The sequence below is a fragment of the Mirounga leonina genome, unplaced genomic scaffold (assembly GCF_011800145.1).
Source record: "Mirounga leonina isolate KUSES-001 unplaced genomic scaffold, KU_Mleo_1.0 Mir_94, whole genome shotgun sequence".
In the NCBI taxonomy this organism is placed as follows: Eukaryota; Metazoa; Chordata; class Mammalia; order Carnivora; family Phocidae; genus Mirounga; species Mirounga leonina.
The window spans coordinates 25,638,785-25,756,553 of record NW_023270855.1 but is presented as its reverse complement, the minus strand read 5'-3'; the positions used below and the strand labels follow the sequence as shown (position 1 = coordinate 25,756,553).

General features: G+C 49.0%; 1 protein-coding gene across 7 annotated transcripts; it reads right to left on the bottom strand.

Moving 5' to 3' along the window:
* Positions 1-485: 485 nt before the first annotated feature.
* LRIG1 (leucine rich repeats and immunoglobulin like domains 1) lies at positions 486-111,221 on the bottom strand. Of its 7 annotated transcripts, none has more exons than XM_034997954.1 (19): positions 110,825-111,221; positions 74,564-74,635; positions 66,543-66,617; positions 37,138-37,275; positions 34,692-34,835; positions 32,816-32,959; positions 30,283-30,426; positions 27,608-27,751; positions 25,502-25,582; positions 19,702-19,773; positions 18,795-18,866; positions 14,608-14,771; positions 6,762-7,082; positions 5,332-5,634; positions 4,461-4,880; positions 3,961-4,086; positions 3,204-3,350; positions 2,306-2,590; positions 486-2,202 (listed from the first exon to the last, which is right to left on the bottom strand). In XM_034997954.1, exons 1-19 carry the CDS (start codon positions 111,040-111,042, stop codon positions 1,943-1,945), a joined length of 3,330 nt encoding a protein of 1,109 aa, XP_034853845.1. In that variant the 5' UTR covers positions 111,043-111,221; the 3' UTR covers positions 486-1,942. The 7 variants fall into 7 exon arrangements, with proteins under 7 accessions (XP_034853845.1, XP_034853846.1, XP_034853851.1 ...); XM_034997955.1 differs by having other exon boundaries at positions 5,353-5,634; XM_034997960.1 differs by lacking the exon at positions 110,825-111,221 and adding an exon at positions 84,454-85,966.
* Positions 111,222-117,769: the final 6,548 nt, after the last annotated feature.

The following is a 117,769-nucleotide window of genomic DNA, read 5'->3' as shown; positions in this document are numbered from 1 at the left end:
TGGTGTGTGCGAGAAAGCAAGCAGCTGCAGCCCAGGGCCTAGGTGGGCCTGGCTGGCTCCGGGGCAGGAGGGCATGGCGGGCCCACTGGGGGCCTGAGCCCCACTCCACGCTTCTCCACGTGGGACCCAAAGGAGGGGCCTGGGCCAGCCGGAGACCAAGCACGGTGTCTTCGTGCCTAGTCGGGAAGGTATGCTGCGCAGTCCTGGAAATGAGCCGGGATGAAATGGGGAGGTCACCATTTCAGAGCTTGACTAATAAGCTCCAGGTGTTTGTTAGAAGAATTCAGAGAGAAATCTTAGGAATCTAGGGGTGGTGTATCTTCCCCGGAGCAAAGAAGTGTATGATTCTGCTTTGCCGAGAAGAAATTTTCCTCTTTTTGGGAAAACATAGATCATTAAAGGCAGAATAACTGCATTTGTAAGGGAGTTTCTAGAAGGGAAGGGGGTGAAACGGTGGGTAGAAGAATGCCCCCAGGCACACCATCAACATTTATAAATGAACCTTTATTAAAGACACTTCAACGCTGTTAGACACTTCAATATTTTACATGTTTTTCAATGTACATTGTACCAAAATTTCTATAAATAAATAACTTTGTACATAAAAGTAATACTTCCTCTTTCACATTGCCTCTCAGAAGCAGCAAATTCACATATTTTGTGGAAGTAACATTAATCAGTTGACTGTTGAGAACACAATTCTAAATGTGCTTACCTTTTAGAACAGTGATGACCCCGGACAGTAAAATTATCTTAACTACTATTTTGTCAGTCTCTACCTTCAGCTTTTTGGCTAAAGGAACTTACTTACTTACTTGCTTTCTGAGATTTTTTAAAGGACCTTGTTTCAATGTAATTTTTCCTGAAATACACATTGGCACTCACAAGATGGTTAGCTACAGGTCTCGAAAGTGCAAATATACCCAGGTCGGGGGCTTCGACTCGTTACGGTCCCAGCCCGGGTCTGTCTGTGTGAGGGAAGGACGTGGACAGACGTGCTCCGGATCCTCAGTAGAGAGAAGCTAGCCCTGAAAAGTAAGGACTCGACCCTTTCTCTCCCCCCTGATCAATGTCACGTGAATTATATTGGCAGAACTAAAACATCACTATTGAAAAATCCACAGGTACCAACACCAGCAGCCTCTACCTTAGTAAAATAAGCCTCAAAGGACAATCGAGTGATACTGATGACCACCACGTTTGCTTTTCTCAGAGAAGGAAGGAAGGCAGTGCTTCACTGTTTGGAACAAAGGCTTGCAGTGGATCAACAAGCCCCCTTCTGCTCGGCAAGGAACTTAAACTTAAAAGAGCAAGTCCTGTAGGGCAGAGGTACGGGGCGACTCGGGCATCTCGGGACGCTGTGGGGAGGCGAGCTGCTGGAGCGTTACTGACGGGAAGTGGATTCCAATGCGGATTCCAATGCACATGAAGGCCCGGAGTGGCCCGCATCCCAGGGTGTTGTCCTGGGAAGTGCAAGGCAAACCCCAGGCCTGCCCCCCCTCCCTGCCCTCCAGAAACTCTTGGGAGCAAATGTGGTTTTTAGCCTCTACAAATTCCATCCATGCATTAAGGCACCAGAACTCTTCCCCACCCCGCTTCCAAAATTAAACAGCAACCTGATATGAAAAATAATATTGTCAAAACTGTACTTTTTTTCTGTTAACCATGCACTACAGATTAAAATAGCCTCTGCAAAAGATATATAATATATAGGAAATCTCTGAAAACTCTTATGTACAAGGGTATCAAATACTTTTCTGCTTTTGTACACAATAGCCTCTTGCAGTTCTGCGCTTCAGCTGCAAGTCTTTAAACCACGGACACTCCACATGGGAGTTTAAAAACTCTGTACACGTCAGTGACGCTTGAACTCAAGCTTCTTACAGCCTCTCCTACCTCTCTTTCCTGTAGAGACGGGCACAAGAGCTGAGGTAGACGAAGCCTAGATTTTCGGTGCGAAGAGCAGGGGCACGCCCCGCTTCCCGGGGGCCTGTCCTGTCAGCGCTGGGGACTCGGGGCTGGAGTCACACGCCTGGGGGAGGTGTCCGTTGGAAAGAAGCAAGTGCTGGCCTTCACTGGGGCCCTCGGGAAAGCCCGTGGCGGCTTCGGTGAGCTCAGGACTGCTTGGAGTTAATGTCGAGGGAGGCTGGAGGTCTCTGGAGTCTGGCTCACACAGCCTTGCTAAAGTCCACGAAGAGGCCCCTGTGCGAAGGGAGAGGGTGCGTCAGAGCCCGCAGGCTGGCTGCTTACCTGGCCCCCCTCCCCCTGCCGGTGCCGCCCTGGGAGACCGTGAACGTCTGCCTACCTGTCCCATCTGCAGGTGCCAGTGGCTTTTTCTTCAAGGATGTCCGCATTCTGTCGTGGTTACTGGGGTAGAGGGACCCCCTGCAGTCGGTGCGGGACCCGTCAGCAATCCCAGGGGTCAGATGAGGCAGAGAGTGTTCTCGGGCTGTCTGACTGGGCTCCTGGCTGCTTAGTGTCCCTGGCTGTGTACTGTCTCTGGGCACAGGCGGAGGATAGACAGCTTGTTCCTTGCAGTAACCGTCCGTGTCCGTGTTGCAGTCCCCACACGCCCCCGGGCCACCATGCTCTGCGAGAGCGAGCCGAGACGGATTAGAGCCACGGCCACCGAGGTCTGCTTCCCTGCCCAGAACAGGGAGCTGCAGTCCCCGGCTAAGAGGCCTGAGCCCTGCTTAGACCAACTCTTTCAAACTTCCCCTCTCCCCAGGTGTGGTCCCAGAAGGAGGACTGGGCAGATACCAAGCCATTAAGGAAGAATGGGCACTCCATGTTTCAATGGTTCAGATGAACTGCTTCATGAGAGAAGGTGATCCTACTGTTTTGATCACAGAAAAAGAAAATCCCACTGCATGACATACCATGTTGTCAGGAATCTTCCGAATAATTAGAAATATAGCCTCAAAAATAGGCCTGGTGAAAAGGTACTTTAAGTAAAGCGCAAGGCCCAACCTGAAGTGCTTATAAATCTGGAAAGTTCAAGCCCAGGCTCACCACACCACAGATTTATGTGAGACTTGCTACTTCAGAATTACGAGAGCCAGGCCACAGTGTCCTGTTTCTACACCGAATCCAAATTCTGAGATCCTCATAGACCCATAATGCATCTCTCACTTTTATTTAATGAACAGGTCTGTTTGAATTTTGATTTCAAGAATGGAAGACTTTGGAAGAGCATCTCTTACCCATCTTCTGCGGCCCAGACCTCCGCCGGGCTTTCTCCATCACGTTCCAGGGCTCCCTGTTACAGCCGACGCAGAGCTTGGGCTGCCTGCACGTAGAGCCATGAGCGTCCACTTCTGAGAAGAGGCTGGTGTCCGGTGGACAAACACCTGCAGTAAAATGATGGGCTTAGCTTGTTAGGGTGAGCTTGATGAGAACAAGTGGCGCTTACTAGAACAGTCCCTTTTACACTGTTCTTTACAGCAGTAGGTGCCTGCTGACCAGCAAGAAGCATTTGTAACAAGCTGCCCCACAGGCAGGCCTTTCCGTGTCCGGGGCCAAGCCAGTGAGCGGTCCGTGTGAGGACGGACTTGCCCCCTGTAAGCACTCGGTCTCCCCTAGAGGTAGCTCACCCTGGGAGAGCTTTCTAGTAGCAGAAATTGGACCACAGAGCAGACCTGGGCCCATACCCTACTCAACAAATGGATTGGTTTCAGGGTCTGTAATGGCCTCTGCCGCTTCTTCAATCCTACCTTATCCTGACCAGGAGATGCTGAGCCCAATATAGCAACTTCCTGGGGGTTGGATTTTTAAAACCTTGCAGAACATGCATAGGATAGGGCCCCTCCCCAAAAAAACAAAAAAACAAAAAACCCCAACAGAAGGCTTGAGTCCGCCAGCCTTCAAGGTCAGATGCGCTCAGCATTAAGGCCGTGCACCTGCCCTGGGGAGGGGCAGAGGCTCGTGAGGACAGGGTCACAGCAGGCTTTGAGGCCTTACCGTTGATCTCGATGTGTCCATTGGCCTGAGGGCCACCCTCTGTCCTGATCACAGTTTCCTGCCGGTCAGAAAGAGTCCCCTGAGATGAGAGGTAGCTTGGAACATCCGGTGGCACAATGGTTTCATCTGCAAGGAGACAGGACAGTCAGATACCAGGTGTCCCCCATTCTTCGTGGGGATTAGCCGTGAAAACACGGGCTCCCTATCCGGCCCGGACATGAGGCTTTGGCGACAGCAGCCGCCCAGGCTGTGCAGAGATGGTCTGGAGGGCCCGGCTTAGCCGCACTTTCCACTTGGGTATAAAAAATACAGCAGCTGGAGCTCTGAGCCCATGAGAGAGCGAGTGGGGATGGCGAGGGAGCCAGAACCAGCAGAAGCACAATACAGGCGGTCACTGCAGCAATGAGCGGCCGGCGCAGCCCCGCGCCCTGCCTCCTCCCCACACAGCACCGTGCTTCCCTCCTGCCCTGGGGGCCTGAGCTCAGCCAGCAGAGGCTGACCTGTGTTGGTGACACTGTACTCCTCGCTCTTCTTCCGGGTCTGGTAGATGATGCACACCCAGACCAGGGACGTCAGGACAATGCTGCACACCACGGCGATGGTGAAGATGCCCACGGTGCTGCCGTCCTTCCTGCAGCCGGGGGCAGGCCGGATGCTCAACTGGCTGTGCGCGCGCTCCGTGCCCAGGGTGTTGGAGATCTCGCACGTGTACTGGCCCGCGTCCTCCACCACCACGTTCTGGACGATGAGCAACTGGTTGCCAGGCGTGAAGTGGTGCCGCTCGGTGAGGCTCAGAGGGCGGCCCCCCTTTAACCAGGTGATGCGGGGCGTTGGGTTCCCGGTCGCTTTGCACTGGAGTGCCACCGTTTCTCCCATGGACACCACACGGTCTTCTAGGGGCACCACCAAGGATGGGGTTTCTGCAAGAAGCCAGAGGAGACCGGACGGTTATTCTGGGGGCCTGCCCTGCCTTCCGGACAGATCCTGTAGCAGAGTGGCGAGCTTTCCAGAAGACCTCACACGATGACTAAATCACGACCCTTCTGGGGGGTGGCTGCGACCGGAAGGAAGAACTACTGAGCCAAAGAGAAGCCCCCTCTCTCCCCCACCTGTCCTGTGCCGGGCTTGTGTGTCTCTTCTTCAGCAGAACACAGCCCTCCAGCCCGAGGGCAGTCTGAGAATGTTCCATAGCAAAGCCCTATGAAAACCACTCCCTTAATTAACTTCAAAACAAAACAAAACCACTTGTCGAGCTGCTTTCTAACATTTTCTGGAAAGTTTTAAACAGAGAAGCAGCCTGGCACGCTCAGTCACAGCCCGCCGCCCGGAGGGGTGGCGCCCCTGCCCCCTCGGCACACGCGCGGACTATACTCAGTGTGCGAGCGCTCGGACCAAAGACCGTCAGGGTGGCGTTCGCGGAAACGGTGCCGGCCGAGTTCTGGGCAGTGCAGCTGTACACCCCCATGTCCTCGATCTTGACGTTCGTGATGAAAAACACGTCGTCGTCGGGCATGACGTGCATGCGTCGCTCACGAGCGGCGGGGAAGTCCGTGCCTCCGTCCTTCTGCCAAGCGATCTGGGGGTTAGGATGGCCACTGGCAGCACACTCGAGGCGGGCCGTGGTGCCGGTCCGGATGGCAATGTCATGGGGGATTTTGGTGAAGGACGGCAACACTGCAAATACAAACAGTGTCAGGCTCACAGGAAGGAAGAGCTGGATGTAAAGGCCGGGACAGTCCTCTGGTGAAGAGCCCCCCGCTTGGCGGGTGGCTGTCCCCTCCCCACCCTCTTTGCCAGCATCTGAGAGAGCGGTCGGCTCCCCCAAACTGCCAGCCTCCCACTCCCGTGGCTCGCTCTCCTCACCCCGAGGCTGGCTAGCGCCCCCTCACGTGCAAACCGTTTATGAGGCAGTTCCCCTAAGGGCACAGCCCATAAATACTGGGGTCTGACACTTGCCTGCCTCCATTAACCACTAGAACAGCCCGGAGACAAAGGGATCTGCTCGGACAGGACGTAATGATGGGAAAGGAGGACATGCCCTCGCCCTGGGCAGAGTTCCCTGTTGCGGAACCCCGTGGTGGAGAGGCGGTTCGGGGCCCCCTCACTGGGCACTGGCCAGCTGTAGGCAGCCAGCTAGCTTTTTTCTGCCCCTACTCCCTGGCCCAGCGGCAAGCACACGCCAAGGCACCACTGCAATTCCCGTCGGGGTTACTTCAGTGGCAAGTCTAACAGATCACGGAGCTTTTAATACAAAGGCCTCCTTCAGAATGAGCCAACAGGCAAAGTGGGGTAAAAGAATGTGTTTTCCTGTGGTTTTTCAGGGCTCTGAGACAAGGTGGTTCCAGCACTTATTACCTGGAGGCTTAATAACCAGGTTAGGGTGCTGGGGTGCTTAACTCCTCTGGCTGTTGGCTTCCCTTATTCTGCCCTAAATTCACTGTGACAACTAGCAGCCCTGAGAATAGCCACCTTGAGAGGCTCTAAAGCTCGGAGGGCAGGAGCTTCCCCACAATCAGGGTATGCTCGGAATCTGGACACCGGACAGCGTGGATAAAAAGCACAAGGCTTGGGCCCATCATTTCATTTAACATTTAAAAAAAAAAAAAAGTCACCAGAAACAGGAAAATCACCGAGAATAACCCTTCAATCTACAGAACTTGCTCTGGGGCCCCCGGGCAACTGGGGACACAGTAACGTCCCAAAGAGGCTTGGTGTCTCTGGTCTGCAGCCTTCCTGCACGGGCACAGAGAACCACGTGTGGCTTTGGGGATCGCACACCAGAGTAAACCGCACTGCCTCACCGTTCACAACGAGCCTGGCCTTGTGCGAGTAGGTGGAGCCGAAGTGGTTGGTGATGACGCACTGATAGCGGCCCTCGTGTCCGAACGTGACGTGGCGCAGGTGCAGGATGGTGGTGTACTCCATCACCTTCCCGTCCTGGGCGCAGACGTGGGCAAAGTTCTCCATGTCGGCGTTGGCCAGGGCCTCGCTGTCCTTCTTCCAGGCAAACGTCATGGGGGAGCTGCTGCTGCTGGCAGCGGAGCACGTGAACCGGATGTCCTTGCCCACGATGGCCACGGTGGGCTCTGGCTGGGTGATAATCTGTGGCTTTGGTAGGTCATCTGTGGAGAGGGGAGCCAAGCTGAAGAGTCTTCCACCCGCGCTCTCCGGCCACACGGGGGCTGCACCTTTCAGGGCCTCTGCTCGCCCTCAGCCCCACCAGACCCTATAAGCACCTCCCACCGTGGATATCTGGCCTTACCCGACTGGAGACCCCGGAGCGGTGATCACCTCCGGGACCACACTCCTTGACGACAAGCCCATCCACCAGTACTCGTGTGTCAAGGCATACATCTCAGGAGTCTCCACGAGACCACCACGGTGCACTTCACTTGCTCACCTCAACACAAAGCGCACTAACACAGAGTCCGGAACCGTCCGTCGTGACTGCACAGACCTTACCCACCAACTTCACTCCAAGAGGAGGGGAGTGAGGAGCACTTCCAGAATGCGAGACAGATGCCTCCAAAAATCTGCACCTCCGTTAAAGCCACAGTAACACTAGCGAAAATGGCTCTCATCAACCTTTTCAGAATTCTGGAAAGCTGTACCAAGCAAAGGCTGTAACAATGCATGGAGGGTTGACTCAAGAAAACACCTGAATCTCAGGAAGGAAAATGAGCTTTGTGGCATTTAACTTGGCTTAAGTCCCATCCCTCTCTGCCTCACTTTGCGGTAGCCTGAAAACCCAGCAGCCGAGTGACCACTGGCGGGGGGGGGGGGGGGGGGCGGAATGGCTATGGGGCCCCCACAAAAGTCCCATCCTCTGGCATTATTTGAGCTGATGCAGTTGGCTCGGCCAGGGAGCCCTGGCCCTAGGACATGGGACAAAAACAAGCGGCAGCCAGTGGTGAGGCAGTATCCGCTGGAGCCAACAGGAGGCTGGCCCAGAAACCAGAAAGGAAGAGAAAGCGGTGAATGAAAAGGTCCAACATGTTCCTGAGGATCTAGAAGGCCACGTGCACGTGCAGGGCTCTATGCATGCCCGAGAAAGCCCTGAGAGGAACCTCATTTCTCACCTGTGATTACGGATCGGTGCCAACAGGAAGTGGCCGCATACCCTCAGACAACAGAGATGCTGGGCAGAGGATGGGAGACGTTCTGAGGTGACTGAAGGGTTCTCTGTCCAGTCATTAGCTAACCAGGGAGGCACTTCAACCACTGCGTAGAACAGACTACAGTATTTGTCCAGGAAAGTCACTCAACAAATTGTAATAATACATAGAACAACAACAAACCAGGAACAAGACGGAGGGAGAATCTGATCTCTGGACTTGCCACATTATTGTAAAGGCTCAGTTTCCAATAAAAAACCACAAAACATGCAAATAAACAGGAAAAAAAATCAGTCAATGGAAACTGTTTTTGAGGAAGCCCAGCTTTTGACTTAAAACTTTAAATTGGCTTTATAAAATATATTCAAAGAACTAAAGAAAATCATGTCAAAGAAAATTAAAAGAAAAGTATCTGAATACTTTCCACCAAACAAAGAATGCCAATAAAGAACTAGTAATTGTAGAAGTAAACCAAACGTAAATGTGGGAGTTTAAAAGTATAATAACGGAAATAAAGAATTCACTAGAGGGGCTCAAGAGCCCCACTGAGCAGACAGAAGAGCTGGTGAAATTGAGACTATCCAATTCAAGACACAAAAAGCCAGGAAGGCTAAGGAACAGTCCCAGAGACCTGTGGGACAGCCTCAAGCGTAACAACATACAAATAATGGGAGTCCAAGAAGGAGAAGAAAGAAAAAGAAACAGTATTTGTAGAAATAATAGCCCCAAAGCTCCCAAATTTGATGAAAAATAGGCACCTACCCATCCATGAAGTTCAACAAATCCAAAAAGGATAAACTCAAAAATCCCCACCCAGAAACTTAATAGTCAAACTGTCAGAAGCCAAAGACAAAGAATCTTGAAAGGAACAGGAGAGCTGCAACCCATCACATAGAAGGGATCCTCAGTGGCATGAACAGCTGATTTCTCATCGGAAACCATGGAGGTGAATAGGCAGACACATTCAAAGCACTGAAAGAGTGTCAGCTATGAATTCTGTATCCAGCAAAACCGTCCTTCAAAGGTGAAGGAGAAATTAAATCACTCTCAGATATAAAAACAGAAAACCTGACAGAATTCACTGCTACCAGACCCGCCCTACAAGAAATACTAAAGGGAATCCTTCAGGCTGAAATGAAAGGACACAATAGTAACTCAAATCCACACAAAGAAATAAAAAACACCGTTAAAATAACTACATATGTAAGTATGCAAGTACATATTTTTGTTTATAACACTCTTCTGTCTGATTTAAAAGGCAACTACATAGAGCAGTAATCACAAAACTGTTGATAAGCTTATGATAAATAAAAATGTAATTTATTGGACAACAGTACCATAAAGGAGGAGCTCCACAAATGGAGCTTAGTAGGAGCAAAATTTTGCATACTACTGAAGTTAATTCCATTATTAATCTGAACTAGATTGTTTTAAGATGTTAATTATAATCCCCACATCAATCATTAAGAAAATAACAAAAATAGTAAAATAAATAAGGGAATTAAAGTGGTATATTAGAAGACATATAATACAAAACCAGTCAGTAATGAAGAAACACAGGAACAAATAACATAAAACACATAGGAAACAAATGGCAAGCAGCAAATTCTATCTTACCAGTAATTACATTAAACAAATTAATTAAACCCTCTAGTCAAAATGCAAGATTACCAAAATGGATAAAAATGGATAAAAACCTATGCTTTCTTGTTGTAAGAGATACATTTTGGATTCAAAGTCACAAATAGGAAAACAGTTGCCAAAAGAGAGTTACCGTGTCTATACTAATACCAGATAAAATAAACTTTAGGACAGAAATGGTTACTAGGGAGAAAGAGTAACTTTTTATAAATGTAAAACAATCCATCCCCAAGACCTAAACATCAAACATATATGCACCTAACAGAGCTCCACAAAACAAGCAGAAACTGACAAAACTGAAGAAAGAAATGGACAGTGCAACAATAGTTTGTAGAACTCAATACTTCACGTTCAATGATCAGATAAAACCATTAGAAGATCAATAAGGCAACAGGAAACTTGAATGACACTATAAACCAAACAGACCTATTAGATATCTACAGAACATTCCACCCTACAACAGCAGAATAAACATTTTTCAAGCACATGTGGAATATTCTCCAACAGAGACTGTATGTTAGATTAAAAAACAAATCTCAATAAATTAAAAAAAAGACAGAAATCATACAGAGTGTCTTTTTTTTTTTTTTAAAGATTTTATTTATTTATTTGACAGAGAGAGACACAGCGAGAGAGGGAACACAAGCAGGGGGAGTGGGAGAGGGAGAAGCAGGCTCCCCGCAGAGCAGGGAGCCCGATGCGGGACTCGATCCCAGGACCCTGGGATCATGAGCTGAAGGCAGTCGCTTAACCAACTGAGCCACCCAGGCGCCCTCATACAGAGTGTCTTTACTGACAGTGGAATGAAGCCAGAAATCAGTATCAGAAGGAATACTGGGAATCTAATTTGCAGAAACTACACTGCTCTTCTGTAAGTCAAAGAAGAAATCGAAGTCAAAGAAGAAATCGTAAGAAAAATTAGAAAATACTTTGGATGAATGAAAATGAAAACACAGATACCAAAACTTAAGTGCAGCCTAAAACGGTGCTTCTAAGAGATTCAGAGCTGTAAATGCCTACATTAAGGAAGATCTCAAATTAATAACCTCATCTTATTCTTTAAGAAATCAGAAAAACAAGCTATACCCAAACCAAGAAGAAGGGAATAATGACTAGAGCAGAAATAAAAGAGAAAAATAGAGGGGGGAGAAAAAAAAAAATCAATGAAAACAAATGTTACTTTTTTGAAAATACTAACAAAATTGAAGAATCTGTAGACTCGTAGAGTGGGGAGGTGGGGAGAAGATTTCAAACACTAAAATTAGGGAAAAAAGAGGGTACATTACTACTATAACCTTACAACAATGAACGGGAATACTATGAATCATTTGTATGCCAACAAATGAGATAACCTCATATATGCACAGATTCTGAAAAAGACAAATTACCAACACTGACTCAAGAAGAAATAAAATTTGAAAAGATGGTAACACATAGAGAAACAGAATAAATAATTTTAAAACGTCCCACAAAGAAAAGGCCAGACCCAAAGGACTACTCTGGTAAATTTTACTCAAAATTAAAGAATAATTACCACTAATCCTTCACATATTCTTCCAAAAAGATAGGTGAGGAGTAAACATTTCCTACCTCCACTGTATGAGTCAAGTATTCCCAGATAACAAAATTAGACAAAAACTAAACTACAGACCTTTATGAGTACAGATGCAAAAATCTTCAACAAATACACTGGTAAACCAAATCCCACAAAAAGGATTATACACCATGATCAAGTTAGATTTATCCCAGGAATGCAAGGTTGGTTTAATATCCAAAAATCAATGTAATACACCGTATCAGTAAAGGGGGAAAAAATCCCATGTGATCACCTCAACAGATGTGGCAAAAAACATTTGACAAAATCCAACACCCTTTCATGATAAAAATACTCAAAAAATTAGAAATAGAAGGGCATTCCTCAACCAGATAAAGGTCATCTATGAAAAACCCACAACATCGTATCTAATGGTGAAAGACTGAATGCTTTCCCCCGAGCCAGGAAAGACAAGGACGTCTGCCTTCACCACTTCTACTCAACACTGCACTGGAGGCTCTACCCAGGGCAATCAGGCAAGAAAAAAATAAAAGCTATCAAGATTGGAAAGGAAGTAAAACTCCTGATTTCGGCTCAGGTCATGGTCTCAGGGTCATGAGATTGAGCCCTGCGTAGGGCTCCATGCTGGGTGTGGAGCCTGCTTAAGATTCTCTCTCTCCCTCTGCCTCTGCCCCTCCCCACCCAGGACTCTGGGCTTGCTCTCTCTCTCTCTCTCAAAAAAAGTACTGATACATACTAAACAATTATGCTGTTAAAAAAGCTAGTCACAAAAGACCATATATTGTAGGATTCCATTTATACGAAAGATCCAGAACAGATAAATCAGAGAGATACAATGTAGAGTCGTGGCTGTCAGGGCCTGGGGACAGGGGAGGATAGGGTGTGACTGCTGTGAACACAGAGTTTCTTTTACGGGTGATGAAAATGTTCTACAAGTAGATGGTAGTGAGGGTTATACAACTTTTCCTTATGATTGTTACAGTATCATGATACAACCATCTTCACAGTAAATATAAAAACATTCTCTCATGCCCTCAAAAAGAAACTCCCTACCTTTTAACTATCATCCCTTCTCCCTCCACCCTAAGCCACCAGTAATCACCAACCTCTCTACCACCCCGGGAGCAGTCCCTAAATGGGGACCTATTCTGGACATGACATTCACTCCTTCTGGACTTGTCATGCGGATGGAATCATAGAGGGTACAGTCTTTTGTGACCAGCTTCCTTCACTTCAAATATTTCAAGGTTCATCTATTGTATGAAGGATTCCTTTTTATGGCCTAATAATACTCCAGTGCATAGCTGTACCGTATTTTATCCATTCATCCAGTGATGAGCATTTGGATTATTTCTACTCTTAGGCTATTATGAACAATGCTGCCACGAGCATTTGTGTCCAGGTTTTATGTAGATATATTTTTGTTTCTCCTGGATACACAGCTAGAAGCGGGTTATCCTAGGTTTAATTGTCAGACACTTCCAAACTGTTCCAAAGGGGCTGCGCCGTTTTACATTCCCACCTGCAGCGAAGAGGGTTCAGACTGCCCCCCCAACCCCCATCCTCACCAGCACTTGCTATCTGACTTTTTGATGCTGGCAATGCTCATGGGTGTGAAGTGGTTATTTTTCCATTTTATAAAAAAGGAGGGGGAAGATTCCCACACAGCTTAAAACTCTGATCTCCGGCCAGTTGTTTTCCATGATTCCCATTCATAGCTGGTGACTGTTTCGGGGGCGAGCCTGAGCTACAGTGTGGAGTGGACGGCTGCTGCAGCCCAGAACACACCAAGGCCACAGGCCGGAGGCTGGGCACAGCCAGGCCCACATCCCACCCTGGCTTATCCAGAGGGGAAGACGATGCCCTGGGACAGGAAAAGGGAGGAAGGTGCAGAAAGCTCCATTTCAGGAAGGCTGATTAACAGTTGAATATTCATGGCCCAGCTCCCTGGTGAACGGTGGATCACACAATCAACTTTGTCCTAGGGAATGGGAGCTAGGTGCAGTTTCATGTTCTGCACAAAGGTGCCCATAAACTGATCAGTAAGGAAAGCCCAGGGGCGACTGGGTGGCTCAGTGAGTTAAGCATCTGCCTTTGGCTTGGGTCATGATCCCGGGGTCCTGGGATCGAGCCCCACGTCAGGCTTCCTGCTCAGGGGGAAGTCTGCTTCTCCTTCTCCCTCTGCCCCTCCCCCCCCCATCTCGTGCTTGCTCTCTCTCGCTCTCAAAATTAAAAAAAATAATAATAAAGTAACTTTAAAAAAAGTAAGGAACGCTCATTCTGGAGGGCTGTACCACATTGGGTGTTCTTAGGGCTGCTTGCTGGACTGGATCAGCACGAAGGAGGGCAAGCCTACTTTCGGAAGCGGTGGTGGGCGAGGGCCTGGAATATAGGGGGCACCTGTATTTGGACTTCAGCAGGCACACTGGCTACTGCTCTGTCCAAGAAGTAGGGGGGAGAAGTGGACCGCGGGGGTCCCCACACTCCTGGGGCAGCTCCTGGTTAGGACCATCACACCCAAGGCATGGGGCAGACTGGGGAGGACAAAAGGCAGGAGGGACTCACACCTGCTCCGGAGCTCCCGTCATGCCTGGGAATCCCACCCTCACTCCTGCTTAGAGACCAGGAGCCACTCAGAAGTCCTCTCATTCTCTGACCACATCTTACTGAGCACGAGGCAGCGCATTTCTGCTTGAGCGTGGTGCAGAGTCTCCAGCTGGTCAGCATCACTATGCTCTGCACAACCAAACGTGGGCTTCCGACCACTCAGTCAAAAAGATGGCGAGACCCGTGCTCCAACAATCAGAAGGAAGAAAGAGTGTAAAGCTACAAGTGCAGATTTCAGTGGTTTGGAGAAACAGCCAGAGTGCAAGTCAACAACAAGGAAGTATTTTTACTACAGTAACTGTTCTCCTGAGACTTGTTCTTCCTGTGTTTAACCTTTCATTCTTGGGGCTGGAGAGAAACACACATTAAAACCCCAGCCTCCTACACTGAGTAAATTCACAGCTAAACCTGGGCACTGGAGCCGTCTTGAGACAACACAACTTTCTTCCGGTAACTGATTATTCTGATTTGTAACTAAACCAACGTGGGGGGCTCCCTTCTGATTAAATGCACGTCCTCCAAGAACCACAGAATGAGGTGTCTCTGCAGTAAATACTATGTGTGGTTTCAGTGGGAAATCAACTGCATCCAGCGGCTGGTAAGCAGGAATTGGGGTTTACTCTGATCACGGGAGTCACTCCCATCAGGAGGGGTTCCTCCTGGCCTCCTGGCCCTTCGTGAAAAAACAAACAAACAAAAAAAACCAAACAATCACAAAGACAGTCTTACCGCACACGAAACTCTCGGGTGGCACAGAGAAGATGCTCCGGCCCTTTAGCGCTTCTGGGTGGGCGCAGGTGGCCGTCACCGAGGCCTGCAGCGTCCTGCCCACTAACCACGTGGGCAGCCACTTGAGCTGGCAGTCACACAGGAAGCTATCACTGCTGATGTGGCTGGAAGAGAAACAAAAGGGACGTCAGAGGTGTGCCCTGAAGAAAGGGATATTCCCTGGGTACCCAGATTCCTTCCCTCCGTCACCTCTGGTCAGCTTCTGTTGTTAACAGTCTAGAAAGGGAAAAGATTTTTCTCAGGTGCTCTCCAATAACCTGGAGCAGGACGTATCATCTGTCTGGAGATTTTCATAAAATGCAGCTCTGGCTCAGGATGTTAGGGGTGGAAGCCAGGATGTGGCATTTCTAACAAGCCGCTGGGTGACGCGGACGCCGCGGGCCTTACCGAGCCCACGGCGCACCACAGCCCGGAGTTCACGTGTGCTCAGAGACAGGCCACTGCTCTCCCGTGACCCTGGGGGCGCCATCTGACCTCTTCCAGCCTCTGACCGTCTGACAAGAGACGAGGGGCACTGTCCCCCCTCTGCTCTGCGAAGCTATGGGACTTTCCAAACTCAGTCTGAAACTGAGTCTGGAAAACTGAGTCCAAACTCAGTCTGAAACGTTGATCTAAACTCTGAAACAAGTTCTGAGAAGGGTTCTTTTTCTGTATTGCTGTTGGTTTTCTATTTGGTACAGCTGCCTGTTCTCTTACTTCCAAAACGTGAGCCTCGCCAGCGCAGTTCCCTCTCGTTTGTGTGTTTGTCTCTGCACCAGCACGATTCAGGAGGCCGGCAGGATTCGGCTCCGCTCCCTAAATAGTGCCTGTGAGTTAACTGCCACTGCCCAGGGAGCATGAGAATGCACAACTTTGGTTTTGTGAGGCTCCAACCAAAACAGAGAATATTTTCTTTTTCATTTCTCAGCAACTGAGGATAAGCTTTCTAAACAGAAATCGGAATCACCATCTCAGCGGACATTCCTTCCTGAGGAGTCACTCGAAGATAAGTCAACCGGAGAGTCTAGCTGCCCTGTTCCTGGAAGACCTCAAGGCTGTGAGCTTAGTAACGAAGGCCAGCCCACAGCTAGGGTGAAGGCCGAGAGAGAAAACCCGCGGCCTCCCCGGTCATGAACTGCCTCTGGTACATGGTGACAAGAGGGGGCACAAGTATACTGAGAAAGTGCACAGCATCACATGGGCCAATATTAGAGCAATAACCCACCTCCACCCACCATCTTCCTCCCATGTCAACCAAACCATCAAATGGACCAGCTGTTGGTTTTCCTCTACTTCATGCTGGCTTTCTAAGGAGCAGAGAGAACTGTCAAATTAGTAAACAACAAGGAAGAATGAGATGCAAGCCAGAGAACCCACCGCTAGCTAAATTCAGGACAATCTTCCATCCTGTTCCTTGTGGTTCCCAGATTAGCCATCTAATATTAAAATACTTTTGGAAGGTGCTTTTTCAAAGACTGAAATAATTTATCTCAAAGCCATTCTAACTGGGATGTCTGCCCACGTCGAACCTTCACATCAGCATGGGACTTTCTGGGGGCTTTTTTTGCATTTGTATTTAGTGGGCAGGGAGCTCTGTGCTCGGAGGTATCTCCCTGAGGGCTGTTCTTACTGCGGAGCTAGTCATGTAGCAGGAGGGCTCCCACAGGCAGGCCTGAGGAAGTGGCTGACTCCCGCTCTGGAAACGGGCAGCTGCTGCAGGTGGGCTGTGGGTGGGGGCTGGACGGGCTGTCGCCAGGCACCGGAAACCCCGCGTCCGTGATGGAGGGGAACTCCCCCCCCCCCCGTCAGAAGCGCCATCACAGGCTCCCCAACAAGCAGGCATTTGGCACGGCCGCCCCTCTCTGTGTCATCAGCGGGAGAGCCGGGGTGAAGTCTAGAGGAAGATACTGGGCTGTCACTGTGAGAGTCGAGGCACTTCTCTGGAGGACAGGGACCTCTTTCATTTGAGCCACAGGAACAGTGAGGAAAGCAAATTTGACATTTATCGGTAACTAGAAATGTGTGTGGGAAGAGTTAGGCCTCACACCACACAGTGTTGGCCTAGCTTGCTTCAGGATTTCCTGCCTTCTCCAGTGAAGCCCACCTCACACACAGGAGACGAGACCTCAGCACAGAGGGGGTACTCAGCGTGGAAAGAAGTCTCTCCTGAAGAGTGAGTCAGGACCAGCAAGACCGGGGCACCTGGGTGGCTCAGCTGGTTAATTAATGTGTCTGACTCTTGATCTCAGCTCAGGTTGCGATCTCAGGGTTGTGAGATCGAGCCCAGTGTTGGGCTCTGTGCTGAGCGTGGAACCTACTTGAGACTCTCCTCCTCCCTCTCCCATCCCCCCAGCTCTCGCGTGCATGTGTGCGTGCTCTCTCTCGCTCTCAAAAGAAAAAAGAGGACCAAAAAGACAAATGGAGAGCAAGCCTGGCCAGACAGTAAGGACACTGACCCCGACTCCCCTCCACATACACACATTGCTTTAAAGACAAAGGTGAGGTTGGAAGATGGGACTGGGCCCTGCCAGCAACCCCAAGGCTTTGCAGATCTCCGCTCCTCTTCCTTCCTGTCAGCTCCTAACAGGCACGGCTTTCACAACCCCCGCCTCCAGCCATCCCATCACTCTGCTGGCTCACGGTGCACTTTCATGATTCCAACTCGGACGAAGTGTGTTTCTAATCATCGCTTGTGGAAATTTACCCAGGGCATGACTGAGTGCACAGCACAACCTGCCTTAATCAGATGGGGTAAGAAAATGACCAAGTGGAATTAACTGTCTCTCCCGTCAGAGGGCTGGGCCCAGGGCCAGCCACAGCTGGGTACACGCAGTGAGCGACGGGAAACCCAGGCAGGGGCTGAGGCTGAGCCTCCAGAACCACACTGAAGCATATTCGGGGGAGGGTCCCCAAGCACCTGGAAGGGGCCAGTTCTTCCCAACTAGAAAAGTGTCTCAGGGAACCTCACTTTTTAGGGAGGCCAGAAGGAAAATCTCTCTGTCCTTCCCTCTTTCAGAATACTCTTTCCCATTTAATCAGATTACTCCCAACATCCTATTTGAAAAGTTTCAAAGAAAAGTTGAAAAAAATGCACAGTGAACACTCACCATTTTAAGATCATGACCTTTGTAAGAAAGAACATCTACTCAACAGGCCTGAATCTCACAGCTATAAAAATACCATGAGGCAGGTGCCTAAAAGGCCTCCCCTCCCCTCACTTATCCAGAGGAATGTCACCAGGGGCCTGCTTTCATTTTAAAGTATGGGGACTACACCTTCCTACTTCCCCATTTCTCCCTAGGGCCCACCAGGAGTGGCCTCAGGAATGAGGAAGAGGTCAGGACGCAAAGATGGCCATCCTTTGGCATCCACCCTTCCGTCAGCACTTCTAAGAACCAAAGGCCCAATCTTTCAGAAATTAATATAGCAGCTAGACTTTTCGGCTGCAAACTCAGATTAATGTATAGGAAGAAGACAGGAAACGTGGATGTTGCCACCTAAGTACCCAGATAAGCTCCTCAGCCACAGACTAGGGCACAGGCAGGCTCTTCCAACCCCTGTCACCCAAGGGCCCGTGGTCAACGTCTACAGCACCTCCAGCTATGAAGCGCTGTGGGGGCCCCGGGACGGACGTGGGCTGGCGCCATTTCACTAACCCCACCGGTCCCTGTGGCCATCCCACACGTGATCTCCGTCTCGCTTAGCGGCCAGTGTGCTCTTTCAGGCAGCCCCTGCCAGAGAGCGGCTCCATTTCAAGCAAACCTACATGAGGAAAACTTGCCCAGGAGAATTCATTTCATGTCCTCTAGAGCCGCGGTCAGTAAGCTACAGCCTGCAGGCCTGGTTTTCCGTAAGTAAGAGTTTAGCGGTGCAAGCCACGCCCGTGCACTCGTGTATACTGATGGCTGCGTTCTGTGACGACAGCAGAGCGGCCGTGACCGAGACGCTGTGGCCCAAACGCTGACAATACTGTGTGACCCTTTAAGACAAGGTGTGCTGACCCTCATCCAGAAGCCGCCCCCACGGGCCGACACACAGATATAAACGGCCCCATCTAGTATATAAATCGAGGCATCATGGAATTAAGGCATTTCTCACCCCGAATTCTCTGCCATGTTAACCAGGGCCGTGGAATCCCAGGTACTTACAGCTCTTTGAGATTCTTCATCTTCACAAAAGCATCAGACTGGACAGATCTGACTGCATTCTCTCCAAGGTTCCTGCAAAAGAACACTCTTTACTTACGCGGCAGACGCCGGGCACCCTGAGTCAGCCACGTGTTTGGACCAAGAGGCTCAGCGAGTTTTCAGGAGAGTCCTGCTTTCACCAGTGTGCCCGAGGTACTAGCCAGACCCCGTGTCCCAAGTCTACTCTGCGTGGCTGTCCCCTCCCAGACACTGACACGAGCGCACGGAATGACCTCGGAGCTACCCCAGGCTGCGGGCAGCGTCAAAGCTGCGCTGAGGCCGCTCAGCAAGTCAACGGGCAAAACCCTTCCCAACAGAATTCAGGTCACACTTGAGTCCCAGACAAAACAGACTAAGAGTCAAGTACTAGAGGCCTCTGCTCTAGACGGTGAGAACATCGGCATCCCTGGGCTGACTCCATCCTCATCGTGCCAGCCTCCCAGAGACAACCAGGGCAGGAGAAAACCTCCCGGCTGAGCCCACCGTGCGCTCGGCCCTGTCAGGCTGCTGTCGTGGAGCCGTTGGCCGGGGCGGCACATGGCGCCCGCACCGAGGGGAGGAGGGGCCTGGGGCCCGCGGAGGGGCCCGTGCCGCGGGGAGCAGGGCAGGAGCAAGGGGGAGGTATTTAGCCAAACAGCGGCCACAGTAATTGGGCGCTCACCGACTGGCCATGTGTTCTGTAACTCTTCCTGGCATGGGCAGAATAAAGGCCAAAGTTGAAGCTGACTTATAATGAGAAGGAAGCAGCTGGTGTTTCCAAATAGGCTGTTTCTCAGTTTACGAAGATGTGATTAAATTGCTAGCAGACTTCCCCGGCAGCCGCATTTGGCAGGCCTGTGGGCCAGGGAAGGTCTGGCAAGATACTCACAGGTGCTCCAAGCCTTCCAGCCCCGAGAAGGCTCTCTTAGCCACGGACTTGATCTTGTTTCCAAACAGAGTTCTGCCATTTCCAAACATCCAGACAGAGGGGAAAAAAAAGAACAAAAAAACAAAAAACAAAACCAGAGGGGGGGAGACAAGGGAGGAAGGGGAGAAAGAGAACACACAATTAGGGCAATGCCATCTGAGAAGTCTGTCCTGTGAGGGGCAGGTGGAAATCTGACCTGCACTCAGATTACGGATCCCAAGTATGCAGGCCTTCCCCCTTTCTGAAATGAAATACTTTTATCTTTATGAGAATTTAACAGTGATGACAGGTTGCGATTGCATGCACTGTCTCGCCTGAAAAAGCTCCTTGCGATGTTCAGTGGAAATCCCCTTGTCCAGCCAGGACTGTCTCTGCGGGACCACCCAAGGGCCTCATGGGAAAGAGGGGACTGATGATCACTGTTCTACTGAGAGGAAGCAGAGTCATGGAAGGGAACGCAATCTCTAGAACTAAAATCTCCCACCCACTTCTGGAAACTGGGGATAAAGGTTTCCAAAGGAGGCAAGAAGAGGGCAGGAAAATGGGCATCCATCAAGATGGCTCCCCAGCTCTTTGCACCCAAGACGCACCCCTAGTAGCCAGGAGGTGGCCACTGTGAGCTTGCCCCTGCCTCTGGGAAGGCCCCTCGGTGTGGAAGGGCAGGCTCCTGCGCTTTGGCCTCTTAAGCAAGAGCCCAGATTTGTTGTTGTTGCTGTTGAGCCCAGATTGTGAATGATGCCCGAGGTTCATTAAATCCCAGACAGGTCCTCAAAGGTCAACCTCTAAGGTTATCGAATACCCGTACCCCTGGACTGCCTACCCTTGAGAAGGGGCTCCCACTTCCAAGCAGTTCCAATCACAACCTCCACAGTAACTACCCAGAGTTTTCCCAGAAACCAAAATCTGCGCCCCTGCAGTTCACCCGGAATGAATGAATGCTGCTTCTGCAGGGCTGTGTCATCCAAAGGCAAGTCTGTTGGGGCGGGGGGGGGGGAGCACCAAGAGTGGGCTGGACACTGGGAATGAAAAGAACTAAGGTTCCAGTTTTCTCTCCTCCCTATGCGACACTCTGAGGACAGCCCAGCCGGACTCCCTGCACTCCTGCGGGCACAGGAAACCCCACGGTCACGCAGATACGTGGGCTCTCCCGCCTGACACCCAGCAGCATCATCTAAAGGGCTGGTCGGGAGCGGGGGCTGCTGTGAAGTCTGAGTCCCCAGCCCCGGGAGGGAGGGCTTCCTAAGGTGGGCACGGCAGGCAGCCTTGGAAGAGCACGACTGTTGTCTGGGAGCCCACTGAGAACCAGAGAAAGATCTCTGCTGGGGGCCAGCTCCACCTTCAGACCTGCATGAAGACAGCAAGCTCCAGTCCCGCCCTGAAAGGAGCAAAGAAAGGAAATAGCCTGGAAGGAAACCAGAGATGGCTGGGCAGACGGGTGGGCCCTGCCCCCGGGCCCTGAGCTTCCAGCAACTGTGCAGGGCTCCTGGGGCACCTTCCCGAAGATGAGATCACACGCGGACAGGCCCTGCCAGCGCCACGAGCCACAGAAGGAGGCGCTTCGCCACCCCACCCCCACGCTCGGGCACCGAAACCCGAGGGGACACCTACAGGGCAAGCACGTGAGCTGCCGGGTCCCCCCACTTCATGAGGAACAGACCCCCCCCACCCCCCGGGGCCTCCTCCCCGCCGCCCACCCAGCAGCCGACCAGCGGCTCTGAGTTCAGCTTCAGACCCGGCCAGCTGCTGGGAGGACGGAGGGGCACGAGGGCCAGGGACCTTTTGACTTTTCAATCTTTGTGAATGTGGAAACAGTCTCCTCCTCCGAAAGAGTTTCCACACGCTCTCGCCGTCAGAGGCCTTTATTCTAAAACAACCCAAACACGCGGAAATCCGCCAGCCGCACCGACTCCGCTCCTGAACCACGGAGCCAGCCCCGCAAAGACCGGCCCTCGGGGTGCCGGCCACCTTCTCACTTCCTGCGTCCCCCAGGCCGGTCCACTGTGCTCCAGGTCCTATAACACCTATTAACTGTTTAGTGAACTCTCCCGTCAACTAGATCCAGGAAAAAGCTGGGCTTTGTTTCCTTCGTGACGTCTTAGTCACAATGACCTCTCTTACAGTGCGGGCAGACGGTTATTTCTAACGGTAACAGTAGCAATAAAACAAATTCGCAATTGTGTAGGGGTTAACCATCCTGCTGGTGGACTAAAATAGCCCCTTACATTCTCCAGGCGGACATCTGGGGGTCGGGGCTCAAGCTGTCAGGCTGGGCCGGTTCCAATAAAGGGGGGCTGTGGGGAGAGGGGAAAACCGGGCCCATGGGCCAGGGGGAGGCTCCTTCTGTCCCCAGGGTAGTGAGTGGCTGAGGGTGGGCTGCACCTGATCCGGGGCTCCCAGAGCAGGGACTGCAGACCTGATTGGCCCCATGCCCCCCACCCCCCTCGGAGTAGAGAGTGACCCCAAAAGTCAGCCATCCAACCTCCTATGCATGGCTAAGTGCTCCCAAAGGCCTTCCAGGTCTTGCTAACACAGCCCTGCAGACGCCGGGGGAGTGCTAAGGTGGTCCTTGTACTGACCCAGAGAAACCATGACCTGTTGACCCCCACCCCTTACCCGTGACAACAAATAGCACCCTGTGGGCCCGGCCATCGCTCTGTGAAGACATGCAGGGGCAACGTTCCCCAGGCTGGGGCAGCACCTACCCAGGCCCACCCCATCTCACCGGGGTCAAGAGGCTTGGTGTCATGGTCCAGTTCTTCATGTCTTCCCCAACACTCCCCTTTGCACACACCATGCCCTTACCTGGGGAATGCCACGGAGGGAGCTAGAACCATGGGCAGCCCCTCACCTTACCCCCCATACACAGGTGACTAACTGCCCCCCTCTGCTGCTAGTTTGTGCTCCAGAAAGCCTCCCTGCCTCCGCACATACTAGGACCCTGTGCAGCCCCCCGGGAGGTGTTCCATCAACAGGACGACAGGGGCTGTGGGGGTAAGCAAAATAATCATAGGCAAACGGGAAACTCGCGGAAACTCGCTAGAGCCGGTAACGTTCGGTGGGCCCTGCCAGGAGGCTCCAGACTGAAGAACTATCCCATACGGCCGTGTTCAGCAGGTGGGAAAATCAGGGGCAGGGCAGCACCCACCACCTCCACCCAGAGGGAAGCCCCTTACGGCTCTGCTGCTCCCCTGTTCTTTCTCGGAAAAGGTTTTCATTTAGCTCTGGCCGCCTGCATGGCAGGAAGGACCCCAGGTCCTTGAATAACGGAGCGAAGGCAGGAATTTCTCCCCTCCCATTGTCGGGGAGGTCCCTGAACAGCTTCCCACACGTGCTCCAAAGGCAAGCCGGCACCGGGTCGCAGGGACCCGGTAGGGTCCGCAGCCCCACCGGGTGAAGAAGTCCGGATGACGGGACGGCTCTAGACAGGCGGCCCTTCTCTGTGCGAACACAACCCCGACTGCTGACGGGTCCCAGCGCCTGGCCATCAGCTGTTTGAACGGGGCCGTGCAGGGTCCCAGCCATGGCTCCTAGCCACGGCTCCCTGCCACGGCCACGCAGCAGAGCTTCCAGGCGGTGCTCGGAGGAGGCTGAGCGGGGAGGAGAGCCAGGCAGCGCTGGCCCCTTCCTTCCCCGAATTCACTAAGCGTTTCCTCCACACCCTCCACACACCCTGTGGAGTGGCTTTTAGCCAGAGCAGGGCGCCAGGACCACAGGAAAGTGTAGGCTTTCCTTTTTTCCCCTTTAATGGAGAGGAGTCCACATACCACCACAGGCAGGTGGTGGAGCGTCATGAACCCCACAGGTGCCCCTTACACGGCTGCACCCATCACCCAAAGGCACCAGTCTTACTCCCCCTCCGGTGTGTCCCCTGCCCAGCCCGGCTGGCTGAACGGGGATCCAGGTCACAGGCGCCACGCCATTCCGTTTTTTCATCCCAGAGGAGGATTTTTTTTTTCTTTTGCAACATAACCAGGAGACCATCCCGTCTAAATAAGTGCATAGATTTAATCATATTAAGCAATTCCTGTCTGCATTTCCCCCAGTTGTGTGCTCCCTGCCTTTATTCTGACACACGGACAGAGCCTCCAGCCCCAAGACTCTGATCAGCGGGGGTGGGTGGGAGGAGGCTAGAGATGGCCCTATTCTAATGAGGTCCCCGCAGTCTCGGGACCAGATCAGTGTGGAAGGCACCGCCTCCAGGAAGCCTGTGTCCAACAGCACAGGGCGAGTGAGGTGCATGGACTTAGGACTTCAGGCAGAACTGCTGAACCTAGTCCAGTGGGTCGAAGAAAGAGAAAACACAGGGGAACAGACCACAGTGACCACGAAGGCAGCCCCAGGCACAGGCTGCGTTCTGCAGAACCCTGGGGCCACCTGTACTCACACGCTGGGGCCTCTTGGAAGCCACACTACCCAAGAAGTGGCTTCAGGTTCCACCGGAGGGACCCACCCCCCAGCCCCCAGGCCCTGGTGGCGCCGCCCACTGCAGCCCCCCCCCACGCCCCCTCGCCCCCCATCCATGAGTTAGGGCAGAGGCAGGCGTCGGAGAGTGAGGCTCGTGCCCTGCCCCAGCAGCTCCGCCTCAGTCCTGCCTCTTCCCGGCGGCTCGCTAGGTACAGGGGCCAGGAGCGGGGAGGAGGGAGTGCTTTTTTAGGGAAGGAAAAGGAAGACTGACAGACTTTTTAACATGCTGTCTGAACACACAATGCTCAAGAAGAGAGAACCGTGAGAGAGCCAAGAGAGTGGATTCTTACTCAGAACTCTGAGTCTAAAAGGTGTGTAAAAACCACACTTTCAACGTCAGTGCAAAGCTCTACAGAGAGACTCCCCCTGCCGCAGGCTCTCCCAGAACCTCACACTCCACTGCTGCTTTGGAGCTATTTGCTTGACACTCACACTCTGCTCACCCTGTCACCTGAACAGGCTTGGGGAGATGGAGTGTGACTGCCTTTTCTTGTCCGCCCGAAACCCTCCGAGTCGCTACTCAGTGGTCACGGCCGCTCCTGTCCCCACTCCTGGAGGCTCCCTGGGGGGCACATGCAGGGAGGGCTGGTGACAGGCGGAGGGCAAGCAGGTGGGACGAGGGAGAACAGTGTGAGCTCTGGAGCCAGTCCTGACCCTCCCCGCTGTGCAGTCTGGGGCAAAATCCCTTCATCAGTGTTTCCTCGACCACAGAAAGGTGGCGTAATAGAACGTGCACTCGGAAGGCTGTTAGATATAACACAGATACGTACACGCTCTGCAGAGTAAGTGACAAATTCTAGGAGCTGCAAATAAAAACACCAGAAACCTCGAATAAAAAATAGCTGTTATATTACCTCATGGTAATGATTGTTCCTGTTTAACATTATGACTGACAACAAAAGTACTGACCAGAGACTCCAAACCACGAACAGTACTTGGCTTTAGAATCTCACACAGTTTCTAGGAATTAAGAGGGCAAGACTTCTTTGTGCAAAGCAAGACAAAAAATTCAGCTGTTTTCATGTCAGTCACAAATTCAGCAGGAAAGAAAATCTAACAGGCCTCCGAACACCAGTCTTCAGCCCCAGGGAAACCACCGTCCAGGGCAGTGAGGAGACCACTGGCCAGAAAGAGGCTGGGATGCCTTGGTTCCCTTATTCAAACTTTTCTTCCCAAACAGAAGAAGATAAATGCGAGCCAGCCCTGCTCCAGTTGGGCCCAGAACAGAGGAGGCGTGGCGGAGCCTCAGAACCGTTGTGCGCCAACCCCACAGAAGCTACAGCTCGGAGATACTCACAGCTTGCTGAGACTGTCGAGCCCCGTAAAAGCGCCACTGGTGTCCTCTATCGTGCCCGAAATCTCGTTATGGTCCAGATCCCTGGGGAGGAGACGGAAAGAAGGCTCACCATCCAGCCTGAGTTCTCAACTCTCTTTAACATCAAGAGGGAAAACAGACAGACACCCCCTATGCCACCTGGAAGCTGAAAACATCTGGGTGGATTCTAGATGCCCAGCTGTAATGAACGGTCAACACAAGTGTAAGTGCCGAGCCACGGGAAGCCCATTCTACACACCTCGTGGCACGGCCTGGCGTTCTCAGCCTTCCCACGAAGTGGACACATGCCTCAAACATGGAGCTCCCCCAGCTCCATGGGCTGCTCCCCACGTGGGTAGGGCAAGCCCAGGGGCAGGGAGAAGGTGCAGATAGCACATGGGAACAACCCCCCCCGCACACCCCCCCGGAGCAGGCATCTGACCACTGATACTGAGAATGAGCCTGAAAGGTTAAGGTTCCTGTCTGCTCTCACACCGACCAGAGTCCCCTTCCTGGACTTGACTAAGAAACTGCCCAAGGCACACCGAGGAAGGAGACAATGAAGAAAGGCCCCCCCGCACAAGGTCCTCCCTGGGGCCACTCCATGCTGGCAAGTGGGTTCAGAGGCCGGAGTTGCCCCCCCCGCCCACCCCAGGGCCTGCACAGGCACTGACTCGGAGCCAGGGACGACATCTGGGCGCTGAGTCAGACTTGTGACCCACTTGCCAGGGCTGGCAGATGAGGCCAACTTTTCAGCCCAGTCTCCTCCAACAACGCAGATCACAAGGCGGATGACTCAGCTTCCTCCCCCAGCTTCCAGGGCAGATCCCAGTGCCAGGCGAGGCTCCCACCTGGTGAGCAGGCCCCCACTCTGCCCCACCAGCAGCCCCTCCAGCGTCCCCCACGGTTCTGGGTTCTACACCTTCCTCTCTGATGCAGAAAGGGATGCTGCTCCCAGCCCCCGTGAGAGCCTTCGCCGGGAATGAGCACTGCCAGGAGGGAGGGGAGCTCCGCCTGAGAAGTGCAGTGCTCCTTCTGACCTTTATCTTAGAGCAGAAAGCTCAGAGTGCCGAGATTCTGCTGCTGGAAGGGACCCCTCCTTCCAGCGTGTTTCTCCTTATTATCATCAGACTGAAAGCCGGGGGCCCAGAGCTGCCCTTGTGTGCGCCTGTCTCCCTGCTCCTCGCTCTGGCTGCCAAAGCTGTTCTCTTCTTTCTGGCTCAATCTGAATGTTCCCGGCCTTGTTATTCAGGCCTTGCAAGGGCTCAAAGGCTGGCTGACCTTGGCCTTAATGGCCTGGCATCCGGGCCCTTTCACACGCCCAACAATGGCCCGGCACTGAAGCTGGCTCTGGCCTCTGGGCCAGGTGCAAGTGCACAGTGCTCCCTCCCTGTCACACGGGAGCAGGCCCTCTGTGCAGTGGAGCACGCCGGGAAGGAGGCTTCACATCCCCCCGAGACTGTCCGGTGGAAATCATCCACCCTTCTCTGGGGGCTGAATGCCCGGAGTGGCCTTGGAAGTTGTCTGGAGCCAACAGAAGAAAAACTTTAACTCCCAGGAAAGCATCCTGAAGCCACTTCTGGCAACCCCACCTAAGAAGGAACTTAAAAGAAAATTCTGGACATCATTGCCTCTGTTTTGTTAAATGACCCTACTGAAGCTCAGGGAAAGACACAGGATTTGCTAAATGCCTCTCCTGAAATGGGGCCTCCTGGAGCCAGAGTGTGCTGACGGCGCACGGGGAAGATTCAAGAGAGACAGACGGAGCGCACGGCTGCGGTCCGGGAGGCTGCCCCGGGCGTTGGGACCCTAGCATCCCGCCAGGGTCAGGGTAGGTAATGGCAAGGTTCTGAGCCACTGTCACCCTCTCGGCACCACCCTGGGGTACTGAGAGACAGTTCTCTGCTCAACCAGTTTTTCAGTTGATTCTATGCAAGTGTGACACTCTGCACATAGTGGGTCAGCTTTGGACCCAATTCTGACTTGAGAGCAACAAGAAGGGAATTCAACAAGGCAGCTGGGGGGCTCTGTCCTGCCTTCCCAGTCAGGGACCCCCTTCTTCTGTCAGCCCCACAGCAACTGACGTACAGAACACGCAGGTTTCTGAGTCCCTTGAAGGCGCCTTCCGCGATGTGGCTGATGGAATTGTGGCTGAGGCGCAGGATGCTCAGGCTACTCAGGTCGGCCAGGCTCTCCTCGTCCAGCCGGGTGAGATTATTGAAGGACAAGACCCTGGGGAAGGAAGGCACACGTCACTGCCGTGCAAGATGGGCATGCCCGACCCTCTCCTGAACATCGAGCCACGGTCAGCAGGGTCTCGGTGGGACGACAGGACACTGGCAGGCTCGCCAGAATTCCAAGGGCCACAGGGTTTGTGCAGCTAGAAACCCACCAGGGACCCACACCCGCACAGTTCGGCTCCTGGAATATTTGCGTAGATCACGGCAACCAGAGAGCATGTTAGGCTGTGAGGACGACACCAGGTCATCCAACACGAGAACCCTCAAGGCTCCGATCCCTCATGCCGGGGTCCGTGGGGGGTCCTGACTCAGGCTATCAGAGACCCCTCACGACAGGGGCCTGAGACCCTGGACCGGACCTCAGCGGACACGGACAGTGAGCAAGGGAGCCCCGTCAGACTGCGATGTCGGCCAGCAGAGGGCACCACTAGCCGCCGCGTGGACCAAGCTGGCCTCACAGAACTTCCTGCCTTCCCGGGCGCGACAGTCTCCGGTCTCTGCGCCCCCACCCCAGCCGGCCCGGGCATCCTACTGTGAGCAGGACAGGGAACATGCCCCCAAATTACACATCATCCCGAGCATCGGAATCAAACCTTCCTCCCAGCACGCCCTCCCACACCTCGGACACCACACGGCCCTGGGCTGGCCACTTGGCCTATGAGTCCTCTGTCGTTCAAAAATGGGAAATTTGGGCTGGGGCAGGAAGAAGCAAAATAAATTCTGAGAAGATTAATGAGTTTTTAAAGGCGGCAGGGAGTAACATTCTTTCCCTCCTGGAGAAATAAGTCACGGTGTCTGTCAGTCGGAAAGACCTGGCAAGTGATCAAAAATACACCCTCACCTGCAATTACAGAATTTAGCATAGAGGGGGGGGCCGGAAACGCTGGAAAGCGATCCTAACTTGGCCTCTGAGGTTCCTAGACGTCTGGAAAACTGATAGGCGGTTGAAGCATTTCTGTGACCTCTACCCCTGGTAATGGGGACAGACGACAGCTCACAATGCTCTGCCTGCCGGACAGGGGCACAGGGGACACGACTTGCCCACCGCCTCAAAAACCAGGCTCCTCACCCAGCGACTGGCCTGGCTCGGGCACGGGGGACGGAGGAGGCCTCTCTTGCTTCCTCGTGGTTCCCAGGCCTGGACAGCAACCAACCAGGAGCCCTGGGGGTTCCCTGGGGGCCACGGCCTGAGCCAAGAGCTGTACCACATAAGAATATCAGGCAGCCACACTGCCGTGCAGGGCCACAAACCCAAACCCGCAAGGTTAACACTAACACGCACACACTCACAACACCCAAGGAAGGTATGTAAGAGGAAAGAGGCAGGGCTATGGATTTTTACATGAGATAATCACGGGCTCGCTGAAGTATGAACTCCAGGCCAGTGTGCCCTGGTGTGGGGAGAACATGGAAGAAGAGGTAAAACCACCACCTCAAGACTCAACACTGAGTTTAAACATCGCCTTGCTTGCCTACTGAGGTCACGAGAGAGACAAGACAGAGGCCTGTCACTTTTAAGAGCCATTCATTTCAGGGGTGAATCTTCTACAGTCAAGCCTAGAAAAGAAGAAAACCCACCCAGACCCTCTTACACAAACACACTGGACTAAACTGGAGTGCATTACAAGGAAGGAGCCCACATGGTGAGGGGCTACTTTTTTCCTCCAAAAGCACCCACCTTCTGCTCGGGGGTCAGAAACAGGGGTGCGGGCGTGCCCCCCCGGGGGGCTGGCAGTGCCCTTCTCACGGCCAGTGACGCACCGACGCTGGACCAGGCCCAGGCCCTCCTGCTGCAAGCAGGTAGGTCACTGTCGGTCTTGGGATCCCCAGTCCCGGCCTGGAGCCTGGTCTGGGTTGTCTGGAAGGGAGGAGGGTCCACACATCATTCGGGGAGGAGCACAGGTACCTCGCCCCCCCCCGGCCACAGGGGTGCCGGGCGGGGACAGGGAAGGAGCCGAGGGCCTGGACGACGTGTCTAAGGGAAGGAAGGTGGACGCCCCAAGGACATGCAGTTCTCCCACTGTCAGGGCATCACCATCGCTCAGGGTCACGGTCCTTTCTGCGTGTGAGCCCAAATAAGCCTCGTCACTAAAGACATGCACGTCACCGGGTGTAGCCATCAATGTACAAGAGCTCTCCAAACAGCTGCAAGGAGAACACTTGTGTAGGCTTTCCTTCTGAAACCCTCTCCAAGGCCAAGAAGGCCCTAGGGGTACGGGCTGCCTGCGGGGACCTAGGGCCACCCCTGCAGCCCCCACTCATCTGAAAGCAGGGGTGCAGAGAGCAGATCAGGAGGGCGTCCTGCTGCAAGCCCTGAGTCCCACTCTGGGCCTGGCTGCCTGGGGCCGTCTTCCCCCCAACACAGGCTGCAGGCCTGCCTGCCTCTGAGCGCCCTGCCCCGTCTGAGCTTGCGGAGGCCGCGGTGCCACGGACCCCATCAGGCCTAGAGCTTCCCGCTCCAGGGGGGTCACCCAGGGCAGTGTCTAGGAGTCTGTCTGCCCAGAGTGGTGGCGGGACACTTACAGCTCATGCAGCTTCGGGCAGAAGCTCCAGCCTTCACGGTTAATGCGAGCGATGGAGTTGCTGCTCAGGTGCAGCTGGTGCAGGGCCGAGAGGCCGTAGAGCCAGCCTCTGCTCACCTCCACCAGGCCGTTGTTCTCCAGGTGCCTGCAAAGACAGCGCACAGGCGTGAGAGCGGCCTCTCTTGTTCGCCGACCGCCCTGCACGCAGGCAGCCTCCCTGCGTCCCACACGGGTCGGCACTGAGGAGCAGCCAACGGTGCGGGAGAGGAAGGGGGGTCTCAGAGCTGGGGGGGGGGGCGGCGTGCTCACGTGTGTCAGGGAAGGACACGGGGAGGACCCGTGAACCCAACAGCCGGCCGCGAGTATCCGGCTGACTCAGGAGCTCAGAGGGCAAGGGGAAGCTTCCTTGAAGTGACCTGTTTCGCCAAATACAAGTGAACCAGGCACCCTGGGCAGAGGGCTTCCGAGCACAGAGCACGGCAATGGCTGAGCCCATAAAAGGAAGAGAAAGAAGAGAAAGTGGGGGGTACCTTTTATCCTGCTCTTAGAGATATGGAAGCGGAGGCTGGGAGAAGGTAGATAACTTGTCTAAAATTCATTCCACAGCTCTGCGAGCAGTGAGGAGCCAGAATTCAAACCCAGGTCTGGCTATCCAAGTCAGGGCTCAGGACCATGGTGTCTAGAGACACGCCTTAGCTCTGGGGTCAGACGACCTGGATTTAAATCCCAGTTTTGCCGCTTTACTGGCTGAACGGGGCTGAAACATGGGTAAGATAGACCCAAGGGTAGCAACTTCACAAGGCTGTTAGGAGAAGCAAACAGGAAAATGCCAGAATTTCAGCATGGTGCGGAGGGTTTTGCTCCCACCAAGGTGCTCAAGTGAGGACATTCTTACCCTGCTTCCCGACCCTGCACACCCGAGCCCAGGACGACCCCAGTGGACTGGCCTCTAATTCCAATGTTGCCCCACGTTCATATGCAAGGCCTTTGGGCAACCAGGTTTTGCTTTTCTCTCTCTCACTTTCTGCCACTGCTCAAAAGGTGAGCACATTTATAAATAATCCCTCGGGCAACTCATCACCCTCAGCGTGTACGAATGTGCTCAACATAAAAACCAAAGGGTATGTGCTAACTCCATTTTCTTCTGAGAACTCTCTTTGACTCTCAGCACACCCAGCGCACAACCACCTGGATTTCAAAGTTCAGAACGACAGTTTTAAGGAGGTCAAGTAAAGGTGCTTTTGAATCGATAGAAACAGACGTGCGGCCAATCCCAGGACCAGGAAGAGAGGGAGAAGCAAGACCACAGTGCTAATGTTGATGCCCCCACTTCACAGCGAGTGTGGGTTTCAGGGTGGGTGGGAAGAAGGGGTCATCAGAGACGCTTCTGACACTGAGCACAGCGCAGAGCCGATGAGACAGGATACAGAGTTTCAGTTTTCTGTTTCCATTGCAAAGATAACAAAGGACATGAACACAGTGATATGACTTGTAAAGCCTGGAACGGAGAGGGTGTGCGCGTGTGGGTGTGTGCACACGTGTGGGGTTCCTGAGCAAGTTACATCACTGACCGTGACACGACAAATCTCCAGTTGACCCACCAAGACAGGGGGAAAACCAACAAGGAGGGGAGCCTGGCTGGCTCAGTCGGTGGAGCCTAAGACTCTTGGTCTTGGCTCTGTGAGTTTGAGACCCACGGTGGGTGTTGAGATTACTTAAAATAATGGAAAAGAAAAAGAAAAAGGAAAGACCACCCAAGAAAGGAGGACCAGAGACTGCCCTTTGGGAGCAGAAGGGGGTAAAGAGAGAATGGGGGAAGAGAGGCCAAGGCCACGTTTCTGTACTCTCTGACTGTACTCAGTTATAAGTATACGTTACTGACCATTGAAAACAAGCTCATTTAAATGTTTAAAAACAGAAGATCGGTAACCGCCTTTCCTGCCCTTCTCCACATGCCCTCCTGTCGCCGCTTTACGTGACTCGGCCTATAGGCACGCTCTGTGCCCATGCACATCTGGCGGGAGGGGGTGCTCCCCTGTAAAACTGGGACATCTGCACCGAGGGGCCTGCTTAGCTCATGACACATAAATAAATCTCCCAGGATGAACTCGACACTGGAGCCCCCCTGCACATCCAGACAGATGGTCAAGTCCCAAATAGGGAGCCAGGGAACTTCCTGCGGTCTGTGGGAGGGGGCCCACTCTGCGCCCTGCTACTCACTGAGGACGTGGCAGGGGGAGAGAAGCCTGAGCAGAAGGGCTCCATCTCCCACCTGCACCAGGCTGCCTCCCGGACCAGACCCATGGAAACTGCCCCCAGAGACTTTCCTGACTCCCAAGAAAAAGACCCTTCGATCGGGCCAAGTCACTGAAGCTATTGAGCGGTGCCCAGCCTTCTGAGACCCAAAGGCAGCGGCCAGCTCCGGCAGAAGTCCTCCACGATCCTTCAAGGCAGGGGCGGAAGGAGCACACGCAGGGCCGCCAGGGCGCCTGAGCCAAGCAGGGGTGCCGCTCGGAACCCAGCACTGCACTTACAGCACGTGTATCCTGGACAGCCCCCAGAAGGCCCCGTCCGTGAGCTTGCTGATGTTGTTTCGCTGGAGCTTTAGCACCTCCAAACTGTCAAGCCCCTGGAACGTCAGGCCCTCGATGACGCGAATCCGATTCCTAGTCAGGTCCCTAAAGAGATGAAGACAGTGGGTTCAGAGGCCTCGCTGCACGTTCCCTGCCTACACCTGTTCTCATGCAGGCCCAGCCGGGTTTCTGAGCCAGCAGGGAAGATCGTGCTGAGGACGTCCCAGCGAAGCCCAGATGTACCGCGGGGGCCCACTGTCTTACAGCCACTCCTGCCCGCCACGCAGGCAGGGACACGGACTGAGCCACAGCTTGTGAAGGCAAGAGGGCGCAGGTTCCCCAGAAGCCAGCCCCACCAGGCCTCCCAATGACTGAGTGCTCCATTTCCTCCCCAAACATCCATGACTCTGCAGTGAGGAGGTGGGTGCGACTCAGGATGCGAACGTCTTAGGTGAGGTGTCTCTTAGCTCAGCAACAGAAATGCACACCAGATGCCTCAACCCAGGAAAAACCTGACCACTGGGCAGCAGAAAGCAATGATACTTTTCACTGGAGGCGTTAATGGGGTCTCTACTGATGGAGAGGAGTGAGTGCATACTGGGGAGGCGGGGAGCTGACACACCATGAAGCACACACAGCTGGCTTCCAATCCCAGCATGGTAAAACCTCCGTGCACCAAAAGATTTCAGGAATCTGGGGGGGGCTGGGTCCATTAGTAACACTGGGGCAAGGGGAGGGGAGAACACAGGGCTGACCAGAAAGCCCCTGGTTTTCCCCAAATACTTCTGTAGTGTCTCATGACTGCCCCACACACAACCTCCTGAGCATCAAGAGACCTTCTCCAGAGCTGAAGAGACCAGAGATCTTCTGCATGGGTGTATGTATGTGTGTGTGTATGTGTGAGTATGTAAGAGTGAGTGTAAATGAGTGTATATGTGAGTGTGTATGTGTAAGAGTATGTGAGTGTGATTGTGTGTATATGTGAGAATGAGTGTATGTGTGAGTGTGTGTGTGTGTGTGAGGGACACACAGGCGTGAGGGTGCTGGGGTGTGGGGCGCCCCGTCTTGCTGCCAAACCTGGCCCTGAACAATTATTGTGTTCTGTTTAAACCCAATCTCCCATACTGGCTTATTTTCCTGAGATTCCTCTTCTGAGACAATGAGGACACAGGAAAACAAAAAACCGGGGAGCAAATGATCCACTGGGTTCCAGGAAATAGGTTTTCTTAAATCCAAACTCTGTGCCATCCTAAGAGTGCACTCTGCCTTGGATATCAAAAAACAAAACAAATAAATCCTTTCTTAAAAAACAAAACAAAACAAAACACCAAACCAACTACCTTGTAGTAATTATCAGGAAGATGATGGCCCCCCTCTTCGCTCACTACCTCTACCTCTGGCTACACCAACTTTCTCTCAGATTGCTCAAAAAGTGTTGGACACGATAATGCCCACAGTACAGATTTTATGAGAACTTTAAAACACACACACACGAAACCCCTAAGATAAATACCCCAACCCACACAGCCTAAGCATTAGCCAGGATCAGCTAACCAGCAGGATTCCTCATTTCATTTTGGAAAGTGCCAATGAGGACGAGCGTATAGATCCTCAGTGGATCTTGATTTCTCCACAACCTGAGGCAGCCCACAGGCACCAGACGCAGCTCCTAATTTGCTTTTATTAGGTGTCACCATAGGGCCATTAATGATAGTTTATGCAGAGCCTCACCGAGGGGGGGTGAGGAAGGGGTCGCTCTTGGAACGAGGTCCATGGGGCAATCTGGCCTCCATAAAGTTTGGCTAACCTTAATTAAAGTGCAGGTTTCTATACTTACAGTTGTGTCAGCCTGGGTAACTTGAATGCTTTCATTGGAAGCTGCGTGATCCTGTTTTTGCTCAGGCGAAGCATTACCAGCGACCGTGACAGACCATCAAATGCTCCCGACTCCAGGGTGCCGATCCGGTTGCTTGCCAGGTTGCTGGAATGGTAAGGACAGAGAACGTAGTGGTCAGTAGGGGGCTTTCCTCATTCTGTTACAGACGCTGGCTGAGTTGGGGGAAAAAGCTAAAACACACCCAGAGGGACGGGTTTCCGATGACACATTTATCATCTTTAGTCCTAGATGGGGGAGCCGGGAAACTTGGGTGTCAGGACCATCCCCTCAGGCCTCGATAGAAGGCTCACTGCAGCTCAGAGCACACTGTGGCTGCCTTCCACTGGAGGGTGGGGTCAACGTCACTGACCTCCACCCCAGCACCCTCACAGTCCAGCCAGGCCGTGCAGAGGGGCCATCTCCAGAGCTACCTGCAGGATTCCCTCAACACCCACGAACCAAGAGTGAGCGTTCAGAGTTGGTGAGAAAAGCCCTAGGAATCAGAAGGTCAACCTCCAGGCAAAGTCAGAACGGATTTATTAATTTAGGGAAACAACCCTAAATTTTATTTATTTTTATTTATTCAAAGATTTATTTATTTATTTATTTATTTATTTAATTTTAGATAGAGTGCACAAGGTGGGGGAAGGGCAGAGGGAGAGAATCTCCAGCAGACTCCCTGCTGAGCAGGGAACCCAATTCAGGGCTCGATTCCATGACCCCAAGGTCATGACCTGATCAAGAGTCGGATGCTCAACTGACTGAGCCACCCAGGCGCCCCACCAGCCTTAAATATTAAAGTGGATCTCACTATACAACTTTTTATATATAGATCTATAAATGCACACACACACACACTCCTATAAATGTGTATAAGCCAATTCATTTTAATCATCTGAAGTGTATCAAAGAAACACTAGTTAAGGAGACCTGCACAGGGTCCCTCTGGACAACAAGCAATTCTTTAATGGGATGTCCACTCATAGGATTACGTATGTGAAGAGCACTTCTCCTCAAAACGGACATTCTATCAACTAATAAAAAGAAGAAAAAACAGAGAGAAAAGGGAAGAACAATATGTTATTCCTATCAGAAGTTACCACTACTACCTCTTTTCTTCCGCCTTCCCTGGACCAATGCTGCTTTTTGTGGCTAAAACAAAAAGGGAAAAGACCAGAGAGAGTTTGCTTCCACGGAGACGGGAAGGGGATGAGGCATTTTTCGCCTGTCAGGCAGCGGCCCAGGACAGGGCACATGAGGATTCCATGCCAACGGGCCTGGACTGTTTGTTCTTAACACTCCGCATTAAAGAAGAACAGTCTGTGTGATGGAGATACACGGGCCAGGAGCCGCCAAAATAGAAAGTCCCTCCTGCTTTCATGCAGAGAAGAGGTCACTGCCATTCAGTTCAGTGCTTGCTGGTTTCTTTGTCCCAAGCAAGGGAGTGCCAGGTGGCAAGTGGACACCTCTGGAAAGCCCTGAGTGGGGGCTCAGCACTGTCATCCTGGCATAACAAAAGCCAGGGCCTCCCGTTTCCAATTCTGGTGTCGTGATGCAACCTAAGAAAGAAATCGCTCCCCCTCTTTGGGGTCTTGGAAAATCCACGTGCCAGGCCTTGGCCTCCCTGAACAGAGGGGTCAAAACAACCCCTAAACTAGCCTCATGAACGAGCCCCAAAATGACTCAGGATCAGTAATGACGCAGGGAATGAAAACTCACATGTCATTTGAAGATGTCTCTGGAGCCTGGGTTTTTAGTTTCTTCCCCCAAACAACATTTTTCTACCAACAAGCAGTAAGCTCAACAGGTTTGAATGGTTCTTCCTCTCTGCTCCCACCCATTGGGTGTGAGAAGGGCTGTTAGGATGGGTGAAGGGGACGCAGACCAACAGAGATCTACGAGGTCCTGGGAACCCACATAAGGGCGTCCGTGCCTCCTGAAGAACCCCCATCCCAGGCTTAGAAGGTGGTGCCACAAAGATCCGCACGTACCGGTTAAGCCTCGGCAAGGAGGCCTCCCCACGGGGCCATTTGCTAAGTACCCCTGAACCTTCTCTCCTGGCTTTCCTGCCAGGCAGCCCAGGAAGTGAGGAAGAACCCAGGCCTCGTACTCAAGCTGCATCTGTACTCGAGGGCTAGCTGCCCCTCTCAAGTGGCAGGTCTGGGAGAATCCTTTGCCTCTCCCTGCCTCAGCAGCCACCCCTGCAGTCAGACTAATGCTGCTCGATGAGGAAATGCTCTACAAATGCGCCAACAGAAGACAGTGGACTGGGGCCCCCCGCCCTCTGCCCTGCCGAGGGGAGCCGAAGGCGCATGCCCAACTCCCCCAGACTCAGCCCGGGCACGTGGGGAGGGAAACACGCACTCTGCGTCCACACCGGGGGCCGACGGCAGCGCAGGGCACTTACAGCTCCTTTAGGTGCAGCCCGTGCGGAAAGCAGGTGTTCCGGATCTCCGTGATGTTGTTCGAGCTCAGGTCCAGCACCTCCAAGGAAAGGTAAGTCTGCAGCTGACTTCCCTCCACACTGCGGATCTTATTGTGCTGCCTGAAACACACAAAGGCAGGGCACTCGAACGTGTCTTTTTGCCAAGAAACATTCTCCCCGCCGTTTCTTTTAGACACCTCCTTCCCTAGCTGATGCAGACAATTCTCAAAAGTGGTGGCGCTCTTCACATGAGGCCTCCCGTTCTTCTTTCCGCAGAGTTATCACCTTGCTGGCTGGGTGCTACAGAGAATATTGAATTTTCTGGCAGCCACTAGTTTGTCTGCCCAAGTTCAAAGCCTAGGCTGCTCTCCCCAAGGACAAGAATGCAGGGGTCATGAATGCCATGCTGAGAACACTGAGATCAGAACTCAGAACTCACCAGTGCGTGTTCCCATAAAGAATGTGCCCGGTGAATCTGCCAGTTCCAGCTGCCGTTCTCATCTAGAACCTTCAGAACAGAGCCCAGCCCCATCACGTATGGGACTGCAGGCACCAGAGCCCAGAGTTCAGGTCTAATCCAACTTAATGCATCATGACACACCTCATGGTTTCCCAGGCATGAAGACAGGCACGAGGGATTTTTTTTTTTTTTTTTTAATGACACACTTCTGACAACCTAAGGGGAACAGGAACTTGGTGCTCAGTCTGCCTGGAATTAAATCCTTGGACCCTCCTGACTCTCCCCCACCCACCCATAGCTTTGCTCCTCATTTCCTCGTATGGAAGATGGCCCTTCAGGGACATGGATCACCCAGCCGAAACCACATGAAAGCCGACGTTAACCTAAGCATTCAGAGGGCTTAACACCTGTCTGAGAAAGGCGTTTTACCACCATGCCTTAGTTACACCTGTAGTCATCTTTCTGCAAAGCCCCCAGCCTAACCGACCAACCCGTATTTACTAACCAGGAGAAAGACGACAAATGGTAACCGAAGCTGGGGGGCACCCGCCCCCACGCCCCCCATTGTAGGTTTGGCTCCACCAGGCAGATTCAAACCACAGCAGCCCTAATCCCAATATTCAGATACTTCAGAATCTGTTGGGTGGCAGTGCTGGGCCTCTGGTTCCAGGCGCTCACTTGGGCCAGTTTCTGAGTCAACAGTGGCAGGGTCCCCGGCCAATCAAAGCATTCTTGAACACAACACAAGCCAGGCGTCGCTTACCAAGTGGCATCTCTTTTAAACAAACACTTGACCAAATCGGTTCCAACAGGCATAAACAAGGCTCTCTTTCCCAGAAGCTCTGGGGCTGCCTGTCCATTCCTTTGTTTTCTTCACAACTCTCCCAGGCCCTGAACCCAAAAATCCATTTACAAAGGCACAACTCCACACATGGGGAAGTCTCCCCAGAATGAAAGGCCACTTTTCCCTTCACATCCCCTCCCCACCCCCCCCCAAAGCGATTTCCTTTGAGTTCTTTATTATGTTCTTAATAAAGATGGTCTCTTCAGTTTGGGGACTCCAAAAGAAAAAGGAAAAAAGAAGACCTTTATTATGTTAAGTATGGGAAAAGAAGAACAAGAAATAAAGGCCGCAGTGCTGAGCCTCATCCAGGAACTGTGAATGCACGACCGGGGAGCCAGGAAAAGAGGATCTGAGAAAAGCAGGCAAGCAGCACCGGTGGCCCCAAGTCATGAAAAACGGGACCAGACACAGAGGAAGGGGCCACAGGGCAGCTGCGAGCCGCCCCCCCCCCCCCACCGCTTCTCCCATGGCGCCTCATCTGTCTCCTCTGTCTCTGCCTTTCATCTTCTACCTTTCTTTGTCTTTTGTTTATTCATGGACTCAAACGTGTTCTGGGTCCCTGGGTGTGCCAGGCCCACTCTGGAGGAAGGACGCTGACATGAGCATGGGGCTCTTTCATGTGCTGTAGACTTCCTCAGTTGGTCAAAGAGGCAAGTCCTCCCACAACCGAGCGTGGGAGTGAGGATGACAGAGGCATAAGGGACAAATCGTGCCAGGAACAGTGAATTCTGTGCCCTGAGCAGTTTGTGGGGGCCAGCGCCAGGGGCAGGAAGCCGACACAGAGAAGACATGGGCCGGGAGCTGGGAGGGCAGGCAGAGCACCTCCCCGGTCAACCTGGGGAGTAGGGACTCCATGTCACCACAGTCCAGGAGAGGGAGAGCACCACACAGGGACAGACACAAGAGAAGAGTAAGAGAGGTGCCCATGGGATCTGAAGAGGACAGCTGGGAACTACATCAAACAGTGATGCTGAAGATTCTAGTCTGCAGAGGTAACCCGGTTAGCAGGCTAGTGGCCACGCCTTCCATCCTCGTCGGCTTATGGACTGCTCCCAACTCAGTAACCAGAGAGATCCTGTTAAGGCATCCCAAGGAACAGGGGAAAACATTTGTAAATCACATATCTGATAAGGGACTAATATCTAGAATATACAAAGAACTCCTAAAGCTCAACAACAACAAACCACCCCCCCAAACAACCCGATTAAAAAATGGGCGGGCGCCTGGGTCGCTCAGTTGTTAAGCGTCTGCCTTCAGCTCAGGTCATGATCCCAGGGTCCTGGGATCGAGCCCCCAGTCGGGCTCCCTGCTCAGCAGGAAGCCTGCTTCTCCCTCTCCCACCCCCCCCCACTTGTGTTCCTGCTCTCGCTCTCTGTCAAATAAACAAATAAAATCTTAAAAAAAAAAAAGGGCAAAGAACTTGAACAGATGTTTCTCCAAAGAAGACATACAAATGGCCAGTGAGTACAAGGAAAGATGCTCAACATCACTAACCTCACACTCATACAATGGCTACTGTTAAAAACAAAACAAAACAACGGTGGACAAGAATGTGGAGAAATGGGAACCCCGGCGCCATGCTGAAGAAAATGGTCTGGTGGTTCCTCAAAAAAGTAAATATCACATGATCCAGCTGTACTGCTTCTGGCTGTATATCCCAAAGAACTGAAAGCAGATCTCGAAGAGATATAAGCACACCTGGCCAGCTTCTCTGAACCCACAGGCTCCTCCTCCCCATCTCTCTCTCTTTCTCTCTTTCACACACACACACACACACACACACACACACACTTTCCACTCCTTCACCTGCTTTATTTTTCTCAAAAGCTCTAATTATCACCTGGTATATCCAGTAATAACTTATTTCTAGTCTAACACCTTCTCTCCCACCAGGTTGTGGCTCAAGGAGAGACCAGTCTGTTCTGCCCACTAATGTGTCTCCAAGCACTCGAACAGTGTGAAGCATGTAACGGGTGCTCAATAAATATGTGCTGAATGATTCATAAGAAATGAATACAGGTTAAATTTCTGAATCTCACAGATTTGGGACTCGCCAGCATTTAAGCAGAAGAAAATCATGCAAAGGAGTTCAGTCTGAGAGCGTGAGGGAAAGAAAGAGTGCCCATGGCCCTGAGGCAGGGCTGCCCAGAAAACACAAGAGACGTAGCCTGCAGTGGCTCCCCAGGTCCTCGGGGCTCCAACACTGCTGGTCCCAGCTGCCCAGGGGGGTACAGCCATCTCCCCACTGGACTGGTCTCCCTGCTCTTCACTCTAGCCCAAAGCCCTGATCCAATTCTTCCTGAAGTTCCATACTCTGGAAAACGGACCGCACGCTTCTGTGCGCCCGTGGACTCTACCCACCCCAGCCCCGACACACAGCAAGAGTCACCCCGTGTTAGACAGCCCTGTGGACCGTGGCCACTCCGCCCCAGGGCCAGGGTTCTTCCTGCGCTGACACCGGGCACAGCACGGAAGAGCATGTCGGGAGCACTGCCCTGCCGGCCGGGGTTCAAATCTCAGTGATGCAACTGGCAGGTGTGAACCTCAAGAGGAGCCTCATCTATAAAGCGAGGTCTGAAGTTCCTCTGCCCCATGGGTGATGGGACCCGACACAAAGCGGTTGCTCCATTAAACCAGTTCTTGTTTTTATTAGTCATATTTGTATCCTCAGAGCCAGGCTCAGGATCTGGTTTGTGGGAGGTGCTCTGGCAAAAGAATGAATGAATAAAATTAATGAATGACTGGTTCCTGTCCATCCCTCTGCCACATTTCAGTGCAAGCAGGCAGGCCTGACTCCTCTCTCAGGAAAAAAGCGTTGACTCGGAGCTCTCAGTCTTCTCTTGGTGCAGGAAAAAAGTGTACTCCAACTGGAGAGCATCACAGCCAGCCCCTGGAAGACTGGGCTGAAGTGGGGAGCTGCGCCTCAAAGCAAATTCCAGACGAAAGCGTCTGCGGGACTCCGCAGCTAGAGACCTGCTGGGTCCCCGACCACCCGCAGGACATTCCCCTCCTCACTCCCGCAGCGAGCGTGGCTTACGTGCACTCACCCTGGCCCCAGCCCACCACACTCTGCCCTATCCCATCCGGGGAAGTCGGTCCATCCAAGACACCCCCTCCAGACACCCATCCATAAAGGCCAGAGCCCACAGCCAGCATCCAGGGGAAGCCCTCCTATCCCCTTGACAGTAGACAGCTGTGAACATATGTTTGCTGCTCTGAGTCCATCAGGCGGTCCACTTTCAAGAAACTGTCCATGCTTTTAATGCCGCGTGCAGCGTGGAGGCGGTCATCAGGTCTCTCCCTTAACGTAACTAACTGTCCCGTTCCCAAGAAGGCCCACGCTTATCTTTATAAGTTCTGGATCCTTGTTCAAGTTCTTTTTAGCAACAGCTGACCAATAACACCTTTATGCAGCAGGCCCTGGGCGAAGCCTCAGGGAAACTGTACAGCAATCTAAAGAGGTAGGTACTATTATTCTCTGTACTTGATAGCTGAAGACACTGAGGCTTAGAGATCTGCTGGGATTCTTCTGAGGTCACACAGCTGAGAAGAGGAACCAGAAAGCAAAATCAGGGGAGCAGGACTATCCGACATGCCCTCTGAGAGGCTCTCCCAGCAGAATTTTAAGGACACTGTCCTGGATTCAATCCATAAACCTTCAGCATAGCTTGGCTAGGTCTGAATGCTAGCTGGCTATTTCCTGGTCACCTCAGAGCGGTCTGTGTAATTGGCCTCAGCTAGGCCTCGCTTTTGTACCAGCTTCCCGGAGGCGTGCGTGAGCAGCAAATTTGCAGAGGGCTTTGTGCGGCCCACCTCAGCAACAAGGCAGAGGAAGCTCAAGTTCTTACTCATGGATATTCTGGATGGAAAGAGTAGTTCCTTTGAGATCATGTCTTTAAGGACCTGTATTTGAGGGAGGAACGGCTACCTTTCTTCCTAGGGAATGGAGAGCTGCAGAGGGGTGCCCAGCCTCTCTGCCACTGAACTAAATCAGCATGGTTCTGTGGCTGTGGGGCTGTTGAAGGTGCAGGGTGGATCACGGCTACTCGCCTCCGCCCAGTGTCGGTTTACTCCTCAGGCTGTCCTCTGGGGCGAGGAGAACTTAATACGGCGCAAGTCTATTAAACCAACACCTGTTAAAGGCTTCAAAAATAAAATCAGTCTTCAAAGGCGGAGGGCAGGCAAGATAAGCTCTCTCCACTTGGCTACATTTTCAGAGCCGATGTTAAATTGGACAGTAAAACAGACAGAGGCATTTGAAACCAACATTTAAAACTTTTTATCGTAAGTGATTGTTCCACTATGGGTCTGTGAAAGCCTCATTTACAAGGTACTCCCGTTGGTGGTGGAAAAGATCTCATGTCACTGACAACAGCCAGAAAGAAAGGGAAAGGAGATCAAAGGAAGCAGGGTCAAGGTGGGTCAAATGGATTACAGCTGGTTCCTGAAATTATGCACCTATTGTCTACATAAGGAGTCAACAAACGTCTTCTATAATAGGCCTGATAGTATGTACTTTAGGCTTTGTATGTCACGCATTCTGTCACAAGTACTCAACTCTGATGGAATGTAATATGACAATCCGTAAATGAATGAGTTCCAGTAGACCTTTATTTACAAAAATAAGCTGTGGGCCACATCTGACCCACTGCCTATAGTTTACTGACCCCTGGTCTACACTACAGCAACCAGTTTGGGTTGGTGGGGGGAGTCACCCAGATTCTAATTCTAGCTCTGATGCAGCCTTGGAACTGTTTGTAAGTCACTTTCTGCATCTGGTTTAACTACCTGCAAAACGGCGCCCCGCCTCCTACAGCAGAGACCCCTCCCATTGTCCTTCAGTGCCCAGGTCAGGCATCACTGCTTAGAATCCTTCCCACCGGTGTCTTCTCCACCTCTTCAGGAAGTGGGACCTAAGTCTTCATCATTATTATGGCCCTCAAAGACAACCCAGGATTCTGACCAGAGCCAGTGGAGAAGACAGGCAAACAGGGTGATCTTACAGAGACTCCTCACTATTTATCCTTATTCCTTTGAATTCTTCTAAACACACTGAAGTCGGCCAATGCACAGTCCTCGCATCAAAGCAGGTGCGCCCTGCAGCTCTTCCAGAGAATTATGGTGACTCCCAGAAATCCACACTGTCAACTCCCAGAGTGTTGGTTCTCTCTAGTAACAGCGTGTCTTCCACATTATCTCAATATTAAACTTTCAAAAGGTCTTACTTAACAAAATCAGCAAAATTCAAATTCCCCAGACCTTGCTTTGTTTGAACCTCTGGCTAAGAAACAATCTAGCCCTGAGATGGGGGGGGGGGGGCGGGAGTCATACACCTGCCCACAGCCTCTGCCCTGCACTCACCACGGTGATCCTGCCGAGCATCCTTACACTCCACACCCTGCCGGCTCAGAGCACCAGAAGCACCTCGTACCTGGCCCATCCTGTGCTGCCCCAGAATTTGTTCTATGGCTCTGCTCCCCAGCACCTGCAGCCCCCACAGCAGGCACTCCAAAGTCTAACCAGAATGAAGGAGCGCACACACCCTTCAGGGCTGCCTGGGGCTACAGGGTAATTTTGTAGCCCATACATGGAACCCACAGAAGGCGACCCCGTTATTGTTGATGTAGTGTAAAACTCAGTGCAGGGCAGAGGTCCTGATGCCTACCTGAGGGGGTTCGCTGTATTATGGCAAGCGCCAGAAGATGCTAATCATTTCAAGAACACAGATGAAGAAAATCGTTTCTCCTTTGCTGAATACTACAGCACTACCAAAGGGGCCATATGGCCCCGTGGAGGCGGCTGTTGTATTAGTTTGCAGATGTTTTCATGGCAATATCACAGGCCTACGGAGAAGGGCATTCACTGTAAGTGCAGAGCTCAATGCCTTTGTACCACGTCTGTTCACCCACGTACCCACCGCTCAAATCGCGATTCAGAACGGTGCCGCCTCCTTCCTGTCCCTCTCCCAGCGGTTCTTCTTCCCAAAGGGAACAGCTCCGTTCTACCACCCGTGACTAATCTTGCCTACTTTTGTGCTTTATACACATGTTCTTGCTTCAGACAGGCTCTTCAGTATCCGGCTACTTTCACTCAACATTCTGCTCATGGGATCAACGCGTGCTGTTGCATGAGCTGTCATTAATTCCGCTTCATCGCCGTATGATACTGTATACAGCATACAGCAGCTGACTGTTCATTCTACTGTTGATGGGCACTGAGTCATTTCCAGTTTGGGTTACTGCAACAACCGCAGCTATGAACACATGTTGTGCGTGCATCTTTGGGTGCCTATTTGCATGCACCTGGGGCCAGCATCTACGTCCAGGCGCAGCGCTGATGCGCAATCACGGGACACACATCTGTTCAGCCTCAGACGACACTGCTCGTTTTCTTTTAAACCAAACTCCCCAGAGGTGAAATGTGTCTGAAAAGCCATTTGATCCAAGTGCAATGTTCCCTGCTGCTTCACTCAACCACATTGTCAGAGGCCACCACCCTCCCATGTCCCTCGGCCTGCACCTGTCCCTCCACAAAAAGCATCAGGAATACAGCCTGGGGCCACAGAGCATGGCCAAGCTCAGTCTAATCTTGTTCAGGTGTCCAACAGAGTATTTTAAATGGGGGCCAAATGAGCACCAAAAAAGGAAAGGATAAAAAATAATTCCAAGTCCCAAACTGGCAAGAAATAATGTACCTCATGTACCAGGATCAACACCATGAGCAGCTTGAAATATGAAGATAAGGAGGCTGCAAAAAGAAGGATTGAGCACTCCTAGGCCACTGAGAAGAAACGTTCCGCCTCCCAGAATGACAGTCCGAAACCTCACCCCCTCAAGAGCCCGCTTCACATTCGTTCACCTTAAGAATGAAAACCAAAACCATCTGTTCTACTGCATAAATTGACAATTTGCTCCAAGAAACCAGTGATGCCTCAGAAACGGCCCAGCCTAGGTTGTTTGCTGGACAGGAAATGAGAATCAGAATACGCAGGGTTTCTTTCTCTCTCCTCCTCCTCCTCCTCCTCACTGCCCACCCCTCCCCACTGCTGCTGGTGAATCATCAGTTCCCTGGGGAATTTTGGCAGATTCTCAGCCTGGCTGCAGATGACGTTCTGGATCTGTTTATTCAGGTGGAGATCGGATAAAAAACAAGAGCAGCCCAGTGGCGGGATAAACAGCCTCCAGCAGGCGGGGTCAGCCCCTCCGAAGGCAGGACCGGGCTGTGTCAACCAACCTCATGACCCCTTCACTTCCTTTAGGGTCACTCTCCCCTTGGGGTCTTCAACGAACTGTTTTGATTAACTCCTTGCAAAGGAGACGTGATGTCCCATCCCCTGGGAGTGGGTGGCCCCAGGCAGCTCGATGCAGCAGAGCCCACTGGTTTCCCCCACCCTTACACACAGCAAGCTGGAAGCCTATGATTGGGAACAGGGAAGCTACACATGGTCGCGTCAGCCACCACAGTTCTGTGACGTCTAGAGTGACCCAGGACATGAATGACTGTAAATTGTCAGAATCCCCATCCCAATTACCAGGGTTCTGCATTCCATTCCAAGATGGACAAACAAACAAAAAGAAAACCTCCTAAGGAGGGGTACATGGCTGAGTCAAAGAAGCTAATCAGAAAAGTCCACCTCCTCTATGATTCCAATATAGGATATTCTGGAAAAGGCAAAACAAGGGGGCTGGTAAAAAGATCAGTAGTTGCCAGGGGTTCCGGGGAGAGAGGGATGAACAGGTGGAGCAAAGGTTTTAGGGCAGTGAAACTATTCTGAACGATACTGTAATAGTGAATAAATGTCATTAAACATTTGTGGAAGCCCAAGGAATGCACAACAGTGAACCCTAACATAAACTGTGGGGTTAGTTAATAATATATCAATACTAACCCATCCATTCTAACAAATTTACCACACTAGTGCAAAATGTTAATAGTGGAAACTGGAGGAAGCGGTATACGGGAAGTCTCTGTACTCTCGGCTCAATTTTTCTGTAAACCTAAAAGTGCTCTAATAGTCTATTAATTATAAACAGATCAAAACAAAGCCTCCTAAGGTATTAAGTAGTCCCGAGGTCATTACATCATTAGAATGTAATTAGAATTTTGAGCCAATCTTCTTTACTGCCATATCCTTCGCACCCAGAACCAGGCTTGGAACATAAATGGTGCTCGATAAATATTTGTTGAATAAACACATGAATTACAACTTTAAGTTCAGTCTCCCCCATTCACCACCACAAACCTGAACAAAGGAACGTTATTCAGAAAAAAAAATAGAGGCAAGACCAACCATCCAATTAAAAATTTTTTAAAAAGAAATTAAAGGTTTAGCCTAGAATTTATTAGGTAGAAAAGCAGTCATATTGAAAAGAAAATGCCAAACGAAGTGGATTTTTAGGTTAATCGTGCATTTTCCCCAATTTAACCCCAAACCCCAGACCTTCACTGATTAGCCGGAGTTACCGTGCATCGGCCAACAGTCTGCCCTTCCTGCGCCTGGCAGCAGTGAGGAGCAGTCCTACCCAAGATCCCCGTCATCCCTTGGCCACAGGGGGAAGGGGTGATGAGGAATTCAACTCAGGGAGTGCCTATCGGACATCAGTGACCTCAGGAAGACCTACAAGCTGCACCTGGACTGCGCTCCCCAGGGAGAAAGGCTGTGCCGTTTTAACATGGGCCGGGACTCTAGGGATTGGCCAGCGTGTTGGAGAGTCAGTCCCATTACCCTGCGAGGTGACCTGTTCTGGCATCTGAGCAGGGCAGAGCGGCACCAGGCTGAGCCAAGATTCGGAAAGCCGAGAACAATGAGCCCCTTCCACTCGAAGTTCCCATCTACACAGGGCACCCCCGGGGTCAGGAAAGCCGAAAGTGTTTCTTTACTGGTCCAGGCTACCATGGCCGCTCAATTCTCTCCCTCGGCCTTATCTTCCCCTAAATCCATCAATACATCCTTGTTTTCTTCTCCTTTTCTCCCCTGCCCTGGCAGGCTGCCACCCTGCACACAGCTGGTGTTCTTCTCCGGCACCCTGGAGCCCTCACAAACAAGGGGCCCCGCCGGGAAGTCCGCAGAGCGGCAGGTTGTCAGGCGGCGTCCCATGGCATTGCAGTCCCCGACACTATCGGGGAGCCCGGGGATGCCGCACGAACGCACCGGGCTCGCCTGACTGCTCCTCGCTGCCGTCTGCAAGCTCCACGCGTCTGTGCCCCCTGGGCTCGGTCCCCCGAGGGGAGCAGGGAAGAGAACTCGCGTGCCTAACGATGAGCTAGTAGCACAGATCCTCCCAGACTTGAGGGGCTGGCAGAGCAAGGTAGGCAAGGTGGACAGATGGCAGTGGTGAGGATCAAGGCCAGGCTCCAAGCCCAGAAACCTTCAACAAGGGGTGTCCACTGTGCTCCTCTCAGAAGGGTGTGACGAAGCTGCAATGGGTGGTCCTCAAACTGCCGACTCGACGCCGGGAGGGCAGGGTGCACGCGGCCCCCTCTCCCTGCCACGTGACAGCATACAGCTACTGCACGGCACCCAGCAAGCACCCCCTCTCCACGGTGCGTGCTGGTCGGCAGCGGGGGGAGGTCGCCTGTGAATCTAAGACCCCAGTAGGCTTTGTCACTAGCCACAGTGGTTTGTGCCCCTGGGAGACCTCACCACCCAGGACCTGAACACGGGTTTCCCTCACTGTCCCAAAGTCGGAGTTACACCACTTCGTATTGGGGGAAGACCTACCTACATCAGCACCAGTCGCTGCTGCACTACAGAAACCCGGAGATGATCTTTGCTTCAACAGAATGGTAACTGCGTCTTTGCTGTACACCATTTTGGCTTACAAAAGTTTCCTAGGAACACTCCTCTTTCCGATAGCCGGGGAAACCTGCAAGTGGAACCTTACTCAAAATTTCCGAAGGAGAGCTAACGTTCCGGTGGCTGCCATTTCAGCCTCGGACACTGAGCAGTACTTTGCACTCAGGATCCCGTCCACACCACGATCTAGAGAGAAAGGCAGGGTGCGCTGCTGACCGATTCCCACGACTGCCACTCCCCCAAAGACGCCCGCAGAAAAAAGGTAGGAAATCCTACAACGCGTTTGTCCCGGACCTAGTATGAGGATGACAGAATTTCTCCTCTCCTCTCTTTTGCATATTATTTGCATGTGCTTATTACGTAAATAAATTAAATTGTTATTTTACAAAGCTGTCAGTGCAACCTTAGAGTTGCATTCAGTGTGAACTTTGGGACTTGCTCCTTCAGTACAGAAACGCCTGGCCTGCGTGACAGCCCGGAGGCAGAGGGCCTTCTGGGGTGAACGCTGCCGAGGGGCCGGCCTGAGTGGCGGTGGCCTTTCTTCAAGGGCCACCATCCACAGGGGCTCCACCCACTCAGCAGGCACACATTCATCTCCAGGCAGGGATGCTGCAGGGTCCCAGAGTCTCCTCACGGACCCCTCAAATCCTCGCAGTCTCAGGGCACACAGCCGGCTCCAGGTGGTAAAAACTTCAAAGAGCCTTTGTAGTTGGAGCTGGAATGGTGCCCTTGGGCCTCTGCAGCCTCCCAGAAGTGGTTCCAACACTCCCTGGGCTACACAGGGCAGCAGAACCTCCCCTTGCTGTTCGCCCGTTTACCCACCAAGCAGGCACACCCCACTTCTTTCTCAGTAGACATGGAACCAGAGCAGCAGGGGCCATAGTAGCAGGAAGAGGGGTCTCAAATGGAACATTCGGTGAGTGCCTCCCAGGAGCCCAGCTCTGCCTAGCTCACCGAATCCTCAGGACTACCCAAGAGATGGATGCTGCTACCACCCCTCTTTTACAAACGGGGATGCTGAGGAGTTAGAAGGTTAATGCAGCAAGAAGCAGTACAGCAAGGACCGGAACCCAGACAGCCCACTCTCCTCCTCTGTATGTGGTACCTGCATCATAACGGAAGGAGGCAGAAGGATTCCTGGGCAACAGGACCTCTCTGGACAGTGTCCCGTGCCACCCACCTCCTGTCGGCACACCCCCAGGCCACATCCCCCATCTGTGCTTCCATCAGGGGTGGACCCAACTCTGCACACTCGGGGGGGGGGGGGGAGGCATAAATCCTGCGATGGGCCACTGTGCATGCCCGCGCCCCTCCACAGGCACACACGGGCCTCCCAGACCCTCAGTCCACAGTGTGTCAGCACACAGCTGCTGCAGGGCCCAGCCAGCCCTCCCCTAGTTCTACCGGAGCGGTCCCTGAATGGGTGAGAGTAGCTCTTAGTTCCTCAGGCAGTTCAGGAGGACAAGACAAAACTGGGCATTCTCCAGCGAGCAGGAACCTGTTCACCCGTTGCTCTCTACCACACCAGAGAAGGCCCCTGTTAGGCGAGATTCCGAGAGGTAAGGTCCTGGACTGGGGTCAGCCGCCCAACCAGCAAGTGAGCCCTGCTTTCCTCTGACACCAGGCTGTGCTGTTCTCTGGAGGGAAGAGGCCCCAGAAGCTTTATCAGACAGCCTGTGGTTACGAGGACAGAGACGGGTCTGTGGGTGCCAGGGTGCCCCTGAAATCCCCTCAAGGGCCACAGAAGGAACCTTCCCTCTGCTGGTGGTAGAAACATTCCCGGCGCTTCCCATGCCAGCTTCCGGGCAGCTCTGCGGTCCCAGAAGAGGAGGAGGCTACTTCCGCGCTTGGCTGCAGTTTCCAAGACAAGACCCTCTCCCCTCGGGGAGTGACACCACTGATGTGCCTTTAAAAATAAAGCCAGGCCCGCTTCCTGCCCCATCTAGAAGACTTCTGATCTCCCGGTCATATGATTTAGGATCTCTCTTAGCACACAATTTCCCAAGCCTTCAATGTAGGATCTGACTGTACTTGGGGAGGGTTAAGGATGTGTACGGTAGGATTAAGGAGCTGGCCTTATGATGCAGTCTTTCTTAGCTACCCTGAAAATGATAAGACCTGCTATAACATCAAAGTGGCTCCGCCTGAGTAGCCCTGCTCTGCACCCACAACCACACCATCCCCTTGCCTTGCTCGATGTAGCTTCCTGCAGGAGGCAACACTTGCTCGGTTTCTTTCTTGAAACCAAGGCTTCGATTTTCTTCTTTGCTTCGAGGGAATAAAAAACAAAAACAAAACCAAACCTACCATCATAGATCCAAATATAAGATGTAAACTACAAACTTTTAGAGAAAACACAGCAGAAAATCTTTGGGATCTAAAGTTAGGCAAAGTTCTTCGACTTGACACTAAAAACACAAACCAAAAAAGGAAAAATTAATACACTGGACTTCATCAAAATTAGAAACATTTGCTTTGGGAAACGTCCTGTTGTGATGAAAAGACAAGCTATAGACCAGGAGAAAATACTTTCAAACCACACGTACAAAGAACCAGTATATATATATCCAGTGTGTGTGTGTGTGTGTGTGTGTGTGTGTGTGTGTGTAAAACAAACTCTGAAAACAACAATAAAAAGCAAAGATTCCAATTAGGAAATGGGCAAGAGACACGACACTGCCAAATGCTGGCCGCATGTGGAGAACCCAATCATTCATACACCGCTGGTGCGAATGCAAGATGGTTCAGCCACGCTGGAAAAGTATGGCAGTTTCTTAGAAAACTCAACACACCATATGAGGCAGCAACTCTACAGCATACCTCCTAGAGAAATGAAAATTGACTTTCACTCAAAAACCCGCATGTGAATGCTCATACCATCTTTATTCTTTTTTTTTTAAAGGTTTTATTTATTTATTTGACAGAGAAAGACACAGCGATAGAGGGAACACAAGCAGGGGAAGTGGGAGAGGGAGAAGCAGGCCTCCCGCTGAGCAGGGAGCCCGATGTGGGGCTCGATCCCAGGACCCTGGGACCATGACCTGAGCCGAACGCAGACGCTTAACGACTGAGCCACCCAGGCGTCCCCATACCAGCTTTATTCTTAACAGCCCAATGTGGAAACACCCCAGAGGTCCTTCCACAGGTGAATGGTTCAACAAGGTGTGATACACCCATATCATGGAATACTTTTCTGCAACAGAAGGCAACTATTGATACACCCAACAACCTAGATGACTCTCCAGGGAATTATGCTGCCTAAAAGGAAGCCAGTCCCGAAAGGCTGCATGCTGTGTGAATCCACTCATATCACATTCTTTAAATGGAAGTTATATACATGGAGAGCAAATCAGACATTGCCCAGGGTGTGGGGGCAGAAGGTAAATGCAGAGGCTTCAAAGGGCAAAATGAGGGATCTCTCTGGGGAATGGAGATGTTCTATACCTTGATTGTATCAATGTCAATATCCTAGTTGCAAAAGTTTTATAAAATGTTACTACTGGGGAGAACTGGGTTAAGGATACAGGAGAATCTTCCTACATTATTATTATTATTTTTTTTAAAACTGCATGTGAATCTACAATTATCTCAAAAATACCAAGTTTAACACACCAAAAAACAGCCATGACATTCCTTGTGGAATCAGATACAGGCCCCGGAAGAATTCATGGTGGAATCAGCCAATCTGCTATCTCTTTTGGTCTCCACCTTTTCCTCCAAACCAGCAGAAACGTACCTGGTAGGACTGTATTCTGAAAGCCAAGCACCAAACACTGCTGGGCACTGTCGGATTTCTGAAATCCAGGGATAAGCATGAACTGCTTCATTATTTTCCACTGCTGAGGAAAGGACAAAGGGGTATGGACTCCTAGTGCGAAGGGGGATGTTGATAAAGCCTGTTAGAAGACCAGCGTGGCCCCTGTCTGGAGCTTCAGCAGTGACCACTTAGTCCAGTGCCCCCCACGGCAGCCGAGCCCCAGCGCTGTCTGGCTAAGCAGGAGGGCTCGCAAGGCGTCCACACCTAGACACAGGTCAAACTTGCACTACCACAGAGTAGATTCCCAAAGCACCATCCCTGGAACACTAGCTTTGGAGGACTTCCATGAAACACTTCTGGAATATCTGCACATATCCCCCCTTGTGGGCCCTTGCAGACTCCCAAAGCGGTCCAGCAAAGGAAAGGCATCAACAAGGGCTCCAATAAAGCTACCTTTCATTCTGCTCGATTCTGCATTTGGTAAATTTACATAATGCAACTCACCCCACACAACACATGCTGCAGGGGGGGTTGCACTGTACTGTGCCCCGCCCCCTCATTATTAAAGGCTCTGACATGTCCTGTAGCAAAGAAACCTGCTTATCTCTAACGCTGGGATTTCTGAACTTTCTGACTCAGACAAGTAGTCAGGATGGGCTGGAGGCATGGAGGGACCTGCCATGATTCTCCAGCTTCACTTTGGAGAAAGCCTTTCCCCAAACCACCTGTTGGCCCCTCACAGGTGAGCAGACGCCCACGCACCAGGGTGGAAGCCATTTCATATCTAGAAAGCAGCAAGATAAAGATTCCAACCTAGACAAGCGAATGTCAATATCCTAGTTGCAAAAGTTTTATAAAATGTTACTACTCGGGGGGGGGGAACTGGGTTAAGGGCCAGGGCCCACAGGGCCCGCCCTCGTCCCTCTAAAGCACACTGCCTGCCACGCAGGAGTTTCTGTTCCATCTTCTCTCCTGTCATACTCTGCCCAGTCTGTCAACAAATCAGGAAAACAAAGTCCTACCCCTTGGCCGGAAAGAGCCACACCCCTCAGGAGCCCCCAACAGACCACTTCTTTTATTACTTGTCCCAAGTTGGTCCCTTCATCTTGATGATAAATGTCTAGAACTACCCAGTATCTGCCCCATGCCCCACAATCACTTATTCTTGGACTGACCTATTTAATCCTTCATTTATTTATTCACTCAAACATGTACAGGTTGCAGCCACTATTAAAAAAAAAAAGGTATATTTGACTGCAGTATCATCACCCCCCTTACCCCAACCCCCATGTCCAAAAACCGCATACTGGAGTCAAGGAAAAAAACAGAGATGTGATGGGTGCACTGACAGAGGGGACCAGTGTGGGGGAGGCGGCTAGGCCAGGAGCAGCCATTTCAGACCACAGTGACAACAAGACACGGAATCCAGAGACACAGTCTGTGGGAGCTTTCCCCCTGTGCAGTTCCATGCAAAGGTCAAGGCAGGAAGGAGGAAGAAATGGACTCCAGGACAAATCTGCAAGAGCCGAGACTCTAGCAATTGGATGGGAAAGCCACAAAGGGATCCTTCCTTCATTTGCTCACCAAACACTGACTGCAGGGCAACCATAAGGCAGGCGGTTCCCTGCAGGGTAGGTGTGGAGTGGGGATGGGTGAGGCTGGAGTTCCCTGCGGTCCCGTGGGGAGGGAATGGGAAAGGGAAGAGAAGGGCTGAGTCTGGGCATCTTGGGAGCCAAGGTCACGAGGAGCCCCCTGGAGAGACAGGCTACAGGTCCAGGGTTTGGTAGTGGACATCAGGAGCCGGCTAGAGTGCTAACCCTCACATCATTTAAGCAGACTTCTCAACACGGTGCTCAGTGGGCCCACTGGACTGAACTCAGCACCAGCTGAGCCTCTCCCAGGAACCCAGGGTCCCACAGCTAGGTCCCACAGGTGGACAGGAGAGGAAGCGGCCCTGTGCATTCTGGACACTGGTTCAAGGTGGCAGAGAGAGAACCAGACCCTTTCCTTACAGATGAGGGAACAGCAGCCCAAAAAAGGACAGGGGACACGTGGAAGACCCTGCGGCAGGGTCTCTGGCAGAGTCAGGGCTGGAAGTCAAGTGGCTGGATACTGGCTCCTCTCTAAACAATACTGGAGCTGATGAGGGGGCGGCCATGTGCACCAAAAGAAAGGATGCTTCCTCCCCATCCCTCAACCCCGGGGGCCAGCACCCATCCCCCTGCAGAATGGCATGCGTTCTGGGGTCAAGAGGTAGGATGTGCTTGGTTGGGTGACGTCCTGACAAGAGGAAGGTGAGGGGCCTTCTCCTGCCAGCAGACGAGTTACCCTAAACCGCAACATCCAGCTGGAGGTGGGCAGAGAATGGATCAAGGTTGTCTGCTAAAATGCCCACAAAGGAGCAGCCAAAGGGGCAGCAAGGGGGGATCCTCACCAACCTGCTTTCTCTTCCCAGAGGTGACCCATGAGGCCACCAAGGCAGGGAGAAGATGAAACTTGACCTCACACAGGAAACCCATCTGATTATGTCCACAACAGACATAATCAGCAACAGTACTTTGCTTTCTGAATCCATCTCCCTAGACAATGTATTGAGTCTCTCAGGAGTTTGAGCGCTTTCTCAGGTAACGGGTAAAGTGAAGACAGGTACTGGACTTTTAAGTGGAACCACAGAACTGCTGGAGAAGTCCTGTTAACACACACTGGAGGATGAGCGAGAGGAGCAGGGCCAGCCTGGCCTGGGAGGAGCCGTTGGGGGTAAAAGGGTGGATCATATTGCCGTCAAGGCCAGGAGGAGGGGGGCCCCTGGGACGGCTGGTCCTCACTCGGACTCCCAGAACCAAATAAAAATTATGGGGCCAAAAAAAACTTCACTGTGTGTGCTGATAACCACGGTTTTTCTCCTTATAAAAAAAGAACACACTCAATTTGGAACAAAAACCACATTCTAAAAAGTCTCAGGGAATCCTTCCCCCTCGTTTCCAAAATTCTAGTTATTCTTTCTGGCTTATGGAAGGGCCAATTCCAAACACGACCCTCACAAAACCCCATCATATACATCACACAATCATCGAAACTCAACGTTAGCGCTAGAATCCTGCTGTATCCCAGTACAGCTTTTGGGCGGGATCAGAGGGGACTCCACCTTTCTACAGCTCCTATTCATAGATTTTCTTTTTTAAAAAGAAGAGTGAAGTCTTACTTCTGGAATTACAAAGTACAAGGTTTTTAAAGAGACTGAAATAAGTTTTGCCTATCATTTTACTATGAAGAGGGTCCCCCTGCCCCCATCTGAAGAGGACTTCTCTGACAGGTGGAGTGCAGGTGAGAGATGGTCCAGTGTGCCGCCTTTCGGAGCAAACAAATGACCCAAATTAGGTGGCAAATCCAGTCAGGTTCCGCGATCACCAAATGAGGTGGGCACGTCCAAGCAGACCCGAGGCCCGCCCCCATGCACCCCAAAGGCAACGCAGCTTCCGAGTCATGACGTGGCTAACTTCACAGTGCCTTCCAATTAAATCAGTAGTGAAAACCTCTAACGGGGCTCCCAGAATCCTAAGTGCTAAACTGAAGGTCAGCCTTTAACAATGTTTCCCCTCCACCTGGAGCAGAAAAAGAAAAGAAAAAAAGGGGGGGCACAGGGCAGGAAGGCAGGGGAGCCTGGGTATTTTCAGTGACAGGTATGAGAGAGAAGGAGAGGAGGGGGGACAATACGTTTTACTTGCAATCACCCAGCTTGGGCTCATGAAAACTTGGGCTGCACATCGAAATGACCTGGGGAGCTTTCAAAAAAAAAAAAAACAGCAGGACCTGTGCCCAGGGTCCCCGTCACCACCACCCCCACCCCGCCGTCCAGGCGTTTGATTTACTTGCCTGGCATGGGGCCTGAGCATCTAGGTTTTTTTGTTGTTTTTTTTGTTTGTTTTGTTTTATTTTTCAGGTCATTCTACCGTGCAGCCAAGAATGAGAGTCCTGCTTAGATATTTGCTTAATGTTTCGGAGGCTTGCTGCACCCACCCCAGGTAAAGAAACGGGCAAGGAGAGGAGAGACATCAATGCCTCTACTCACTCCAGAAGTCCCCCACCAGGAATTCGCCTAAGAGCGAGCTAAGGGCCCGCACACGCACAAATACGGGGATGATCTATAAACTTCCACTAGATCACCAGAGAGTGACTGACCCATAATGGGTATCTGCAAATGAGGTCTGTTTTTAGGGGCTGCAAATATTGCCTGTGCCCCGGTCGGCCACCAAAGCCCCTCAGAACACAGCGGCAGAATCAGGCCAGCCCCGTCCACGCCAGAGGGTGCTCCGTGCAGAGTGGTCGGTCTAAGCAGCGCCTCCCACTCGGCACACGTTCACTATACAGTACACACCGCATTGAGCACACGTGGTGTTCAATATGAGCAAGTCCCTCTGTAGGAGTAAGCCAAGTGAGGCCAAGAGAACACAACAAGGGCGAGGGTGAAGGCAGGCTTACACCGAGATCGTGCGATCCGGAGCCTTCTCTTAAGCACTCTGCAGAACTAGCCCTCCCCGTAAAAAGCTCTACGGGGCAGGTATGGAGGTAAGCTGGAAAGACCCGTTTGCACCTGCCTTTTCCTACAGCTGTCTGGGGAGGGAGCTTGGGTCTCTACAAGCTCGTCTCCCAGCAGCCCTCTCAGGTCCCTCCCCGACAATAAAATGTTTCTTAGCCCCCAAAGACACTCTCCATCCATCCAGCTGAGCAGAGACCAGGAGCCTCAAGGGCGGCCACCCCGTGTCCACACAGCGGCCTGCTACCAGCCTTCACACACACTTTTCTGTGTCCTGGCTGAAGGACTTGGACAGAACGAACCACGAACTGGCACCTTTATCTCAGCTGTCTGGGTTTGAAAGGCGTCCAGGCAATGAGGAAGAGCCGCAGGACTTCGGCTGGAAGTGAGGTCTTCGAGGGCAGGTCTCCACTCTCCGAGAGGCTGCCGGCACGAGCGTGCCACGTGTCTGGCTCTGCAGAAACCTGAAGACAAACGGAGTTTCCCTCGAACGCCCAGCATCAGCTCAGAATAACTAACCTGCGGGTGTGATCTCGGGGTGATGGGAGGGCTTCTGGTCACTCTGCATCAGCTGATGGTCATCACCCCAGGGCTGCCCAAAGTAGGTTCACCTGAGGGCAACACTGCTGAGGCACGAGCCTGCACGCCCTCGGCTTTGAGAGACCCTCTACCAGAGCTACATCCACACCCTCTGGCCACCACCCCCAGGCTTCCCCTCCTTACACAACTTGATATGTCAGCACTTAAGATTACAACACCCTCCCAGGCCACATACTTCCTTTTATACAGTGAATACAAACCCCAAAGGTGGAGAGAAATCGAGACGCACCTTTGCCACTTCCTGTATGACCTCAGACAGGTTTCTGGCCCTCTCTGTGCCTCAGGTGCCTCATCTGCAAAAGGAACTTAAAAGAGACCCTATGCTGTCTCCTGGGACCACAGAGACACTACAATGAAATGAGGTCCATGAAGGCACGTAGGACAATGCCTTCCAACGTCAAGGAACCACATACACTGACTACTGCCATGTTTCATCTCGGAAGGTGGAGCCCTAAGAGGTGGCTGATTTTTTTTTTAAGAGATTGATTGATTCCAGAGAGAGAGCTCACGGGAGCAGGGGGAGGGGAAGAGAGAGTCTCACACAGACTCGGTGCTGAGCAAGGAGCCCAACACAGAGCCCGATCCCACAACCCTGAGATCATGATCTGAGCCGAAACCAAGAGTTGGACCCACAACCGAAGAGCCACCCACGTGCCCCGAGACAGCTGATGTGTTGATCACTTCTGAACTACAAAGAAACAGCAATCTTGTGTGACTCAATACAATGAGTAAACTCTTCTATCCTGCAGAACCCGTGCCTTTGAATAAGCAGGGTGAATCTCACATTCCCTCCCTAACACCCAACAATGACAGACCTTACAAAAGGAAGGCCCGGCATAAATGCAAACACATTTCTTCCACTTGGGCTATAAAAGCTGGAAATGGCTCCCAGGTGTGAGCAGACATAATAGGCCCTGCCTTCTCTGCAAGGTCACCACGCGGGTCAAAGTCGAGCCAGCCATTTTCGGATTAGGTACACACGCTCCTGAGGCTTCCCCAGTGGTAAGTGGATTACAGAAGCCACCTGCAGGAAGTGGGCGAGGGGGAGGAGGAGGAGGAAATGGTCCCATTTGGAAGGAGACTGTTGATATGGGCAGGGGCCAGCTCCTTTCACACGGGAGACTGAGCAACCCAGAAGGCGCTCCACCTCCAGGCTGGGGCTCACAGAGCTCCGGAGGGCTTTCAGCACCCACGGCTGCAAGAAGAGGCGCTTCCCTCCCAGAACGTCCACACCCCACCGGCCTCCCTGTGCTCACTGGATCTTGGACTGTATTTCAAGCTTACATGGTCACCAGAAGAAATGAGAAAGAGAGGGAAGAGCCACACACACAAAGAAAGCCAACTCTGAACCACAGAACCTAAGCTACTGAGCTCCCAAAAAAGACTGTGACCTCCATAAGCACGCTGTTTCCCCGGCCTCCCCTTGCTCGGCTCCCCAGACCCACAGCTGGTGTTCGCTTCACTTTCTCAGCAAATGACTTGCAGATGTACCGCTCATCTGGCTGCCTCACCACCCCCACTCACAAAGAGAGGAAAATGACAAGTCATGACTGTGTGATTTGGCAGGCTTGCAGTGGGGGCCACTGTAGCTCCTTTCCCAGCAAAAGGCTCCCTTAGACTCAGGGCAAGAGGCAGTCTGCACGACAGAACCCCTGGGAAGTTTCCGGGACAGCGAGCTGCTCTCCTTGTAAACGGGGTGTTTAATTTTCTATTTTGAGGCTCATTGGCGGTATCCAGCGGCTGATGAGGCCGCAGTTCTTAGAACCAGGGGTCCTGCTCGGCCTTCCAACAGAAGCTTGCTGGCTCTTCACAGCAGCCTGCCTGCTGACAAAGCAAAAGACGGGGACGGGACCATGGGCCTTAAAAGGGAACGAGCCATGTCCTGTGAATACGTCTCCAAGTACCCAACATGTTGGTCAATGGTCTAGCATGCCAGGTGTGCCTATAACTTAGACTCACGTGTGGGGGGAGAGAAAGGACATCCAGGCCAGGGGAGCCTCAGCTAAAATGTCACTCCATGGGGAAACTCCCCCCTCTTCCACCCCAGCAGTGACAGCAGTGAGGAACCCCGTAGACCTTCCCTCGCCTGCATTACGATGGTCTGTTTACCCATCTTGCTCTGCAGCTAGCCTGTGAGTTCCTTGGGGGCAGAAACCCCAGTCTGTGTGGCTTCACCCCACAGCAAGCTACAGCAGCCCTGCCTCTGAGCCCCTGGTCTCCATCCTGAACCCACCTCAGCCTCCTCCCTGTTTATCTCTTTTGCTCACGGATGACCAGGACGACAGCTTCCCAGTGGCAGAAGGCAGGGACACCAGGGGGTGAGTAAGTGGGTGGGTGGGCAGGTGTGGGCCCTGAGTTTTGATTCCAAGAGGGCAGGGGATGACTGCCCACCTTTCAGATGCTCCCTTTAACTTGCACCTGGAACAAAGCAGTACCATTCATGTCTTAGGCGAGGGCAAAGATTTATCTGATAGTGACTGATAAGTGGTGTAAAAGCACTTCCCGGCACTGGCTCTTCCTGCCCAGGGGGGCAGGGCGGTCCGCAGAGCCTCCCATACCCACACACACAGGTTGCCTGCCAGGCTAGGCTGTTCCCTAAGCGCTCCCTGCCTCTGCAGTAACTGGGGAAGGTCTGCTGGGGAGATCTGCGTGATCACCAATGCACAGCAGATTCAGCAGAGACCAATTTATAACAGCCATGAGCCTCAAACCCACAGCCACAGCCCAATCTGTTCTGCCCCCAGCACCTTCCCCAGAAGTAAATACCTCACCAGGCTTTTGAGCCCCACTGTCCCAAGCCGGCAACACCAGGAACTTGTCTTTTAAGTAATTTACTGCGCTCCGAAAGCTAAGCAGCTTTGTAAGGACTCCCCACCTGAGTCTTGGAGTGCCCCGCCCCCATCCCTGTGTAAGCGCAGGCAGTGGTTCTCAAAGGTGGGTTCCCAGACCAGCAGCAGCGCCTGGGAACTTGGGAGCAAGGCAAATTGTTTAGTAGCACTCCAGGCCTGCTGGATCAGAAACGGCTGAGGCCTGGCCATCTGGGTCTCCGCAAGCCTCCCTGGGGATGCTGACAGGTGGCTCAGTTTGAGAATCACAGAGGTGACCGGGGGGGGGGGGGGGATCACGATCTCCCGAGTGAATGGGTATGCTGTTTCATCTGGAGCAAAGATTCAGTTCACACCAACGACACTCCAGACAAACATGGCAGAAAGTGAGCGCGGCTCTGAAGACACAGGAGAGGAACCTGAGCCCCCTTTTTATACATAATGCGCTGTTTTCTGACTAAGGCCGTAGCTTCCATTTAGCGTGTGGGAAACGAACGGGCCACAGAGCAAAGACGTTCACTCAAAATTTGACTTGGGACTTTTTAAACACAACTTTGTTCAGTTTCTGCCTAAAGTGTCTCAGTCACTATTAACTCCACACTCCTGAGGAGAAGGCAATAAAATGCCACCAACGGCCCAGACAGGGTATCCTTGCACACCAACGCCAAAACAGACCGGCCTTCCTTCACCAGCATGGCTACATGGGCTTCTCAGGGGAGGACGCATCTCTGAAGCAGAATGGGGCAAGGGCTACCCAGTTCCACATTTTCTACAAAACTGGATTATGTCCACTCTTAGCCTCATGATTTGTGGATGGTTTCGCAAATTCCTCTACAGGAAGGACGGATGATCCTTTACCTTTGGGAGAACTGCGACACCTACCTCAGCTCCCACACACACCTACAGGCCCCCCAGGTCCAGCTACGTATCTATACACAAGGCGCTTCACCATCTGAAATGACTGCTCAAGGTTCCCACGTTATTTCATACTTCTGGGGATAAACATGGTGTGTAAAAACAACAACAACAACAAAGGTTTTAACATCAATTTTATATTATGTCTACAGATGATGACCTTCCTCCAGGTGAGGCAAAATGGAGAAAGTTTTAAAGGCAGCTAAGTGAAGAGAAAGGCAAGAGGCCTCATCCCAGCTCACTAAGGGGGGAAACACACACACGCACACGCGTGCGCATGCACGCACGCACACTTTTAGGAACCCCAACCAGCTATTTATTACTCAGTGTACTTTCCCCTGTGCTGTATGCCTGATCACTAACAGCCTAGCTCCAGTCCCCAAGATGAGCCAGTTGAGTTCTGGGTCCCCTTCTCCGTGGCTTCTGGCTTTGGACCCTCTTAGAGACTAATTCCTCCCCTCAACCCTGAGGGGCCACGGCTAAATCATCACTGACTCCCCTCCAAGGCCTGCTCTTTAATTACACTTTAATGTGAATTGATCTTTGCTTTAATGAGCCTGTAAAGAAGATTGATTTGGCCCCTTTTTTCTAGAGGGTTTACCAGGCAGGCACGAGAAAGTTAAGAACTGCTATTGATTTTACTTCCCCAGAAGATAGAGCCAAGAAGAGCGCTCCATCCTTCACAGCCTCGGGCACCCTCAACTCCACCCAGGGCTCCTTCCACTTAACTGGCTCTGAGTGGGGTCACAGACAGGACACCAGGTTTCATTCTTTCCAGGTTTTTATTCTCCGGAAGTTACAATAAAGAGATGTTAAATATACCATCCCTTTTACTTAATCCATTTTTCTTTAGACAAGAGGTCACAGCAAAATAGATAACTATGGAGACTGACATCCACCTCTGATATTTTTACTTAAATTATTCTAAGTCTTCCAAATACATTTTGCTAACATGAGAGAAAAATACTTTCTCCAAAAAAAAAAATAATAATTTTCAGATTAGTGGTTGCCAGGAGTCTGAGAGGAAAGGGATGGGGTATGGGTTTTTTTTTTTTTTTTTTTTTTGAGGTAATGATAATGTTCTGGAGTTAGGAACTGATGATGGTTGCACAACGAGAATGAACTAAAAGCTGCTGAATGATATACTCTAAAATGCTTAAAACAGCGAGTTTTGTTATGTTAATTTTACCTCAATTAAAAAAATTAGTTTTCGAGGGGCACCCGGATGGCTCTATCCGTGGAGCATGCGACTCTTGATCTTGGGGTTGTGAGTTTGAGCCCCACACTGGGTGTAAAGATTACTTAAAATAAGATCTTTAGAACAAATAATTTTCTTTTTTTAAATTTTATTATGTTATGTTAGTCACCATTCATTACATCATTAGTTTTTGATGTAGTAGAATAAGTTTTCAAAAGAAATTTTTTTTTCATGACTCGAAGTAAAAGGTGTTTCAATGTGTTTTCAAATCAGACAGAAACCTAAGGAATTTTAATAAGACTATGACAGAGTCACAAGTAATCGTGTGCCAGTCATCTCCGCCGAGCTCTCCCATCTGATCTAGGCCAAAGGCGATGGAGAGTGAACGACAAGGCATGGAGGAGAAGGGACAAGGTTTAAAATATACACCAACTGTGGGGCGCCTGGCTGGCTCCATTGGCAGACTACGCGACTCTCAGTTTCAGGGTGGCGAGCTGGAGCCCCAGGTTGGGGATGGAGGTTACTTCAAACAAACAAACAAAAACACCCATGCACTCACCCCTGAACTGGAAAAGAAGTTACCTGGACCGAGCCCAGGGCTGGATGGGAAACAGGTTACAGCTGACATGCATGAGACAAAAGCAAACGTTGATTTCACAGCAAGCTTTTTGCTCCAGCACTGAAAAAAAATCCAACCGCTTCCACTGTAACCGATCTTCTCAATGATACAAGTGCAGTAACACCACAGGAAAAGCGGAAATTTTTCTTCACCAGAAATGTCACTTATGCATCAGACAAAATTACTGTTGCCGTGGGAATCGTAACATGAGTTTCCTGGACTTCAAATTAAATGCACACACACACACACAAAATGGAAACGTAAAAATCTACCGGCAGAGTCTGCTCCCATTTAACAAAACTCTTGTTTCTTTTTCTGAGCACTGTTTTATCAAATTAGCTCCCTCTTTCCCCACCCCGATCCTATTAAAAGCTTTCCTTGAGTTTCATGCTTTTTTGTTAGTAAGGACAAATGGCTTTGGCATTATCCTCAGAACATGATGCAAATAAATCTGCTCTCTGACAAATACTTTAATTGAATCAGATTCCTTTAATCAGACAGGATTAACCAATTGAAATTTTACTGAATTACTTCAGTTCCCAAAACTCTGCAAAAGTCTGTTCTGAGACCCTGATAGTAAAGCCGGACGCAAAACAAACCGCCCCCCCCCCCACCCTGGGCAGCCCCTACTGTGACCCCTGCGAAGGAGGGCCCTGACGTCTGGGGCCTTGGAGCACTGTCCTGTGAGCAAGGAGCCAGGTTACGGACGGGGACTCAGGGCACTGGAAAGCAAGCATGGCAATGACGAGCTGATTTTCAGAGGCAAACATCAGTACTGACAGGTGTCGGAGCTGCAGACCACAAACCTGCTCCTTCAGAAGCCAGCACGCTGCACGAGTGCGTACGGCACGGCGGGGTCTGTCATTTCTCTTGTGACCTCACTGCCCCTGCGCTCTCGGTTTCCGGGTCACAGAAGGAATATGAAACTGACTCAGCCCCTTCATTCAACAGATGAAATAAAAGCAACCTGTCCCAGGTCACAACATCAGTCAGAGCTGGACGCACACCTGGGCTGCCCTTTCCCTGAGGCCCCACCTATAAACGTGTCCCCCAAAATTGTGCCAGCTCCTCTACCTCAGCTGGCCTCAGCCAGAGAGTCTCTTTGCACATTTTGCTTATTTTCTGGATCCTCTAGGCGGAGATGCACAGAGGTGCACCCCCACAATGGGAAGGTGAGATGCAAATGCAAATCTGGGGGTTAGGGCATGAAATAAGACATGTATTGAGCTCGCTGACCTACCGCGCCTTCACACACTGTGCTAGGGCACTCTCAGATGGCCTCTGGGCCCCAACACAGGGGCACAGAAGGGACCTACTACATATTTGTTTAACATATGACACTTTTTAAAATTCAGTGGTTCTGAAGAGCCACACACACCAGCAAAAGCAAGTTCTTCAAAGCCTGACGGATGGGAATTATCCTGGGAACAGAGATGCTGAGTGCTTCCTGGGCCAGCCTGGAAGGACACGCTCATCCACTGCCTGCTGCTACTTTCGTCTCTGTCCTTTGCATGGTCCCCATGGGAAATACAGAAAGGCATGAAGGATGATAGCAAAATTATCCATAATCCTGCTACCCAAATGTCACACTGCTAACCTGACTTTGCAGGCACTGGATCCAGGGAACACAGGCCTCTCAGAGAAAAGGAACATCAACACCCTTCAGTTTCTGTGGTTTCAGAGAAATCACTGACCAAGTCAGATGGAGACCAGTGTCAGGCCAAAAAGGTGGCTGCCAATACTAACCTGCATTTTCCAAACTCACTCAAAACCAGGAGGGAGTCTTTATTTCTTCTCCCTGCTTTACATAGTTTAATGCTGTCTAATTGGAATAGCAGGAACAAGGCCAACTGGCCGCACAGCTCCAGGCTCTTGGGCCAAGGAACAGAAATGTATTTTTAGTCAGCAGAGCAAGGCGTGATTCAAAGTACGACAGGCCCCCAGGACAAGCTGGGGGCCCTGCCCATCTCTCGCACCAGGGGGGTTCAGAGTCACCTGCCATGCTCCCGCACCCAGTGTGTGGGGGCAGATAAAGGAAAAGAGCATGCGCATGGGTATCTGTGTCCAGTCTCAGTTCCTCCTTTCGACTTGGCAACTTACAGGGAACTCAGGGATCCTTGGTTTCCTGTTGGTGACACAAAGATGTTCTCTGTGTCCCTGGTTTCCTCCCCGAGGGAAGAGCAAAGGGAGGGAAGGCAGTGCTTCTCACACTTGAATGAGCGTGAAAGGGCCAAGGGACCTTACTAAAGCAGCTTCTGATCCAGCACGGCTGAGCGGAGGCCTGAGATTCTGCATTTCCAAGGAGCTCAGTGTGGGTAGGACATTGCTGGCCCAGGAACCATACTTAAAGTAGCAAGAAGTTAAAAGCATCTTCTAGTGCTTTGCTCTATGAATATACAAGGGAGCATCACATCCTTAATTAGCCTCCAGTCTGGGTAACTCATTCAATTTAGCCAGCAGTTCAACACTTTCCAGATGCTGGACACAAAGCCACGGTGAGACCCTTGCCTGTCCATCTTGGGACCAAAGGCTAAAACCTTCATTCCAGCACTCCAGAGAAACAAGGACTGACTCCCAGATCCTGTGGTCCCACAGGTAAGATCAGGCCAGGGCCCCAGGGGCCACGTGACAGGACGCCACAAGCCAGAAGCAGCAGCTTCTGTCTGTCAAACACCTCCTATGTGTTACGCACGATGCACTTCTCGCAAACCTGTGGCTCACCTTCCCCACGTGTAAAATGGATTAAGGAAATGCTCTGTAAATGAGGACAATGAGGCTGGGAGAGAGAAAGCTGTTTCTCCAGGACACAGAGCTGGAGCCACCATTCTAACCCCGTGCTATTTCAATCCTGCAATGGCTTGGAAAGGGTTAGGCCCAATACCCCATCTTGTAAGGATGGAGTGCCTCCCGAACACAGGGCCTGTTGCCACCAAAACCTGACACCGGGCAAGCTACAAGAGCCATCATATGGATGACGGCTTCCCACCAAGTACCTCTGCTCTGCCTGCCACGCCTCGGTGTCGAGAAAAGATACACGCCGGTGAGCCAACGAGTTCTAACATCGGCAGAATCAAAATCAAATAAAAATAGGCTGGGCTGGCGCGGAAAAAGGAAATTTAGTGTGAAGAGAGAGGTGCTCTGCGGGGGAGGCTGTCCACAGAATCTGGCTGAGAAAACTGTTGGGACTCAGGATGGGTTCATCTAGAAAGACCTCTGGGTGGGTTTCAAACAAGCAAGCACCTCCCGCTGAGGGCTGAAGTGGGCATCACTCAGGAGCAAAGACTCTTACCAGCTCGGACGAGAACACCCTGCCTCCTCCCTTCCTTTTTCATTTAAGCCCCTTTACAGCCTTTTTCATTTCCAGCATGTTGTCGAACACCTGACCACATCAACGGATTCCTTACTTTTAGCTTGATTTCAGAGGCCTGGGGTTATTTTCTTTTTTAAAGCTGTAAAAATGAACTGGGTCACGTGACCAGATTCATTGCCACAAACAGGAGCTTGCTGTCTTGTAATTCACAAGGCTTCCTTTAATTGCAGTTCATTCACTTCAAGTTGCAATTTACCCAGTAGGACCAAGACACTTATTAATTCTATGTACCTCTTGGCACGGAAAAGACCAACCTCCCCCCAAATTAGGTGAGGTGAGTCTTCCAGGTTTTCATCCTACAAACCCCAAAACAGCAAGCAAGGCAGTTGTCACAAGCATTAGGGCTCTGTGGAAAAAGACTTCTACACCAGTGAGCACAGGGACACAAGTTTTCCTGCCACCAAATGTCAGCAAGATAATACCACGGCCTCACAACCCAGCCCAGGGTTCCCCGAGTGGCACCACTTACAGGAAGAGAGAGATAATGTGAGATGAAGCAGCACCCAGGGATGGCACGGCTGTCAGCTCATTGTTATTGAGGTACCTGTAACAACAAGAAGAAATTTCTCACTTAAATTAGCAGTTTGAAAAATGTCATACAAAGTAAATCAAAGAACAATGCCGAGTTGGCCATGGGAAGATGATATTGCAATGTTCAATAAAAGATAAAGAATTTTATTTTATTTTTAAGATTTTATTTATTTGAGAGAGAGCGCGCATGAGCATGAACAGAGGGAGAGGGAGAAGCAGACTCTCCGCTAAGCAGGGAGCCCGACTCGGGGCTCCATCCCAGGACTCTGGAATCATGACCTGAGTCGAAGGCAGACACTTAACTGACTGAGCCACCCAGGCGCCCCAAAAGATAAAGAATTTTAAAAGAGAGTTTTTAAAGGTAGAGAAGTCACATGAGCTCACGAAAACGAACCATTTGTCACACATATGGTTTAGAAACAGACACTTGGCGGCGGGGGGGGGGGGGGGGGCGCTACCTGTCTTCCAGATTGTCATCTAGCTCCGAAATCAACACTGACAAACAGGGAACAGTGATGAAAGGTCAAGACATGTGATGCAGAACAAAAGCGCCCTGAGACCATTGACGAGGATGCTCCTTGTGGGCTGAAAGAGTCAGAAAAGGATATAGGGAGAAAGACCATCCCTTCCAGGTTGCTTTTCCATGTCTGTGACACGGGATTCTATGAATCACAGCTCTGGTGTCACCAAAGGGCAGCGCCCTCATACCATGGCCGGAGCCTCCCCCGTGCCCAGAGTTCCGAGGACCTCGGGACATGTGGGCCAGTTATTCCAGTGCCTCAGCTATGCAACAAGTAACGAGGAAGGTGGACTTGGGGAGTCTCATCTATGTGTGATTCCAGCTTCCCTGAACTCGGATGAAGCCTCCAGGCATGTTTTCCAGGAATGCATACACACAGACACACACATTTGCACAAAGACATTTTGAAAATCCTCCCCAGACCGAACATGCTCTCCAAAGCCCCCTTCCTGCTCCAGCATTCTAGATCTGTATTTCCAGAGTTCTTATCTCTTCATGAAAGGGGAAGCCCGTTGGAGCACCTGGGTGGCTCAGTCGGTTAAGCCGCTGCCTTCGGCTCAGGTCATGATCCCGGGGTCCTGGGATCGAGCCCCGCATCGGGCTCCCTGCTCAGCAGGAAGCCTGCTTCTCCCTCTCCCTCTGCCTGCCTCTCTGTCTACTTGTTCTCTCTCTCTCTCTGTCAAATAAATGAATAAAATCTTTAAAAAAAAAAAAGAAAGAGGAAGCCCACAAACCAAAACACAGTTTGCTGGGTCTGCCCCCAGAGGCTCTGCAATCCAGCCTCCTTACATGGACATGAATTTCCAAATCTGGGAAGAGAATCCAAAATCAGACTTGCGAAGTGAGCCCAAAAATCCTTAACAGAGCCAGAGCACAGGGACCCAGCTTTCTGCTGGGTGACAGGCTGGAAGGAAACCATATCTGAGATGCAGAATCAAAGGGATAACGCTAGGTTATCGTACTCCTTTTTTTTCCCCCCTTAAGAGAGTGTGTCTTACATGGACCATCTTGTTACTGTTTGAAGACAAGGCCACAGAAATGACAGTTGCATTCATGCAAGTATACAGCTAGTATTGGCCGGAGTCGAATAATCTGGTTGTCTGCCATCTTCTATAGACGTGAACAAGAGAAGAAAAAAAAAAAAAAGGAAAAGGCCTTGAATTATTCCATTTGCTTTCGGCAGTGCCAGAGCCAGTTAGAGATGAGGCTTGGCAATTTTTGGGCCGTGGGACACAGAACGTCTGTTTCAACAGCTTCATGACTAAAGCATCTGGCAGAGAGAAAGCAGATCCGTATCATGTGGCAAATCCCTTCTTCACTTAAAGGGCCCTTGTCTGTGTGTTAAAGTAGACAATTAATTACTTTAACAGTCTCTTATCTGACTGCCCCCGGAATCAGCCTGCTTCTGCTTCACGTCTTCGCTCCTCCAACCCTGCAGCAATCCATTTCCCATCTTGGTGCAGGGATGATGAAAACTCTCCAGGGGTTTTAATCTCTCCTAATACACTTTCACGGTACCATCAATGGACTTATTACTCGAGGAGACCCTCAGATCCTTGCAGGGCAAGGAAAACCAAGGTCAGGGCCGGCTGCCAATAAGGGAGCTTCTGTAAGACGACTTCAGTGCCTAGAGATCTGTTCTAGAACACGATGACGGTGCTAATAATAATGTCGGCAGCAGCTCACCTACGGAGGGGCTACTATATGCCAGGCATGGCTCTAGGAGCTTTCCAGTGTGCTAACTCATCCTTAGACCCCTATAGGGTAAGTCCCATGGACATTCCCATTGTACCAAGGAAGAAATGGAAACACTGAGGTGTTGACTAATTTGACGGTCACCACAGTAAGTGGTAGTGGCCCAGGGAGTGTCGCCCCCCAAGTCTAGCTTCTTAACCACTCACTACCCTCCGTTTCTTTGTAATCACAGCAGCAACTGCACGTGTGATGCAACTTCGTCATTACCACTCTGGGTCAGGTACCAGGTCCTCGTGCGGGTCCCTACCCTACAGCTAGGGGCTCTAAGTCAAGTTTCAGTTGCAATCACGAGGCTAAGGCCACACAACTAGAGGGTGACACAAGCAACAGCTGAACCCAAGAATGGCTGCCAAACAGAGGCGAGCCCCGAGTAGCAAGGCCAGCAAGCCGGGAGGCTCCTAAACCCTCAGCTAACATGGTGGTTGTGCTTCGGGCTGCTTAGGATCAGACTTGATGCTCAACCTGAAACAGACAGCATGGACTTCTCTGCAGGGGAACTTCTGCCGAACGACCTCGGCCTCAGGCCGGCCCTACTGCACAGAAATAAATGAACAAGGAAAAGCGGCACCTCGGTAAGATTTTAAATCCTGCCCAAAATGCTGGAAGCGGAGCACACAGGGGCAGCGGACCAGTGCTAAAGATGAACAGGGCATTTTATATCTAGAGTGGCAGTAAACAGATTTAGGCAGAGATCACAGGCTCTGATCCCAACAGGGCTGCTCGATTTATGCAGGGGACAGTGTCGGAATCCAAAGGAGAGGAGCTGCATGGCCCACGTACCTCTCGATCGTTCCTACGTAAAAAGCACCGCTCGCTAAATGTAAGTCAGTTGGCATTACCACTACTGGCTTTCTTTCTGTGGGCCCTGAGAACAGTATCCTCAGAAGGCAGTGGAGACCGTACTCGCTCTGAGACACGACCAGCTTGCCAGCCTGAAATAGAGACCAGTCAAAAATAGCACGGCCAGAGCTCGGAGGGAAAGTTGAGCACAGTCTCCATGAATAAGGAAACTAGGAATTTAGGACGGGGTTTGATGAAATCTTCTGAGTATCTAGGGTTGGGCAGTTTTCTACCCTTCACACTTTCCCCACAAGTGATCCCACCCGAGGGCCTAAAAATCCTTCTAAAATGTCTTGCTTCTTGAACTAACTTTTCCTGATGATTCAGGACCAAGAAGTGCCTCCCTCAGGTGCATGAGACCACGAATTGTAGTCCAACCCTGGAGCTGGAAGAGGTGTAAAATAAGGGAAATGGGGCTCCATGGACTGCCTGACCCCAGGGCAGAACCTAGAGGTGGGCCTTTTCCAGCTCACCCATTGTAAGGTGAGCATGGGCCTTCTGGGCTCTCTCTGAAATGTTCCGTTACTCAGCTTGCTGAAAGGAAGTTCTTCTATTTTGTAAGACGCAAAATGTTAGGAAGGGTGTTTCAGAGTACTTTAATTATTATTATCTCAATGAAATGAGGCTTCCACAGACAACGAAAAACAAACCCAAGGCGTGATTCTGGGTTACAGGGCTTTGGGGTCCATTTTTTTTTTAATTGCTGTGTATTATTTATTGAATAGCTGATGTGAGCACATAGTAAAATTTTCAAACCGTTTCAAAAGAGAAAAACCAGGAATATACAGTGAAAAACGAAGCTTCCTTGCACTTCAGTCCCCTGGTCGGCCTCCAAGAGGAAGCGCTGGCTGCCAGCTCTGAGAGATGCATGCATGTTTCTCTTTTACACAGATGCTTGTGAATTATACAGACTGTTCGGGAGCGCACTTTCCCCTCAGTAATATATCTTGACGATCTCCCTCATTCTCATGACCAGCTGCAAAGTATTCCTCTGTCGGCATGAATGAATGACCATCTATTTAGCCAATCCACTCTGGGGAGGCATTTCGGGAGGTGCCAAAGGCAAGGAAGCTGCCGTTCATAACAAAGTTGAGCAGGAGGCTGTGACTTCAGTTAGCTCTGCTTCTTACAAGGGACAAAGTCATCAATAAGAGGTAGGAGCGCAGGTTTTAGAGTCCAAGCCGCTTCATCAATAACTATACGAGGGCTTTTAGCTCCTCGAGAATAAGGCATACTAAATAATTCCTCTGGCAAGACTTTCTGATAACATCGTTTCTATACCAGATGGCCAGATGTGCTTCCTTTAGGATAGGGATTGAGGGGATAGTTACTTTAAGTCAGCAATTACGAACAATAATAGTAAGTGTGGAGTTTGTGCGCTAGGCTCTCTGCTGAATGCTGCCATGCACCATATCTCACCGGATCACATGCCAAGCCTCTGAGGAAGGCACTCAAGTATCGCTCCACCTTAGAAGGAGAAACCGAGGCACTGTGACAGAGTAGCCAAGCAGGGGTTACTCGGAGGGCATTTTTACAGATCGGATCTGCAAATCAGAGAGCTCTGGGTTCATTCAACCCAAAGCCTACCCTTTAGCAACTGAAGGGCCTTCAGCATGTCACTTAACCTTCCTGTGCCTTAGTTTCCTCCACAAAAAAATGTAAGCAACACCAGTATCAACTTCATAGGGTTGTGGCAGGACCCGGCTGAAATAATTAAACCTAGTGGCTTAGGATCGAGCCAGAAATAGAGTAAATGCTTAACAGGTGGTGGGAATTCGCAGCCAAAGGGCAGTGCCTCAGAAAGATACCCCTGGTTCTTTCAGCCCTCCCTTCAACACACTACACTGCACACACACACACTGGGGTGGGGGGAGCGTGATCCTGAGACACCAGAGGGTGAGCCATAAATACCCAAAGGCAGGGCACACTCAGGCTTCCCGGCCACCTTGAGGAACATTTTAGGTCAACGGCCCTGGAAAGCACACAGCAGCACCCACAGTGAGCATTCTGGGACCAGGCGGCAAGCACGTGACCTGCACGCAGTTCTTAAAGAGGATGGTATAAATAGCCCCTCTTATTAACAGAGGAGCCTGGCCGTCCAGGACCCCTGGCTGGAGGCCCTCCCTGGTGGGCTTTCCTCAGAGCTGTGGGCAGTGCAGACCGTGTGGCTTGGCAGCAGCTGCTCAAGCATCTTCATGGCCTCCAGGGGCCTCCATCAGCCTTGCTTTCTCTCTCCAGTGAGCCACGATGGACTGTGGTTCCAGGCCTCCAAAATAAAACCACTGCTAAACCACGACCTACTGTTTTGCCAGCCTGTGGTGCTCCTCTCGCCGAGGCTTCCAGACTCGGAGGGAGGGCTGTGCGGATTTAGGAGAGCTGACAGCTCCCGGGAAAGCCCTGAACTCAGTTTTAATTTAGAAGCAATTGTACGTCAACTACGATTTTTTTCTTTTCTTCAATATCCTTTCCCACCTCCCACCCCTTACTCCTGACAGCCCCTTTACCATCTGCCTCCACAATGGATTAGAATTCCCTCCAGGAAAGGCCTGGATCTGCATCAGTGAGAAGTTCCACTGCTCTGGGCTCCGGGGAATTTGTCTTGTCCATCCCAGGTGATCCTAGGGACTGTAGGCAGTCACGGTGGTAAAAGTCCCAACCAACTGGCCCTCACGGATTTGTTTCTCAATAACGCACCCAGCTTGGGGGGCTATGTGTTCCAAATGTAGCAGAAGGAAATAACACTCAGTAGCCTCCCCGTGTGCAAAGCCCTGGACATCACCTCCAATTAATAACTCTAGTACCATTGGTCATGTGTTCATACATCCACGTTGCATAGAGGGAAAAGCACTGAGGCACTAAGTAACTCGTCCAGGGGCACAGACCAGCAAAGGGCAAAACCAGAACTCAAATCCAGGTCTGTCTGCTACCAAAACGTGTGTGTTTTTTCCACACCACATTGTACCAAAAGATGCAATCTCTGTCTTCACGCCTCCCACACGTGGGAAGGGAGTGTTGCCACAGAAAAGCATGGCACAGGAGTTAGACTGGGGGGCGGGAGGGTGCAGGCCCCATCCAACCACTTGCTAGCATGCAATCCCAGCCAAGCCCCCATGCCTCGGCTCCTTCCACCGTCTGGAGAAGGTGGCAGTGACAATAAGGAGTACAGCAGTGCTCAGGACGATGGCTAGCTAAGGTCAACCTTCATGAGTGCAATATTAGCAGGACGAAGGAGAGTAGACACACACAAAACAAAGAGCTCAGGATGCGGTCAGGGGCCTCATTCAGCTCACAAATCCAACAGGAGTTCTGAGGAGGGAGAAAAGCCAAGGTGGAGGGAGAAGGGGATATTTTATTAGGTCAAATTAGCACAGCAGCCCACCTCACACTTCCTTGCTCCCTCCACCGGCTGTTGACCTTACAGGAAAACTAGGGTCCTGGACAGAATATTCCCAAGGGCTCCTTCCAACTATGAAGTTCTTTTAACTCTGGAAGTTTAAACCTTTTTTAAAGAGACATGGAAATCATAACCACAATTTGGAGAATTTGGAGATGGGGCTAGGGGATGCAGGTATTCTGCCAATTGCACTAAGGGATGAAATTAAGTTTCCTTTAGATAAATCATCCAACAATGAAATCAAAGAATAAACAAGGACTTCTATCAGTTACATATAATGACCAAAATGTGTAAAGCACTTATCTAACAATATCTAATAAAAATCACTGACAATAGAAGCATGGGGTGAATAATTTATGGAATATCCATGTGTGGTAGTTTTACATAAAAATTTAAGTGGGGGAGTCTGGGTGGCTTAGTTGGTTAAGTGACTGCCTTCAGCTCAGGTCATGATCCTGGAGTCCCAGGATCGAGTCCTACATCAGGCTCCCTGCTCAGTGGGGAGTCTGCTTCTCCCTCTGACCCTCCCCCCTCTCATGCTCTCTCTCTCTCTCTCAAATGGAAGTACATAAATAAATAAATAAAAATTTAAGTGGCACATTTAAAAATTTTTAATTTACATGATAAAGTATTCAAAAATGTGAGGGTTAAGTATGGAAAAGATACAAAACTATAAGATACATATACAGTTTGATCCCCAAATTCTACATGTAGAGGTATGTATTTTTCACTAAGTATTCATAATGGTTATTATGTCTGCTGATTTGAATTAGTCTTCACATATTTCTAGACTCTAAATTTCCTGCAGTGGTTATATGCACAACTTATGCAGAAGTTTCTCTAAAGTCCCTATGAAACTAAAATTCCTGATAACCCCGACATCTCTGTTAAAAGCAGAGTTATTTACAGTCAAGAAGAAGGAAAGAGGGAGGCCTGATTTACAGGACCCTGCATGAAGCAGGGGGCTGGCTGAGAGTACCCCGGGCAGTGATAAAGCCTTACTCTGTCTGGAGATGAGAGAGGAAAAGCCAGCCTCTGTGTCCATTCTTCTACACTTGTGCTTCCCGGGAAGCAGAAGCGGTGGGCTGGTGCATGAGCCTCTGCCGAGCAGGCTGCTCTACCTCCCGGGACAACGGAGGGGAAGTACCAGTCAGGTGTGCCAACACAAAGGATCCACGAGGTTTCCACAAGGGAGGGGAACCTCCTATCCGTCCCCCACATCCCCGTGATTTCTCCAGGATTCTAGCGCACCCGTCGCTGCCTGCCCACAAGGAGGGAGGGGCTGCAGGGAAGGAGCTCAGGAAGCAGTATGATCCGTCATGGCGGCCAGTATGCACACGTTCCTGCTTGCACCTTTAGACTGCTGCTGGGGGGGGATGGAGGGCAGAGGGTTTCCCCAGGAGCTCTTAGTCCCCCACTCCCAACTGGAGGTTTAGGAGAAAACACTCACACTTCCTGTAGATTCGGCAAGTCCTCAAAACCAGCAGGGTCAATCTCAGAAAGTTTATTATAACTCAGGTTTCTGGTAAAGGAAAAGCAAAAAAAAAAAAAAAGAGAGAGAGAGAGAATAATTAATTAATTAAATCAACATGCAACATTTAACCCCAAATTCAGGAATCTTCTATTCCGCCTGCCAAACCAGGCCCTCTCCCTCATAGCTGCCCCTATCCCATACATTATTTGAAGTAACCTTATTAATAATGAGATTTACAGATAGAGCTCCTCCCCACTAGCATCCATAAACAAGTCACCGTGAAAATCTCCAATCACTGAAACTGGCTAAACCCAAATGGATTTCAACCAATATAATTTCACCACTTAGCAACTTCTAAAGGTAAGTCAGCCCTCTACCTACATTAGAGTGTGCTGATCCAAATATTTTGCACCGAATCAGGTCCAAGGCTATTCCAAATGGCATTTTAAAAATTAGCATTTTAGTAAAACATCAAATATCATGCAGTAGTAAAGAAAAAGAGGGGTCAGGAACCGACCCTTTACTGTCTACAAATCAGTGGTTCTCAACCAGGGATGACGTTTGGCAATATCTAGAGACATTTTTAGTTGTTACAACTGCAGAGAAAAGGCGGGGATGGGGGGGTTGCTACACACATCTAGTGTGTGGAAGCCAAAGAGGCTGCTAAATATCCTACGATGGCACAGGACAGCCCTTAACAACAATCATCCAGCCTTAAGTGTCAATGGTAACATTCAGGAGTTGAGAAACCCTGGTCTAAGCAAGATCTGATGACTAAAAATTGCTAAGAGGCACACTCAAAGTTGAAGGAACTGCTTAGAAAGTTGAGACCTTATGAGACGCTAATCATAAAGCTATCCCTGAACACAATGCACCCATCAATGAATAAATACTGGGAGTGACAGTCACACAGGAGAGAGGAGCTGTGGTTACGGGGAATTCATGGCTGGTCTTAACCAAAGGCAGTGAAAGCCTCACATGTGAGCAGCCTTCTCAAGAAGATGGCACCTGCCAAGATCATTCAGAATGACCTCTCTCTCCTTTCATCCCCCAGCTATACCCTTAGGCACACACAGGGAGCAAGCTGACCCGTGTTCAGTCAGCCGAGCTTCTTGGATCAGCCCTCAGCCTAGACCAGCTTGATCTTTCAGGAACAGAAATCCACAGAGACGTGGTCCAAATGAGACCTTGGTGCACACTGTGCCTTGTTCCCTGCCACCAAAACACACCCAGTCCACGTGTGCCGAAGAGGTCAACATTATTGATCTAAGCTATTAATTCCATTGGCATTAATGCCAATTAACGGTACTGAGAATCATGAGTTTCAAGTCTACCATTTAGGCAGCACATATGTGGCAACTAGCTTTTAAATTTACTCCAGAGACATTACAATCAATACTAACCTACAGCTGATAGCCATTTCACTGTCGGCTCTAGACATTCATCTAAATAAAAGTCAGACTACACTTGAAATTAATGGTACATCTGTGCTCAGGGCACAGCCTGAATTAAAAGCAATTTGTCCAGAGATTATGTTACTATAAAAATTGAAGGTGGTAATTTTTTAAACCACATACTGAAGTCAAGCGCGAGCTTGTCCGTGCTTGGGGGTATTTACGATTGGGTACACAGACATCAACAGGTTAGACTTGAAAAAGAAAATCCACAAATGGAGAGAATTCTCCCACATCAGAAAAAGGACTGGACAGACTAAAATTTTCTTCTATTTTGAGCACATTATCATAAACGAGAGGGATGGAAATACTGTTTCTGGGTCTAGAGATAACGTGAGTTTACAGTATCTACCACATTTGCATCATTATCATCGGTAATGAGAGTTACTGAGCTGGAGGAGACATCAGGAGAAGACTGAGGTCACAAAGGCAAGAGGCCTGGAGGGCAAGCAAGTAGTGTGGACGGTCACCCTGCCAGGGGTGCAAAGAGGCCGACACAGCAGTACCTGCCTGCCCATCAAAAGGAGCATTTGCTCCTGTCTCCAGAAACAAGGGCAATGCAGACCAGTCTTCCCCATTTTCAAGAGAAGCTCAAACTCTGAATTCTCAGGTGAAATCCTTTCAATTCTTAAAAAAAAAAAAAAAAGGTAACTCTGGATGGATCAAACATAACGTATCTGCAGGCCACATCTGGGCTGAGGACCACCAGTTTTTAACCTTGCATTCTGGGCCACTGACTCTTGAGGCTATTAAGTTCAAAACGCAGGTCTTGTTTCTGGCTTATAGATGTGGCCAGGGATGGAGCCAGCCTCAGGCAGTCAACTGGTAAACTATCTGGAATGAAATTACTTCCCTTATTCCCCACTCCAGGAGTGGTATTAGAATAAAGCCATTTTTAAATCACGACAACCCTTTGGTCCGTCATTCTCTTAAAGAGCAGACAAAATTGACTTAAATTTAAAAAATCTTGTATAATTTCTGCTTTTTAGACAAGGCTCCTTGGAAAAGGGTCTTCGGCAAGCTAGTCTTATGAAGAAGCCAACCGGTATCAGGACCTCATGCTGAGATGGCAGGAAACAGCAACGAAGATGAAGACAGACACCTTAAGTGCTAAATTTAAGCTCTCCCTGGGTCCGCCTGGAGGAGGCCATGTTTTGACTCTGAACGAACTAGCACAGCCATGTTATCAAAAAATGAGTGTCAGAGACTGGTCTGAAGGTCATTCTCCTCTCAGCGTGCCCATCAGCAATTACAGAGAGAGGACAGAGGCTGAAGCTCAGGTCCCCTGCAACAGCTTCGACTTTTGGCCACAGAGCTGCCTAGTTCTGAGGTCTGAGCAGCGACCAGTCCTAAAACCTGGGACAAGCTGTTGATCTTCAACTGCTGTATCAGGAAATGGGAAAAATATTTACTGTAGTCTCCTTGACAAATATAATCTGAAACGAAATCCTCAGAGACATTTTCTTGTTTGCTCATCTCAGCGAGACAAACTCTCGGCGTATTTCTCTGTTATGGTAAAATACACAAAACATAAGAAGTTACCATCTTGACCATGTTCAAGTGTGCAACTCAGTGGCAGTAAGTACGGTCATACTATTGGGCAACCACCACTGCCATCCGGCTCCGTAACTGTATCATCTCCAACCGAAACTCAGCACCCCGTAAACACGGACGCCCCATCCTCCCCTCCTCCCCCCAGCCCCTGGCAACCTTCATTCTGCTTTCTGCCTCTGTGGATTGTGCTTCTCTGCAGACGTCATGTATCTGTCCCTTTCCGTCTGGCTTGACTTAGCATAATGTTCTCAAGGTCGGTCCACGTTGTAGCCTGTGTCACAATTTCCCTCCTTTTTAGGGTTTAACAACATTCCATTTTGTGTGTATGTATACACATGCCCCATATTTTATTCATCCATTCAACGGCTAATGGACATTTGACTTAGTTCTACCTTTCTGCTATTATCAAGAATGCTGTTACGAGCAGTTTTTTTTTTCTCCCAGCATAATTTTGTATTGAGGCATAACTGACAAGTACACAACATAATGATTTGATACCTCGGTGTAATTCTTAAATAAGGTTTATTTTTAACCCTTTGACTGTTATGTTTAATTGATACTCCTTTCTCAACAATTAAAGAAATATGTTTATTCAGCCCAAGAACTGTGCAGAGAGGGGTGTGGATTCTCTTGGTGGGTCAGAAGAACAACCAAAGGGTTAATTAGTTAAAAAAAGAAAAAAAAAAAAAAAACAAGACCCTTTCATGAGGTCTTTCTTTCCAGGTGGCAGCTGACAACGCACACAAATCTAAAGCATCTCACTTATTTCTCCAAACACGATCGCCGCTTACCAGGCCCGACATCTGAATGTGTCTTCAGTTGAAGGTTTCAGATTCTCCTGTCAAAACAATTCATCTGTCAACAGGACAGATGCTGTCAAAAGCATTTCTGCACCTTTCAGTAGCAGAGAGGGCTGGAAAGAAACCTCCGGGAATTCAGTTACTGCCAATTGCAGCTTTCACTAAACATTTTGTCAGCCATTGTCATAACACAAATTTTCCCTGTTCCCGTATAAAGGGTGCACGGAGCTTGGAACAATTGGGCCCAGCCGTAGATATTCTTTCAGCTAATCCGCTGAAAGATGACCATCCGGCCCACCATTTGGAGAACACACAGGAGGTACCTCTGCAGAGAACGGCTCAAGTTTTATCCCAGTTGTATCTGTGTCTGAGAAGCACACTGCTTAACAGTGCGCGGCAACAATCTGCTTGCTGAGCATTTTTCCTGACAAAGACCCCCCAACCCTGACCCCACTGCATTAGAAGAGCTAAGTCTTTAAATAGCTGAGCAATCCCCACCACTATGGAAACCTGTGCTGTCCAACTCGGTAGCCCCTGGCCATGCTGCTTTCACACTGAAAGTGATTAAGATCACACAAAAGTAAGAATTCAGTTTTCCTTGGTTCTGCTAGCCATATTCCAAGTGTGCAACCACCACATGAGGCTCGCGCCCAAGGTAAGGCACCATGAAGACAGAGGACATTCCCATCACGGCTGAAATTTCTATTAAACTGTGCTGTACTGAGATCATGCAGGAATTAATACATATTTCAAGTGAATGGGCACTTAATGAAGAAACCTGGATCTCAAACATAAATTTGAATTTCCCGATAATTCAAGAGCTTTGTTAAAAATGTGGTGGGATAGGGACGCCGATCTTAACATATATCCTTTAGCCACATGAAGTCCTTAACCATCCCAACAGAGGAGAGGGCATTTGAAAATTCAATGCACTAGGAAGACACTCAATAAAAAAAATACCCTCTGAGTGTAATTCTATAAGCTTAATCAGTATTTACATAATCTGACCAGCATCTTCCTGGATTACAACAAGAACCACATATTACCAATTTGGCAAACACTATTCAAAGCTGGCAAACAATAATTCATTGACTCCTTGGAAGTTGAGGGATAAAAAGTTCCGTTTGCTATTGAGTAAGCTGTGGTGAGGAAGTAACCCCAGCATTGTTAGACCGACATAATTAGTACTTCATCCTCAAATATAGGTATTGCTCACAGACCACTGACTTACACAGACAAAACCTCCTGCTCAGGAGAGCAGTGCAACGCATGGCTGTATTCTTCAACATTAATAGGAATCCTAATTCCCAGTGGAAGGAAGGAGTCCTAACTCCATGACAAGCATTCTCTGGGGAGTGAGGTTTCCTTATTCAGTTTGGTTTCCAGGCCAGCCCATTTCCCATTACTCAAACCCGTCTGGACCCCTGAACATCATAGTACTTTGCATATTTTAAGCCTTCGGATGTTTGCTAAACCGAATAATACAGGCAGGAAGGGAAGTGTGAAGCAATCCAATGACCCATCTGGTGAGCACTACTGGGGCGCCCAGGACGAGCCTGGAAGCCCCTTCTTTCTTGGAAAAGTGGGCCCCAGTCATCCATCTCTTCATACCTCAAAAACTGCACTGCTTGCCACCCATTAAAAAAGGACTCACCTGCTTAGGACTCCCTGGGAAAAAGTGATTGGTCCTTCCAAATTTCAAGGAGTGTGAGTGAAGAAGAACATACAACTTGTTAAAGTTATTTAATCCCTTAAGCTTTTAAGGCCATTTCTGCTGCATTCTTAGCTTCTGAGAAATTACATGTGGTACACATCGAGTTCCAATGAAATCACCACATTATGCTCCCTAGACCCACATTATAGGTTTTATGAGAATAAGGGATTTCTTTTTAAACCTACAATACTGAATGCTCTTATCTTTTTTTCTGTTGTGATGCTTCCCCCTCATTGACCAAAAGCCACAACTGAATAGGCTGATAATATGCATTAAAGGCTTATGCTGAGAATAATAATAAAACTGCATCTTAAATTGGAATCGTTCCTTTGGCATCCTCACCCAAGAATTCCCACTCGGGAGACGGCTCTGTACTTGCAGCCATCTTTCGTCAGGAAGCTAAAGAGCCCCGTATTCCCTAAACTGAGTCTTGGAAAAAGAAACACATTCTGCAAACAATTAAATGCAAAATCACTCAGATATCAACTCACTACATACAGCTCATTTTGTAAGCTTTTGGGCAGATTTAAGAAAGTCAGGAATGAATCACAGTTACTTCAATTTCTGAAAGTGTTACATTGATAAATCTCTATGCACATAAGGCCCGTAAGCAACTCAAAAGAAGAGATAATATGCTCTAGCCATATAAGGACCTCGCAGTGAGTGCCTGCTTTTACTCCTTAAAATCCGCTATAGAAATCAGCATCGGCCTCTGAATTCTAATGCTTAACACATTATCTGACAGAAGTCACCCGTGCCTGTTTCCATCATCCCATAGGTCTTATATGTGCTTCTCTATCTTAATGCTTCACACATCTTACCCCCCAGCCCATGGATAATTTGAATGCAGGTCTAAGTCTTTGTCCTTTAGTACCAAACAGATGTCAAGTTCAACAAATATTCACTGACTGTCTACAATGTATACTATGCTGTGATAAATTTTGATACAAATTAGGGTAAGATCTAATCTGTGACCTAATGGAGTTTATAACCTACTGGTCAGAAAAAACTCTGAACCAAATAATTACAGCCAAAGGCTCTGATATGGCAAGCATCTTCTGAATGATAGACCAGGAGTTGTAAATCGGTGGTTCTTGGGCCATGACTGAACTACAGGGAAATTTGTTTGTGACTGGAGAGTGTGTGGAGAAAAAGTTTTCACCAAAAAAAAATTACAGTTGCAGCTTCTCTTGAAAATAATCCTTGGGCCAGCATTCCTGATAGCAGCCACCAGCTACACTTATTTAGCAAGTACTGCAATTGACCACAGACCTCACTGTTCCTATCATCTCTCCCAGGACCTCCTTACTCATGCGCACTCTCTGCCTGGCCCCTGTATTTGTCATCCTTGGTATGGATACCACTGTGTCCAGACGGCGTTCAGAGCACGGAAGATTAGTTGTGATGAGAAAGGTTAATCAGAAAATGCAACACCTTAGTGAACCCTAGACGAAGAACAGAAAAGGAGCATGGTCTTTAAGGAAGAAAACCGGAAAATAAGGCCAGAAAAGTAAAATAAGGTGTGGAAAGTATGAAACTAGACAAATAAACAAAAAGCCAAGAAGTCAGGACCTCCTAGAAAGGAGAAGGGCAAGACATGAACAGTTTTAGGGCAAAGTCAAGAAGAGTAGTCCACAATGTCAGACCACAACCCACTGGGCAGTTAAGTTATATAAAGGGTTATATAAACCTAAACAAATCCCAGTGCCAGGTCCCTCGTGATGCTTAATCTACGGGGCCATTTAAAGTTGATTTCCAGAGGAAGAGAACAGCCCCTTGTTCATCTACTTAAAATTATGGCCAAAAGAGTCAAGAGCCCTCCTCCACTGCCAGTAAGCAGCATTTGCTTTCTCTAACATCTCTTAAAGCAGGAAATCCGAAGACCTGTTTTTCCTACCCAAATCTTAGTTTGGCAAAGAAGTCATTGGGTGTGCTGTGTCTCATGCTTGGTTGTGGGGGTGGTCCCGGAGGGAAGTCCATAAATATCCCATAACACTCCCTCGGGAAATATGGTACATGCATCATTAACCCCTAAGGATTAATTAATTTAATTAAGAGGAGGCACTCTGGCCTCAGCAGCTCTGCAGTTGGTGGGTATTTCACAAAGGGAATCTGAGCAGGAAATAGCTGCTGGCCACAGGCCGACCTTCCCACAAACCTGTCGCCTAGGGAGCACCAGCCCTGACCACCCCAGCAGGGAAGAGAGGCCTACAGCCACCATTTGGTTTTGCTGTTACAGAAGTGGCACTGCACAGACTTGGAAATGGGGAGGGGAGGAGAGGAGTCAGGAGTCTGGTCTCCTACTCTCTGCTTTATCATCTCTGAAAAGGGATCACAAATCCACCCTTTCAGAGAGTCCCCAAGCTCTACAGAACTTTCCAAACTCATCACGCCCACCACAGGACAGGTTCACCCTTGCCAGACACCATCCAGCACAGCAGCTTAATCTTCACCTCCAGAAAGCCCAGCCATTCTGCAGAACAGAGGGTGGTTGGTGCCTCTGAGCCAGGCATTCCCTGCCCCATGAACCTCTTGTCCAACGTGGCCCTCCTGTCCTGAGGCACCAGGCACGCCGGTGGGAGCAGGAGGCCCATCGATCATGACAGAGAGGAGACAGAAGTGCAGCAAGGAGGCGTGCTCACCTCTGGCATCACACTTAGGGGCTGGAGTTCCCTCACTGAAAGGATGGAGGGGGATTCTCCTAAATGAAAACCATGCTCTACAAAGGCAGGAAACAGAGACTTTGGCTTCCATAGTAGTTAAAAACAAGTCGGTCAAGAGGGACAGGAAGTGAGGGACATATTAATCTGGTGGATACATTCGGATTCCCTGCTTCACCAAGTGCTCTGTGAAGTCCACCCTGGGTCACGTATTATTATTTTCCTATCCTAACACGTCCACTGGACCCCTCGGCCCCTACAAACGTCTGCAGGAAGATGAGCTTCTTGTAGAACCACGACTGCAAAATTTAGGGTGTTTGTTAAAAGCATGATGCAGCTTTAAAATTCATTCACCGTGGTTTCACGTATGAAAGATGCAAACTGGCAACAGCCTATAAATGTTTCTTTTGAGTGAATGCATCATGCAACAAAATTATGTAAATGTTGGCCCAAACATCAACCCCAAGTGACACTGTGATCAATTTCCTGTCCCAACACACTGAAATAATTCTCCACTTAACACCGAGGGGTTTCACACACCCCGTGCCTTCACCGAAGGGCTCGCGGAGAGGAAAATAACTGTTTTAACACAGCCCCATAAAAAGTACTCCTGGGTCACAAGAACAGGGTGGTCATATTCCAAGCCTGTCTTTCTGGCAGAAGCTACAGCCGAGGATTTCACTGGGATAAAGGGATAAGGGAATTCTATACCAGTGACTCCGGATTCTTCAGAAACGAAACCTCCAATACTCCAATAATATTATTACTTCCCGAGCACGACAGACACATATTAAAATCTACAAAACAAACAAAAACCTCTCCTTCCCTCCCTCTGAGTCATTCCACACTATCCTCAACCCTCTTGTCTAGAAGCTTCCCAAAAGCAGGAAAGGGTCAAGGCATCTGGTAAGGTTTTCTGAACCCTCATTTCTGACAATGCACTAACACAAGGTCAGCCAACGAAAAGGATAGTACACAAGCCTCTTGTTAGAGAAATGTACGCCAAGAGATTAAAACAAAACAAAACAAAATAAAACAAAAAAAACTTTGCAGTAACTCACCTCTGGACATGTAACGATCGGGATTTGTTGTTGTTAAAGAAAAGTACAGCTGACCCTTGAACAACATGGATTTGAACTGTGTGGGTCCACTTACAGATCTTTTTATGGTACTATACTGACAATGAAGTTTCCCTTCCTTCTGATTTTCTTAATAACATTTTCTTTTCTCTAGCTAACCTTATTGTAAGAATACAGTAGATGATATACCTAACACACAAAATATGTGTTAACCGACTGTTTATGTCACCGGTAGGGGTTCTGGTCAACCGTAGGCTATTAGTAGTTAAGTTTTTTGAGGAGTCAAAACTTATACACAGATTTTCGACCGTGCAGGGGGTCAGCACCCTTAACCGCCTCCTCCACTGTTCAAGGGTCAACTGTATTTAGAAGGGTGATTTTAGGCAAATATACTTTTGGGTTACAAAACAGCAATATATAGTAAGTTGCCTAACTGTCTCCTTTAAAAGGGAGGAAGAAGGAAATGAAAGCTTTCTTTCTTAAGCAAATACATCTGTACAAACAACAGCTTACCTTAGTGTTATCAGCATCTCTTTCCTCCCCTGCCCACAAACACACACACACACAAAATTTAAGGGACAAATGACATAAGTGGGTGTAACTACCTTCCCAGGCTAGAGCCGCTCATAAGGAAAATCCTTCTGGGAAGCCAGAACTTCCCAAGGGTGTGCGCTGGAGTCCTTGATCAGCTTCCAATGGAACGTACATACATCTTTCATTTTTCCAACTGAAATCACACCCACTACTCACTAATGTCTTTGACGTCTCTTTGTGCCTGTGTGAAGCCCAAGCACCCAAAATTGATAAAGCAAATAAAAAATCTAGGTGTACTTGCACTTACCACGATACTCTATATTATAAACAGATTAAGTGCAAGGTTCCTTCAAATATTATCAATATAATATTCTCTACTAAGTTTTCAACATCATCTTCTAGATTTCAAAATATTCAAATATTATCTTCTAGGTTTATCCTCCCGTCCTTTCCTGGCTACCTTAAACTTAAAAATGAAGATCCCCCAGACACAGAGAACAGATCCCTAGAATTAAGTCAGCCAAAGTCAAAAATTGAATTTACCTACAACTTTTCAAGAATACATCCTGCTGTATTACAGGGAGGCACGAGAGCATCTCTAGCTAAGTATTTTAAAGAAAACGCAGTTTTAAAAGGTCAGCCTCCTGGCTAACAGTTAAGTCGCTGACTTTATTAGCTAGCTTATCGACTTGGGAATCTCGTTCTGTCAATTTTTCCGTTGGGCTTTTTAAAGTTTATGTGTGTCATGAAATGCCTGGCTGAAGCCAAAAGGCAGAGTTTTTTCTTTCTACGATACTAAGATGTCATGAAATGCTGTAAACTTAAGAGCCTGTCTCCATGGTTTTCTGGGGCCGTGATGACTTCTCCAGTCCCGGTCGGTGGCTGAACGGCCGAGAAGCCCAAGCTCAAGGTGCACCAACCACACAGTACTGCAGCGTAAAAACATGGCACTTCCTTTTCACTGAAATTACAAGCACAAAGAATCAGATGATGCGTGTGACTTCCATCTTTGAACACACTAAAATTTTACTCTGTCAAAGGGGAAGCCGGCTGTGAAAATGACAGAACCGTCACACACTTCCATGTCTGCTGCTGCTGTTTTTTTTAATCATTCACCAAGGCCTCTAAAAAGATGCCTCACCTCTTCCACATGGTCCATCTACATTCGGCAGGGCCCTGTGCACCATACCATGGAGAGGCCCTCACATCTGTGCCCTTCTTCCCACCCCCAACCGCCCCCCCAAGTCTGCAGTTCCAGGTTTGACTCCCAAAGGTGCACCTTAAGGGTGGGTCCGAGCGGCAAATTCCATTTGCTGAACTCTACTTCCATCAAATAACGACTCCTGGCACCTGCGGGATGGGAGTCTGTTTTAAAGTGAATCGCCACCAATGGTGATGAAAGCCCTACCAATAATCAATCACCAGGGACTCCCTTTGGAGCGCCAGCTACAGGCTGGAGAAGCCTCAGCAACACCACGTGTCCCGGCAGATACTCCATATCCTCTCTGTGTGCCAGCGAGAGAGAAGAGCCATTCAGTTCCCACCTCAGCAGGAAATCAAGGCCCACGGGCCACACCAAACCCAGACATCAGCTACACTGAGGCAGCTAGGACGTCTCTGCCTAATGCTTGTTATATGATGAACACACAACCCCCCCGCTTCCACCATCACTCCTTTTTAAAGAGGATATAATCAGACCCGACTTGGTTAAAGTCTCTGTTCAGTTTGCCCTAGCCAGGTAACTCCTATCATGGCTTCCTTCTAATAAGCTCACTACCTTTTCTTTTGCGGGGGGCGGGGGGGGGGGATCTCACATGGAGGGGTTGATGCTCCTGCATACTTGACACTAACAAAATCGGCATCGCTAAGCCCGCTCAGGTTAGAGGGCAATCTGGTTCTGTGCCACAAGATATAGGAGATCAAACGAAGTATGGTTCGGGGTGTGGCACAGTTGGCGCCACAAAGATTCAGCTGTGACACCCAACCTGTCTTCCAGCTAAGACTCTCCAGGCTGGCTTTCCCTCCTCCTCACTCCCCCACGCTCAGTTCTCAAATACTGTCAAAGCAAATCAAAGACCCTTGGGTCCCAGGTCCAGTCCACATGGCCACACAAGCATGACTCTGCAAAAAAAGCGCCGACTTCTTTTACCTGGGGCACCCTCAACGGTGATCGATAAACCAGAGCGGGTTTGGATTCGGTTATGTTTAAGCTTGCACAAACACAAAGAGAAAAACCACCCACTTTCAAACCCAGAAAGCTCCTGCAGAAAGCACCTGCACAAACCCGTCAGGGTGGTTTATAAGGTCACAAGCACCTCAGAAAAGATCTTTTATTCCTAGGGCCATGAGACCAATGGGAGGCCTGCCACACTGCTGGTGTCAATATTTATCTAAGACCTAGGCATTCATGATGGTATAAACCAGGCACTTTTTCAACTTACTCATTCACGTAATTTACCACTACAAAGCCCCCAAACAGAGATGCATTTACAGCTTGAATTTCTTTTTTTCCATTTCCATACAGTAGGAGGCTGGCTGCAGGGCCGCGGTCCATGTCAGCAGTAATCCCGGCAGTATGAGAATAAGGCACTCAATGTATTCCAATATCAAATGTCATTGCACCTGAGGACAATAAAGAGAGGGAAAAGGGAAACAAAGCACCAGCTCTCTCCCTTCCCATGGCACACATATTTTCTGCACTGCAAATGAGCAAAGCCTAGACCTTGCAGTAAAGTAACTGAACCCCTAGAACCACGCCCAGGCATTTCTAAGTGTGACTTACTTACACTGCAGGATTAATCCAGCAACCAATACCCAAAGGTATGCAGTGCCCAAAGGAAGACATCTGCTATTTATTCAACAACCCTGTCTGGTGGGTTCCAATCTCCCTTCTCTTTACCCTTTACGGAGTCTTCCCCCGCTTAACCTCCACATAAAGGCCTCTATACACAATTCCCCTTCCTAGGTAAAAGGCAGAGGTGTAACTAGTCTATTTATATCAACTTTAGACCTCCAAAAATAGCTGTGCGTTGCAGAAACCAGGTTCACAGATGGATTCCTCCAATCTCTCCCCATCAAAGTCCTTAAATCCCTTGTTTGCAACAGATGCTAATTGCAGCTCCCTCCACAGGCTGTGCTTGGCTTCTTCCAAGGAGACACCCTGCTGTGCTCTCGTGGAGGAGGCCAACTTCAGGCTTTCATGCCAAGGAAACCCAGGCACTAGACCAAGATACCTCTCTCTCCAGTGACAAATTAAAGAGCCTGCCTCAAAGCCTGCGAAGTTGCTGGGAAGTGACAGACGTCTGAAGCCAGCTACCCATGATTTACTAAATCTACTTTTCTGACCCAATATACATAATTCTTCCCAACAGGACAGGTACCCCCACCAAACCTCTCTCTAGGACTCTGGATACTCCACGTAGCCCAATAAAGATCATCACAGTGCTGCTATCTGCCAAGGGGTTGCAAATCACTTCAGCCCCTTCCTAAGCAAAATTATGATGGCAAGTGATGGCTATGATATATGATGCATGTGTGGTCTCTGAGGGGCCAACATTCCTACCTCCGCTTTAAATATGCCTGTTGAGTGAAAGCAGGCAAGCACTGAACCCAAAATGGTAGCAGCTGAGGGTGTGGTCAGTTTTATTTTTTTCTTACTTAAAAATATACACGACACTTAAGCGGCCAGTATTTCCTCATGCACACTGAAGTTAATAATTCACAAAACAACTGACATTCATCAAGGATCAGAAAATGTAAAGGTGGTTTGTGCAAACACTTGCGTTCTTGCTCTTAACAGCTGGTTTATTTAACTGATGGCTTCTGTTGCCATCAGGGGCAGGTACTACTTCAAAATGTTATTTGTTAAGGCAGATACACACTACCCAGGTTCCTGAGCTTCTGAGTTTCACGTTATCCAAACTCCAGTGATTATTTTCCCCTCAGATGGAACAGTTAGACAATGCTCATAAGGCAAAGATACGGGACCAAATTATCCTAGTTCGCTACTTTACTGTAACCACGCTCTGACATTTCTAATCTGGCTCCTCTTAATGGACTATCCCCAAAGACGCCAATGCACAGAAGGGGCAGCAGGTATGGCTGGAGCAACGCTCATCCTGGCGGCAAGCTGCCCGGATCTCAGACCAGACAGTCTTCTCTACATGAGGAAGACGCACCTCCCCCAAAAGGAAGGTCTGATTCCCTCTGCCCTTTATGCTTCCCACCTCTCTTTCTTTTCTTTTTCTTTGTCTGTGTGTGTGTGTGTGTGTGTGTCTGTGTGAGTGAGAGAGAGAAATTATCAGGCTATTCTTACAGGCATGGAAAGTACCAGCTGAAATTGATATGACAAATAGAGAAACTTAAATGTGGGCACATATTTTCTAGATTTGGGAAAATACAGTTTTAAACATAATTTAACAGTTTGAGAAGTCATGAAATAATACCTTTTATTTATTCAATAATAATGAGATATTCTTATAGTCTGTAATAAATTCTGACATGGAAAACACTAGTGCTTTTTGCTTATAAATTATGAAAACTCCAATGATACTGACACAATAATATACTACTAGTATTACATTATAATATAAGCATACTGTAATATGATATTTAATTACTACTGGGTTTTTTTCTCCATAGGATACCGTTCTTTTTTGTTTGTTTGTTTGTTTTTTTGAGTAGCGTTGACCCACAATCCACCTCTCTTTCCTGATCTCACTTAGCTTCGCCCTCTCTACAATGACGCAGATGTGTGCTGAGAATGGGGGAAGGGAGAAGGAATCTAAAGAAGCCTTTGCCAACCTCTTTTTTGAGTGTCTCCACGCTGCTGCAGGACAGAAGGGTTCCCAGTTGTTGGCTGCGGTAGGTTTTCAACCACAGGAAATGAAACCGTGGAGGTGTGCGTTCCGTGCACAGCCATGGACCTACTACAGACATGTGACCCAGAGCACGGTTTACGAATCCGTGATAGCTTCAAGGCCGCGTGAACACCCAGGAGCCTTGTTAAAGAGCTTACACATTAACCACCACACACCTCAAGGAAGATCCTATCGCCTCCACCACCTCCACACCTTTCACATCCCGCCTTTGAAAGGGCTTCCTGGAAATGGCTACCACGGAGTTTAAGATAAATGCCGATGGGTCCATTTTCTAGTTTTTAAGAAAGGGCTACTTTCAGCAGGTGCAGCTGATCCTTCAAAGGCGTCAAGCGAACCCCCAGGAGGGAGAAAATAACACCACACTGAAAAGATGTGCAGGTTGGCCAACCTGTGGTTATTTCTACAAGTGCGTGTGTGCAGATGTTTAAAAGACACAGGGAAATAGTGCCTGGGATAATTCACACAGCAGAAAAGCCAGTGGTCACTCACATGTGGTTTGGAAATTAACAAACACACAAACGCTCATTCAGCACCTGCTGGGCGCCGGGAATGGCGCTGGGCTCTAGGACCATGCTGTATAAGTGCCTCTACCCACAAAGAGTTTACAATCAGGAGGGGAAGACAGACGCTGAGGAGGTAACCAGAGATGTGCTCTAAAGGCTCTCCTGGAATAAGACAGCAGCCACCCTCGCCTGGGCGTTCTAGGAAAGCCCTCTGAGGAAATGTTTAACCTCAGACCGGAAGATAAAGATGAGTCACGGGGGACGACTTGACCACAGGCAAAAGCCTCGAGGGAGGACAAGGCTCTGCTGGGGAAGGAACTACCCAGTCCTGTCTGGGCTGGAGCTCCAGAAAACCCCCAGTCCCAGGCAAGCACAGAGGAGGGCAGGAGGAAAGGGAACAGGGGCTGAGAGTCACAGGGGCTTGTAGCTGAGCCTCAGGGAGCCCACCGTCCAGAACAGCGGCTCTCACACTTCGGACTCCAAAGCCAAGTCCCTCTCAGCTTTAAAATGCAGACTGCCAGGCCCCACACCACAAATTCAGACTCCAAGGTCAATGGAGGAGTGAGAGAATACCTACTGGCTATCTAGAGGACTAACAGGGCACCATCACGTACCCCTATTTCACCTGTTTAGAGATAGCCGACTGGCCAGTCTACCTAAGTCAGTGGATCTCCAAAGGTGGTTCTTTCAAATTTTCCAAGCTGTACCCGTAGGCCTTCTCTCAAGGCCCCACCACCACCTGGAATCCCCGCCTCCAACCTCTTGGCTCATCTAGAATGGAACTAAAGAGTAGGAAATTAAAAACAAAAAAACAGAAAATCTGATCCTCTACATCCAAGCCAAAGGCTCTAAATGCTTACAGAGATTCAGTACTAACCCCTGAATAACTCAATGAGCCCCTCTCCCTCTCGTCTCTTGTTGCAAAGGAAACCCTCGCAAGGCCTCCAGCTTCCTTTCCCATTAAAAGCCACCAGGGCCAGCGTTTTCAATTAGCTGTGTCAGCCCACCACCCCGAAGCCGTCCAAGTTCAATTTGTCTTCCCTCCCCCAGCTTCCGGTTGCCACCAAGCACTTCACACCTCTCTATTGTAAACCCGTCCAGAGCAATTACCCTGCCTGCCTTTGGACAGCCTCAATACTGCATTTCTGTCTAATTTATAGCTGCAAAGCTCTGTCGGCAAAAGCAGGCTTGCCCTGGAGCAGAGGAAATGCACAGAAAATAGACTTGGCTATAAATGTACACACACAGCAAGTTTCCTTAGGTTACAGGTGGGCAAATTCTCCTGTTCTCGTGGTGGAGAACTCTGTGTGTGATGAGGTCCCGCAAAGAGCCCCACACTTAAGATTCACTGCATGAAGAACCACCGTTTTGTTCTCTTACATTTTCCCCTCTGCCTGGGATTACAAACCGGGGGATAAGTAAACCAAATAAACCAGGTAAGTACTGTCCATTATATTTCTACCCGAATTTTCTTAAGTCTTTAAAAAATCTTAAAAATGCAATTTCTCTCACCTAAGGAAAGCAACACAGAGAAAAACATGTCTACCTGGGGAAAAACCCCAAACCATTCAAAACTGTACAACCTCTCTCTTTTTAAGATGACCCAATTAAAAAGTGGGCAAAGAATCTGGGCATCCCTCCAAAAAAGATACACAAACAGCCATTAAGCCCATGAAAAGATGCTCTGCATCACCTGTCATGAGGAAAATGCAAATCAAAACCACAAGGAGATAGCACTTCACACCCACTACGATGGCTATCATTAAAAAGACAGACCACAACTACTACTGGTGAGACTGGGGACAGAGAGGAAACTTTATACACTGCTGGTGAAGTGCACAGAGTCTCTGGAAAATCTAGCAGTTCCTCAAAAAGTTGAATACATTTACCCTATGACCCCGCAATTCCACCCCAGGTATACACACACTCCAAGGCCAATGAAAATGTACATTCACACAAAAACTCACATACCAATGTCACAGCAGCAGCATGCAAAAGGGCCAAAAAGTGGAAACAACCCACAGTGCATTAACTGACGAACAGATAAACAAAATGTGGTATATCCACACCATGGAATATTATGCAGCCATAAAAAGGAAAAATTGCCAACACATGCTATAACATGGAAGAACTCTGAAAATATTATGCCAAGGGAAAGAAGCCAGACCCAAAAGGCCAATATTGTGCGATTCCATTTATATGAAATGTCCAAAATAGGCAAATCCATAGAGATAGAAAGTAGCTGTTGCCAGGGGAGAGGGAGGAAGGAAGAGTAGGGAGGGACAGCTAGTGGATCCACGGTTTCATTCTGGGGTGATGAAAATGTTCTGGAATTAGTAGGGATGGTTGTACAACTCTGTGAATACACTAAAAACCCTGGATCCTATCTCAGCTCAGGTCTTGATCTCAGGGGGTGAGTTAAAGCCCCCGCACTGGGCATGGAGCCTACTTAAAACAAAACACCCTGGATCCTATCATTTAAAAGGATGATTTTCATGGAATTTGAATTACATCTCAAAAAAGCTCTTTTTTTAAAGAAAAAAAAACTTGCTGTCTTATCAGGCTCTCTAAATTCTAATCTGAAAATGCCAACCAGCCACTTCTGTACCACAAAAATGCAAAAATAATTTTCTAAGTGCTAGTAGATAAATGGAGTGGAGAGCAGGCAAAATACCTGCATTTTGAATGGTAAAGTGACGATACCACCTTCAAAAGTCCCTCCCACCCAGTCAATCCTTTCTGCTTCCTAAACTAGACTTACTACCCTAGCTCTGCTCATGAATCCATCACAAGTGGAAAACCTCATTTGGAGTATATCCTCCCGTTGAAAACAAATTCTCAGGATTTCGAAAGAGCATTTTTTTTTTGTTCTTTTGAGTATTTAACAAGGCCATGGAAAGCAGGGTTCCCAATGGCCAGCCATTCAAAAATTAAGAACAAGCCAGATGGCAAGAAAAATGTCCCCACAACGGGGAGAAGTAAATTAATTAGATTAAGATGAAGATCTCATTGATTAAGATCTAATCCCAGGCTGGTTTTAGAATCATAGCATGCTATTTCTGGAAAAGTCTCTCCAGTGGAAAGGTTGGAGACTGTATGTTTCAATTTTAGATTAAAATTAGGTGAAGATCACTGAAAGCAGCTGTAAATGTCCGCGCCCCCCCCCCCAACACACACACACGCCCCACCTCCCCACACATGTACTGTCGTTCCTGGCCAGGAGCATGTCCCCTAGACCTCGAAGTGCTGTCCTCGCCAGCAAAGAGGTAGTTAACCGGGAAGTCCAAGAGTCTACCGGGGCCTGGATTCTAACCAAGATCAAAGAGATTCCTGTCGCCCCCCTTGTGCAATGAACTTCTTTCACCCAACATCATTCACACTTTCAGAGTGCAAAGTTCACTCTGATATTGGTGGCTTTCTCACTTTGTAGCTGTTTTGGCAAGTGCCCCTTGGCCTGGTTGTTCATTAATATATAATCAGAACATTAAGAGCATTGTTTCCTCACCTTCTAGGGAGTCTGTGGCCAATTTAATAACGCTGACATTGTCCCCAGTGTGGGGACAGAGAATCCAAAGATGCACGACCTGGAGGGGATGTACGTGAATCTCTGCTCACAAACACACAGAGTTAAGTATTTCACAAGATGTTTCTGATATTCCTACACGGCAAAGGGATAAGATTAAAAAGCTTATCTCACCACAGAAATTGACCTGGCACTTCGTTCCTTTTAATCCTTTCAACACCAAATGACTTCTTACCTTGAAGATCCTTCCAGGAAGGAGTGACATCCGTGGCCAGAAGACAAACCAAGGAGAGGGGAAGTCTTCCAGGCCGTCAGGCAGTCTTCGAGAACGTGGGTTAGCGCACTACTTTTACTTTTCAAAATCAGACGCACACAATGACAACTCACTTTTAAGACCATGTTTACTTTGCTGGAAGCCACACTCTAAACATGGCCTCGTTTGTAGAAGGGAAGCAGCTTACAGTCCAACCTTGTTTATGCTCCAAGTAGGTTTGACAGAAAAACCACATCAATTTGTTTTAAAATAATTTCCATTTGCTGGAAGCTGTTCCTGAAGGGTTCTCCGCCACGCTAATCTGCTCTGATTCCTACCAGCTGTAGGTACCAGGCACGCCAGCCACAGACAGGGCGGCTCGGGCACGGGCAGGCTGGCCCTGCAGGGCTCGAGCGCGCCGGGGCGGCTTCTGGGTCGCTGCAAAGCCACCGCAACATTCCCCTCCAGAACACATAGTCAACTTCGGTTTAAGAAGAACACGAAAACATTTCCTAGGTCAGAATCAAAATCTGTGACATGGCCACACAGAGCATGGTTTTCTCTGCGGTGACACCTGGGGGGAGAGAGGCTTTTCAGACTCTCAGAAACACATCATCTCCAGAATTAGGGACACGGATTGGTGTTCAAGCCCAGAGTTCACAGTCGAGGGCACGAAGTTCATTTATCTGGCTAACTTAGCATCAGAAAAAGAAGGAAATTTAAAAAGGAAATGTCTACGAGTAACATAGGTGCAGATCTTCAGCCTCATCATCCAAAGAAATGCACGTTAAAATAATCCAATGCAATTTTCATGTATTAAACTGGTGTACGGTCACAGAAAAAATAGAGCAGCATCTAATGTTCGTGAGGGTGTGGGGGAAATGGGCACAATTTCATATGCAAATGCAGCAGTACCAAAAATCTTAAGGAGTTGTATATCCAGAGCAATATTAATTTAGTAACTTCAGTCTAAGGAAATAGGAAACGTATAAACGTATATGTGTAAGGATGTTTGCCTCAGTTTAGGAAAAAACTTAGATGCCTAATATCAGAGAAGGTTGAATTATGGCTTAAACTGTATTTTTTAAAAAATGTTTAATATTGGAGAAAATATGACATTGAGTTTTTTAAAAAAAGCAGAATTACAAATGTATAGTAACCTTAATTTTGTATTAAAAAACAGAACTCAAAATAGGCATTCAACCATGGACATATTCATACATCAGAGTGATAATGTTTATCACTGGATAATGAGATCAATTGTTTTTTTTCCTTTGTAGTTTCCTCTTTATTCAATAAGTATGTCTACCATGTGTCACCAGAAAATCAAAAGTAATTAAAATAAAAGCATGGTAACTAGACTGTAGGTCAATAGTAGAAAACCCCATTAACATGAAACCATGCTCCTTGACTATCACAACTTACTGGGTATACAAGGGCCTTTCTACAAAAAGATCTCGATACCATTAGAACAAACAAAACATGTGAGGCAGAGCTCACTGAGCCGAACATAGCATTCCCCCCGACCTCTTGTTAGCATCTCCAGGAGATTTGCCCACACCTGAGGTCCATGCAGAAAGGGGCCAGATTTAGAAATCTATCTGCTCCAAGTCTCCTGCCATGGAAGCTTCTATAAACTGAAGTTGCTAGTTTGGATCAAACCACTAAGGGCATGGTAACCTGCCCTTCGTGTTCTTGCAACTCGCTCCGGTCAAAGAGAGCAGCCTTTTCCTCTGCCAGCAAAGACGGAGAAAAACGACCTTGGCCTGACCATTCTTTTTGTCAAAGTAGAGGTCTTTGGAAAGTCAAGAAGAGCCAAGCAACCCAGACCAGCTGCCTGGCCAGGGCTCAGCATAAACTGAGCAAAATAACCACAAAGGGAAGGGTGTCTAGACAGCCTCAGTCTAGGTAAGAAACAACCCTCCCCTCAGTGTCAGTTCTCAAAAAACAGACTCCAAACATCAGCTCTAGCAAAGGAGCAGACGAGAGACCATGTCGACAGTAGGGAAACACAGTGTGGGCTCCCTCGCCAAACAGAACGTGCGGGAGCGCGGCCGGGTCTGGCCCACCTGCCAAGGACAGCCACCGGAGACCCGGAAGGGAAGCAAAACCTGGGACCCCATGTTGGGGAGAGGTCAAATGCAGTGCCCAAACTGAACAGGAGTTTCAGTAACAACACTTGGATATGGGATTTAAAAGCCACCTTCCCACAACAGAGGGACGAAACACAGTCGACTCATACTGGGGCTCAGAAATTGCCTATCATCTTTCAACTTCAACCCTTTGTTTCTTCTTCCTTTCCATTCTTCTAAGTCTCTCAACACTAATATTTGGTGGGGAATAGAGGACGCTATCAAACAGACAAGGTATATTTAGAAAATGTACAGACAGATGAGCCCCTGGGAGGCCTAAATTATCCTGAGTGCTTGGAAAATATATCTCTATAGGATTTACAGGACCACATAGAATGAACACCGATGGCTCTATCTACATTGATATCTGTACTTAACATATAACATGGGCCAGATTCTAGAAATACAATAGTAGGTCAGACACAAAACCAGTCAGTCCCTGCTTTCAGGGAGCTTCCAGACGAATGGGGGAGTCAGAGAGTAGTCAACTCAACACTCTGTATAAAGCACTAGAGAGTTCTCAAGGCAGAATTCTAACCCAGAGGGAAGGTCAGGAAGGGTTTCCCAGAGAAGAGGCAGCTAAGGGGGGATGAGGAGGAGTTTGCAATGCAAAGAGGGAAGAACATTTCTCCAGGCAGAGGCAGAGGGAAGAGGATGCGAGGGATGGGACACAGGCGGTATTCTAAGGGCATGGAAAAAGTCCCACATGGTGGCCAGGACACAGGGAGCCACGTAGGAAGAAACAATGAACGCTGGAGAGGTGGGTGGACATCCAGAGCTTTAGGCAGTGGGAGTCACGTATTCCAATGTGTGACTCTGCAGAGACCCTGTGGCTGGCAGGGGGAGCAAAACAGACAGGAGGAAAATCTCCCTATACCCCCTAAAATCTGCATACCACAACGAAATAGTGTAGAAGAGTTGAATATAAAATGTATCCTACAAAACCACCGAGGAGTCCTCCCTTTCTTCCTTCCATCTTCCCTGCTGGGGTCTTTTTTTTTTTTCTTTTAAGGTGAAGAGTGGGGGCCAGTGGATCACTGGTGACCACCACAGTCTCCCAGGACCACATATATCTCCCAGGGCTGCAGAACTCATGGCATGCCAAGGATTTCAGGCGGAATATAAACTCCATCGGCAGGCTAAATTGTTTATATGTTCTTGAGTTAAAAATACACCACTCAGGTCAGCGTTAACACCAGGGCCTTATCACCGAGGCTGTCTGTAAGCTGGTTACACAAGGCCAGCCTACGACTCGCCCATCTTTTAAATGTGCCTCAGTCTACAACTTGTCTAATGATACATCAGTGAGATTACAATAAAGCCACCAAATATACACGCATTTGAGAAAAACACTTTCCAAACCCAAGGATACTTTACTGTTTATAAATAGTTTACTTTTTTTTGATCCCCAAGCATATAATATTCGCAGTTGCTCCAGAAACCAAAGAAACATGGAACAGGAACACAAACCACAACCTAAGAGAAACAATAAACAACAGATGGTGCGACATATGCGTCTGCCACCACCCCCTTCACCAGAGGGGCACACCAAAGATGGATTCTGACACACGAGTCTACCCGTGAAGACGCATGCTCTTCAAGATCCCATTCAAGACACCATTTACGGAACCCGGGCTGCCCGGCAGGCTCCGTGCGTTAGGTCCAGGAGGTGAAGGGCCAATTCCTGGCCTCAGGGAACACACAGCCTCGAGAGGGAGGCAAGACAAACACAAGAAAACAAACGGTACTAGTTTTTACCATAGTCATTCTAAATTCCAGCATGGAGAGTCAGGTTTGAGTTCTGACTTTGGCAATGGCTAGACCCTGGGCAGGTCAGCCAACCACTGCGGGCCTCGCGGATAATGCAGAGGTATTACGTTTCATGGAGTTAAGATGATGATCACGTTAAAGGACAGGATTCCGGCTGCCAAAATGTCAAGTGCTATGACTGCCAGAGTTATAACAAGAGTAGCTAACCTTTCTCAAGCTTCTGCTAGGTGTTAGGCCCTCCTCTAAAAATTATAGATTATTTCAATTTTGTCCTCCTAACAAGTAGTGAGGTGGGCATTACAATGACCCTCAAGTGACGTAAGAGGAAACTGAGTCAACAGGCTAAGATCACCCAGGTGGCCTGGACTCCAGAGCCACCGCTCTGACCCTGTGTCACCTATAACAACATGGCTGCTGCATCCCCACTGCCACACGTGGGGGATGAAGGGGGGAGCCTTTGTGGAGGATGAGGACATGGCGTTATCTTCCCCAGCAGCCCCTGAAACCCTGCACTGTTCTGGGCTCTTCACTGGTGAACATGGCTTGAACTTATTTGAAGTGTTCAAGACAAATGCTTAAATAAGTTCAGGCCCATGTCACATTGGCCTTACCTAGTGATTCTTACTAGTTGATGTTTACAAAAATTTTTAAAAGGTCATGTGTCTCGAAACAAAGGGGAGGGGTCCCCATAAATAAGTGTGGCTGTGAGGCCGTTTTCCATATACGGGCATGTCTATTTTAGGTATCACAATCTCAATGTCCAATGATTCTGCCAATTTCACCTCAGTGCTTTTTTTTTTTTTCTTTTTAAACTCTGACTAGAATTTTCCAACTACACTGTAACTTTAAGCTTTTGTGTTTCTTCTGCATTTAAAAAGAATGCCATTTCCCAATATATAACTCCCAGATGTAGAATTCACAGATGATTCATCTCGCAGAACAAGTGTTCGGAGACATCAGCTCCAAATAGAGGAAAAACTTGGAATTCCCTTCTCCCTCAAAATAAGAACTCGCCTGGATCTGCTCTGCTCAACAAAGTTTGTTTTCAATTATATTTCCAAATTCTTTTAACAATAGCTGCATGGCGTCTGGCACCAACACATCTGACTCTTTGAAGTGCTTCTCAGTCAGAAAGGAGAAAATAAGGAGAAAGGGGAAAGGAAGGGAGGACCATCCATAATTTTTGTTTTAGGTCAGATATTCTCTTCAAAAGTTCGCCCTGACATATAAAATCAGACAAACCACAAGCTATGACTTCTCACTGAAGGTCCACACTGCAAGGAGCACTCACCTCCAAATCTACCCCTTCACTCAGCAGCTAACGCCGGATGGGAAAACACATCCTCAGCACAAAGAAAATGGTCTTTTACTCCTTTTATCTAAATTCCAAGAACACCTCTGTTAAGTCCTCCACACAGGTCAATTAAGAGTAATCACACTTTGGGGGTAAACCTCAGAAGCCCTTTGAGAAACAATGGAAACATGGGATCCTTTCTCCCCAGAAAAGATGAACCTAGCCCCAAGAAGGAAAATCATAGGGCAATAAACAAATAATGGCCAGGGGATTCCTAGGTACGTGAAACTAAATAATCCCTTCTGCCTTCAAATCAAAGTCGACAAAGAAGACTGAGAGAGGACTAGATATAAATAAGGAGTGAATGAGGTCAAGTGAAAAACAGAGGGAATGTCTGACACAGACAAAAGAGGCTCACAGAAGGATGGGAACATTATTTGGTCTATTTTGATCTCAGAAAGCACATGAAAAAAGGCCATCGTTAGGTCTTAAAAGGGGAATGCTTAAAAAAAAAAAAATTCTAGTACTTTGGACTATTTCCTTCAGTCCTAAAGGAGTCCCTAATTCCTGTTAAACTTCCTGTCAACAAGTTCCAAACCACTAATTGTGTCTCCAACTTCACTGCCTTTTAGCTGTATCCCCAAACAGGGTTCCAAATTCCAAGCATTTGTTCTAGAGGAAAAAAAGAGAGAAAAGATTCCAAAGGTTCCACCTTATGAAAATTTCCATGACAAAGAATGAGTGGAAAGAAGAGAAAAGCCCAAGAATTGTCACTGAAGGCACTAACAGACTCCATGTGGAAGAAAGGGAGATATTCAGAACACAGAAAATAAAAATGTCTAGATTCTGCATGATAAATAAAGTCTTTTAAGGAGTCTGGTGATGACAGGATCACAATTTTCAAGAACAGCATCTGACCAAGAGCAAACCAATGAAAACACAGGCAGATGGGTAGCTTTGGTATTAACCTGACCAAAAAAAAAGAGCGAGAGACAGACTTTGAAATTGGAGAAACCACACCACTGGACTGTACGTATCAGGCTGTTGAGTTTCTACCTTAAAAGACACACACGAAACATCTCCTGGTAAAAGGGTTAAAAGCTACTCTGATATCCACCATGTTCCACCATGGAGAACCAGCTCAGAAAGGACAGACTAGGTGGTGTATAGCTGCCCTTCCTCTGGAGATTACTATTGAAATCCGTCCCAGATGGCCCATCTAGAAATCTAAGGCAGTTTATCAGCATCACTCGCGACTTCACTCATCCCAAGTATGCACTGAAGGCCTGCTTGAAAGAGATGCTGCAGTGGCCCCAAGAAAAGCAGAGATAAGCAACTCTTTGGAAAAACATGCCATTAATTTATTTGCCTTTTTTGACCTAAGTCTTAAAAAGCTAAATCAAAGATCTAAAGGAGGTCTGCCATGGACTATTCACTCCGCTTCAATAACACCTAAAGGCCCACCCATTCAGAGTCCCCACACACACCTTATTTCCCTTTGCTGCCCAGGGTGTCCATCTGAGGATTCCACTCAGACCTGCCAAACATGCAAAGATCACTTTTAACGAGGTATCCTAGACACACAGATAAGTTTTCTAATTCTTATCATCCAATGAGTAGTAAGCTTATTCCCTCTTTGCTTCAATTAGGATAGAATCATAAACCTGAAAATAAGGAGTCTTAGAAGTCATACATCCCTCTCCAGAAAGGAAATTAATTCATTAGCCCAAGGTCACACTGCCCATCAGGGACAGAGCTGGGACAAAACCCCAATGTCACCTGATAGCCAGCCATGGGCTATTTTTTTCATCCTACCACATGTCTGCCTTCAGAGTTTTAAGAAAATTAATTTTTCCTTTTAGTTCAATAGTTTTTATCCCTCTTTGGTCATGAGCCCCTTTACGAAGCTTCATGAAAATGTCGCCTCCTTTCTGTCCAGAAAGATGTACTGAATTCCAAGATTTCAGATATAATAAATTTCTCTAGACCACCCCCAACAAATAATATTTGAGGTCAGCCAGTCGTTATTTTAGGACAGTCTGGAATTCAATATAATTTAATCATTTCTAAGTACTGTTTCAAATGAACTTGTGAAAGAACCCAAAAATCTCCAGAGTTCCTGATTTTTCTCTTGGGCAAAGCACAGCCCTTGATGAAGTCAAATCACCCCTGGCCAAGAGTCCTCCACAGACACCAAATCTGAGAAAACCTTCAGGGGAATTTGGGATGAGGAAGGCTTGAATAGCTACACAACATTTCAGTTTGCTTTCTGGATCTCCTCTCCTCCAGAGACAGAAGGAAACCCCGGCCCCTGCAAGCTGCAGCTTCTGCATGCAGCCATCACTTCACTGCATCAACAACCAACTTCCTGGAAGCAATGAGCTCTTCTGGCTGTTTATAAGTTTTGCAAGCACTGGGAGCCTGTGTGCCAGAAACTCACACCAGCCCAGGTGGAGGGAGGAAATCACTGACAAATACTACTACTACTACTAATAATAATAATTAAAAGTAAAATGCAAACTACAATGTAGGCAAGATGCATGGTGATGGACCAGGGTACCACACTGCTGAAATCAGATGAAGGAACATAGTTCTCCCAAGGTGCAAAACAGAAATTAAGTTCACAGCCAAAATTTCTCAATTCTAAGTCTTTTTCCCCATAAACTTTCCTTAAACCCTCTGGCATGTGCTTCCCCACTTTTCCAAAGGTAGAATCCACTGTAAGATGGGTGTCTAATCAAATATCATGTACATTTAATTAAGCTTACTATGTCTATGAGTTTCACTTGACCACACTGGACAGCTTTTAAAACCACTGAACACCCCATAATCGAAATGGAACTCAATTTTCACAGAGAGAATACGGAAATCATTCCACAGACCAGGATGAGCGAAGAGAACTTGGGGAACAAGGGAACTCCCATTCAGATTCCTAATTAAGTGGCAGTGTAAAATCTCCAAGGGTCTCCCTCAAATAACAACAGCAGGGCAGGCTGTGGAGAAACTAAACCGTGGACTTTTACAAAACCAAACCAAACCAAACCATTCTGCAGCTACTTGAAGAAAAGCATTTTCAAGATTGTGAAGTTTAAATCAAGCACAGAGGGTTCCAGGAACGTAGCCTCTCACTCTATTTAAAGCAGCCTCAAGTAGCCACAGCCGGAGGGTCAGGCCTTGCAAAGTAAACAACAGTTAACTCAGTTCAGACTCAAGACCTAACTACACCCGGCTAATTACCCCTCTATTAACCAACAATATCTGAAATACCACTTTTTAAACGACCCATTCGAAGTTATGTTTGTTCACTAATGGCTTCTAATCAGCAATTAATAGCATCATAGAAACATCCCAATGAAGAGCTACGAGAGGACAGAGGAATCAGAATTGCACACTTCTGGCAAAGGACTGTAGGACCAAAGAACTTTCTAAGCACCTCCCATAAGAAGGACCAAAACACCTATTCTGAGAACATAAACTCAGAACGCACACAGTATGTGCTCAATAAACATTCTGTAAATATATAGCTTAACCAAAATTCCTTTTGGAAAAACACACTTAAACAGTGATTTTTTTTTCAAAAGTTGTTCAAATTCACATTTCTTAAAACCACCCTACAGTGAACTGTATGGTACGTGAATTATATCTCGATAAAGCTGTTCGTAATAATAATACCTGATATATCTACACATGAAATGGTATGTTTGGATTGGCTTCCAAAAAACACGAAAGGGGAGAAGTGTGTTGGGGCATCGATCACACAGGAGCCATGGGTTGATCTCTGCTGAAGCTGATGGACGGGACAGAGAACTCACTACTGATCCTGCACACTTCTAGAGATGTCTGCTCTCTCCTTAATAAAAAGGAAAGAAAAAACACACTAAACCAACAGACATGAGTTTGTTTCTTTAAAGTCCCTGGCTGCACATGCAGATTTTTTTTTTTAAATCAGACTCTTTAGATCTTCTCGCAAGAAAAAAAAAGTTATAGGCGCAACAGCGTACCCCACAATCAGCTGGTAGCCGCCTCTGAGCAGGCAGAGCCCGGCCTGTCAAGTTCTCTCTATCCAGCCCAAAGTGCTAATGCCTGAGACACAAATGCTTTTAAACAGAGAGCTCTGCAACTATAAGGTTTGGAATGAAAGCAGGATTATCTGTCCCCCAGTTCAAAAGTGCTCGTTCCTTCTCAGTGTATCTAACAGGCTATCATCAAGTAGGTAATCCAGCGAGAGAGAGAATTTATCAGGGCACCCTATGCTCTAAGATAAGTGACAAGTTACTTGAATGACAGATTATAAATTGGTGGAAGGAGCAAAAGACAGGAAGTAGGGGTGGGGGGGACACTTGTTAAATGCTACATAAAGGGGTCTTAGAAGATGATGATGCTGTGAATTTTTTTTTTAATCAGCTTTAAAAAAAAATCCTCCATCATTTCCACCTTGTTTCTCAACAACTAGATAATTCTGCTTGCTGGATAGACCCTCACTCATTTCATTCATTGTCTTCCTAATAATGATGCCTTGAGAAAAAAACAAAACAAAAGAAAACCCTGCAGACCTCAGAAGATTATAGAGACCTGTGCACCCCAGAAGTTTAAAGAATAATCAATGCAAAGTGCTTCAAAAGAGACAGGCCATGCTTTCTTTAGACTCTCTGAATGCCACCTTTCTGCCAAGACAAACTGAGCAAGCAGTGCTTGGAACCTGCATCCTGGTTCAGAAGGAAACCAAGATGTATTAGGACTTGCAGAGATGAACGGATTGGTTGTTCACACAATGGGCTTTACAGGTCATGCCAGATTAAATAGTCATAAAGACGCCAACAATCGTGGCTGTTCCTGTGGGCAAGGCTGTGAATCATGGCCATTCACTGGGGAAGGGACGCAAGTACAGGTACAGAAGGAACGACAGCAAAGGGCTTTCCAGGTGGCATCCTCGCCAGATTCCTCCAATGACCCTGTGCTCACCACCCGTGTCCCGTATAATTCGACGGCCAACAAACCAAAACAAATGAAAAATGTTACAGCTCTCCAGCTCTCTGTATACAGCCCAACAATCAACTCTCCTCACCCCTCCTCCACCCTTAAATACTTCCAAAGAGAAATGGGTACAACGCAGCATTCAGCTGGCCCCAAAGTCTGTAACCTAACCCCCGTCTGGAAGAGCGCACCTGCATTTTTCCAAGCTATTGACCAAGAGGCATGACCTGCGTCTCAGTAGGGTTCAGTTTCAATGAAACCAGGGAAATAATAGGATAAAATTATTAGTTTAAGGGCCTCTCACTTCTCTGCCTCCTTCCCACACCCACCTCCCAAAGGATAATGCTAAAGAGACAGAAGTATTTGCACAACTGGAATACATTTATAAACCACCTCAATAATTTTTGCTAATTGTATAATTTGTATAATTTGCACAGCTTCCCGCCTGCCCGCCAGGTTGGTCTGAGATTACCAAGGGCACATGAAGTGTTACTTGTTTCACTTCATACATATCACCAAAACCTTCACGAGAGAAGGCTGCGTGGAATGTGAGCCCTGCCACCTGCCCACTCCAAAACAGGCCTTCATTTCAGAAAAGTTGGCTTTTCCTAGGAAGCCTCTGTCCAGGAAATCTGATACAGAGGGACTGGCCATGAGAAGATGCAAAATTTGAGTTACTCAGGCTTTCACCTCTGAACTATGCTCCAGAATCATCAGCGAGCTGACAGACTCCCATTGAGGAAGTGGGCTGAACACATGGGTATCTAACTCTGTCCTCACAGCAACTGCCACACAGAATATCATGATCCCCTTTTTAGAGATGAAGGAAGGAGGTTCGTCCCCAATCACACATGAGCTGTGGGGTAGTGGAGCCAGGGATGGCCCCTAGAAATAACTTTCAATCTCTTCATCGCTATTTCCTAGTGAAGGGTGTGTGCTGGGTGTGATCACCAGGGATGAGGGCATCCACATACGTAACAGAGTAGAAGTGAAGAAAGCTTCACCCTCAACCAGTCTTCTCCCCATCAATAACCCAAGCCAACACCCAGGACAGAGAATGCTCATTTTGAAGACAAAGCGAACAACTGAAGGGAGGACATAAAAAGCATGAAACCCAGCAAAATGGAGGAACAGCTTTTTAAGAAATTGAGTGACTTCTGTAAGCACTTGGGCTTATAGCTTGTGTTTCGGAAGAGTATGCCTAACATACTTGGATTAAAAACCACATATAAAGTATTAGATTATATAAAATGTAATAATGCAGAAACATATAGAACAAAAAGCCTTTGCATAAGAAAACTTTGTAAGCATACCCCCTCCAAAAAACAAAAACAAAAACAAAAACAAGGATACAAATTGGCAACTTCCAATTAGACCACAGAGGAACCACAATTTTCATTTTTTTTCGACAATCTTGATTTATCTATTCACTTTGCTTCATGACAATAATGGTCATGTATAAAGTTTTTCAGTCGAAACTTTCTTAATGGAACTGGCCGGTTAAACTGGTAAGTCTGTACTATTAAACTCTACAGTTATATAAAAAATAAGTGCAGGTTCCAAGAGGGTAAACTATTGTGAAAATTTTAACCTCTGGTCTTTAAAGTCCCACTTTGCATGGGGAGATATGAACAGATCTGAGCTTCCTGCTGATTCTCAGACTTTAACTTGCTACAAAAGCAGAAGACAATCACATTACTGACACACAACATGAACTGAAGCCATGAGGCAGATGGAAGGGACCTCATAGGCTCAAGGTCATGCTTAAGTCATAGAAAAACACCACTAACAGTCCCTGAATTTCCCACAGGCCAAGGAACATTGGGGATTTCTAGATATTTCCCCTCCTCTGCCTGGGAATTTTTCTTCCACCCCTCCTCCCTCCTCTCTCAAGACAATGCCTTCAGCCTTTGAAACTGCATCCATTGTAAACAGCTCTGAATATTAACACAGCCCAGAGTCCTTTCGGCTTTTAAAAGACCCCCAGGGTTTCAAATTGCAGTTGCTGAGGAGGGGGAAGGTCCCCAGTGAGTAAATGTCACCAAGCTCTTTTCAAAAGGAGTTGAAAATTAGGCTTGCTCAGGAAACTTAAAGTCCTTCAACCTATGGGGTAAGTCAGAAGAATCCCTTTGAGTTTTAAACAAATGGAGAAAAAGAAAAGACCCTGGTACAACCAACATCCATTATTACTTATAGAGACTTTGAATTCAATGAATCCTTTTTCCAGACTTCTCTCTCCTGTGGATGTCACTTTGAAAATAACCACAGGCCATGTTAAACAACCACCCCTTCCGTGGCTAACAGGCCTTTAGGGCTTTAGCAGGTGCACAAAACTGGGCCAGGTGCATTGTTCAGTGACACAAAACCCTAGTGGCTCTCTCACATTCCTGTCCACCCTGAAAGGGAGGATGCTGAACAGCCTTTGCAGCAAGGAGACACTTCTGCGAATGGGGGAGAGGCCCTTTCATTGTGAGCCCGGTGTCTGAGGGAGAGAAAGGTCAGCCAGAGGCCATCCCGACGTGCTCAGGGCAGGCTGCGTGGGGAACCCAGGCAAAGAAATGAGCACCGCAGGGAGAGAAACCTTTAGCCAGAGGAGCAGACCTGGCGTGCCAGGACGTCGGGACATCCAGTAGGAAACAGCTCTTATTACATTACATTGAATCATCTTCGTTTTTTTGGACATGATGAATTATTCCTGACAATACATTCCAAAGTCCAAAGCTTGTGAAATCTAGTGACCAAATGTAATTATGGAAAGAGGTATTTTCTTTTTTAAAATAGTCCCCGAGAAAGGGGGCATGAACGGTTCTGACATATCCTAAAGGCAAGAGGGACACTGTGTGCCAACACAGTTCACTTATATGGGAACTTGGGAGTCTCCATACACTTCCTAATTTCACAGTATTCAAAAACTTGGATTTGATAGCCATAATTTCATACCAGAGGGACTTAAATAGTATGTCTTTCTCTCAAGGCAACTAATTTTATTTGCCAGACTTCTCGTACTCAAACAGGTAACTGACAAGTGCTCCATCTTGGAGGGGAGGGGAGGCCAGGCTTCTGACACCTATTGCAAAGAAAAGGACTCTGAGGCCAAGCTAAATGTACCTAAAACTCTGAAGGTACTTGTACCTTTCAGATTTTCTGCTATTAAGCCATGTTTAAAAGGTTCCCTATTCCAAACCACCCTTTGTCCATCCTCATAAATCAGAAGATGTTCAAGGTCTGCTGAGTTCTTCTTAAGTTATATAGGGACACAAAGAGAAAAATGGGCAGACAATAATCAACTTCTTAATCAGGACAATCCTGACAATAATGACTTCTTAAACACACACACACACACACAAAAGAATCTCAGCTGAGGTTCTGGAACAATTTGGTCATCATCACTTTAAAGCTAATTTGCATAAACAGGATGGGAAGTATTTTCCAAATCCTTAATTCACAACACCCTGCACACCTGGCCCTTCCAGCACAGCTGTAAAATTTGAAAGACAAAGGCCCTCTTTGCTTCACAACTACAATGGCAACCTCTGGCTGGTGTTTATTTTCTAATGCAATCTCGAGCACCACTTTCCGTGCCCAAAACCGACAAGGTTAGATTTGAGTTTGGTACTGCAAACACATAAGGAGACATAATACAAAGAGACCCCAATCAATACACTCAATGTGGCTCAGGATAACCGCACTTGGAGTCCTTGAATGAAAGTCCTTGCTTTCAAAGCTATGTCGTCCCCCCACTCCCCCCACCACACACAGTAAGAACGACTGAGAATCCGGATTTGTTCCTCCAGGGCCTGCCCTCCTTCCTACCACAATCCCATGAGCCACCATTCAGCCCCAGAACACTTACACTGGCAACATGCTGTGCTCAACTTTATGCCACAGGGAAGAGTCTAAGGTAAATTCTATTTAATACTGCTTCAACAGCTTCTCAAGCCCTGCTCTCAAAAATAATTTCAAAGAAAGCAAACATCTAAGTTCTAAGAAGTTCAACTTCTTCTAAGGTTCTGGGAAGTTGGAATAAGGCTTGGCAATCCTTGGTGCTATTCATGAACGTGCTGGTTGGACTATGCCAATCTCACCTATGCAATGGGATGGCAGACTCAGTTATGGCTCAACTACTGCAACCATAAGTTATTGTGCTGCAGAAGTTATCCTCAGGCCCCAGGAATGAACGTCTTTTCCCTTCTACCACTGCCATACCATTTTTTCTATTTGAACTGCATTTACATTCACTATTACAAAGTTTTACTCTCCGTACGCTAGGCCTAGGGAGCAATTCCAAAATTAGATGCACTGTTTACAAAAGCAAAAAAAAAAAAAAAAAGTTCCATAAAGCCACAGGTCCCCTTCTATCTCAAACCCATGGCCTGAAATTGTTTGAACTAGCTGCAGTAAATCTAGTTCATGGGGTTATAAACGAGCTCAAAGCATTTTCTAGACACAATGGACTCGGAGGGTGTAAACTTGGTGAAACTGCAAGATATTTTATTTTATTATATACAGAGACTTTCTCCCCTAAAGTCTTGCTGAATCATAGCCACGAGTATAAACCGTATAAATATGCCGATGGAAAACTCAGAACAAGACTAATGACTTAAATGGAGAAATCTGGTCTAAAACATACACACACACACACTTCATTTTTCTTTAATCAGAAAAAAAAATGATTTCACAAATATTTTTCAAAAGATACCCATTTTGTAGTGAACATGGTATTGCCACATACTAATCAAAAATCACCATTCACATCTCAAAATCTAATCGGTTAACACCATAATCAGTATGATCAAATCTACTGAAGCTCAAAATACCCAGTTTGGTATTTATTGGTCATCAAATGTGTGAGTAAAAGGGAAAAGACTGCAATTTGAAAGGTATTTATGTCATGTGAAATGTCACTCCTAAGCAACAGGAAGCCCAAAAAATGGCCAGTAGTTTTGCTCCAAAAATTAAAGGACAAGGCAAAGTGGATCTTGTGACCACACGAAAGTACAAATAAGAGGACACACTGTCCTCTGGGCGAAGTCACCACTCCTGCACTAAGTGCTTTCCCCACAATGCCACTGACATATGGCACGGATAGTCATTCTTCCAACAGGTGAACACTTCAGAAGTTATTCCGATTCTGCCCACATGATTTTTTATTTTAAAAACGATCTTAGGACTATGTAGAGGAAAAACCACCATACCCCAGACTGCCCCAAGTAAATAAAATACTACCTACTGGCAATGCTGGGCTCTGTCTCCCACTACAGAACAGCCACTTGCCTGTATTAACCCCAGCCCCCCACGACCACTGGTTTTCACTAAGTCAGTGAATTCCACAGAAGAAGCAGAGAAGTGCAGAGAAAACCTAACCACAACCAAAGTCCAGCTTCAGAACTCTGCAGTACTTGCTCATTAGGCAACATGTAGTGGGGTCCAAGTGCCAGACGTGTGCCCTGTTTTCAGAGGTACCGGATTTTCACCTGGGAAAGAAATCCACTTCTCTTCTTTCCCCTCATAGCAGCCAGATACCCAGACCGTATTTTCTTAGATGAAGCCACAGGTGTCAGTTAAAACTTGTATCACCAGTTTTCTCTTTTTTAAACAGTGAATGTCATGCCTGAGGTTACTCCGTGCCCCTCTATGTTCTAGGAAAGATGTCTAATTATTCAACCGAAAAGGAGAAGATTCAAGCTAGGTCTTTTCTGGAGAGTACTAATAGTCCTGCAGAGATGCTAATTACTGATAACTGGATAGGATTTTTGACTCAGGAACCAGATTTCTTAGAAGTAGAAAAAAGGCTATTATATTCTACCATGTTTATAGAAGTCTAAAGTAGTTTTTTCCTGCCAAATCTCCTGTAAGTAGGGTCCCACTAAGTCCTGATAGGCCAAAATCCTGACAGCACAGAAAAGAGTCTCTTTCAGGTGAAACAAACAGCTTAAATCAACCATGTCCCTGGCACCCTCTCCTGAAGTACTCCAAAACTAATTTGCACATTTACAGAGGAGAAATGCTGAAGTGTGGGCTCCACCCCACTGGATCATCAAGCCCAACAGGGCCCCTGTGGAATAGACAAGAAGGGTCTGGAACACAGTTCCCTAACGCCCATCAGGTGGAAAGAGACTCACACACCCTCAGCGGTCATAGATCCAAGAACTTTCAAAGCCCCCAAACTCGGGAGTCCTCCAGGGAAGGCTGTCTTCTACTCTGGCCAGAGCCAAGTCAGGCCACCAGGGTCCTGGGGGACTAGGAGGCTGCTACGCATGCACTCTCACTAATAAATAATGTAAATGGAAGACTGGAGCCAAGAGTCACCTTCCTTCATTACCCACTGGAAGGCCAAGGAGCTCAGACACCAAAGAGTTGGGTTACAGGAGAGGAAAAAAAGAAATACATACCCGAAGACCCCAGAGAGACTTCCTCACACTCTCCCTTCCAGATGTTTCCCACTCTCCACCTACACACAAACACCCTCGCCTCTACTCTTCATTCACATTCCCTCACCTCCAGACTCCCACTCACTACCTCCCAGATCTTCCTAGACCCCAGGGCCCATTCACCCTCACACCCTTACAACCCACTCTTGCTCACCTCCACACCCCAAAACCTATGCTCGCTCACCTCCACACCCCGAGGCACGATCTTTTCTCTTCCGTACCCTCGGCAACCACTTCTCACCTCCACACCTCCACGACCCACTCTCGCTCACCCCCACACCCCAAAACCTATGCTCTCTCACCTCCACACCCCACGAGCACACTCTTTTCCTCCTCCGGACCCTCACCACCCAACGTTCTCACCTCCACACCCCCACGACCCACGCTCGCTCACCTCCACACCCCACGAGGCACACTCGTTTCTCCCCCGGACCCTCACCAGCCCACGTTCTCACCTCCACACCCCCACGACCCACGCTCGCTCACCTCCACACCCCATGTACACTCCTCCGGAGCCCCATGTACGATCTCACCACTACGAAGCCTAGCGAACAGTTTCCAGCCCATACAACTTCACACACACACGCACACCCCTCAGCCCGCACCCCCATCCCGGCTAAGCACCCCCGCCGCCCGTCTCCAAGTGACAGCGCCCGGGGCTCAGGGGGAGGGCGGCACTCACAGGCTCCGCGTCCAGGCAGGCAGGTCCCCGGGCAGCGCCGCCAAACCGCGCCCGCCGCAGTCCAGCGAGTCCCCGGCACAAGTGCAGGCGGCAGCGCAGGGCGGTCGCGGGTCGGCCGCCGCCGTCGCCGGCCCCAGCCGAAGCAGCAGCAGCAGCCACAGGACAGAACAGGGTGAGCGGCGCGGGGCCCCGAACGCTCCCCGGACCGGCCGCGCCATCTTGTCTGGAGCGCGCGGCGAGCTCCGGGCGCGGGGGCTGCGAGGTCCCGGACGAACCGCAGACACTGGCCGGTCCGCGGGGACTGCGCTCGGCACTAGGCTCCGCGCCGGGGCATGGCCGCCCGCACAAGTTTTCCCCGCCGCCGCGGCTCGGGCGCTCAGCGGGCCCCCGGTGCCCGGGCCGCTCCGCAGCGCCCGGCTGGGGCCGCGAGCCCCGCGCCCATCCGGGCCGAGCCGGCTGTACTCGCCGCGAAGCCCACGGATCCGGGCAAGAGCTGCTCGGCCGACGCTCCTCGTCCTCCCGCCGCGCTCCCGGCCGGCTCTTGAGGCCCCGCGCACGCCAAGTGCCGCCGCCGTCGGCCGAGGGCAGTGCTGCCGCCGCTGCTGCACGGAAGGCGCTCAGCCTCGCAGCCTGACCTGTGCGCCCGAATGCATCTTCCTCTCGGCTCCGAGCACCGAGCAGCAGACCCGCGGCTGGACGGCGCGGTCACCCCGCACAGCTCCGAGGGCCCCGTGCGCCTCGCTGTCCCAGCGCCGCAGGCAGAGAGCGCGCGCGCAGTTCCGGGCTGTGTTCGGCTCCTCAGCTCGGCGAGAACCCCGCCGACCTCGCGGCGGAACAATCGGCCGCTCGCCGCCGGCCCCTAGGCGGCCCAGCCCTGGCGGGTCCCCGAAGCCCCACCCCCGGCCGTTCGCCCTCACACACCCCCCGGGCTCCGCGCCCCGCGGCCTCCGGCCGGCCCACGTTGGACGCTTTGCAACAGCGCCCCGCCACGCCCCCTGCCTACTGCTCATTGGCTGCCGGAGACCAGGGCGACCAGCCCGGAGAGCCATTGGGGCGCCCGCCGTGATCCCGCCCTCCCGCCTCTCCGGCCACCCCGCCCCACTCTCTTTTCCCACCCAAGGTGTGAAGGGCGGGGGCACTGGGAGGAGAAAGGGAGAGGCGTCCTCTGACTCTTAAAGGGGACGTGCTGTCTGTTAGTGGAGAAGCGGGATGCCGGCTGGGGAGCGGAGTCGAGACGTGCCCTCTGGGTCTAGGGGAGGAGAGAAAGTTGATGAAGAGGGTAACTCCTCCGCTTTGCAGTTGTCTGGCCACAAGGTTTCTTCTCTTCTCCCTGGCTGTAAATAGGGCCGGGATACAGGGCAAATCTGTACCCACTTTCCAGGTGACCTGCAGGAGCAAAGACACAGATTTAAAACTCCGCAAATTTCCTACCAGTTGGGGCATCTTTAGTTATCTCACTAGGGGTGGCCGCCTTCCTCTTCGCACAACTTGGAGCTCCTTTCTGCTCCTGACTTGGTCTTGACCTCTTAAATCCAGCAGTATGTCCTCGATTACCAAAATGAGTGTGTACTGCAGAAACCAAGTCTCAAAAGGTGCACACACTCTCACCTACGCTCCCACCCTAGTTAAATAAACAGTACTTCTGAAAATGTTCCAGCCTACGATGAAGAGTTGCTTTGTTTGCTCATTTGTTTAAATCAGTCTTTTTAAGCCAGTTTTCAAGAGACAGAGGAGAAAGAAAAACAGTAATCGTTACAAATCTTCTAACTTTAGCCCTTACCAGTCGGAACATAGTAGCCATGTGTTACGACTGTGCATCCAAACCAAACCGTAAGTCCAAGGGGGAGCGCGTGCGCGCGCGAGCGCGCGCACACACACATACACACACACATACACACACACACAAACACACACACTGTGAGAAAGGGAAAAGATTAGCGCAGTAATATATAGCTGCCCCTCTGGGCGTTTTGGCTTCCTAGTGTCTCATGTCCCTTTCCAAGTGTATGCAAGTTTCTAACATAACTGCACGCATTGTCAGGAAAATTAAGCAAGTCAAGTCTGTCGAAAAACATTTGCTCCAGCAAATGAAATCTGACTAGTGTTTTATGGAAACGGAGGAGAGGAGATGTTTCTCAGAAGGAATAAGCAAAAACATTTTTAAAGGGTTTTGTTCTGGGGAGCCTGCGTGGCTCAGTTGGTTGAGCAGCTGCCTTCGGCTTGAGTTCTGGGGTCCTGGGATGGAGCCCTCCTCACTCAGCGGGGAGCCTGTCTCTCCCCTGCCTGCCGTTCCCCTTGCTTGTGCTTGCTCTCTGCCTCTCTCTGTGTCAAATAAATAAAATATTTTTAAAAATTTAAAAGAAAAATAAAGGGTTTTGTTCCATAATTGATGTCTTCTAAGGGGGTTGTCTTCATTGAGATGTTAAACTTTCCCTCAACCAGAAGAGCACCTCTTTCTTTAACTGAAATTGGGTTTGGGCTTGATTGTCTGGTGGTTACTGGTTTCATTTTTTCTTATTCCCTCCTCCCCCTTTTTTTTCACCCCCCACTTCTTCTGATTAAGTATGCTATCAGATAATGGTGCCTCACTTCTCTCTCTCTCTTTGCATGATCTCAGCAGTCAATCCAAATATGATTCCCAAGAAACATTATCAGAAAAATGTTGCACCTGACCCATTCTACCCAGGACTTTTATGTTTCATTTCTAATCCACATAAACATACACCTTCCATCTGGACAAGAAGAAATGTATCTCTTTGTTGTAATGTCTTTCAGCAAAATAATAATAAGCCAAGGAATGGAATTTGAAGGACCCCCAAATTTATGAGGTCTTCTATGTCAATGTTTCTTAAACTTTGCAAGACCAAGGAACACAAAACAGTAATTTAATGTAAACTACTCATGAACATTTCCTTAAAGGAAACAGTCAGATCCTCCTGGCCTCACCTCCACCCCCAAATGAAACAATCTATGCAGCAAAAAGAAATTGAACTCCTTGACCCTCTTAAGCTGCTGACCTAAAATTATCTTTCAGGTCTGTTCCATTAGAAGTATTGTAAAATGGATATTTATTGTCAGATGTTTTCCAAATGCTTGTGGGTGTACCTGTGTGATGCTCTTTTGGGACCCTGAGGTTCTGGAGGTTGGGTTTGAGAATCTGCAAGGTAAGGGTGTGCCTACAAATTTAAAGCATCCCCTGTGGTCTAGTTACCACGCAGCCAGAGAAAAGAATTCCAAAACCAAGGAACACTTGGGGGGACTGGGCGCCTGAGCCTTGGCAGTTCCTCTCGTCTACAGCAGAGCATGAAGTCATGTCTGCTCCCCATACCATGTATGGAAGTTTGCCCACATACTAGCAACCTGCTTGTGATTGAAAGGAGAGTGTGGGCTTGGAGAGCAGTGATGTCGGGCTCGAGAGAGAATTCATCATCTGTGGCCACAACCTAAGATCAAGGAGACCTGAACAACAACAACAGTGGCAAATTTCTAAGGGAGTCCATGTCCCTGCTCATCAAAGAGCAAGTCTTGGCACACTCCGCACAGAGCAACAGTGGATTTGGGGACTCTGGGTCCTCATTTTCCTCCACTGCCATTTTCACAATTTTGAAGTTATTTATCTATCCCTTGAAGGGGTCATCCAGGGATTTTAGGATTTCCGGCTCATTTTAATCTACCAGAGACCAAACTCTGGGGTCAGCATGGAGTCAAATCCCCAGTGAGAATTGCTACAAGTCTCTCTTAAATATGGAAGCCCTAGCAGTTAAGCATCTTAAACTCATTGAAAAAGAAGAACCCAAAAATTTAAATAGCCTAAAATCACCAAGCGGGAAGAGAAGCAAATGATAAAAATAACAAGAAAGCAGGATGATCATGGGAATTTCTTTTTTTAACACAAATTCCATAGGACCGAATTATGGCAGTTTGTTACAGTTCAAGGGTGGTGATAATTGGTGGTTTTATAGAATGCTGAGATTCAGAAGTGCTTTCTCACTGTTAGAAGAGGCTTTCTATCATGTTCAGTACATTAGAAGAGCACCAGGGCAGCAGTCAAAAGACCTGGTTGCTAGCCAGGCCTCATTACCCATGAAACCTTTCCTTAAGCCTCAGTTTTCTCAAACGGAAAACAAAGATAATGGTGCTAAGACAGTTAAGGAAGAATCCATTTTGATATAGGACTCGAGGGGCAGTATAAACTGTTCAGGGCTACATACATCTAAGGCTGATTTTTAAAGTGTTTTTGAATCCTGACACTGGAAAAAATCAAGAGTCCATATACATACTATAGATGGAAAATTTTAGTAGGTGCTTTCAGCATAGAGGTTTTTTTCTCAGGAATGCCACAAAGGGTTAATAATTACCTATAAAACCCCTGAAGACCTGCAGGGTGATGACAGGCCGGCTCAGAGCCTGTTTTGTATCTCTCTTCCAAGGAAAATAAAGCTGTGTACTCATTAACTCCTTCCTCGCAATAATCCTGTCAAGGAGATGGATTGGTGGAGAAGGTAAGAGAGAAAGCTAATGAGTCCAGGGACAGACTATAAGAAGAGTCCGTTTTGAGATTTCCCTGTCCCCCATTCCAACATTTTCCTTGGGTGGAGGCGGGAAGAAGTGTGTTTCGTTGAGCAATCTCTGGCTGTTGGAATATTGGTTAATGCCCAAACGGTGCCAAGCTGTTGTTGCTTCATTTCCATAGAAAGAATGCTTGGCTGCAACCCTGCCCCCTTCTACAGAGCAGCATCAACTAAGGGCCCAAACCAGTAGAGTCCACCTTCTACCATAAACAAATCCGCACACCTGTCCTTGCCTTGTGAATTTGCGACTGGAACTGGTCCACTGAAAGGATAAAGAAAAAGTTTATGAAAGCTTGTCAGCATTTCAAAATTTTGAGAGTCTGGGGTGCCTGGGTGGCTCAGTTGGTTAAGCATCTGCCTTTGGCTCAGGTCGTGATCCCCGGGCCCTGGGATGGAGCCCCACATCAGGCTACCTGCTCAGCGGGAAGCCTGCTTCTCCCTCCCCCACTCCCCCTGCTTGTGTTCCCTCTCTCCATGTGTCTCTCTCTGTCAAATAAATAAATAAAATCTTTTTAAAAAAATTCTGAGAGTCTGCAATATAAGAAGCAGTCTCTTAGCTTCAGTGATGAAGAGGAGTGTAAATTACATCATCATCAGGGACTGCACCTCTCACCCTCCCTTGGAGACCTTTCCAACTGTCACTTGGAAAAGCACATGAAAGGGGAGGGGTTGGAAAGTCGTAGTTTATACGTTATTGCCAGCAACTCAGCAGCAACACTTCAATGTATATAAAGAACAGCACATTTATCATAACTTACAATAATAATCCTCATGAAGTCATATACCTTATATTTTTCAAAGCAATTCACATCATAACAACAGCTACCATTTACTGAGCATTTATTACGTGTCTGTCACTCAGCTGAGTGTTTTATATACTTTTTTCATGGGGGTTGATGTTGAGAAAAATGCTCAAGGCCACACAGGCTAATAAGTGATAAGGCCAAGATTCCAAGCCAGCTCTGTGGACACCAAAGATCCATTATGACATTTGAGCCTCATACATTTTGAATATGACAGATGTCATTGTTCCCATCTTATAGATGAGAAAGCTGAGGTTAAATGATTGTGTCAAGGTCACACAGGATCAAGAATAAATAGAATCTTTTTTTTTTAAGATTGTATTTATTTATTCCATAGAGAGAGAGAGAGAGCATGTGGGGGGAGGAGCAGAGGAAGAGGGAAAGCAGACTCTGCACTGAGCACAGAGCCTGACACAGGGCTCGATCTCAGGACCCTGAGATCATGACCTGAGCCTAAACAAAGAGTCAGATGCTTCACCGACTAAGCCACCCAGGTGGCCCTAAAAAGGACCTTTTATTTTTGTTTTTTTTAAGATTTATTTACTTATTTGTCAGAGAGAGAGAGAGAGAGAGCACAAGCAGGGGGAGGGGCAGAGGGAGAAGCAGGCTCCCCGCTGAGCAAGGAGCCTGATGCGGGACTCAGTACCAGGACCCTGGGATCATGACCTGAGCCAAAGGCAGATAACTGACTGAGCCACCCAGGTGCCTCTAAACAGAACTTTTTAAATCAAAGTTCCATCTCGCCCATCACCACACATGCCTTATACTCAATACACATCTTTTTTTTTTTTTTTAATTTTTATTTATTTGACAGAGAGAGACACAGCAAGAGAGGGAACACAAGCAGGGGGTGTGGGAGAGGGAGAAGCAGGCTTCCCGCAGAGCAGGGAGCCTGATGCGGGGCTCGATCCCAGGACCCTGGGATCATGACCTGAGCCGAAGGCAGACGCTTAACGACTGAGCCACCCAGGCACCCCCTCAATACACATCTTAAGAGATGCATCATGATGCTTGTTTCTCAAGGATTTTGTGAAGATGGATATGATTTCTTTCCTTTTCCATATTTGCTAATAGCTTTCCAGAATTTACTGTATGATTAATAACCTAAAAAACTTTCAATAAATATATTGGCCTCTCCCCACACCAACCCAGAGCAACTCTTGTATAGTTCTAATGGTTAATATTTACTGAGCACTTACTATGCCCTGGACATTATTTCACATGATGGCTTTATTCCAGTAAAGTCACATGAGGATTCTATGAGGTAGGCACCATAAAGATCAATTCATATCGGAGATACCGAGACTCTGGTCAATCCAATTACCCAAGCCACATCCTAGTTAGGGGTTGAATCAGGACCCCCAAGCCTGTATCTAGCAGTCACCCAGCCACTTCCTTATCACTCTTTATTTGAATTATTATTATTATTATTATTATTATTATTATTATTATTATTATGCATTTATTTCTCTTAGACTGGCAGCTCATTGAAGTCCAGAGCCTGAGTCTGTGCTGTCTTGGTCTCCCTGTCATCTAGCATGTCTGGCTCCTGGGGGGCACAGAGGCAGCAT

What these genes read in the sequence shown, in the direction of transcription:
- LRIG1 (XM_034997954.1), bottom strand. Translation starts at nt 111,042, where the DNA reads ATGGCGCGGCCGGTCCGGGGAGCGTTCGGGGCCCCGCGCCGCTCACCC. An exon ending in TGCCCGAAGCTGCATGAGCT is followed by an intron (nt 27,752 to 30,282) that starts GTAAGTGTCCCG and finishes TTCCTTCCCCAG; the next exon opens with GGTCTTGTCCTTCAATAATC. An exon ending in CTCAGAAACCTGCGTGTTCT is followed by an intron (nt 25,583 to 27,607) that starts GTACGTCAGTTG and finishes TCTCCTCCCCAG; the next exon opens with GGATCTGGACCATAACGAGA.